Consider the following 129,963-nt stretch of genomic DNA (forward strand, 5'->3'; position numbering starts at 1 on the left):
GACTGAGGTGTTGAAGAGGGAGCTGAACTGTAAAGAAAAGCTCTCTGTTTAGAGGTCGGTGTACCTCCTGACCCCAGCCCCGATGGTCATGAGCTTTGAGTCATAGTGGGAAGAATGAGATGGTGGATACAAGCAGCTGAAATGAGTTTTCTCTGCAGGGTGGCGGGACGGAGTATTCCTGATAGCATGAGGACCTCAACCGTCTGGGAGAGACTCAAACTGCTGTTCCTCAACATGCAGAGGAGTTGAGGTCGATCCAAAACCTGCTGCAGAGGTTATATCTTATGGTTGGTCTGAGAGCATGGGGTGGACTTCTTTCCTGTCTATGCTGCCATCATGGCCCCATGTGGGCTCAGAAGGAAATAAGATGGGTAATTACATTTAAAGTTTATCATTAAAAGTGTAATGTTATAAAACCGATAAAATCGATATCGGAATGTTAATGCCTAAACAATCTATCAGATCAGTTGGTGTGAAGAAGTGATTGACAAATACCAAAAAACAGAGCTGTTTCTAGATGAACACGGATGTCTAGACACAACTTCTTCTATGGCTGGATTGATCTGCACCACTTCCTGTCGGTGAGGCTTAAAATGCCGCCCACACAAAAGGAAAAAAAAATGCTTAAATTCATTGTTGAAAATGATTTTGCAATCAAGTTAAATCAAGGTACTAACTGCACCCAAATTTAGGAAAAGCTGTCAAAATTTAATAAAAAAACACAAACTAACAAATATTCAAAGTTGCACAAAACTGATAAAATGGTAAATCTGCATTATCATTTGTAAAGTTATTTGGGCCAAATTCAGTGATTAATTGCATATTTACTTATCATTCACGCCACAGTTATTTTTTCATTTACGATTGGAATTTCAACCCACAATCAATTCAGTGAATTCACAATGAATAATGCTCACTGAATACAGTGTGTATAAAAGAGACTTAAAGGAAAAGAAAGAAAAAAACAAAACACAATTTTTTTTTATGAAAACAAAGCTACTGTTTGCTTGCTCTGGGAACAAGGTTCACAAGAGCTGGAATTAGTTTTATAATATATTTTATAATTATATAATAATGAGCTAAAAAAATAAGGGTTAAAAAGCACAAGTCAAATATTATCAAAGTTTTGAAAAAAGTAACAAAAGAGTGTTAGTTTCATTAGTTTACGGTAAATTATTTTGGGTTGAAGATAAAGCTTCTGCAAGCACAAACAGAAGTAATTTCATAAGCGCCGAGTCACACGGCTAAAATAATAAGCAATTGAAAGCTCGATAAAGTGCCAAAATGGCATGCTTTATTCTTTGTGAGGTTTCTGCTGTCGGATTACTTCATTCAATCGTTCCACCTTTTGTTAGTTTAAAAATGTTGGGGAATTTGAATGCTTCCGTTTATTGTTTCCCCTCCCTGGGAGAGATGAATGGCATCTGCAACAACTTCCCCGCCTCACCTGCATCCATTGTACATTATAATCATCACGGCTGTGTTGACAACAAGGATCTCTTCTGACAGACCTATTTCCTTTTCGTGGGGATGTTGTAGTCGAGGATTGGAGTGTGAATTGAGAGCACAGCCTGGGCTGCCACAGCTCTCCCGCTCTGTGACACACAGACCCGTGAATGCTAGAAAGTGGGTGCATCATTAGGATTCGGATCAGGATGCTGTCTCGGTCGACACAAACCGAGGTGAATGAACATGTCTGTCTGCGGTGAGACGTTTCTCTTTCAGAACCTGCCGCGACGCGCCTGGAGGGAAATTGCTGAGAATGACCTCTGTAGTTGTCTGTTATCTACACCTCTTTTCAATCTCAAGTATTTACCTTGATTTTTTTCCCCCTCTCTTTTTTAAGGGTCCTCTGTCTTGATCTCCTCGAGGAAGGTGCCACTATATCTCGAGATGAGCTGCGGAGATGCGACGCTGCCCGGCGCTGTTCGGAAGATGCCACGAGTTCATGATAAACTTTCAGTAACATTGATTATTCACACAGATGCAGAAGATTGTCCTTGAAGAATGACTGTCTCTGCAGCGTTGGCAGCCCGTGACACCAACCGCCAAGTCATAATTTTGCCCGCGTGCAAAATTGCATCTGCAAGCATGACAACATTTTCAACACACTGTATATCAATGAGGATTAAGACAATTTATATATGGAGGAAGCAAGCTGAGGGAATGCGCGCTGCAGAATCTCCTCATGAGGAAATATGGGATAAAAAAAAACAAAATCCACAAAAGGACTGCGGTTGATAAAAACCTGTTAGAGGAAATTATTGGAAGTCTAACCCTCTGCAAGACAAGTTCTAAGCTGCAACTCAGCAAGATTGCCATTCCTCCGCTGTAATCTATTTAACCCTCGGGGGAACAGAAGAGGTATGGGATAAATTAGTGTAATCTGAATGAGGGTTTCTTGAATGTGGCGTTTTCAGCCAGTGAGGGAATGTATCCGCCTCCGGCTGCTGTGGCCTGACAGACAATGAGGATATGACCATCTGAATCGATACAGCCAATCCCCCATGATTAGGTCATCCATTAGTTCACTTGATCTTTCGACCCTCTTACATTGCATCTGATGAAAATGTAATCGCTCAATACTTGCTGGATGATTAGTCCAAATCCCTCCTCCTCAAAGAGAAGGGCCAAGACTGTTTTGATGTTTCATATGCAAATGAGTCCAGCTTTTGTATTTTGGTCATGGTGCTGGAGTCAGGGGGACATCAACTCCCTGGCCTTGTCCCTTGAACATCAAGGCCCCTCTGCTGCCTCTGATCCGCGGCTCTCTGCTGCTTTATGAACTCAAAATGCACTGAAACGCATGTTCGCATGCTGTCTGTTTGGTAAAATTCAACTTTCAGGCTCAGAGTCAGTGAGTGAATCCCGACCCCTGATGTGTATGAGCTCAACAAAAAGTAAAAAACAAAACAAAACAGTGTAATCAACAAACAGAATTTAAACAAAATAAAAAATACAATTAAGGGCTACATTTCAGGTTGTGTGCAAATGTCTTGCTGTAAATATGGAGCGGGGAAGGAGTCAGAGATGAATTAAGACGACCACTTAATGGAATTTAGTTTGATGATAAATCAAGACCCCACTGTCAAGATCAGGGTGTGAAAAAGGTCACCTGCTTTGAGTCATTGCTCTGCCAGCACTAAAGAATGCGAAGAATCAAGCAAAGTGGTGAATATTATTCCCATACACTTCAAAACCAAAACCAAGCTAATTTAACCATGACTCGTTCCTTTAATATTTTATTTTCACGAAGCATCTCCAAAATAAAGAAAATTGAAAAGCATTGTGCTTTTCCCTAATTATTCTTCTGCTGCTCTTCAGTCTGCTCATGTTGAACACAATGTCTGGACACCGACGCTCTCAAAAGCAAACAAATGTTATGAAAGCTGTTTAATTGAGAGTAGATCAACATGCTTTCTTTAAATGTCCACTTGGCGAAATCAATACCTTATTTAGAGCTGAAATTGGCCAGTCAATGGTACAATCATCTGTTTCCAATGACAGTAAGTAGCAGTTGCTGGAATCATAATGTCAGCTATCCTTGAGCAGGTCAGATGCTGACCAGCAATTAACGCTACAGATCAATCTATTCAGTTAGTTTGTTGACTGGCAGCTGGTGTGCTTTCTGTTCAAGCAGTGATATCCATCCAAGCAGATTTGTGGCCCTGGTGACACATGTGGCATCGCAATGGGGACTGCACAGGAATCAGAGTTTTGAGTTGCTCCTTAACAGTTAAACGTGTGAGTTTGTGCTCACATGGTAGACTTTACTTGAATGTTGTCGATGCGACCATTTTAAAAGTGTCCGATACCTCCATGGCCTGAGAATCACAGAGCAGGATGGATAAGAGTGCTCTCTTTCGAGAAAATACCTGCTATGGTGGAGGCTTATTGGATTTTTGCATGAGTTAACTATGTGTTAGTTTATCAGCCCATACAGGACTTGGTCAAGATCACACGAGAACTTTCATGATGAAGACAAGCCATGCTGGGCATTTTGTTGCTTGATGAGCTACCACAGATTTGGATCCATTTCATTAAATTCTACCTGTACCAGGGCCAAAGTTCACTAACATACAGAAGCTTTTTATTTGTCACCATTGACGCACCTTAATAACTGCGCTCCACCACTTCTTTGGTAAAGTTACATTACTCTTTCCTGTCCATTCTGTTAATAGCTGACCAGGATGTCATTGGTGTTCCTTGAACTTGTGTCCTCTCACTTGATCCATGCATGACTGCATGTGCAAGAGTCCACGGTCTTCTTGTAATGTGGCTAAAACATTACTTTGTGCAACCTCTATAAGTGGCTCATATGTTATAATTGCATTTTGAATTTGTTGTCGAACTTCCTCATTCCTGAAACATCGTTTACAAGTTATTCACAGATGTCCTTTATAGACGTCTACACTTTGAGGGCTATAATACATTTTGTAAGTCTATTGTTATGTGTCCACGTCTTCATCCAAATTGTGAATTTCTCTTGGAGATCATTAAAGTATTTATCTATCTATCTATCTATCTATCTATCTATCTATCTATCTATCTATCTATCTATCTATCTATCCAGCAATTAAGTAAATATAGTCAGCAAGTTAGATGTTTATTATACCTTGTCCATTCACATCACTGGATCCATTGAAATGCTGCAAAGCATCCATCATTATTTGTTCAATAAATAAACTTAAAAAGGCATGACGATAATATTCAACCTTGTGGTCGACCAACTGTTGTTTTGAACCATTCAAAGGCGTTATTGTTGAGGACTGTTCTTTTCGTACAGTGAATTGATGACACTCACAATCTTTTGTCCAAACCTGTCCTTCCTCATTTCTTTCCACAGTTCTTTTCTCTATACTCTGTCACACACAAATGCTTTTTATATAACAACCACTTATTTCAGCGTTCTCAGTCCTGCAGTGAATTCCATGACCTGCTCATATTCTGTAGTATTCTTGTATTGTATAGATAATATAATTCTTTAAAGTGAGCATTTTTAGATATGTATTACCGAGGTAGCAGATTTTCAAAACAAAACAAAAAATATTTCTTCAGCATCATCCTGGATGACTGGGTTGAGAGTGCCATGTTAAGGCTGAAGAAACACCACCACTATAATGATTGGGATGGCTGCCCGTGCAAAGTCTTTTTCAACACTTCTGTCAGTCTGGTATTGTGGCTTCAGCTCAATCATCTGCATAAAGAAAACCCCACTGTCTTTATCAATCTCATGTAACATCAAAGTCATGTTACATAGCAGTACTTTGTACCATTGCAGACAGGGAATGGTTCTCACACCTTCACATTGTCTGTGACACGGGCCATATGGCATTCTGGAAATGCTCAGGTGACGTTCACCAACTTTAGCAGCAAGTCACTTTTGGAAGGTTTTTTTTTTTCTTTTTTTTTCCCTTAAACTGTTACTGACAAAGTCAAAGCCTTGGTGAAATCAACAAACGGCATTAATGAGTAGTGGTAATGTTCCCATTTTTACTGGCTGTGAACATTTTTCAGATGGACCTCTGCCGGGCCCCAAATCCCACTCGTGCTCTGCTGAAAATTGTACAAATAGATTATTACAGTCGATGATGAAAAAATGTCTTGAAAAAAAACATCACCTAAAAGAAAACAACTAGCATTTGAGAACTATATACCTAAGGGTATTAGCCCAACATGTAGATGTCTTTTCTCAGGAAAATAAATAGAAAAGATGTGTGAATATGCAACGAAAATAATTCAGTGTAATACTTTTCAGACTCACTATTGAGAACGATTTGGGTGCCAAATGTTCGCCTCATTTGACACCCAAATCCAAATAAATGGGTGACATCACTGCCCCGCAGATGCAATAACGTGCCATTCATTTCAATCAGGTGAGTTGGAGTAATGATACAAATAAAACATGCACCTCAAAATCTGGACTCTGCAGATAATGTGTGAACAGCGTAGGAATAATGGTTACAACGGAGTTGTTGACGAGTTCTTAAAGTGGGCTAAATGTAAAGAATAGACGTTTGAACTGCAGTGACAATATTGGAAACAAGTGAGAGCAATGGGAACTTGCTGAATAGACACTTCACGAATGCAGATTTCACCAATGCTATCAAATATGTGAACACATAACAGATATTTACAATACATTACATTACAATACATTACAAATACACTCTTTCTTTAAAAAGGAATAAAATACATACATGTAAAACCTGATTTGTGTTGCTGATGAAAGGGAACTGAGATACTATCATAGAGTTATTTAGGTTAAGATTGCCATAAAGTAGAAGGGGTGTGATCCACAGTTGATTGACATTTTCAAGAATCAATCATGACAAACAGCCAACAAATGAAGCCATACCTAAAGCAGGAGCTCCATTTGGACCAGACGTTCCAGAAGCTTTTCCAACTGATGTGGAATCAGGGAAACTCAAGGGAAGTGCAAGATGAGTCATCTGACATTTGACACAAGAAGAGAAAAACAGACAATTTGATGAGAGAACACTTCAATGACAAGATAAACGCACAATTAAACCACAACACAAAGTATTGTCCATTTCATTTCATGGGCTTTTTAAGTTGCACGATTGAGCTGCAACTTGCTTGTTTGCATCATATCTGAATATGTAGGATGAGCCTCCCATAATATACATCATCTACATGAAGCCCGTTTGTCCTTGGAGGTCATATTTTATTAATGCTCCATAGGCTGCGACAGTATCCCCTCACTGTTTTTCTTGTTAGTGTGCGAACAAAAAGACACATCAAGCTATGTGTCACAGGGGAGCAGATAACTGTAGGCCAGGTGAGCGGAGGTCAAAGCATCCTGAAGGGTGGGGGTGGGGGGTTGAGGAGATGTAATGGAGGCATGGCGGTTAAATGCCGGGGTTGGCCGTGGGATCCGGAGGGAGCGGGACGCGGGCCACATCACCTCAGGCATCTCCTGACCGCGTGTGATTGATGGGGAAGAGCTGACGAGCCAAGCTCCCAATGTCACTCTCCAATTAAATAACTCTCACCACTGAACTGCTGCACCACCCCCTCTCCTCCCGCGATAAACCTCCCCCTTCTCCTCCCTCTCACCTCTCCCTCTAATATCGCACCCTATCTCTCTCTTTCCGTCTACCCTGCCTCCACCTATCCTTTAAGTTGAGCTCTTATTTAGTCAAGCTGTATGTTCCCCTTCCTATTATCTTTTTTTTCCTTCATCCATTTAATTTCCTCTGTTTTCTGTTTTTCTTCCACCAACATTGGTCTCTCCTCTGTCCCCAACACCATCTGTGCAGTTGCTCATTTTTACCCACCGTCCATTAAATTTCAACTTTCCTAACTGCTCTTCCAGGTATGACAGACAGAGGCTGCTCTTTCTATTAGTTTGGGTCAGTGCTCCCATCCTAAGTGACAGAGCATAGCAGACCGAAGAAGCTGCACTATTGTAATGTGTTCTCTCTGCAAAATGCAAATAGCAGGGAGGGGAAAAAAAAAAAAAAGAGTACAAAGACAATAATCCATTCGTGACTAATGCTCAGTATTGTGCTTGAAATAAAATGCAATTTGAAATCAGTTGTGTGTATAGCATAGAGGGGAAAAAGTGCAAACCACCTACTTCAAGATAAATACTAAAGTCCCAACTGTTGACACTACTAAGGCCTGAGGAGCATCTGTTTTGCAAATTCATGTGGCGAGGCTGGTGCACACTGTATTTTTTTTACTGTCACTAATTAGGAATCTAACTAATACCAGTTAAGTCCCCAAAGGTCTGTGAGGCAGAAGTGTGGTAGTTTAGAGAGGCCGGCATCGTGTTGCATTCTTGTGTCATCACAGGAGCTCAGTTTGCAGCTAATTGGGAGGGAAACAAAACTCAGAGAACAGCAATATGAATCAAAAACTACAAATATTAAAACATTTCATTTTGTGAAGAGTGCATTAGGTATAGGGAAACGGTACGAGGGGATGTTGTGTGGGCAGTATAGCGGTTCACACATCTTTCTGTGTTGGGGTCTGCATGCTTATTCCAGGCACTCCGGTTTCCTCTCACAGTCCAAAAAGCAAACAGTGGAGGTTAATTGGTGACTCTAAATTGCCCCTAGCTGTGAATGAGAGTGTGTGTGATTGCCTGTCTCTTTGTGTTTGTCCTGTGACTGACTGGCAACCTGTCCAGAGTGCATCCTGCCTTCACCCGAAGCTGGGACTGACTCCAACCTGCAACCTTGAACTGGTTACAGCAGCTGTATAGAAGAATGAAGACATCTATATGAAGAGGAAATCCATTCAGTCTCTGTTCCACTTTGGTTTCAGTTTATGTGGTGCTGGATCTGATCCAAATTGAATCTGGGTGAAAGCAGGTCGAACAGGTTGCCAGGTCATCACAGGGAAATCAGGCACACACATTCACATATTAAGACATATGGAAAAGTTGGAGACAGCAATTTACCTCAAATGCATGTTTTCAAAATGTGGAAGGAAATACAAGGAAAACATTCAAACTCCACACAGAGAACCCCCCAAGGATTATCTCGCCATGAGGTGTAAATTACTGCCGTTTACCTAATGTACAAATATCCAGTCTGAAAAAAAGGAACGAAAATGTGAAATGCAAGTTTGCGTTAAAAAAAAAAAGGGATGAATAAATGTATCTAATGTGATTCTCCCAGGAAATAAATTAATTTCCAAAGTGAATGAGTCGGGTGCAAAATTCCTAATATTGCTAAAATGTGTCAAGAATTTTGTATTGATTTTCTTTTCACGACCAAGGCAATCATTTAACTGTACACATGCCATCTGCTGCCAAAAACTTGGCAGGTTTGCAATCCGGGCTCCGCGTTCCCACTGCCAGACACGCCGCGTGTGGTTCTGGCTCCCTCCTCGTCAACTTATTTTGGTCAAACTCTGTCGATAGGCTCCCTCCTCTCGGAGTCAGCGAGGATCTGGCTCAGATGAGAGAGATCGAGAGCGTTTCCCGTCTCGGCCGCAACTCCTACTCGCTGCTGCGCGTCCCTCGGTGCCTATGTAAGTGATATAGATACATACCCGAAACCCCGCAGCTGGGGATCCCTGCACGGAGGCAGCACTGCGCAGGAGGGAGAGAGACCGAGAGAGACAGAGAGAGGGGAGGAGAGAGAGAGAGAGAGAAACAGAGAGACTTGCCACATCCCTGCGAAGGTTGAGCATTTACGCGCAATCCAGCAGCCGATCTCCAGGAGACCCGCTCTGCGATCAGGACTAATTTCGCCGAGAAAACTTTTAAACTCCTCATTTTGACAGTCTGTCCTCTTTTTTTTTTTTTTATGTGGAGGGGAAACAGCTCAACTTTGCCCAGCAGACACCATCTGCGCGGCGGCGAAGTTACTCCGTCTTCTTTGGGTGAGTAATACTAATAGATGTCAAAGCGCAGTGGCAGTCATGTCGCCAGTATTTCCTGTTTTTTTTTTCCCACTTCTTCTTCTCCATTCATTCGTTTATTCCAACATCGCATCTGTGGTCATTTATGTTCTACTTAGGTATGCTGTGCATTTTTTTTTTTTGTCCCGTCGCTGTTTCTTCAATTAGTATTCAGCGGACACGGGTTTCCTGCGGCGGTCGCACACTGAGGTGTTTACTGTCGGCGGTTTCCTTCAGCCTGATCTTGTGCTTATTTGTCACCAACGGACCGACCTCCCCCCTTTACTCCTCATGAACCCCCCACACCTCCTCTTCCTCCTCCTGCTTCATCTCCTCCAAACCCTGAAGTTGTGAAGATGCTTTAATCGATCTGCGTTAATGACGCGAGCTGTTATTTTATCGGGAAAACGTCTCTTTTATCGATTCGTGAACAGGTACGAGAACTTTTTTCTTTTCTTCCTTTTTTCTTCCTACCTGCGCCGTGCATGTGTTGGCAGTTAATGGGCAATGATTGATACCTAACAGGGGGGGTCAGAGCTGACAGGTCACACCAGTGCGCAGGGCCGACCTGCTTGATTTTACGCTGCAAAAGAGTCACTCAGAACAAAGCCCAGCTGCAGGAATTTAGACACTTTCCTTATCAAATGAAAGAAATTGCCCGCAGCTAAAAGAAAAGAGATGAGGTTATTTTTCAATCAAATTAGGAATTAGGGCATTTCGAAAATGAAGAAAAAAAAAAAGATCTTCTCAATTTTGGGGCCACATATTTCGAGGAAATTCATGAAACTAATAGCTGCAGTGGGAATAAGTGGAACAATCCCAGAAATTGGCACAATGTTCCACTAAAGAACTCACTTCATATCCACAAAAAAAAGAAGCTTTAAGAGATGGGAGTATTCTGCACGTGCAAGTTTATTTTATTTTCTGCAAAATGCTTCCAATTTATTTGACTGTGCAAAAAACAAAGTACCTGTGCAGCTTCTATTTTTGTCCTGCAAGCTATATAGTCACAGTGAGTGGAATGTGGAGTGTGTTTTTGCACAGCCCAGCAGCAGTACTTTGTGTCTTAAAACATCTTGTTGTATTATCCTGCAGCTGCAAGAAAAGAAAGACATATGTTTATGTCTGAATGCATGGATCTGAGGATCTTTTTAATGGCATAAATGCAGATATACGTGCAGAAACCTTCATTAAACACAGATGCTTTACTTTTCTCTCTCAAGATAGAAGAAATTTTGCAACTTTTGAATTCAACCTATTCTTAATCCACTTGTTGTTTGGGTGGACATTTTCATTCTGTGCAAGGCAAATGTTTATTATCATTTTTAAATTAGATAAATGTGTGCATTCTTTCAATCTATTATGTCAGGGATCACTTTTATCTACTTAAGAATGCATTTTTTTATATGCAGCCGATGATGCGCAGAGAGTGTCAGTCAGCTTCAGATCTGCTTGCGAAGGATGGGGGATGAATTCAAATGAATGCCAACATATTAGAAATCAGTGAAAGGGAAGCCCGCCGTTCAGCCAGTGGTGCTCGGGTTAAAGCTCCTGTATCAGCAAGAGTCTGGACTCCGTGTACTGTAAACGCCCTTGAAGAAAAACCTGAAGACCCGGCAGGTCCATGGTTATTGTCGCTCCGTGGCTGACCCCGCACTCCGATTTCCTCGGAGAGACACAAACAACAGGGGGAGGTCTCCAGAAAAATCAATGAAATGCCATGATATTATTATTTATCTGTAAGCTGCTCTGACTCTGCTTTAAAATGATAATAATAATAATAATAAACTGAGCTTTGGGGGTTACAATGGTTCTTATCTTGATGTTGGATTTCATCAGTAAATTATCTCAAAATTTAGAAGAAGACAACTCATGCCTCAAAGGCAGAATAAGCTGCCTTTATGAAGCGTCCCAAGGCAAAATTGACTCAAGTTCACTGCAGTTTGTGTAGTTTATTTTGACCCGGGATTGAAGCCAGTGCACACTCACAATGATGGAGGAGAATATGGATCAGAGGAAGCGTGTGATTGGTTACTGAGCGCTGTAGCACTGGTAATCCTGTTGTGAGACTGGCAAATGGGATTAGAACACTGTGTGTAAGAGAAACAGAGCCGGGGGATGACTGGAAGGCTTTACATCCTCGGCTTTATCTCACATTTTCACTTAATTTAGCGTCATCACTTTGACACTGGCCAACAATGAGCCTGCGTCTCCGCGGGCAGTCCAATATGGACTCTGACTGTTTCAAAAGGCTGATATTGCTAGAATGAATCAGACAAATGCAATATTTTTGGTTGATATCTACATTTTTAAAGCTGTAGGGGGAAAAAAAAAATCTTATTTTCCTGCCTGCAAGGTTTAAAGGTAGCTGAAGCATTTAGAGGATTTGGCAGTGAATCATTTTCAGGGCTTTCAAGCAGAGTGACCCACCGTGGGTATTCAACAGAAACTGCCTTTCAATGCAAAATAATAGGCAGTTTGATATGTGAAAGTTAAAGCAAAATGTCTTTGTTTTTTCTTTAGAGGGAAATCATGCCAGGCTTTCAGGCTGTCCCAATGTTTACATTCTCCCCAGCTTTTGGCTCCGTCGTCTCTCATTATACTTGGAGGCATTAGTCCTGTTTAGCTGCCTCCAGCATCATTCATTCCTGTACTGTACAAACTGACAGCCAGCGAGATAATCCATCACAGTAAATATGATGCCTTGGCTTAGGTTGTTTTTTTTTTGTTCTTTAAAAAAAAAATGTACCCAAGTTTTTTTGTTTTTTTTCTGCTTTGTTGTCACTTCATTGACTTTTTTTTTCCATACCAATGTGGCGTTACGTTATGCACTGCCTGCTGCCAATCACCTGGCACCTACAGGAAGAAGAAGAGGAAGCCTTCATGAGGAGCTACTCTCATGAAACACTCTTGTCACATCCATCCCTTTGTTTGCCACTGGAGCAGTTAATTTCAAACTAGATTTGACGTTATGCGTTTTAATTTTTAAAGTGATAAACAACTTCACTGTATGGAACGGGGAAAAAAATTGATTTCTCCACTGCACCAACTGCCTAATAATTTAAAACCGACAGTAAATCAGCAGAAACTCATTAAATAAAAAGCCAATATCTGCTTTATTGAACCCACTGTTGCACCCACAACTACATTAGTGTTATCTCCAGCCTGTGTCTGACTCCCATCTCTTGCAGAGCTCGAGGTTTAGTGAAACGAGAAGCATTACCATGGCCACTTGGTTGGCTTGAACTGACCCTGTGCCGATCTCCTCTCCCACAGTACCGCCGCTGCAACCTGCTTTCACAACTCATGCTGCCCTGCAGCCAGATCTGCTCCACTTTCCACCTCTACCATTAAATTGTCATATAGAGGCAGTGACTTTGAATCTTTGTGATAATGTATGTGTGTGTGTGTGCGGATGTGGATGTTTATGCATTTCAGCTTCAGTGTGCATTTTTACAAGTTGGAAGTGAAGGCACAAATAAATCAGGATGTTATTATAACTTTTATAGGGTTTTTGGGGGGAGAAATGTACCCTGTAGTGATCCAGAAATGTACAAAGAAGAAATGTGGATGCCTCCTTAAAGATCTTTAACAACAAGTGGGGCAGTTTTAAAATAAATACTATCTGCTAAAGATGCTTCACCCAAACACTTCTGTGTCTGCAGAGGTGGCAATCATGCCAGTTGTGATTTATTCAAGTATTAATTATTAGCACCGTCTAATGACTTTGCTGTGGCACAGTACCACAAATCACTTCCACAGGATGTGTGATGTACTGTTTTTACTTTGCTAGGGGGTGTGGAGAGGAAGTAAAAATGAGAATGTGTGTGGGAAGAAAGAGGTCACTGTATGCCAAAGCAATTACCTTTCTCATCGTGGGCCCTGCCAATATGCCATGCAGACGTGAGAAAGAGAGGTCAGCAAGAAAATATATATACATGTGGTCAAATGCTCAGTTTCCTAAACGTCTGCTTTTAGTACACCTCCCGCAATTCAGATGGTATTTCAGACTGTATCCTCATCAGATACTGCATAAATTTGCCACTGAGCTCTGGTCTTGTGTGCCTCCTTCAAAATACTTGTCGAAGTCACTGTTAGGTGCCACATTAGACAGATAAGAGCAGCAATATTATGACGATTATGTAATTGCTTAACTGCTCAGGACTGCCAGGATATGTTGTGACATGAGGAACATGATTTGTCAGGAGCTGATGCTTTTCTCCGCTTTGACAAGTCTTCATGTTTGGGCATCTTGGGGGAATCTGTCATGGCTATGACAGGGAGACAGATCCCCCTTGCATGTGTTCAGGCTGGGCAACAGACTGCTCGGAGTAGAGGTCAGGAGCGCCTGGACTGTCTCTGCTGCTGACAGCTCAGATTTATTTTTAATCCTGGTGATGAGCGCTCGCCACACAGATCATGTGGCTTTTTAGCGTCGAGCGGTGAGCCCCTCTGCTATTAGGCCGCGATCTTCTACAAAGAAAATGTGACAAAATAATGACCTTGGTGAGGTAAAGCCCAGATAATTGAGAGCCAGCTGAACGCATTTGATTGTTATTCTGCACAGCCGCTGTTGTTTCATTCAGTGTGAAACCTCTTTGCTTGCATGCGTTGAAAAGCCAGGTTATTTTCTCCTCCACTTTTACCCTTATTAACATTTTGACCTCGCTCAATTTTTCTTTGGCATGCATGTAAGGCAGGGGGGGGGGTCTATGTGAAGGGCGCTATGTTGGGTGTATTTACCATATTTACTGTCTATTCATTTTTGGTCAATTTCTTCATGATTGGTGAAAAAATGTCATTATCATTGCATCAGCAGGCACATTACTTGCTGTCTAGAGTGACTGCGGTCACAGAGGCAATTTTGCTGACAGTTCTTTCTCTCTTTCCCCTCTGTGTCTTTGTCTCTCTCTTTTTTTATCTCTCTCTGTTCTGATAGGTGCCAATTATAAAGGCCCTGTGTTGAAGCCTCCCCAGTCACCAGTGACCCTGTTAGCCAGCTTTAATGTCAACTCTCTGGCTCCAAAGTGGAGGGAATTACCCCACTTTTAGTCTCCAATCAGGAAAAAAAGAAGAGCAACACAGCAAAATGCAGAGCTTGACTTCTCTTCAATGCATTCGCTCTTTTCAGGGTCTGACTGCTCTCGCTTTTTGGTGAAACACAGGGTCAGGACAGTGTGGATAAAACCCTGAGGGTTTTGACATTTCAGCTGTTTTGTCCCTTTTTTGCAAAAAGAAGAAGGAGAAGAAGAAGAAGAAAAATTGCTCCTCTTCTGGCCTCAGTGCATTTTTGGAGGTGGCCCAAATGATGAGGCAGTGTTGCTCCGGCATATGCAGAGCCCTGGCTCTCCTGGCTTTCCTGGTTCCCTTGCGGGAAAGAGGCTGCTGGGGGCTGATTCACAGCTCTGGGGATCTGGAGAAGTCCCTACCCTCTGATCCAGACCCCTGGGAGGTCCTGCACCGGCAGAAACGCAGCTGGGTATGGAACCAGTTCTTTGTATTGGAGGAGTACACCGGGAACGAACCACTCTACGTTGGCAAGGTGAGTGATCTGTGGCTGTTAATGAGTCCGTTTTAGCACAAGTCAATGCATTGTTACTTGTAAAAAGACTCAATATCAACTAAATGTATCGGAATATATCACTGTTTGGGGGGAAAAAAGTCCACACGCATGCTATTTAGGCATATTTAACACACCTGTGCAGTGCTACACATATCAAATAACCCCTTACCATAATGACCAGAAGAATCTGGGACAAAGTGGAGTTTCACAGAATTGCTCATATTTGTCCTATATAAAATGTTTAACGAATGGGAAAATGCACAAATGCACAGTGGGGAAGACATTCGACATTTTATTTCCATTGAATGTATAGTTTTAGTGGAGAGATTAGGTTTACTAGGTAATTTGCATTGGAATCAGTCCCCAGCAAGATTATTACTCAAAAAGTGTCTTTGTAGTGTATATTTTTGCAAAATACAAGCAGATAGATCAAAGTAATGGATGTTTTGGCAGGAAAATAAGTATGAAACGCTCCCAATGACATTTAAAGTAAGGAACAAATGGCGTTAAGTTGACATGAACACACACCGACAAAGTGACTAATCGTGCATTTATAAGACCTGGCAACACTGCTGGTCTATTATGGATCACATTTCCACAGGTAAACAGCACTACAGAAAAGAAGGATGAGATAACTGTAATTAAATCGACTAATCCTCGGAAAAACAAATACTTTATCCCAAATAAATGTTGGAATTTGTTTTACCAATAAGCCACACCAACAAATTGTACAAATCTGTTTGCATGATGTTTGCAACAGGGCAGGGAAAAGAAGTTATTTAATGTAGTTTGTGAGTTTTCCTTAGTTACTGTAGATTTTGAGATCAAACACCTTGAAGCAAACTACTTCTGCTTCAGAGGTTCTTATAAAGGATCAGACATTTATTGCATGTTTGGTTTTATTGAACTCATATCTTCCAACAAGGTGCAGTGAAGTTTGGCATTTACCACAAGCTAACTTAATTAGGAGTATTTGCGGCATCTAACCTGTTTCAGCTCAAACCTGATGTGGGATTGTATTAATAATAATCAACCTGACCAATATATAGATTTTTTTTCTTTTCAAAACATGTGCTCCAAAGAGGGGGAAAATAGATATAGAGCAGTTGGGAGAAGAAAAATTATTTCTATATATAAGCATCAAAAACTTACAAAAGCATGAAAACCACTAATATGTTAAGAATGGTTAAGAATAGTACAATAAAGTGAATTTTGTGATCGGATGTAAGCATCAGTCACGATAATGTCACAGATTCTGAAAAAGCACATTTAAACCGACGGTGTTCACCAGTCTGAACCTAGTCAGAAAACAAGTAAAAGCTCGGAACTTTAAATGCATGTCGGTAATTAGTTGCTGTAATGAATAATATATTTAAATCAGTTTTATTTACATAGTATCAATTAGCTCCAATCTATCTTGTGGCACTTTACATTAGGAAACATAAAGGGAAAAAGCAAACATGAGGAAGTATCAAGCAGATCCAGGCTGAGAGGCTTTCTGCTATATTGTCTAGGTTTAGAGGATAGGACGGAGAAAAGGAGGGGACAGAAAGAAAGAGCAACAGTTAAATGAGTTAATGGAAAGCTTGTCAACACACTGAATACTTGATAGAGATTAGATACATAGATCAGGATATTCCATCTCTTTACTGTCGGATCATGCAGGAATGAGCATAGAAAAAAAAGTAGAAAGCACAGACTAAAGGAGGGAGATGTATAATGTTTTTGCGATGCAGTGGTGGCTTATGAATGTGAGGAGAGTGAAAAAAGGAGAGAGAACAATTTAACTAGAAAGTGGTCCGGGGTGACCTGAGAAAGCTTTATAAAATGTTTGAAAACTGATTTTAAAAGTACTGAGTATGCCACATTCATAAAAAAATTTTTTTTTTGCAGATTTAAGTGTTGAGCAATTGTTTTTCTCCTAAAGGTTTGAGACCATGGCTTTTATAACTGCTGAGTTCGAGCACAATGTTTACATGATAGTACATCAAAAATGCATGTAAAGTTTAACATTGAACTTATAGACCTTTAAACACATTTAAATGTGTTTATGATGACAGCATTTTGTCGTGTATAATGCACCTTTTACCTTTTAAAATGATGTTAAAGTACAGGGTTGCCAAAGTATCTATTAGGGACAAGGCCTCTTGGCAAGCGGGAGGAAGATTATCTATAAAGTAGATTTTATACACAATGACAATATAGCAGAGTTTGCAGGCGTTGCTTTGAAGTAAGTTGTATTTAGAAGCTATAAATATTTTTTTCTGTAATGGTAGAGGGAGTTATAACAGGCAGAATTGAGCACCACCTCATGTCAGTCACAGAGAGCTTTTAAAAAGTGAAAGGAATGCTATTTTAAGTAGCTTTAAATTGTGGTTTACTTCAGATCTAAATAAGACCTGCAGCATTTACAGCATTTATTTAACCCACATACTAATGCTGAAGTTGTCTTTTGTAAAACTATCAGTCTGCTGCGTAACCCACAGCGTGCACCAACATTGCTCCCCAGCTTTCAGCACCACACTATAAATGGACAGCTCCTGCTAGAAAATGACTTTAGCGTGTGTACTGCGAAGCCAGATGGGTCTTGGATTGGTCTCTAGATCCCTGTTATCTTGGAGAATTTTCTGGTCTTATTATTAAATTAGTTTTCATCTTTCCGCTCATCTGCAGGATAATCATTCTCATCTGCATGTATTTGCTGGGTCTGCTCTCACAAGCCCATTTCCTTGCTGTCTCTGAACTGGATTAGCGTCTCCAGCTGGAATTGGGATACATTTGACTGTCCTATTGTTCTCCTCTCTGTTTCTGCCGGAGGGATGCTGGAGGAGAAGCATCTAAATCAGAATGAGCATATTTGTGACACTGCTGGAGTTCAGCTAAAGGTCATTTCTTGTCCAAGTGTCCACCGTAATTAAAAGAAAAATGTCTTGTCTGAGCTGTGAATCTCGAGATATGTGATATCCGACGACTGGGGTGTGGGTGTAATACCTGATGTTGAACATCTGTACTGTTTTTATTTATTTATTTTTTATGTGTGATTAAGATGTTTTGTCCTTGTCCTGTGTTGCCCATTTGAAAGTTAAAAAGAAAAAGGCCAGAGCTGCAGTCGGGAATTTTGAGTGCCGTTTTGGTTTTTTTCTTTTACACATGCTTGTGTGTGATTGCTTTTCTTGTTAGTAAATCCCGAAGGACGTGAACAAACTGATTACTTATTCATAGTTGTGTAGAGACCCGCTTATCCACATAGAATATACACAAACTAATTTGCAAGCCCCTTTCTGCGAGGTTGTCTTTTTTTGTTTTTTCCCTTCCCTCTATTGATTGATCTTTTTATTTTGATGGTGCCGTTTATTTGTAGCCTTGTTGTGGTCGTTCCACCAGTTGAGGGTGAAGACAAATGTGGCTGCAAGCTTGTGAAAATTTAGACTGGCTGCATTTTTACATCTGACCTCACTCCCAAGCGCAATCTAACCCTTTCAGAACTATATAAAGAATGAGACTCATTTACTCCCCGTGGGCAGAGCAGGCTGCCTGGGAGCTTGAGAAGCTGTCACATTATTTGTTCCCTTAGATCATAGTTGTCACATACTGTGTGTTTGTCTGATATCACAAGGGCGAGCTGGGTGCTTTAAAAAGTCCAGGCGGGACACCCTGACCTTGTGACTCTGTGCGAGCGACATGGAAGGTCCAGCCACGTCAAGAAAATGGCCTTACTCGGAAAGATTTTTCTACATAGCGTTTGAAAATAAATAGATGTTAATGAAAACTAACGCATGCAGCTGTGGCCTGTTTTCTGGACTCAGCTCTAAAATCTTTGGCAAAAGGAAGAAAAAAAAACCCCCCACCTGAGTGACACGGCCAGTAATTGTTTTTGTCGTATGTGTCCAGATATCTAATATGACAAACAATGGGAGCCTGTGTCCAAACAATAGCACAGTTACTGCACGATTTGGTCATTTGTTTGGCTGGAAGCGAAGGGAAATACGATACAGTCGGTAGGAAATGGGAAGTCATCACTTTGGCCCGGCTGCTCCCTTTGCATCTGCAGTCTGTTTGGCTTTAATGCATTCTGTCAGATTCTGAATTTCACAACCAAATGTCTCATTATGCTTTGGCACTCAGCCTGGGGTAAGCGTACTAGCCTGGAATCCGCCGCAGTCACATCAAGCCAGTGGGAACATACATTAAAGAACCCCGAACCATGTAGCCGCCGTCGCAAATTGGTGACGCACATATTTAAACGGGTAAAAACGCCAGAGCGAGTCATCCACTTAACAAACATTCACCGGTAAACATAATATAATTAATGTTTTCTGCAGGGTGTTCATGTGAGCTAAATATTTGCAAGTGTTAAATTTTACCAGTCTGCAGCATCTGCTGAGTGAGCAGTATTGGGAGGTGTGTATGTTTTGCAGCGCACAAACGGGACGGTTCCAGTGCTTAGGTCTTTGTTCTGCTAATGCATCACGTCATTTATCCGAGCACGTCTGAATATCTCGGTAACTTGAAGCCACCTGCTGGTGAAGCCACCCCTACAAGCAGTTTCTCTTGGAGTTGAAGTTGATGTTGAAGCGAGCGGAGGAATCTACAGCCTCTGAGGCAGACTTCTGCTCCACGTCATGGGAGGAGCCGATGCACCGACACAGCCCTTATGCTGAATCTGGCTTTTTTTATAGAGACGTCTTCAAAATTGGCAGTCTGACTAACCATCCGAGTAATGGATGGACTTATTTCTTCCTATGATTCAAGCTGCATTCAGGCCACATTAGCCAGGACTCTCCTGCTCCACGCACTAAAGGATTTGCCTCCTATACAAATAAAAGCAACACAATGAAGTGCAAAGAGTCTCTCTTATATATTGCTGCTAAGTCTTCACTGAAATAAGCAAGTGTCATATTCGCTTCCAGAACTAGTCAGTGTTTTTACAAGAATGCATCTTGAGTGATTTGTGACCTGCTGGCAGCGACCTGGTGTTTTGCATGACAGTAATTCGGTTTCATAATCAAACAATATTCATCATGGGCAGCAGGGACAGTCCCACAGATAATTACACTAGAGTGAGCATAACATGTTACTACGCGGGCCATTTCATTAACATGCTGCGCAACGTTCACTGTCAAATGGGTTAGAATCATAGAGCACGGGGCGCAACAGCAAAGGTCAGTCTCAATAGCATCCACTCGCACGTGCTGGTGCCGCAAACACATCAGCGCAGCTGTGGAGTGGTGAGAGCAGCATGTTGAGCCCAAGAGGAGGGTGATTCAAGCTGACAGGAGCTGTGGGAGGGGGTGGAGGGGGGTTGTACACACAGCACCCAGGGACAGGAGCTCACATCGTGGGGAGCTCATGAGGTGTCCTGGGGGCCTGTGGGATGGTGGGAAAGCCTTCATCAGAGCCAGTGAATCAAAGAGGATGAAAACAGAAGTGTAAACCAGACAAGGGGGTGTAGGTGGGTATCAGCTGGGTGGAGGGGAAACCGTGTTGTTTGCACTGGAGCTCCTTCTTTCACATATAGGTTGGGGGTGAATTTCAACATTGGGAGGGTGATTTTTTTTATTTTTGCAAGTGAAGACCTGTGACATTCCAGTCAAAGCCTGGGCAGAGGTCAGGGCGAAGTCGAGGCTGAGCAAAGAGACTGATCCGGGACCATAAGAGGAAATATTCTGCACTTTATATCCCGCTACAACAGTTTTATTGTTTTCACTGAGCAATAAGCTACAACAAACAGGGCAGATGACCCCTAATTGAAAGGTGTTGGCACAGTATTATGGATGTTTTTTTGTTCTTTTTTTTTTTGGTTTAGCGAACACACCGTGAAAACAAATGCTCAACTTTTTTGCTTTCCTATTTGCTTTACAGAGCCGGGGTGTGGTGAGAAGATCGATACCACTCTGTGATACCACTGAATATAAAGCCACAGCCCAACTTTAGCATTGCTCAGCATAAAGAGTGGAAACAAAGTGGAAAAAGCTAGTGTGGTAGAAAGGTAATAAAAGCCACCTACCAGCACATTTAATGCTCACTAATTGACATCTTATATCTTGTTTCTTTAATTTGTGTAAAAGCCATAGTGTATAAACAACACTTAGATAAAGGCTCACTCGCCTGGCTGTTTCTCAGCTTTGAGCAGTTGCTTGGCAACTTGGGAGAGGAACTCCAGAAAGTCACCACGGCTTAGACCTAATCTGGAAAAAAAGGTTATGTTTGCCAAAATAAAAAAAACCAGGTGTGCCTCTGTGCGTGAGATGTTCATTATAGTCCATGCTACTTTCCAGTGGCCTTTGGTATTCTATGTTGATTTATGATCGCCAGTGTGTAGTTGGATTCTCAAAAAAATTAAGATGGTTTAATAAAAAAAAAAAATCCCAAATAACCTTCGTGCGCTACAAGTGAAGACATTTTTCATCTTGCAGTGCTACATTTTGGATTGTTGGACACTCATGTGGGAGGCTGTGTAAGAGAAACTGTGGAAAAGCAGTAGATGGGTCATCTGGTATTTTGAAGGGTGGAGTCATTAAATCTAGTGGTCCTCATTAGCTTTGGACCACACCGCCACACTCCACTCAGACTTTGCAGATTTGTGGCCCGATGCCCACTTTCTGGAGAGCGGGGTAATTCAAGTTCATTGAACATTTGCAAACTTTGATCTAAATAACTTGGCTCGTTTTTTTTTTATCCCAGATTGAACCCAGAACCGCCCTGCTGTAGGGTGAGAGTGTTGACCACTGGACCGTCAATCAGCTGTCGAAACCAGGAACATTTTCACTTAGCTGCTAAATGTTTTACACGGAAATGTTGAGTTTACTAAAGTGAAATTCTGTCCATTTTAAAGTCCCGGCACATCCTCGCCTTCTATAATTACTCCTGCTCATTAGGCCTCCAGTCAGGTTTAAGTCGGGTGAACGTTTCCTGCCATGTGTGCCAAATAAGCGACACAATATTGTTGACACTTAATGAATAAACTTGATACAGTTGCACACGATTGATTGGAAGCGAAGAAGCTGTAAATCCAGTGTGATTTGGTGGGAGTTGTCTCTGGCAGCGGGCAAACGGGGGCAACTAGCGTTTCACAAGGTCTCCGCCGCCGCTGTATTTGAAGCAAAGGTACTGTGTTGTCAGGCCTGACTGATACGAGAGGCGCAGAATGGATTCATGTTACATCACAGACGCACTGCAGTCAATCTGTAGGTAAGCTACACTATGAATAATAATGATAAACACAGTTTGATTTGATTAAACAGGAATAAATTGTAAAACTAACATGAATTTCAGGAAAACACAAAACTTTACAACCCTGGGTGGCATGTTGCAGGTGTTTTTTCCAGCTGCAGGAACTTACTCTTGCTTTGCAGTCACTCAAACTGTAATTATCACCTTTCAACAAAAGAAATATATTGTCTTTGGATCTGCCTTCATGCATATGGAATACCAAGGGTGTGCTCGAGATCATGCAAAATACTGGGATGAGATTATGCAAATAAATAAATGCACAACATGTGATTTATAATTTCTGTGATCACCTACAAAATGCATGCAAACTGAATGCAAAATCTGTTTGCATGAGTTTGCCATTTGGCACCATTTATCCAGGAAATTAGTAAATCAGGCATAACTGGACTTAAACCGAGAAGCATGAACTGTGTGTTTTACAACAGTGAGTTTCGAGTCAATCTTAATAGTTTCACTGTTAACAGCGCTGCTTTACTGAGATGGTAGAAAAGTAGTTTTAATCACTGTCATTGAAGATAAATTTATCCCCTCCCAATGGAAAAAAGAATCAAGCAGAAGGTAGTATACACAGACCAAAGGAAGGCCCATCCGTCTCAACCCTGTCCAGTAAATTCCATCTATCATAAGTATCGCGTTGTGGCATAAAAAGTGACATATGGCCACTTCAGATGTGTATTTTGAATGTGAAGTCTTTGTATCTTGTTTTATGATCTTAACTTCTTCAAGCATTTTGGTCATTAATTCAAGTTTTGTGTGTGATAAGACTCAGATAGTTTCATGCTATTTACTCAAGATCAAGGGTGTAAAACCTATTACAGGCGACACATAAGGCACAATTTCTTGCCCAGTGGCCAAAACCTTAGCAAACTAGCCATATTTTTTTCAAAACGCTTTGTTTTTAGTGCATAGTAAAATGAGATAGATTATGAAAAAGCTACACATTTGAAAGAAACAGTGCAATTTTGCATTTTTTTTTTGCATTTCACTGTCTGGTGCAACATATTTTGATTTGTGGTGTTTTTCAGTTTTGTGTTTTTACAACTTTACCTTCACAATATGGCTTTGACTTCAGTTTGTCAATAAAGTAGCCAGCTTTCACTCATGTGCTTTGCATTACATTTGCTACTTTTACACTACAATCCTCAGTTAAGAAATCAGAGACACAGTTAATATTCATGGTTCTAGTTTGCTCTACGTATAAACCTGAGATATAAATGTAACATCATCCCCTGAGTGTCGATGGACCCTCTGGCAGGCCCACTTTGGCCCCCAGGCCATATGTTTGACACTCCTAAAGTAAATCTTTCTCCAGCTCTGACTGTGAGCGCCGCTGCAAACCATCCATTCTTTGCTTCAGCTTTTTATTTTTTTTATTTATTTTTTTATTTCTCAAGACTGTCATGAGAAATTGCTACTTTGAGAATCTTGCACTCCATGTCCCTTGAATGAAATAAATTTGATAAATCTGTCAACTTGAAATGTAGTTCTCCAGATACAGTGCATAAAATGCTTCGCAGCCCAACATTTCAGATGCTCCATAGATGGTCTGCGGCATGTTGATGAAAAGAGATGGGCTGGAGCGAACACATATAACAGAGCTCTGACATATGGTCTTGTGGGGTGATTTACTTCCTGATTGTTTGCTCTTATTACAAAAGATGTTTGTCTTGGTACCATAAAGTTAAGTTATTATTTAGAGCTCTGATTTATTCAGTCTCCCTTTGACTCGGCCCACAGTGATGCTCGTCAGATTTATGATGCCTCGGTATAAGCTTGCGGGACATCTCTTATCTACCCTCCGTAAGGTGAACACTGTTTAGTTCTATCAGCTAATGATATTGAAGCTAAATTAAATATTAAGGATTATTTTAAGATGAGGATTCTGTGGAAGAGTTTGTTTTTGTGCATTCTGTCTGCGCCTTCTTTTATGTACTTTTGTCTCAACGTGGGGTTGCCCGAAGTTTCCTGAAGTGCTGATGTATTGAATTTTCCACATCCCCAACAGGTCTGATCCTGAATAATTCAAGAGAGGTACTCAGCTGGTGCTGAGAGTATAGATGCACTATGAATACACACAAAAAGTTAAGTTTTTAGATCTTTCTGTTTTTGCTCTACAAAGTGGATAACAGGTGGCCTGGAGACTATTGCATCGGGTATTATACTAGTACCAAACATCCACCTTCGCTTCAGTGAATAAAGTAAGCATGGCTCAGCTGCATATGAGCAGCTCATGTACTGCAAATAAGTTGGACACCAACAATTTCTCATCGAGGGTTTTACGGAGTGTGAAAAATAGATGGGATGACCCGTGATTCACCCTTTGTAAACTTTCTGTGTGTTTTCAGCCAGTTTGCAAGCGTCAAATAAGCCTCACATGAAACGCAGTGCAAATTATGATTAAAGCATTATTGTTTGTTGGGAAAGATTAGAGGAAATCAGATGAAAGAAAGCAACAAGTAGATTGAAATAACAATTTTTATTTCATTACAATCTTCCAACTTCACATATTAGCATCACATTTTTGCTAAATGTGATGCAATTTAAGGTTACAGCTGTCAATTCTATGCAGATGTCATTAATTGTTCCTTTTTAAAAGTGAAATCTAAATTTTAAGAAACCAAACCTGTTTTCACATAGTTTTTCTACCCTCATATTGACATTATTCCCCTGGGATTTATTGCACATGTGCAAAAGACATCAAGATGATGTCAACACGTGACAAAATCCAACATGAACAACTTAAAATAGGGAGTTGACAAGTTCACAAGAATCAAACTAAACAACTGAAACAACAACATACATGCATGTAAACTGCGCATAGGATACACTAACACACCGATGATGAGCTGAGTATTTTATATAGACATACTATACATGCAATGTTCTCACGTACAGTATTAAATATAAGTACTGCATTTACCCTTTGTCACTGTTGAACTTAAACTGACTTTATCTACCATCTAGTATCAGGTTAGCTGTCGATAATTTGATAGTATTTGATTGTATATATGCTCGTATTGTGACTGATCTGAAAACAAAAATAAAGGTTGTTCAACTGATGAAACTACAAGAAATTATCCATGATGTGTTGGAAAGATGTGTGAAAAACATTTAATTTCATGGGAAAAACAAATGTCACATCAGAATTCGATTTAAGTTTGCAAATTTGTATGAGTGTGACTTTAACGTTAAACGCATGAGTTCACGCTCATTGTGTGAGTCCATCCTGGAGCCTGGTTATGTGGTGGGCACCAGAGAGAGATGTTGGTCAGAGGCTTCTGTCCTCCACGGAAATGTAATGAAGCGTTCTGGAAGGCCGCTCGTTTTTCATGGGCTGATTTAATTGCATTTCACAAGAATATCTGTGTGGAATGAAAGCGGCTTCATTTCAGTGTTCCTGGAATTGGCTTTCATACAAGACGAGATGGGACAACACACACACACACGCACACACACACCACACACCACACAACACACACACACACACACACACACACACACACACACACACACACACACACACACACACACACACACACACACACACACACACACACACACACACACACACACACACACACACACACACACACACACACACACACACACACACTAAATGTAAATGTTTCCTTAAAGTCAGATTACGGCCATACTGAGTCTCCTCTCATCTCCAGCTCTCTGTAACTCCAGGTACCTTCCTACAGTTTTCCCATTGCGCTTTACGATGGATTGCATACGATCCACTGTTACTTATAGGACCCTGGCTTTGAAGTCTGCTCGGACTTCAATTCAAGAGACTCTGAAACTTTATGCTAATCTAATTCTTCCCCACTTTCAGGGGCAGGCTAATTTCAGAAAGCTCCATTTAAGCGAGAAAACAGGTTTCAGGTTAAGGGAGGAGGAATCATCTCATTAACGGAGATCATTTCCAAGGAGAAAGCCAATTATGCTGTGATGTACACTGTAACCCTGTTTGGGTTTATGGGAGGTGCGCTGAGTAATTCCACATTTGAAAGTACCTTTTGGAGGAAAGCAAGCAGTAATACCTTCACCTCAGGGAGTATATAAAGATTGAAAATTAGCTTTGTAGCACAAAGTGAAATAAGTGGACCTGAAAACCTTTCTTATCCCGGGGCGGGGTCACCAGAGGCGAGATGCAGGGTACACCATGGACCAGGCATCACAATCAAGCATACACACTTTTATGGACAATTTATGAGTCACCAGTTATTCAAACAATAATGTGGAGGTTATATGAGGGCGCAGGAGTGCCTGGACAAAGCCCACACAGGTACAAAGAGAACCTCCAAACTCCATACAGAAAGTTTGCTGATGTTTAAAAAAAAAAAAAAAAAAAAAAAATTATAATAATATTTTTCTGTGAAATCAATGAAGGCTGTTTCAAACACATACGGCATGTGGAATCTGCCTGGATTCGCACTAAGAAACACCTTTTTTTATCTGGTAAAAATTTGCTGGAAAGCCATTCTGGCTGCTCAGTAATTGGACTAATCAATAAATGTTTTGATGGACACCTATAAATTATTTCTACTGTTATCTGTCACTTCTCAATTCGGACTTTGAACCTTTCCAAAAACAATCCAAATAAGCGCAAAATCTGCAGTCATTCCAGCAAAGTACAACTGAAAAACTCAACAACATTAACAGGCAGCAAATGTAGGTAAAAAAACAGATGTATGTGTTATACTGCTGCAACGTTGACATAGATGAAACAATTTTAACAGATCAATTTTAATTCCATTTGTACTGATTTACAACTCAAAGTAAAGAGTAAACACACTAACATGATTGAGATGCTCCACAAAACATGATGGGGATAATTACATTTTTTTTTAGAGTCGGCCTAACTGAACCTCGGCACTATTTTTCATTGAAGGTCGACTTGCATTTGTTATTGAAAGCCTTAAATTGAAAATCTTGAAAGGAAAAAAACTGGAAAAAAAACATTGGATCTTATTTTTACTTTCATGGCGAGCTCCAGAGTAATTTTTCCCTGCATGCAGAAGTCCTCCTGAGAAAGTGTTTTCAACATCCAGACTGCTTCACAGAAGTGTGTGATTAGGACGGGAACCGAAGGCAGCGGGAGCAGTCGGCTTCATGCATCAGGAATGACCAACGAGAAGATGCAGTGTTTTCAGGTAGTGGCCTATTGCTGATCTGATGCTAAATCCATTTCCAAATATTATGCATCACCTAATAGAACAACATGAAAGCAGCCAGGGAGCCATGGTGGCTTGAAAACAAGCCTGTGTGCAGTTTACTGAAGGTTTTTGTTGCAAATCGCTGGTTGTAGTGATGTTGTAATAGAACAAAATGTTGGCTGAGGATGTGATTCATGTTATTGGATGCTTTGATGTTTTGTTTTGTTTTTTTGGTTTGGAGGAGAAGTGTGTTTGAGGACAACACATAAACGAGTTATCAATCTTTCTCTACTTAACCTGATTATTCTCAGTAATCTGCTTTTATGTGTACGTGTAGGTTTGCAAATGCAGCTCGACTGAAGGAACTTCAAGCCTCCTTCTTTATTCACCCCCTTCACACACACACACACACACACACACACACACACACACACACACACACACACACACACACACACACACACACACACACACACACACACACACACACACACACACACACACACACACACACACACACACACACACTTTATCCAACCCAACCCCCCACTCCCTCCTCCAGACATTTCCCATCCAATGGATGAAGGGACCCTAATATGCTAAAACCGGGGATGCATTGGCCACCTCTCGCTGTAATTAAATTCAGTCATAATGAATCATAGCCCCTAATCCTAAAACAGGCTATATTTCCACAGGGAGAAGAAATGACCTACATGTACTGGAAAAAGCTCTTAGTATAGCCTTTCGACTACAGCTCTCTTTCTTGGCGTCTGCTCTGGAAGCATGGCAAACACACACAAACCTCACTTTGAGCTGTGTTGAAAGTAAGTGACAAGTACATCGCGCTTATTTCCATATCAGTGCTGTTCATTTATATATATCACACAGGAGGTAGTTGACAAAATACTGTAGCAGCTTCAAAAGATCCACAGCCCCTCATGTCAGACTGTCTTTTTTCCTTTCTTGATAATGTGGCCAAACCATACTTTTTAAAAAAGTTTTTGTGTCAAACTTGAATAGCGATACAATGTGTAACCGCTCATTGCTCTGTGAGGAAGAATCCATGCATAGTAACGTGAGGCAATTAGGGTATTGTATGAGCCAGTTGTCGGACTAATGCGGGTGATTCATGACGGTTCCTCTGCACCTTTGCTCTTCGATGTGTATTTTATCATTTGTAGACCATGTTTGGTCGCAGCCCAAGATACTGTCAGTGGTTCATTGTGCTTAAAGAAAAAAATGCAGCTTGGCAGCGGGTGAATGTGAAGATAATACGCTCTTTGTTTTTCTGTTTTAAACGCTCACAGATAGCGAAGAAATTGTGAACTTGGTTGCAACACAGAAAAAGTCCATTAATTTCGATTTCGATCTTTGTTTTGTGTTTGATTCACTGGGTCGAGTTCATTAGTCTTATTTAGTTGCACGTAGCCTCTAATTGCGTCACAGTCAAATTTCAGCCTTTAATCCAAGCTCTTATCCAAGCTATTCTCTCCTAATAACGGGGGCTGCACTATCAATCTTACGCATGTGGAAACTGATGTTTTTTTTGTTTTGTTTTGTTTTCTCTTTTGGTCGCTTGCTGGGTGTTTTTGGGGTAAATTATCTTATCTTTTATGCATTTCTTTTTTTTTTTTTTTTCACTCCCAGGTCCTGTTTATACCTGGTGTGAAAATCCTCCTCAAATCTTGTCCCAATAATGATATTCGACTCACAAATCACTCCTGCCTGGCATGAATAAGCCTTCACGTCATCTGGATTCAGTGTGCGTCGTAACCAGGCCTCACTTCTTTTTCTTTTTAATCAGGCGTAGACTATTTTATTCTTTTTTCTTTGTGAGGAAATATTTGCACCATGTCCTTGCATGTTTTGCCAGGCAGTTCGGTGACCTTTCAACTTGACTGGCTGAAGGATGTGGTCACGCTGTCCTGATTGCATTTACACCTGGCTGAGATACGATCGCAGAGCGAGTCGCGCCACCTCCAGAAGTGCCCCAGCCCGTCCCGCCTCGCACGCCATTCAGTTCCACTTATCTGGATAAGCTATCCCGATGAAGTCTCGCATGCTATTTTCAGGTGTAAATGAAATCTCGCAGTTTAAAGCGTGTGCGAGGCTTTGCATGTGGGGCTTTCAGTGCTAATATAAGCATGCCAACATGCCCGCAGAGACGAAACATTTCTGCAGATATGACATTCCCAATTCTCCCCTTCACTTGACATTTTAGCATGCTGACATTTTGTAATCTTAGCTCAACACAACTGAGACTAACTGAATGTTTTATTTTCATAGATTTGGAATGTGGGCAGAGGGACTTTTTTTATGTGATGATGAATAACGTAAAAATTATCCTTGAGGGGGAACTTGAATATCAGCACAGGGGGTTCACAGATATTCACATTTAGTTTTTTGTTCCTAGAGAGAGAAAAAAAAACAAGTTTCTAGAAGAAAGAAAATCAAAAAGAAAAATAACCAGGGGGCATCCTCAAAATCTCAGGGGTGTATGTATCTAAATAGTTGCCACATTTTGAAGCTATAAGATCATTTAACTGTATAAACAAGGTCTGTCACCTGCTTCAGAATGGCTCGGGGAGCGAAAAGTAAGGTTTCATGATTATTGTCAAAACGATATGATTTTCTATCAATACAAATGATTAAGTATGTGATGTTTTTTTGTTTTTTTTTTCTTCTTTGTTTTTCCTTCACAGATGTGTCCACATTTTCCAACCAGCAATGCTTCAATGCTGTTATTGGTCATATTTTAGACTTTTGCCCTGTCACATTCAAATATAAAGTAAATGGTAGCAAAAAATATTGTTTTTGTCACACTCCTCCTGTACTTTTAAAATTGTGTTTTAATTTGGAGAGCATGAATCAATAGAACATAATTAGCGTGGTCAATCTTTATATTTTCACAAGTTGATATCTTGAAAAATGTGCGCTACAACTCAAATCAACAAACCAAGTTTCATCCTCTATATTATTATCTATATTCATACATTCACGATTCCCAAAGTACCTGTTGGGTTTGAAGAAATAGGATTATTTTACTGCATGAGAAGCCCCTTTGTCCTTCTCCTTGTGCCAAAAGAATAAACCTAGGATTACAAAAGATATTAAGATTCATCATCTGGGAACCATGAATGCACATATGAACTAAAGATATTGCAATATTCCTCTTGGATCTGCTTTTTGTGCTACCTAAAAGGCTGAGAGATTACACAAGTTATTGAAAGCCGTTATCTGGGGACTGTTGTGTGAGGTTCATGCTGGCAGCACAGAGAAAGTCAAGTGGTCATAAATGTGATGTAAATTCATCTTCTGGGAACAATGAATGTCAGACATTTGGAATCTAGCCTGTATATGCTGCGTCAAAAACAGTGGTTTCCTGAATTTGTGACGGGATTACACTTCAAGGGTTCCAGAGGTCTGTTTATTCAGCAGGAAAATCTGTGGGTGTCGGGGATGCCTTAACATGGCTTCATTTTCTAATCAACTAATCTAATCAGAAAAAAACAATTCTGGGTTAAAAGGAAATAAGTGGAGAGTAGAGGACTATATTATATTTAATTAAAGCACTCCATTTTCAACTCTATTTATTATAAGTGTACTAAAGACAACTTGGAATCATAACACAGTCTGGAAGCCACAAGAAGAGTTATAGTTTTTACAATTTTGTTTTGCAGTTTTTATTGCTGGTTATAGCTATGTTCTATTAAAAATTAAAGCATTCAACCAAAAATTATTACTTGGCTCGAGACAAAACGTGTGTTTTTTTTTTTTTTTAGAGGTGCAATGTAGTTTAGTTTCTGTGAAAGGGGCTCCTCCTGTCACGTTTTGTAGGGCACCTATTGAATAAACATTTTAAAGAAGGATAATATTGCGATTAATATAACTGATCAGAATCACACTTCAGAATGTATAACAAAAGATATTAATTGTCATGAATTTCTTTTTTTTGTGGAACAAAATTGTACTGGTTGCATGTTCTTATATGAGATATAAGTCAGAAAACACAACAGTGTTCATTTAATTATGATAAGTTTAAAGCTGAAATGGTCATTCTTGCATGGATTGTAAAAAACCCCATCCACGCTTCACCTGTGTCGGTGTATAAAATGTTGTCTATTTAAATATTTTTTCTATTTAAGAAAATTGATTCTGTTGATCACGTCACTATTGCTTGAATTACACTATTGTGATATTAAGACAGTGAAGCCAACATTTCTCACAGATATTTTACTTCAAGTCTCTTGGTAGTAAATAATGAGATTGAAATATGTGACCTTTGCTGCTCTCCTGCCTCCTCCAAGGTGCTGGCGTGGTAGTAAGAGCATAATTTCTGGATTAATAAGTCGGATGCATCAGTGAAGAAACCTCATCCCTTTCATTACTGACGCCACATGAAGTATTTTGGAAATCGGATGCAGTTAGGATCAGACTTTGCGAGCCCTAAGCCAATTCATAAAACCATAACCACAATAAGTGTATTGAAAAGTGCTGTTGGCTGAATCAATCTTGTTTCATTTTTATTTCTCTTAGCCTAAAGCGTTCCATTTCAGAGGCAGAGAGAAGAGATCTGGGATGGCGCACACAATATTTGTGATCATTTTTCCAGCCCCTCTTACGCCCACACTGAGGAATTGTGTGGGAGGAATGTAAACAGGAGACTTTTAAATGTAAAGTTGTGTTTGGCAAACCTTGTTTTAATGTATTGCTTCGATCAAAATGTAACTTTTCTTAAAAAAAAAAAAAAAAAAAAAAAAAATGCTTGGAATCTAAAATCTACAGACATTTTCCTTAAGGGAATGACCTGTATGTGGTGCAGTCTACAGCTGTTGGGTGATTTATCCTCTTTTCGGACAGAATTTCTGTCCGTTTCAATTCATTTTTTTTTTCTTGTCAGTCGATATAATTTCGACATACATGGCCAAATTTCTGTGAAATTTAGTGGCTCTGGAGAAGTTTGAGGGGCTTCTGTGAAGTTATCCTCGTCTTGGAAGCGGGCCCATTCATTTTCTATGGATGAGATGAGTTCATATTCTGACAGTGTTAAATTATGCCGAGGGGCTGAGGCTATACAAAGACTATGGGATGATTCAGAGATGGATCGGGCTATGATCTAAGGTTGTTATTGAATTTGGCTCCTGATATCCCTCACAATGAAGAATGGAGTCAGGAGAGTGATTTGCTCTTTTTTTTTTTTCCTTGGTGCGAGACTAAATATATTCACTACTGCAGGGATTGTGTACACATCAAAAGTCTTCCATCCCAAAGGCCCTCTCATGTTGGGGTTTAATAAGGTATTTTATTGTTTGAAGTAGTACTGCTTGTTTGAGTTGTTTATAATCCCTTTGGATTGGAGCGGCACAGTTGGTAGTGTGAAAGAGATGGCATTATCCCCGTGTTTTCTTTTCTTTCTCACCAGAAGTAGATTCCGGTTACATTTTATAATCCAGGTAGGCTTCTTTATTCCTTCCCCTCAAGAACTGAAGAAGAGCCTGAGTCACAGAGTGCGCGTTAAGGCCAGTGGTAGGCGATGGACATGTGCGCTGGTTATAGTACAAAGGTCTTGAACAAAGGAAGAAGGGACATGCGGAACATGTTCACGTAATACAGAGCAGCACTGGTCCTTGAACTTCTCTTTGTCTCGTGTTGGTCATCAAACTGTGTTTCGTATGTGGTAAATAAATCCTTGCGTATTTTTAGAGAATTTATAAGCCTTTCTTGCACTAGTGCAGTTCTGGCTTGTGGAAAAAAAAAAAAGATTTGTTATGATTGAACTGTGGTACATTTTACGTTTAAATAACTATAAATTTAAAACGATTTTTGACGTCACTTTTAGGAAATCATTTTTCCCAATTGAATTTTCACTGTCAAGCAGACCTCGGTTCTGTTTTCCTCATTTCAAGCTTAAAGATACAGAAACCAAAACATGAAGGTGTCCATATAGAGTCCATTCAGGAGCATGATTTGCGCTCCAGTCTTGCTCAGATAATCAAAATGCTGAATAGAGACTGATTAAGATTCTTTGCTCCATACTGATGAGGATATTCCTCAATAACTTTAAAATCTGATTGTATCGACCCTCTGTAAAAAGGCTTTTTTGACAACACTTGTGATGTGGGATCATAAAATACCAGACCTTCAACTCCAAAGTTCATCAGAGCAAACTTTGTTGTTTGTTTGGAATCATAACAGAAATGTAAGCGGCTTTTAATTATTGATTACAATTAAAATTATTATTGAATAATTTTCTTGAAAAGTCCCTGCAGAGCTGAAAATGTCAAAGTTCAGGGAAAATAATGAACTTCTCTTCCACAGAAATACCAATTTCCTGCATGATTAGTGTTAAATCACATTGTTGTTCTTACAGGAAACATATGAAGAGTTATGACGTGCACACGGCCGGAGTTGTTCAGAGGAAAATCTGGCATTATTGTAATCAAACACATTCTGGAATGTAGATTTCATGTTGTGAAGATTAGTGTTGGAGACACGTATACCTGAGTTTTTGATGTCATGGTATCAAAGAGTCCTTTATAAAGCGATCGATCACTCGATCGATGGAAGTCAATACATGGAACGATACCTGTGCCATTACAAGTTTACATAAAAGCTGCTGCAAGATCAGTCACTTCGGCTTTAATGGTCTGAAGGGACTAGATTCTTTTTAAAGGGGACAAACAATCATAAAAACTCAGGGTGGCACAGTGGAGTAGTGGTTCGCTCGTTCAAGATTTGTATTTATTCTTCTTGAGCTTTAGAGGTCCATGCATTTCCCAATTTATAGTTTCTTCTATATATCAGCATTGGCAATGAATAATAATAATAATAATAATAATAATAAACAACTTCCATAATCGTGTTTGAATTGAAATGTTTTCTTTCTTTTTATATATGTCATTGTATGTATTTTTTCTTATTTCTACTTTTTCTTTTGTTAAAATAAAAAGATGGAAAGAGGTACAAATGATACGTCTGTAAATACACATTGTACATTACCTTGTCATTTATAAGAGCCTTCGTATTGTTAAGTGTTTATTACTTAAAAAAAAAAAAAAGTCAGTTAAATGTGAATGTGGAAAAAGGACCAAACCGATTCTGCTGCTTTATGTTTGAATCTTAGTGGACAGGCTGCAGTCTGTAATTAGTTTAGTCAGAGTTGATCCCTTGTGGCGATCTGACATGGGAGATTTGCACTGTATGTGCTACAGTATATGAGCACAGTTTGACTTAAGGGTCCAACTGAGAGATGTCGTACATTTAAAATAGACTTGGAGCTCAAACTTAACTCGATTCTCCTCCTGAAAGTAAAAATTGGTTCCCCTCACAGCTGACAGCCGAAAAGTGAAGAGCTGCAGTGATTACTGAAATAATATGCAGCTATTTTGATAATGAATTAATTAGACATTTCTTCATGTAAAAATGCCCCCACCCCAAAAATAGCTGTTCCAGCCTCTCAAATATGTAAATTACTTGTTTTTTATGCATTTTACATCACAGCAGACCGAACTGCTTCGGATTTTAAACTGTTAATCAGGCATAATGAGACATTTGATGTTGTCACTTTGGACTTTAAATAAACTTGATGTGCCATTATTTTCTTATTTTGTACAACAAACGGAAAGATAATTGACAGCTTAACTGATTGCAAATGTTCCAAGCTTAAAGAAAAATGGGGCTAAATCGCAATGCCTCTTTTCCCTTTGGGCTGCAACTACTCTGCAACAACTAGTTGAAGACACTAAAATGAGAGAAAAAAATAAAAATTTTCCCTTGAAATCATGTTGACTTTCATATATTGAATGAATGTAACGAGAGTTTTCAAATTTCCAGTGAAATCAGATAAAGAAGTGGCAGGAGTGTGCACAGTACTGTGCAAAAATGGCTAAATTGCGTATGCATGAACTTCATGCAGCAGTTGCAAGACAACCGAACGATTTCTGACAGCATAAATGGTGGTTTGGGCAGGCCAGCAATCATTTTGTCATCACAGGTTCAAGAACACAGAGACATTCAGAAGCTACTGGATAAAGACCAGGCTGACCTGCTTGAAGGCTCATTCCTCGTTTCTTGCTTCTTCTTCTTTCTTTTTTTTTTTTTTTAAATTGAGTAAACGAAAAAGAGTCATCTCACATGAAGAAATCACCAACCCCTGCAATGGTTTCGATATATTTCAGAAACTTTCCCCGATAATTCCATTCACAATTCATCGCAGTCCAGTAAGACAGAGGCTTCGGTGGCGTCTTAACGTTGAATCTGTGTCTCGTTTGTTGTTTGTGGTTTTCTGTTGCCCCAAACATTGACACTATGCCACACAGAAATGTGTACTTGTGAAACTATAGGTCCTGAAAATGAGAAGAAAAAAAAAAAAAAGTGACATTATCCACATTGACTGTTTGCTGATACTCTGTAAACTGCAGCCTGCAACAGCAAAATCTGCTCGAGTCTTAGAAGCTTTGGAAAAGGTTTATGTGATTCTCTTTTTTTTCCCTCTCTTATGCATCTAACAATGGAGAAAAGAAAGCAGGGTATGATGTAATGCATGTGTCATACAGTTATTTAAGAGGTGCATGTCAGCACCGGCCGATGCTGACTGCGAGCGGCGGGCTTTCATGCTAATTAGCCGTGGACCGCGATGCAGCTGCGCGGATGCACGTTGGGATCATCTGTGGCTGTTTTACTTTCCGTCAATGATCTGATCTGCTTCACGTGACATTCCATCATTTAGAGTACATCAATGTAAAGTACATCACTTACTTGACGTTAAGCGTATGCAGTACGCACGTTTAATAGAGTGGTGCGGCGCAAAATTAAAAACCCTGTCGCCATTGTTATAGGTCTCACCATATGTTCTTTGTCTTCGCCGCCCAAATTAGCACAAAAGGTTAGAAGTTTTGTGGATTTAATCATGGCTGTCTTGAGGTTGAAAGTTTTATCTCTGATCTTCACGGATATTACTCCTGACATTAATGCAAAAATGCCACCTCCAACTGTAGATTTAATTTACTCTGAGAAAAAGAGCAGAATGTGCCCACATGGCATGCTGACTTTGGTCTCCAAAGGGTTGTGCTCCTATTCTTGCCGCCGAGGTTTATTTACAGTACGTTCTGGTGGAGGACGCCACACCTACGCACGGAATCAACTTCTACACACAGCAGCTTCAGGTATTTTTCTTGTGCATTTTGTGCAAATTCAGAAAATTACATTTGTCTGGAAGCGGACCAGAAAGCAAGGTCAGCTGAAATTAACTGAAGAAAAGCTTTTTTACAGTACTTGTGCTGAACATTAATAATGGATGATAAACATAGCGTGACCCTCTGCTTGTTTTTGACCTCGACACTGCAAAAACAAAAAAAACTAACAAAATGATGACATACAGAAGTAAACAAACGTCGTCTGAAACGATGCTGCACACGAGAGCTTTGCCACATCTTTGGGCAGTGAGCTGCACACACACACACACACACACACACACACACACACACACACACACACACACACACACACACACACACACACACACACACACACACACACACACACACACACACACACACACACACACACACACACACACACACACACACACACACACACACACACACACTTTTCAATGGCTTCATTAAAGCAAAACCTGCAAAATCCACTCACTTGGCATTGAGTGCTTAAAAATGTCCCTTTTCTAGTGGTTTGATGGATCACACTTTGAGTGAATATCTTGTTGTACCTATCTCAATGTGATTTAGTCTTTTCTGGCACTTGTGATTATTATAAAAAATTTTTTATGGCTGTAATTATTCTCGGCATTAGTTAACAACGGAAAAATTACTTCTGGCTTTTATCCTGTTTGGCACATAGTGTCTGTGGCTGTTGTATAGTTTCTCAAGTCTTACTGAAGAGTATTATGTAGATACCACTATTTATAGTATTCTTATTAAAAAAAAAGAACAAACGGAAAAAAAATAAACCTTGAGTGGCTAGTTTAAGTGATGCTGATGCTAATCACAGTTTGATTGATGCGTCAATCTAAATTTATGATGGGCGCAATCCTTCACTTATTTTAACTATATTTCATTAAAACCGTGAATACTGTTCAAATCATGTAATATGCTAGAAATTCTTGTAAAAATAACTTGGATCAACCTGATTTCAGACATTTAGTCTGATCATTGAGAAGACTGTGTCCAAGAGATATAACTTAATGATGTAAACTAGAAATGAAAAACACATTTCTATAATTGGACCACTGCACATATAAAGACATCTTATGTAATTAGATAATGCCTTCACAGCACAATGTTAACTTTTAGTGGTGTTTCTTGAGTTGATCATAGAAGTTTTACTTAAGACATTGCAGTGGTGTTGAATGATGATATTGATTAGTGAGATGATGATATTACAGAACTCTCTCAAGGTAATGTGGCCCATAAATCAAGATATAGATAAGTTAAACCTTATCTGACGTCAAACTGAACACTGTCATTTTTAGTGTAGAGCTGCTGTACAAGACATTCCTAGATTCTATACTAATAAGCCCTTAGATTATAATTACATACAGGTGGAGCAAATAAAAACAGTTATATCTTCATCATGGAATCAAGTGTTTTACACATTTTCTCCAAAGTTTATGCAATAGAAGCACATGATTGGGTGAGACCGTCTCTTGTCGTTCCTGTCTGCAGCGGTCAGTATCAATCAAAAGTGGGAAAGGGCTGGAAAATCAGTGAAGCAGCAACATGACCATTGACAGCCCCTTATTTATGCTCTGGACCTCACAACTTAATTATATGGCAGATAGCTGTATGTCTAGTAGAGATGCACAATATATTGCAAATTTGTTCTTACACATCAGAATTTGTGACACGTGTCAAAAAAGCCGACTGAACTTCAATCTGTTGGCAGCCTCATTTATAATACCTGGTTTCCACAGGACAGAGAGCACAGTTACTTGGAAGAATAAATGAGAAGGCACAGAGACATTCTGGGCTTTCACATCATCTACATGCTCATTACAAAGTGTTTAGATGCACCACAAGTCATGTAATTATCGCAATATTCAATAATCTTATTATATAACATATGTTCACCGGCAATGTTGTGTACTTGAATAAATGTCCGTTGATTAATTTGTGATAAATACAAAGGGTCTGTTGATATGAATACAACTACATGTAACTAATAAGTAAACATAGCTCTGCTAGTGCAATTTGACTATAAATTGGCTTCTGCCTTGTTTGCATGAGGCCGTTCAAAAGTGAAATCCGGCTTTGCGGTGGATTCTCGTTCAAATAAAATAATGAGATAAAAAATAAGTAGGTTTTGCCAAGTCATGCAGTTCTGGGCTGATTTGGATTCACAGACCTCAAGGAGTCATGACTTCTGCTCATTGCCCAAACTTGTGCTGACTCGTCATCTCTTGGCCTCCGGGTCTTTTCCGCAGACCGTGGCACACACAGCGGAGATGTCACACTCACTCTTGTGCTGTCCGGGCTACTTAAGGCAGCACAACGGCCACAGGAACAAGTCAGTGGTTTCCCACATGCGGCAGACAGGAATCAAAGTTAACTTGTTCTTGGCAGTAAAAAAGTCTCAAATGTAGTGTGAGCGGTGCAAAGAACACGGTATCCCATAATCCCACTTTCACACATGAAGGTGGCACATCTGAAGGGTCCTCAGTTTCTGCAGGGTTCAGTGTTTCCTCCAAAAACATCCCGTTATCAGGTTCAACTCAGGATCCGTGAAGTGTCGTGAATAAAGTGTTACAATTCCTGCAGGTTCAACCATGCAGTCATAAATTTCAGTTTCCCTATAATATTTTCCTAATGATGTGTGGAACATGAGAATATAAATGTGAACATGTCAAAAAAGTGGAGCTTCATTGTTTTCCAACATACAAAAAAAAACTTGTTAAACTGTTCTTTGGTATCACATGGAAGTTTCCATCTCCAAAAAGCAGCTACACGAACATCCCATAATACAGTTAGTCAGTGTTTAAACTCTTGAATACACTAAACATTGATTTAATTCTTAGTAATTGAGATAAATATTTAAAAATATGTATAATTAAATAATATATCATTCATGATTTTGTCTTCAGGCACTTCTGTATTAATAAGATCTGATATGTAAGTGATTTTCATTCATAATAATGGCTTGGAAGTTGGTGTGCAGGCTATTTAGAAATTGAAACCTCACAATTATGCCAACTGCAACATGACATGAATACCGCAAGAGGCCATTAGCTAAATGGCCATGCATATAAATCTCGCCAGAGTGTTGGTAATTGATACCTTTCTGAAATTGTCTTAATGCCCCCCACATACACACAAACACACACACACACTGTTGATTCTAAATGTTCCACGCTGCTACTTCGTGCCTGTCAAAGTAAATACAGATATAAGTGTTTGGAAGTGGAGTCCTCAGAGGGCACCTGTTTGGTAGCTGATGTGACTGATATATTGCTTCATGAACGCGCCAGCTCTCTTATTGGCCGAGACGATGGAGAAACTTCACAGGCTCATCGGAAAACCTCTTCACGCTTTCTCTATGACTTTTACTAAAGGCCACTTTCAATAAATGTCAGGCTCCAAACATTGGTAAACAGTTTTAGCCCTGATCAAATTCCAGAGGGTGGTATACACGGTGAGGTTGCCATGTCTGTAGGATTATGAGGGTTCCACTTCGGAAATGGCACATTAAACAAATGGAGCATTTCCCACTGGTGGTGGCAGTATTTATTCCCACCACAGAGGATGCCTGCCCTTTCACTTCATGTCCCGCTCGCCCAAACGTTAAACCCCTCCCCCATCCAAGCGCATTACTGATGAAGACTTGTTTCACTTCGGTTACAAAGAGCAGCTCTGTAGGGAAAAGAAGTATTCGCATAACAGAGGATATTTCTTCAATTTGAATTCGGTGGGTCAGGTTTTTTAAATATTTGCCTCTTCAGTTTTGCTCATCCTTCAAGAAGGTGGAATTTGCTGAAGCATTGACCTGCAGAAGCCAGAAAAAAAAAGCCCCCGCCGTGTCGCGTGTTTCTTGTCTTCCTCCTCGTTTTCATGTGTACCTGTGATCTTACGGATGTTTACTCCCTGCAGTTCAACGAAAAGTAGCTCAAACATCAGTCGCATAAAGAAAGCAGAGGATTTTACTTTGTCAGATTCGCACACTATGAGCTTGGCAGATGAATTCAAACAATTCCACTGAAGTATAGCTCTACATATCACCGTTATTATGATACTCATGTTGTACATCCAAGTATGAGCCTACATCAAAACATCGTCATTCCTTTTGATTCAAAACTGTATAACAATAATGTGCTAAGTGAAGCTTTTTAAGTCTGGAGAATTCCCTTGTACAGTTATTGCTCAGCACCTGTCCTGCAAGGAAAAGAGAAATTGTACTCAATCATCAGCACAAATATGTAGGAAAACATCTATCTGTCAAACAAATAATTCTAATAGTGTCAATTCCTGTGAGAGAACATTCTGGAAAACCTCTCAGGTTAACACTTTTTCCTCACTGGTTTTTCACTGGGTGAGCCTCTCACAGTCCAAATAATATATTTTTCAGTTTTTGTCCCCATTTACATAACAATATTTGGAGTAAAAGCACATTGTTTTCTGCATCTTGGTGTCAGAAAAGTTTCGCATTTACACAGCAACATTTTGAAAACAAGGTCAGTTTACAGCGAAATGGCAGGAATACTGAAAACGATTTAAGTTTTCATGAAGGTCTACCAGTGGATGCTGTTGGTGGTTTTTGTAATGAAACCATATATACGTGCACAATGCCATAAATATTAACAATGGTGAGTACACGGACATTTGTATGGACAGACGACCAAGTTGGATTGCTATTCCGGGTGACTCTCAACTATAAAACTTGGTCCCAGGAGAATATATGGACTGAGAGTCATGACACTCTAGAAGCTGACAGTGTTGTTATTGGTCATCTACTCACACATTTGCAGAATAACGATTTATTATGGCCGTGGTGCGCATTTTCACTTAAAGCAGGTGTAGACATGAGCGTGAGATAGCATCTGTCTCTTTACATTAACCTGGCGGTGGACTGTTAACTGTCCAGGTCGCCCCCAAATCCAGATCCTCATGATCCTAAGTGTAGAAAACTCATGGATGGATTCTGAATGATGATTTTTAAAAGTAAGATGTTCCATTCAACATGAAGGTCTTGATTTCATCCACATTTCTTGCTCTGGTATTTATGTTGGGATTCTGATTACACATGGTACGAGGATTAATGATCTTTTGAGATGTGTTACATAAATGTATTTCATCCTCCCGTCCAAAAAAAAAAAAATCACACCTTGAAATTTTAACTTCATTGATCTTTTAGGAAGAGAAGCTTTTTAATGAGTTTGCTACAACAAGCAGGCAGATGCAACTGCAGTTGAGTGGCAGCAGGAAAAAGATGCATGTACTAAATCCACGTGTGTTAGGGGCCAGGGCTGCACAAAGAAACACTTTGTCTATAAGAGTCTTAAAAGATTAAGTAATAGCAGTTCCCTCGCCGTGAAATTTGATGATTTATTGCTACTAATAAGGTGGTTATCATCCTACTGATCCACATCTCCAATATTTGGATTGTTCATTGTCCTTGTCGGTCATCTTCTGCCATGTATTGTAGGTAAGGAGCCCCTGAGAAGAGATTATTGATGTCACTGTCATCGAGAGTCACCTCAGTGCTCAGGGCGATGAGTGCTCTTCACTCAAATGGTTTTTAATCAAAATAATGTGTGTCCAAAACCACTGAAAATCAGCTTGCTCTTGAGAGCACATGTGGAAAATAAGAGTAAATAAACACGAGCACTTGTGTTGCTTCAAGCATTCAAAAATATATGAATACAGTGTCGGGAATACTGAGGAGGAAGAGGGAAGTAAAAAAAAAAAGAAACAAAACCAATGGGGATGCAATCAATTTCTTAGAATTCTGTCCTCATAGATACGTTTTTACTGTGGTATACATGTTTGACGAGGCACACAAACACACAGAAACATGTTTTAAAATATCATCTTTCTCAGTTATGTGTTATGTTCAGTGTACCTGATAGTTGTATTTCATTAGGCATGCAAATACATTGTCAGAGAGGGAAAAGCACACATACAGAAGCCATTGCATAGCAAACAGTGAATAACAAGATCGATGTGGCTTGACTGACATCATTGGTACAATGGGACGTACTGAGTAAACATGGCAATGAAAATTAATGAATGAATAAATATGCAATAGTTGTTTGCTGAATCCATCCTCACATCTTAGACTGACAATGGATAGTTCTAGTCTGCTTTGAGCTATACTGTAAGCTGGAGTGTAATTTGTGTATTTATTCTTTTAATTGTTTAATGGGTAATGTTACACCAACCAGGCAAACACACACAACTGCATATTGTCGGGGCAGAATTGCTAAGCTGAAGAGAAAGTGACAAATAAACAGTGTGTAGCAACTAATAATATAATGATGACCTATAACATAATATTTTTGGCTATTTCGGATGTAGACAGTAATGCAATAACTTTCCAATACTTTTTTTATTATATAGTTTTCAACCATAATGTTAGTGCATAGTATGTATCTTTAATGAATGAAGACTAAGCTATCCACTACACCTCTTTTGAACACAAACCTTTTAATTCTAAGCAGTGCAGTCCTTTTATATATGTAGTAGTTCATTACTGGCTGCAGTTATCACCGATACCCTTCTTTTGTGTTTGTTCATGTTACTTTAATAATGTAATCACATCTTGAATTCTGGGCAAAATTTGAGAATATTGACTCACATATTTTATGATATGATGGCCCACCTGTCTAAAATGAAGGAAAGTGCATAATTTCCTTTGTGTGCTGTCATTTCCTGCTTGACTCTGTGTTGTAGCAATGTAATTGACCCAAATACATCTCCGAGATGAATAGTTTAAGTTTTGTTGAGAAGCCTGGATGATTGATGTGAATGCTCCAACTGGTGATTCTAACGTCACACCAGCAATTAAACAAACCACGTTCTGAACAACTGTTATGATGTATTATATGTAACTAAACGTTCACAGCAATGCTTCGTGCTTGGCTAAAACGCAAGATGATAATTGCTAAATGATTGTGTTGGGTTTTTGAACCTGGTAAGAACTCACTGAAAGCCTATAAAATGTATAAAACGCAAACAGGAATCCCTTGATTCTGCACATTATATCTTATAAACCGCAAGGATACTGCACTGAAGTCCATCACGTCCTGTCTGCTTACAGCTATTTGGTCTGTGCTGTATTCAGACTTCCACTGAACTTTAAACAGGATCTTTCAAAAGCGTACCAGGACCTGCTTTTCAAGAAGACTGAGTCTATTTGGCTGGTGCAAACCAGGATAATGATGTGTATGTGAAGTAAGACTTCCATACAAATGAACGTCATGAGCAGTGCAATTGTGCCCTGAAAACACACACACACACACGGAAAACAGACAGAGCTCAGCCTCTGCCATAATACCATGTCCTCATAACAGTAATAAGTATGTTGATGTAAATGCACATCGCTCCACTTTGAAGATGCACATAAAGACCCATCCACAGGTTTTCAATAAAATCTGAGGAAATAGGCTAACAAACTGGTGAAGGCCACAAGTAATTCTTGTTTGTGGTACTCCATCCATCCTTCCATCCATACATCTATCCACTTGTATGCGTTAGATAAGAGTGTGTGTGAGAACGTTAAGTTATTGTGTTATTTCCTGTTTCCTGCTATGACACACTTGCTTTTTCTTCTTCCGTGAGTGATAAGTGATGCTGTGTACATGCTCCACACATGCTCAAGGCTGTCATGTCAGAGGACGAGATGTGGTCAGAGGCCGCTTAAATATTTATGTTTGTGACGGACAAAGAATAGAGTTTGTCTTTCTGCCGTTTTAATATATTTAATTTATAAGAATATGATTTACCTCCTTTCTCTACCACATAAGCTTTGTGTTACTGAAGTTTGGTATCTATAAGGGTAATTCTAACTAAGGTATTACTTGGTATCGGATCATAAAAGGGGTCCAACCTTAATTTTAATCAACATACACAAGCAGCATTTGCGCCAGATGGCAAAATCACAACCATGATTATCTGATGCTGGTGAGAACCTGTACTACTTTGTACCTTGTGTGAAATAAGCCTCATTAGATTTCATCTTCTATATCAGGATTTTCTGTGCAGGAATGTTTCGTTCATTGATTTAGTGGGCATCAAACAAGTGAGAAGTCTGTGAATCACCAGATCAGCATGAATCCCCGTCCGATGAAACCACGGCTCTGTGCACCAAATTTCATTGCAATCCATCAAGTTCTCATTGAGATATTTCTGACGACCACCACTGCGGATCACTGATCCAAGCTCCTCGTCGGCTGTCTTTAGGAATGTCTCCGGCTGAGGAATCATCCCTGCACAGAGGACAAGCGATTGTGTGATTATCAGCTCGATGGAGTGCTGTCCCAAAATCCCTTCACAGACAGCCTCCACTTCTCGGTTTAATTAATACTACTTGTCTGGCAACTCCGATGAGCGCTACGCATCTTCGTGTGTGATCTCTGTGACCCCCCAACGCACTCAGAATGGATTCTAACGACCGTGAACTCCCTCGTACTATCAGTCACGAGAACCAATGAAGTTTCTACTTCTTGAAAAGTATATATCAAGACCAATAATTGTTCTGATTTTTGCATGTTTACCCGAGTACAAAGACTAAAGCTGTTGTTTCAGCCTCTGAAAATACAGTTTTAATTTGTTTTAACAAAGTGCCAGGGATTTTTTTTTTTTTTTTTTTCAAATGACAGCCATTGGAGAGCGAATGCAAGACAGATGGAAAGCAGCCACTTTGGAAAGTCCCGCCGTCTTTGTTGGCAGAGCGGATTGCTTTTCTAAAGTTTCTGAACATTTTAACTTTTTAGAGGAGAGCACACAAAAGGCAAACTGCTGTTTTTGTAAGTGGAGTAATGACATGAAAGATGTGTTGGATTTGTTACCTTACGTCGCTGATATGATGCATGAGTGTACTGCGGTGCCATGCTTTGCTACTTGCTGAGCACTTTTGTCACTTGCATTCACATTTTGCTTGATTAAAAGCATTTTCTTTCTTCTTTTTTTTTTTACTATGTGACATATTGGCCGAAAACAAATTTGTGACACTGCATGCGAAGGCCATTGGTTTTGTGAATGAATCCTCTCATTTTGACTTACAAGGAGTAAAAATTTATGATTTGTGCTCTTCGTTCCAGATTTTGATCAGAATGTGCAAACTGTCAGTTTATTCATTCAACAAATTAAACTGGGTGTAACAATGAGGTAGCTGCTGCAGTTTTTAAAAGGCCACGTTCATGCTCAACAGGGATAATTCACAGCGGAGGGGAGTGGAGTGAGCTTGACGTGCCGATTCCAGTTAGAATATAATGAAGACTGCTCTAACTGACATGTGCCTAAAGAGAGCATACATAAAGCAAGCTTTGTTATATTTTTGTTTCATGAATTTTTCAGTATTGCCTCGAAAACACTTTCTTTTCACATCTGTAACACAATTTCTGTGTGAGCACGAACATGAGGCTGAACGTCTGAGCGTGGTAGCCCCAAAGTAGCTGAAATGTGAATATTTTTGATAAAGACTTTTTTTTTTTTACATTGTCTGCTGGACTTCATGCACCAACATTCATATTCATATATATATATATATATATATATATATATATATATATATATATATATATATAAACAATGCACCGACATATGGTATTATTTACAATATATTTAAACTTCCTGTCTTTGGATCTTTTAGAAATCTCTCGAGAGCATACCACTCTGCATTACAATGCACATCTTGTATGATCATTGATTCTTGAGGTCTTACCATTGACCACAGTCTGGTTTTCAATTAACCTTGCTTTTTAAAATTTTTTTTTTTTATAGTAACCTAACTGTAATGAAATGGGCACAGCGTGTGCCCTAATCAAATATAACAATACTCTCTCTTTTTTTGTCACAATGTGAAAAAAATAAAATAAAATTCAGGGCAAATATAACAACCAGCTCAGGTATATCGTGTAGGAACACAGGGTTTCTGTGGGTTCAGAGGGTTTTAACGCCGGCTGAACGAGCAGCAGGGTTGGAGCCTGAAAACGTTCAGCCTGAAACTGGAGGTTCAGAACAGTATGTCAAGTGATATTTATAGCCCGCTGTAGGCTCACGTACTGTACTGTATATCCTGCACTTGTCCCTCGCTGTAAAAAATTAGGTCTTTTTGTCACTTTACCTGCTTTGTAAGTGGCTTTGTCATTGTGCAGCCAGGGTGCCTGCAGCAATGTCACCACAACACATTTCTCAAGGTTTACTGGAGACAGCTTTGCAGACGCGGTTCCTAAATGTGTCTGATTTAATTGAGGCAAGCTAAAAAAAAAACATCCCGTCTCATCCGACATCTTATTGCCAATTAAAACAGCTAAAGAGCTTATAATGCAGTCGATTGGGGCTGATTTTAAGCCCACTACTTGTGTGACAATGGCAATGCAATGTGTGGTGACAAAAGGTTGTTTAGGTACTTATTGTTCTTTTTTCAGATCTGTTTACCATTAATCACCTTGAAAAGGGTGATTAAGATGGTTTGATTGTATAACCAATACCAAGGGCCCACTTGCGCAACCACGTTTTTGAGGTGAAAACAGGAAACTTTCATAACGGAGCCACTGAATATGCAATTTATTGAAAACCGCTCCCAATGTGCAACTTTTTAAAAATGCTCCATCTCCATGTAGACAAAACAAAATGGAAATTTACTGAAATGCTGTTGCTGTATGTGCGCACCGCAGCTGAAGTAAATAGTTCTTCTGCGTGTGTGCAAGTCGATGGACATAGACAACAATGTTTGCCTCCAGAGTGTCATGACTCCCAGTCCATATTCTCCTGGGACTTGGTCGCTTTTATAGTCGAGAGTCACCGCAATAAAAATCCAACTACATTGTCTGTCTCTGCAAATGTCATGTCAACATTGTTAATGATTGCAGCATATGGTTGTCCGCGCTCATGTGTTGTTTCATTACGAAAACAAAAAAGTTTGAATTGTATAAAGCCAAAAACTTCACTGAAAGCACCCTCGAGTGGCTCTACTTGAAAACTACAGTGTTCCAGCTTTTCTGCGGTTTTCATGCAAACGGACATTGTTTTCAAACAACCACCTAAAAATGATGCGCATTGACTTTGAAACACTGTGTAAACAGGGCCTCAAATCCACTGTTCCTGACTTCCAGACAATACAGAAATCGTGATTCCGATGACGCTTTGAATGCAAATTTTGTAAGCATAATTGTGAAGGATGTTATATTGACCAACTTTTGTTCAGACCAATAGATGGCACTGTTGCATTAAGATTAAGTTTGATGTATTTAATTTCTTTTTCTTATATGCATTTCTTATTTCTTGCACAACATTGCAAATTTGTTTGTTTGGTAACAAACGTATTTTTTGTTTGAGATTTGTTTAAGAATCCGCTGGTTATGTTGGTTTTTGTTGTAATGTGGGCGTGTCCATTTGTCATTGTATTTATGTTACCGGGTTTATCGATGAATGAAAACAGCATTTGGGACTTGAGAGGAAACATATCCTCATGGAGACTGCTAAAGAAGAAAACAGAAGAAAAAAAATTAATCCCAGCCTTAGGCACAAGCAGGCCAAAGTAGTACATTTGATGTTTTCCTTTGTTTATGCACTTATGTAGTGTTGCTGACTCAGCTGATTCCTCATTGTTTGTCATATCTTTGTGTTTATTTTTAATTAGCTCTGTGGTGTTTTGGTGTTTGGTGTTTGGTTTGCTTGACCGACCATTAAAAATCTGTGAAAAGAACCCACATCTTTGCTGTATGACTGAGGCTGGCATAATGATTTTTCTCTCATGCTACATACTACAACTGGTCACAGTGAAGAAATAATTTTCCAAAAGTGACTCAACACTAGAACTGTGCATTATATTCAATTGCAAGCCATTAAACGAAGCCCGTGGAGACTGAAAGGTTAAATGCAGTTTCTCTCATGGTAACCAATATAACCTATATTGCAAGCTTGTGTTAATAATAATAATTCCTGCTGTCTCATCACAGCAGGTTGTGGCATTTCTGTGAGAAATATTGCATCCTCCACTTCTCATTTTGCTTTGGATTGACCTGCAGACAAGATGAATGTGAAACGAGTCCAGCATGTGCTAATGATTTCTTAGCTCATATGGATATACACTTTTGCTTTGAGTTACTCCATCAATCGACTGACAGTTGTACTAGTCTGTTCTCACTTTCTCATGAAAAATAAGGGAGGAAAAAAGAACTGCCAACGATGGCGTCTTGGAAGCTTTTTTGTGACAAAAGAGCTTTGATTCCCTCTCCTATAATACTTTGAAAAGGATGCCTATTCCTGTCTTCCATTTATGTGGATCTCTGTGATGAGGGCAGCTGAATGCCACACACACACACACACACACACACACACACACACACACACACACACACACACACACACACACACACACACACACACACACACACACACACACACACACACACACACACACACAGAAAAGAATAAAGTGAAAGCTTGCCCTGATTGCTAGCTTGATTACTTTCATTGATGTGGATGACAAGTCGACATGGTGGCAAGACTGGCAAACCCAAAAAGGCAGCAGGGCACCGGAGTGAAAGGCCCGGGAAGCAATCCCACATGTCTTTAATTAATACGCACATGTCAAGGGATCCTCTGAACATGACCTTATTGTGCTCAAAGAAATTAGGAAGATTTAAGTCACATTTGGAGAGGATTTATGAGTTCATGGTGGGCAGCTTTGATGAGACGAGTCCTGCATCTCTTGTTGTAAAATGAGTAGAGTTTCATTTCTGCTCCTCTGTATTTCAGACATGTCAGATTTGTGAAGGAAAGTGATCCTGCGCTGTCTGTAGCTTTCATATTGGCACTGATGCAGCAGCTTAGTCCTTCTGTTAAGTACCCAAAACCAAATTTATTCACTTTTTAATACAGCATCTGATGCTGATAATGCCTGTAGACGACAAGCTGTTTAACCTTCTAAAATATCTATAATTATGCCAAAATGAAGTCATCTGCTGTGTTCTTGTCTATTATACTGGAAGGAATCATCTTACAGAGATCCACAATAGGCCGGTTGTTTTAGCTGCAACCATTTGGTTGGAAACTCTTTTACATTTTTCCTAATAAAATTTTATTAAACAAGTTCCTGGTTGTATTGGGAATCTCACAAAGGAAACGAGGACATCTTAAATTGAAAATATCTAAAATTCACTTGCTTAATATGTGTTGGCAGTTGTTGTGTATTTACTAAAGTGAAGCTATCTAAAAGCCACATGCCAGATTATTGACTCGATATGTCATGATTTCAGTGCTGACTTGAATGTAGATGTAGCTGTCTCAAAACAAAGTTCGGTCTGAACATAAAGGCAGCCCGCTCTGTTGCTCCCTGTAACTCCCACCAACATAATGCAGGCAAGCTGCTTGGTTTTCTGTCAGATCTGATTGTTTCATTCTGTGAAAAGTAAAGCCTCTCGCGCACCACAGGCACTGAGTGCATTATGTTTCAGGGTTATATTAAGCTCATACCAACACATGAATAAATGTAATTGACACCCACTTCTATGTCAATTTTTGACTTAATGCACATTTTCTGGCAGAAATATGCACAACTTGCTTAACAAGTACTTGGCAAAGAAGTAAAAAATAATGTTTTAGCACTAGTGATTGTGTGTGAAGTTGATAGTCTCTTTTTTTTTTTTCTTTGAAAATTTCAATTTTCCCTCACTGAAACAGAGCCATTATCTCTTTTTCAGTGTTATGACTAAGTCAGCAGGTTCAGACATGTGCCGCTGCAGCCTGATGGAAAAACACAATGTATAAATGGCAGCCAGAGTTCAGAAAATCGTGTTTCCTGACTTTGATTGAAAGCCGATTCCCTTACACGAACAGTCGGCGGGTGCAGTGAAACCACCTTATCCATCGCTGAAAACCGCTTCTCAGCATTTTTATACCCATCCTCTAAAAAGAGCCGTCTGCACTTGTTTTGTACCTGCCGTCAAGCCATCACACACATCTGCTTGTACAGATTTAAGTTGATTAAACTGCCTTTTTGGCCTATTTTGAATCTGTTTATTGCAGAGAGGCAACAGATTTTCTTGAGAATTACAAATGGAAAAAAAAAAATTGGGGGGCTCTTTTGATGAAAGTAAAGTGACACTTCAATTCCTTCAGCTCATATTTCAGCTGCCATCACTGCCAATGTACACGCGGCGTCTACCATGCGAACTACCTTCAAGTGACACTGCAACTTCTTTCATCTCGCATACAGCTGTCTTCAACATGAAACTAAAATGTACCAAAACACAAATTTCAGCTGCTATTGTTTCCTAATGTGAGTTCAGACAGAAATATAGCAAACATGTACCACAAGTAGTAACTGTATGAACATTCATTCTTTCGTTCCGAACACATTGTTAAAGTTCTGACATTCACTTTCTTTTGGTGCCTAAAATCCACTTTAGTTAATATTTAATGCCCTATTTCATGCACTTAGCATTATTATGTAAATGTCTACTCACGTTTTTTGCAGTCGCTTTTATGCCTCTTTTTTTAATGTTGTTTTGTGTTCGAATTTCATTGTTTTTGCTCTGTAATCTGCCATTTTTGCATGGTGGATCATCTGGAACACTAACTACTCGCCTACTGTTGTAAAAGACGTCAGGCTGCTTTATAAATTCCCACCTGCCACTAATAAAATCAAGCATCAAAACAAACCACAATCTCTACTTTTGTCAGAACAAAAGTGTTTCACAGCACGCTCAGTCAATTTGCACATGCACAAATCATCAGGATGCACTTAAAAAAAAAAAGCTAAAAAAAACCACACACAATTATTTTAGCTCATTTATTCCATTTATGTGCGGATAGGTACAAGTTTTTTGTGTGCAGGTGCCATGCTTCCACACACCACTGTGTGATGGCTAACTGCCTCTCCATGGTGATCGCTAATTCCCCACCTCCCAACTTGAAATGAAAGAGGGGAGTCTGAGCCGCTGAGCCGCTCTCAAAGCACAGCACCATGGCTACTCACCAGAACATGGCCGAGTAAATAGATGAAAAGCCAAGCATGTCGGGAGCCGATGTCAGCGACAGCTGCACCCAAGCCCCCGTCTACTTTTTTAGGGGGTTTTCTGTGGCAGAATGACCCTTCTTTGCCTTCCTGCCTGTCTCTTATGTTTGACTTTCATGTATGTTTTATTCACAGACTCTGAAGTCCCTGCTGGTCTTGCATACGGTGCATATTAATTCTCAATAGTCGCCTGTATTCACAAGCAAATTCCCAGCCTCTACAGAGCAAAATAAAACAATGGGGTATGCCGTTTACACTGAAGGGAGGGTTATGTGCAGGTTTCATTCCTGCAACATGAAATGTCTCAACAGGAAATATCAAGTGCACCGTTGTCCATCATTCATATTTTCTATTTGTTGTTTGCGATATTGTGCTGCCTTGCTGTAGAGACCCTGTTCAGTCCCGCTGTTCAAGCAGCGCTGTAAAATATCTGGAGGGCGATTGTTGATTAAGGGCTTGTGAGCTGAGGCACAGGCTGTTTCACTGTACTGGATCCAGTATTGCTCACAGGTTGCCCGTAGGTATGGACTTTTGTATCCGTTTTGGGTAGTGTACCGGCCATTGAAAAGAGAAAATTGTACCATCCTCAAGAGAGATGCAAATCCAGAAACTACAAAGCTTGAAACATGCGTCTTGAGGTTTGAGCTTCCTATCCCTTTTGGTGTTTTTGTTTCATCCGAAGACCTTATATTTTGCCCCTTTGTGTTGTTCAGATCTGAGCCAAAAGGACAGAAACAAAAACAAACACAATTACACATCTTGCAACAGGCATTTTACAGATTGCGCTCAATGGCAAGAATGAAAATTGAAATGCCAGAACAATTTCAACATGTTCAGCAGTAGTCCCTGTGAAAAGACAAGTATGAATCAGTGGGCTGATATCCTTTCTTTTATGCTTCATACCCTTCTCCCTTGCTACTAGGTAAACAAGCAAACACAAAGCTAACAGGCTGGTCCCTGGAGAGCAGCCTGCATACAAAGCGATGATAAGTGTCAGCACTGATTTCAGAAGGGTTCACGTTCAGATCCCACCCCTCCTTCACAATCCCAGGGAGTTGCCTTTGAGCTACGGTGCTGCGCTGCATGCTGTGTTACACTCACCTCAAGGGAAGCAAAGAAAAGAGTTACGGAGCGAGCATTTACATTTTTGCAAGTGAAGCAACTCGTGCGCTGCTCCGGTGGTAAAAAGTAATACGAGTTGAAACTTCAAATACCACAAGAAAATGAGCGGCAGCACTTTTAAAACGGGCTCGATTAATGGCAGATGAAAGTACTTGACCGTCATGTACTTCGAGTAAGCCCTGCCAAACTGAGTAGATTGAGGATTCAACACGAGTCAGTCGCTATAGTGTCGTGCCCCCCCCCCCCACCAGCAGGCTGAGAAAAGTTTGAATTGTATAAAGCCAAACAGTTCACTGAAAGGACCACACAGTGTGCTTGATCCTTGACCCCAGCCTGAATGCTTTCCAGCCTGTCGACTCTGTCCTTCTCGTCTGTGGCATTTACTAGAGCCTGCGCGGATGGCCTCCTCCAGATTAAATGTTGACTCTCCAAGACCGACAGTTTACCTCAGGTTTGTTCCTGACAGCAGGAGATGGTGAATAAACACGGTGGGCTCCATAAGAGTGGCAACATATGCACGCTTAGTCTTGAGGACACAGCCAGTGCAATCATCGTGCCCCCAGCCCAACATCCATCAGCAGGCTGATGGATTCCATTAATAAAAAGACCTTTGGTGTTGTATCCTCTGTTCAGCATGTACTCCTTCAGCGCCACCAAAATAATATTGACCTAATCATTCTCCACCCCTGCAGCGCTGGCTCGAATCCTGAAATACCAATGTTATTTATCCCGTAATGAGATGTTGACATTTACAGATAAATTGAAAGACGAGTTCAGCAATAGTCTTCTATGAGTACATTGTAATATAAGAAGAAAAAAAAAAGAACAACCTGCACGAAAAGCTTTTGTCAATGCTTTGACATAATGAGCAACAAGAGAAGCTCAAACCTAATTGAAAAAAAAAGCTGTGCTGTGCATTGTGTTCTAGTGCTGTTTTCTATGTTTATTTCTTTAGAAAACATATTATTGATGATGAGTCGAAACAAAACAAACATCCTGTGAAATTGTCTAAACATAATTATTTTAATTACAAAAAAGTCAATGCACTTTTTCTGCTTCTGAATATAATAAATGTACTATTCTATCAATGACATCCGGGGAAATCATTATATAGCTCTGGAAGTTGGAAGACTGGAGGTCAAACCTTTAATTCAACGTATACATCTGAAGTTGTGACCAAGGAGAATCTGTGATGGTTCAACTAGCCTGCACTTTGGCTCATCTTTGGTTTTTGACTTGGTTTGGTTCAACCAGTGAGGTTTAAGCCAAACTTTGAGATGGTTTGAAGGATTTCAGTTCATAAACTCTTTCTGCCCAGGTTTTTCCTGGTTTGGTTCGAAACCAAAAACACTCCTGAGCCTTGTCTATGTGAAGAAGTGACACAGCTTTGTGTTTCTGGTGTTTTACAGAATTCACATGATGATGAAGATGTTTGTTTTCTGCTTGCTATTAGTAATTTATTGGGGTTATTTTGTGTGATATCGATTTCCGGCTCCTCAGACATTTTTTCAATAAAGTGCTGTTAATCAGATTTCTGGAAGTTAACCATTTTTAGAAAATCCATTTCGAATCTACAATTTATTTTATTTATTTATTTTTTTTAAAGTTGATTTGTTCCTGACACACACACTGGAGTTAAATGATTTATTTTGAGTTTGGCCAACTATGCATGTGGTTAAAATGTTAAAAATGACACTTGATCCAAGGTTAAACAAGCCAGAAGCTGTGTTTTCACTGCCAACATGGAAAAAAAAGAAAACTAAGTATTATCAAAAAGGCAAAATGTGACTTTATTTGGACTTTACCGCTTAAACTGTAAACTCCCATCCCTTTGATTACTCTGAATGATTTACAAAGATTAACCAAGTAAAATAAAGGTCATTCTGGGGAAACTTTTATCGATACAAATAAATTTAGTTTAAAAAAAATGAAATCATTCAGTAGGGGTCCTATAAGCTAGTTATGGTCAGGTTTCAGTGTGTCACATATTTACAGGCAGTTCTGACTGAGGCCTCTTTATGACTACATGTCGCCTCTTTGTCGATGATGTAGTACTGTTGGCTTTATGAGACATCCAGGATGCCTTGAGGTAGTTTCTTGTCCAGTTTAAAACGAAACAGATGAAGGTCAACACAATGAAGTCTGATGATATACTAACGTGCTGGAAGGTCAAACTTATACAAGTATCTTGGAAACATTCTGTTTTTCAGCTTGATTTTGGCCATTTACCCAATATATTTTTAATGGTGTTGGTTGAACACGAGAGATTGTCCTTGTAAAGTGATTGTGGTTGTCTACTTGTTGAACCGAGTGCTTTATACTCTAAACAATGTCATCAAGACAATGGATGTTGCCGAGTTTCAATTGTGTTCTCCAGGTTTTCAGTTTCCTTAGTTACTGACTGGAGTAAGCCTTCAACATTGCAGCATTTACTATGCAATCAGTCGCAATGAGTCTCTGATACCTATTTCTCTTCTACCTATTGCTCCAACAATGGAAATAGAAAGCCTTGCAAGTAAGTGGAAAAAGCAATTAAATTGAAATAACAACCTTAATTTAGACGGATAGAAGAAGAAACCCGGCCGGGTCTATCCTGATATTATCGATCTGTGAGTGAGAACGCTATTGAAATGCAGATATTATTAAGCCTCCTTCTACTTGTGTTTAACACCAAATATCAAGATGTCAGGATATGCTTTTTGTCTGCTTTTTGTCTGCACAATTTGCCATCGAGGTGTTTTGTCAGCTCCGAGGTGACAGGGAAAAGACAGAAATATGCACTCTGCTAAATGCTGACAGCTAAAAGCGGTCCGTCTGCACATCTTTAAATACCAATAGTGGCCTTCCCCCAAGATATATGTCAGCTTCTGTGATAGCACTGATGTTAACCATGTTGAAGGGGTTGATGGCCATCACACTGCTCCCTTCAAAATGGGATTGTTCAAGGTTGAGTACTTGTCACGATAATTTAAATATCTTTTCTTTAGAGTTCTTCAAAGATTATTTTGTTGAAGTCATACTTTGAGAGGGGGTCTTAAAGTCATTGTGACTTGCTCCTCAGAGATTCGAACTTCTGTATGAGAGGAAGGTTTGCACTTGAAAGAGTGACTGATGTGTCTTCTTTGTGAACCTGCACAGTATGTTTATCTGTGGAACATCGTAACAACCCATGTCATTAATTCAGCTTATTCTAGTTCAACGAGAAAAAAAAAAGGCAGCTCAGGAGCTGAGAGAAGCATCTAGTTTTATTTAAAGATGGTCAGTATCGGGTAATATAAAGGGACTGATTTTGACAGCATAGCTTTTGGTGATTAATGTTGGTCGATTAAAGCTTAACTTCTGTACATACTTCACATAACAAATGCAAGCCACTGAGCAGAGATGGTCTTTTGTAGTTCAGGTATGAATATGATACGTGCTGCCTTTGTTTCAAAGAGAAAGTAGAGCTATTGAAAAAGCTCCACTAGAAGGACGCACTGATCCCAGTTTTTACCTTGCAGGACTTTCACTCGCTGGTATTTAAGTGGTATTTTCAGTGCTGGATTTGTGACCTATCTTCAACTGACACGGAGTAGTATGTCGGCAGTAGTGCAGATGTGGGATTCATAAAACAAATCCCAGTGCAGCTTTTAGAAACACATTTAGAAAGCATTTCATGAATCTCTGTCGAAAAAATAGATAAAATGTTTCCAGAGCAGTCATTTATCTGGACCTTAATAATACATCTCTGGGCAGAAAAATGTAAAATATGCAAGTCCATTTGCCACATTATTGTTGTTTTATTGATTAAAACACATTTTTGTGATAACTGTAGAATGCTTTTTTTTTCTTTGGGATGCGCTTCTTGTTGCTGGAGGTTTTTAATGGAAAATTGTTCGTATCATTTATAATGACCAATACATCAGTTAGCAAGTCACACTGCTATTACAGTAAGTGGCAGCATTTCATTTCATCCCATTATTTGTGGCAAAATGCAAATCATAATGGAATTTTTGCGGCATAATTCATGCACAAATGTTTCATGTTTTGAACTCTTGATCTGATTTGAATATTTGTTCAATAAACATGACATATTTGCTTGTGTTGGTTGTACATATTAGCATCAACATGACAGTGACGATTCACATGATGTAGACATTCAGTCTCGTGTTAAATGATTTCCATTTGGAATATAGTGGATATTTATATAAATATATACATTATGAGACCATCTCAGATGTTCAAAAACACAATAAAATTTGAATTGCATCAAGCTCATCAAGTAATGTGACTTGCTGTGGATAAGTATTTAAAGCAAAGTATCGATCTCATTTGTACAATCCTCATTTATTAGTTTCAAGTCTGTTCTTGTTAGACAGAAGCCCTAAGGTCATTGATTATTGAGTCCAACGCGACCACTAAAATATTAAAACTTGAATTTACATTTGTGCCCTGATAGATTACTCTTTTATGTGCACTTCTTTCCTTCTCCAGCTACACTCGGATGTGGACAAAGGAGATGGGAAGGTGAAGTACGTGTTGTCTGGCGAGGGGGCTACCTCCATCTTCACCATTGACGAGAACACCGGAGACATCCACGCCACGAAGCGGCTCGATCGAGAGGCGCAGGCTTACTACACCCTTCAAGCTCAGGCCGTAGACCGGATCACCAACCTGCCGGTTGAGCCCCGGTCTGAGTTTGTGGTGAAAGTCCAGGACATCAACGATAATGAACCAAAATTTATTGATGGACCATATCTGGCAGGTGTTCCTGAGATGTCTCCTTTAGGTAAGCCTCCTTATTCTTTGTCAAACATAATCCCATGATATAAAAAAAAAGCCTTTATTTCCATATTTTTCTTCCACACGATCGTTTCAATGCTCACGCCAACTCTCGCTCTTTGACTTACTCTCGGTCCGGCATCTGCGTTTGATAATTTTCCAACCCACTGAATTTGTTTTCATCTCCCGCAGTCTTTAGGTCCGGGGGTGGGGGGGGGGGTGGTTGGGTGCAATATTAATTTGAGTCCAGCCAGTTCACTATGTAACTCTGAATGTGTGGTAATCATATTGGGCCCAATTTAAACTGCATGAAGGTCTTCTTCTTCATGGGTTCTACATCAATGAAGTCCAGGTTAAATTACTTTGATTTTTGCATGCCTTGGCCGAAGCGTGAATAGAACAGGTTCTTTGTCCTCTACTCTGATGTTTTTATTGAGGAAATGCAGTTTTTTGCTGTTAGATTTTTTTTTTTTTTAACTTTGAATTACTTTTTGGAAGTTGAGGACTGAAATATTACCAAGAGATCCTTGGATCTTAAGTCAAGGCAAAACTTATCTGTGTAGCCCATTCAGAGTGTTACAAATAAACATTTACAAAACATTGTAGAATGTTAACATAAAAGAAAAAAGTTACTTCAAAAAGTAAATAATAAAATAAGATAAGAATTTAATATATCACAGTTGTTTTCAGAATCGTCAACCTGAGTGTTACATGTGAATCTGTAGGAAACTGGATAGGAAGCGATTCATATTGACTGTAATTCACTTGTATTTTGTGGTAATACTGCATGTGAAAGGTGGCTTTACCCTAAAACCAAAGGCCATTAAACATTCAGAACCGTGTCTCTACTTCAACTACACAAAATAATATGAATGACCAGCTGTTACAAAATGCAATACTCACAGTTGTATGATATGTACTTTATGGCGATAAATGTTTTTAGGGTAATTCTCATGAACATTGTCCAAGTAACATCAACAAATAATCAACCTAATTCCACTAATGTTTTTTAATGTGAAAAACAGAGAGACAAACTGACCTTTTCTCCATTTCAAGTCTTCTGCTGGTGATGGGAGTGGCTGGTCAGTTTAAAGGAATAGTGCCGGTTTTACAGGCCAAAATAATCAGATTTCAGTAATGAAGAAACTTAAGCAGACAAAACATTTTTGATAACAATTATAATATTTTATACAAACTTGTAAAATATTGGATTTAGTCTTTATACAGTAAATTGCCAGCAGTGGATGACCTGCTATGTGTCCTTATAGTTAGCTGGATAAAAGAAATGACTTTGACATCATACACTATATAGTATGTGAATCATTCAGAAACTCTGAAGACATTCAGCTTAAAACAATAAATGTGATCTTTGGCTGGCTCGATGAAAGGTTGGGGATTACCACAGTCATCTCTGCCATCTGTCTAATATATGAAGAGTTGTTTTACTGGTGGATGATGCAAAATGAGTCGAAGGATTACTAAAGATAATGTGATTTATTCTTTTGAGGTTACACGCATCTGTTTCATATTACATTACAGCGCAACTGATAAGTTTTCAGGAAAAGGTCATCTGTAGCTGTAGCTAGATAACATGAAACAACAAACGCATTGCAGTGTATTGTGTAGAATGTGTGCATATTATGTCATTTGCAAGCCTGCCAATAATTAAGCAATAGGAAACAGTTCAGCTTCTGGATGAAATTCCTTTTCCTTTGTTGCTGTACAGAAGCTGAAATATTCATATAGCTATCCTGCGGACTCATAAATTCAAATTCTGTCGATCACATTAGCATTTATTACTGTAGATATCCTTTTCATCTATCTGTGTTAAAAACACTCCTGGAGGAAACCATAATATCGTGGCCCGTCTGTAACTGGCTGCATGGTCAAGATTTCCTCCAAGGTTTTGCCCAGGTCCCTCTCTTGCTCAAAATGCGAGTGAATGCAAATGAGTGACAACAACATCCTGAGGCTATTCAGCTCAACAGGTGTATGAGGAACATGGCGAGAAAGTGACCTCCATATCTATAAGCAGAGGTCGATGAAATGTATTAGTTTTTAATTAACATCATTTCAGTGAACGCCAATGCTGATTAAGGTCATTTCTTTGGGTTTGTTCTTTGTTTTGTGATGTACTTTCCAAGGTGGCATAACAGTTACTAAAGTGTAATGTTTTGGTCAAAAGGAAATGGCCAGTATTGAGCTTAACTTGCTGTTTCATGGTGTTTTCAACACCAACCAGACTCTGCAAATTGTTAAGTCTGATGTGCCTTCATTTGCATATTTATCACTTCACATATGCTAGTGCAGGCCTCTAGGCTTTTAAGTGTTGATGAGTGACGCATGTTTGAAAAGTAACCCAAGCAAACTAGAGGTCTGAATCAGGCTTCAAGGCCACAGGCAATTCTACCACAAATTAGGCTTGGGAGTTCATGCTAACTTGTACTATCAGGTATCTGCCTGCTGAAGATGTTCCTGAAAAAAACAAAAAAACCAACAAAAAAATAAAATCCATGTGAATATATTTCTATCCATCCATTATCTGGCCTTATCCCAGTTGCAGCCTGGTAAACACAGCAGTGCAGAAATCCTCAACTGCTCCAGCTCCCAAGGTGCTTCAAGGCATGCTGAGAGCTGTGGTCCAATCACCAGCGTGTAGAAGTGCAGTGTTGCATGACAGAAAGGAACTTGGTGCATTAAAAAAAAGGGGTGACGTAGCCTTTTGAGTTGATTAAAAACACAAACAAAATAATTTTTAAACCTGCAGATTGTGATGCAATATGAAAAAGTCAAAGTGTGCACTCAATTCATGTCAATTGGCATAAGCCCATTCAAACACACAAGATAGGACTCAACAGGCATCATTTAGCGAGTGCTTGAAAATGTCAAGAGTGAGCAGCAGACACCAGTTGGGTCCCATCACTGAAATGCTGTCAGAGCTGTAAGTGGGAGTGTAGTCAAGTGTTAGCTCACAGAGAGGCGAGAGAGAACGCTGTGGAATTTAATTCACGTCTGTGTTTACGTGTCGGGAGCATGTTTGAGCTGGAACAAAGCATTAGCATATTATATAATCACCACTAACTAATATTTTGGACAGTGTTGGAGCAGTGAATATCATCAGGTTTAGGTTGCCGTGATTTTCGCCAAAGGCAAAATTGGCAAATGGGAAGTGTAAGTTCAATCCCTGCAGTATGGGCGCTTGACTGAATATGGATGCGAGACTTGGAAGACAAGTACGTCAATTTCACATGTTCCACATGAGGTGAATTCAGAGTCCATCTGATAAACTTGTAAATGTATTCAGCAGGGCAAAGTTCAAGACAATGCACACCATATTGCAGCCAAAGGATTTATTTGCATGGAGCAAGCTCAAATACCCTACAGAGAACTCACTGCATGGGGAATAAAATATTGTCCTCTTCTCTAACAGAAGGATTTGTGTAGACTTGATGGCTATGGATCTAAACCATGAGGAAACAGACATCATTAGAGACAGCACATATTAATTAGTATAAAACACAGTGGTACTGTCAATCCTGAAATAACCAAAACCAAAACGAAAAGCCAAAAGAGGTTAAACAGAGCTGAAGAGTACTGTGATAAGTCACTTTGGATATAATTTCAGCATTTCTTCCATTTATGCCTAAATGCACAAGTATGGACCTGTATATAGAATATTTAATTTCTCTATTTGCATCAACACAAAAGATGAGGAGAAAGTGATTCTGCGTCTCGGCATTTCCTTCAGAGTCGGAGGCTGCATTGCGCCTCACAGGGAGAAATTCATGAAAACAAAGGTGTTGTGGCATTTTGAGAAGGGTTCAAAGTCAGAATTTCGGCAGACGTACCGTGGCACCCGGAGCTGTTCCAAAGGAGGCGGCGCTTTGCTTGCAACACAGCCACAGAGATCTCTGAAGGATTACACAGCTGACTGTCAACGGGGGGTACAGAGCTCAGGCTTAAGGAACCAGAGGATTAGAGTACAAGGGCTCTGAGTCTCGTGTCCAACTTACGATAAGACAGCAACACGGTACATCAACTACCACGTATGAACCGTTCACACTGCGAGTGCAGAGCTGTGGGGGTCACCCCCACCACTTTATTTACTCCCTTCGGATGTCTTGATCACAAGCTGTGGGAAACAACAGAGGAATAATGCATCGCCTGTCTTTGTAAATATCTGCTCAAAGCAATTATCAATGCAGTAAAGTACAGGGAAGGGCCAAGCACCTCTTGTCCTCAATAATTCCTTTATAGATGTCTTTAAATCATTAATGGTCGCAGCTTTGCACCGCTGATGAATGGCTTCAATTTAGAGGAAATCATGAATTTAATTAATTAAAGTAATTAGAGGCAGTACTCGTCCATACACACTGAGACCTTTTGGCCCGAGGATCTCTGAAGGCTTTTGTCTTAATCACGGCAGGGATGTCAAATAAAAGACAAGAGAGCTGGAGGACAGCTGGAGGTGTGACAATCGCGAGGCCTGGCTCACTCCCACCGCACAGCGAAGGGCCAAAGGAGCAGTCCGAGGGCTCATTACAAGCACAGAGGATGTAATGTCAACCCAAGGCCACAGCTCCTGGATTTACTACTCACCAGTTCTATACCCAGCTGTCATAGTTCCTGTCTAATTCATGAGAGCCCAGATCAAGGATGGGAGAGTCATTTGAGTCTCTACATGAAAAAGGGCATTCAAGTTTAGGGAAAGTTGGTTTGAATTATATTAAACCATGGAGGTTTCGGGTCATCTGTGCTACCTTTCACTGTGAGTTATAAACACATTCACACACACTATCTACTACAGCTCAATAAAACAAACTCTGCTTCGCCATGTATTTTCACATGGTTCTTAATGTTTCATTTTTTATTGACATGCTTAAAGACATTTAAACGCAATTATATGAGAATTACTTAGGAATACATCATTTTAAATTATTTTTACTTAAGGATACATTAGAGGCAGACACAAATATTAGAAATAACCCTGAAATGAACAAAGCCCAGTAAAACATCAATATAACCCGAGTGCTGAAACATGTAATAGAATTTACATATATACATATATAGTGTAAAAAAAAGTGAATACACGTGATAAATATAGACTTTATCACAATGCAGCTGCACAGTTTTTGATTGCACATAATACATTGGGCATTGAACACATCTCTGCAGGTGTCTAGTAAGTTTCTGTGCAAAACTCGGTCTTTCTCTCACAGTTGCAAATGGATGTGGACTGAACTCAATACACAATAATCTTTGCTCATCCCAAACAGCAGGGAGCAGGTGTGAATGTGCATGAATATAATCAACTTAATCAGCAGTGGCAGCTTTGAATACTCATGAAGATGCTGTTTAAAGGCTGATTGTTGTGATGTATGTATGTATGTAGGAGATCCTTAATTATTCTCTATCAGTTAAGCTTTATTGGAGACGCCGCTTGAGTTAAAAACATATGAATTGGTATTGATGAAGAACATTATACTGTTATATCCTGTCACATTTGTTAAATCATAGTGAATGTCCGAGCACAGATGCATATTGCACTTGACGTTTTGCATGCTGCTTTGTATAGGCACCAGCCTGAAGAATACCTGTCTGTGACTCGCATTAAGCACGCCACATTTATTTTCATTACTGGCAGATGACAGTTGCTCACCTACGATGCAGAATTGATGGGGAAACCTGTTTTGTACACAGCTGTGGAGAATAAATAAAAAACGTGCAGATCTGATCCATCACGTCAACAAAGATGGACAAACACTGGAGGGACGGTGACAGGCCAAATTGAGTAGCAGATGACAGCCTGCTGGAGCAGAATGAATCTGTTCACATATCGGGATGTTTCTTTCAGAGGTTTGGCTCTCATCCGGTTGGTTTTGCCTTTCACGCTGACATTATTGTGAGACCAGGATGTTTATTTGACTATCAGGACAGCTTGTAGAAAATCCCCTAAAAGCGATGCCCCGTACAAGACCATATTGAATGTTAATTTACACCCTCGTCCACTGCACCTCCTGCGAAACAATTTTAACTATGAGCCAGCATTAGAGATTCAGACGTCACCTGAGTTCTCTTTCATACAGTCATCTTTTGACCTTGGCGTTTTAAACTACCTGTAATATAACCTGTCATGACTAAGAGGTGATGATATAATCTTGACGTCCTTCTCCAACCAGCCTGGTCATAACTTCTGCAGCTTCAAGCTTTTTTTTTCGCCTTCTATTATACTGTTCACATCCAGGGCCAGAGCCTGTTAATTCTGCTTTATGGCCAGAATGGAGGACTCTAATCTTCAATTTCCATGATCACTTCATTTTGTAAAAGCCTGTTAAAATACATCTCATGTAAGAAAGGGAGATTTTTATGAGGATGTTTGCCGCAAAGTAAAATATCGCCAACTTAGAGACAGCACTTTCTGTCAAATGCGACAATACAGGCCCGCACAGTGCCAGGAATGTATAGCCTAGCTATTAAAGTGAAATATTCAAGCATCTACCAGCTATTCATTTGACAGACTGGAAAAGCTGCGCTCTTGCAGAATGGTGTTTTTATTTCAAGGTTATTTTAACAATGCCTACTGTTGATGATTTCACTGCTACCAATTGTGAGAGACTGCTGTAGGCGTCAGCTTTAAGACCAACACTGACGCACAGTCTAACAGCGGAAAATAGCCGGAGCCATAATGATTGTTTGTTGTAATTAAAAAATTGATTAAAAGGTTTTTCCTCCCTAATATCAGATGGATATCAATAATCTGCCCTAAAATTGCTTTGCCCGAGAAAAAAAATGTGTCCCTGGTAAATGAAGCTCAGTTGGAACAACAAGGTTCGTTTATACTGTAATGAATGACCTATTGAAATTGATTGGCACTGATTGTCGCTGATTATGTTTTCTCTGTGAAATCTTCAAACACTCTCTTGCCGTACCTCTGCCTCGGAGGAAGTGTGAGAGAGGACAAAACAGCGTCGCATGCAGAAACAACAGTTGTCAGCAGAGTTCACAGTTTGAGATTGAAAACAAATTTCCTCCTCGTAGGCATGAAGGACATTAAAAGTATACAAAATCTGGCTTTAAAGTTTGGGTTTTCTGGCACTTTTGTGTTGAGTGCATTGTGCTGTAACTATAGCAACAACTAACAATGATCTACTGAGCCACAGTCTTTACATTTTATAAATGTGTACTGAGATTGATTGTCTTCTTTTTCCTAAACAAACAATATTGACCGGCTTGACCCAATATCTTACAGCCAGCTGATGATGTTGCATTGGCAAATAACTGTTATTATTACAAACAGATGTGCCCATCATATAATACTAATGCATGAAATTGGACTTGTGGTTGTGCAGATTTTCAATTAAGTAAATAATTACTTTGTTTATTTAATGCAGACGGTACAGCTAAACATGCAACATAAGGACAGGCAATATAACAGATGTAATGTACAATATATTGCATGCTGAGCTGGAGCGAATTTGCAGCACATTTCTGTGATTAGACTTCAAATTCTATTGGTGATAAAGCAAATTGATAGAACTCAAAGAATGTGTATTTATTTAATGGTTGTGGTGCATTGTCGGTGTTCCAGCGTTATTCTTACACATTATTTGACCTGTTAGTGGCTTTGTGCATTGGTCCCGACTGACGTTGCTTCTTAGCTTTATTGCTGACGGGTCAACTCGGTGGGAAACTGCCTTCAAGGTGACAATTTAACTGTGGCCTTATTCACACAGGCTAACAATTAGCATTCCAAATAGAGACATTCTTGGCGGTAGTGTCAACTTATTTTAGTTCAAGGTCCAAGTTCAACCCAAACGACCTGCAGAATGATATACATACAAGAGCTGTATAAACAAGCATGGAGAAGTTGACGTTCAGTTAAATATTGTGTCACAAAATATAGAACCTAGGTAACAAGCTTTAAGATGCATAAGGTAAATGTCAACAATATTATTAATGTTGCATCTTCATATAAAACCGTATGAAAAGTTCAAAAATCTCTTCTTCGGAAAGACCCGAATTCCTCTCTGCAAAGCTGTTATTAAAAGCCTGCTGCTTCCCCTGGCACACAATCCCTACAGCTCTTAGCCTGCATGCATTCATAAACTCTCCCTCACAGTATGGCTCTGACGGTGATGCCACTTTATTAGCTATATCGTAGTTAGCGTTCACTCATCTCTTGGCTCTGGTCTCAGTGTTGGATTGTGTCTCACCAAACCGGTGTGATCATTTATTAAAAAAAAACAAAAAAACAAACAAAACCTATGCTACTTTATTGAATCAAAAGCTCTGTATTTCTTTGTTTGCTTGTTTTTTCTCCACTGTCAACGTGCGGGCCAGTTTAGATCTTCAAGCCTTCTGTTGATATCCCTCGTTACATATGATAAGCCTGGATATGAGAATGAAGAACTAAACTCTGATCTTCTCAAATGTGTTTAAGTGAATGTTTTTGCCCAGCAGAGTTTACAAATAGAAGTGAACAGAGAGAAACACACCCTGAGTAGTTAATTTAAGATTTAGGGGCAGAGTAACTCTTAACAGTTCATTAATAATTATTTATCGACAAAGAACAAGATACTCTCTTTAGTGGCTGATCTAGTTATGGGCCTCTCGGTGCCAAGGGAAACCATAATTTGGCCTAAACACACTTTGAATGGATAAACCAAAGGCAATTTTAATGAAAGTGCACTTTTTTTTTTTTTTTTAAAGCATTTTATTTTGTATTTCTTTCTTTTACAGAGTTGCAGAGGAATCTACAAATCTACAATAAGTAGTTTGATGTGGGATTTCTTTTTTCAGGTTCAGGTTCATTTATTGTTTCAGATGCATCTTCATTTATATCAAAAGTTAACTCAAGGCCTAGTTTGTCCTAGCTGAACAGGAAACCTTGCTTTAGTGGCTTTTCTTCTTTTCACTTTACTAGAAGCAGAGTAATGCCTTTATTCAGTGAGAAGACACCACAGCGAGTGTCTTACTGTGCACCAACACTAGAATTTGACAGAGCGTCGTAAACAAACAACACTTTCAATGTTTGTGCTACAAGGCTGCAGTCCCGCCTCTCGCCTTCAGATATCATTTGGTTTTCATAGTTTCAATTTCCCTTCTGCAGAGCAGCGTCTTTTCCACAAGCAGTTTGTGGACCCTAAATCTGTGACTGGATGGGTGACCATCTGTGTGCTGTAACAGCCTTTTTAACAAATTAAAAGTTGTATTTTTTTTTCTTACAGAAAGAAATACGGGGAAAACAAAATGTTTCTGACTTTTTTTTTTTTTTCTGAAACTTTCTTTTTTAAATCGTTCGATCCATAGATATTTATTAGTGGCTCATTAGTAGAACAAAAGCTACAGTGGTGACATTGCTGAAGGACAGATACAAAATCTGTGACTTTTCTAAAACCCAAACAGAGATGCATTGTAATTCAGCTGTACTGTTTTTTTTTTTTTTTTATTCTAGGGTGAAGTGCTCCTTTAACATGCACAGATGGGCTGCAGAACCCATTTGGCTGGTGAATTAGAATCAACAGACTGAAGTTACCAGAAAAGAGGCTGCTAACTGATCTGCGTGATTCAAATGGAAACAATGGAAACAGAATGATTTGTAAAAGCTCGGTGTTCCACTGTAATCCCTCTGTAGTGAACGATGGCAACAAGCAAAAGTGTTGTTTGTTTAGCTGTGTTTTGAGACCAGGAGCCAGAACACGGCACATGTCAAATCTTTTCGCTTTTGTTTAAGGTTTCTGTGAAAAGAAGGAGAAGAAAAAAAAGCTGCTTCAAAGTCACTCAAGACATTTTGTATAAAAATGAAATAAATTCAAGTAAACAGCAGGACTATGACAGGACTCAGACTGATGACTAATGATATTATTTAGTGCCTCAGAAGTTACATTTTTATTGCTTTTTTTCCCCTCATTTCCCATCTCCTTTCAAGAGGCATTGGTCACACGCGCCGCTGATATGATGACTGTTTCCACATTTAGCTCTGTTTGACTTGGCATGTGGATGTTGTCTTGGAAACTAATGAATGGCTGTCTGCCCACAGGAACCATGGTAGTGCAAGTGGCAGCCACAGATGCAGATGACCCAACGTATGGGAACAGTGCCAGGGTGGTCTACAGCATCGTTCATGGACAGCCGTACTTCTCAGTAGAGCCAAAAACAGGTAAGCACAGACAGATTTGTTCATTTCATCCCACCGGTTGTACAAATGTGACACAACATTGTCCACATAACCCTGGTGGAGCAGATTTAGTTTCGAGTTTTTAAAATATAAATAGTTTTGTTTTTTTTCCCATTGTCTAGTAATTAAAGTGTTCTCTACCAATTTGTTGTACCCTTGCACTGTTTTGACATTGTGAGGTTTTTTTTGGAAAACATTATGATGATGAGTTTTTGACATTGCAAAACCAGAAGCATGATAACCACATGCTTACATGGCAGCAACAACAATACCTTTATATTTTTTTTTTTACATAAAATCATCAAACATTGTTAATGCAGTGTGTCTCAGATACATTAAATCAATATCCTAAAAGTTAGTAAATGTGCACTTTCTATCAAAAATGTAGTAATTTTTCGCCATATGTCTGCTCAAGAGAACCTTTAAGTCATATGTTCTTATTTTCTTATGTGTTTGTCATTAAACAGTTCAAACCTTAGGGCTCAAACATCCCTGAGATCTCATGTTTTTCTGTTTTTTTTGGTTTGTCTTGTTTTTTTTTTTTTGCCAATGCATTTCTCATGACAACTTGCAATCAATACTCCACATCAAGGTTTATTTTGATCCCCGCCTGAACAAGAGGCTAATGTCACATTCTTCTTGAGATCTTCAAGAACCTTTCCTTTATATATTATTATATCAAGCATGCAGCATGGGTTTGACCTTAAAAGAATAAACCGTCTGTAGAGATAAACAGCAGAAAAGAGAGGCTGCTGAGGCCGAGTTGTTTTTGGACTTTAGTCAAAGGATGTTGGAGATGAAGCTGGTCAGGGGTGGATGAGGATGACGAGAGAAGATTCATGGATGTATTAGAAGAGGCAAAACACAAAATGCGCTGACCCTTGAAGAGAGCAGCCTGAAAATATAAACAACAGCTTGAGGATCAAGCCATCAGTGCATTTCCTGGTAGCGAAAAACAGTGGAGCAGAGAGAGATCAACACTCCAAATCACATCCTATCTTTATTATGTAAAGATTAGAAGAAAACAGAAATTCTCATTCAGTTCATGTCATGGACTGAACCAAAAACAGAGCATGACACGGTTTCACAAGTCATGCTTGTCATAAATGTGATTTGAAACATAACGTTCAACAATCATTCATAGCTTCACTAATCACCGGGAAGCTAACATTTGTATTTAAAGTATTTCTTTGGTACAGCATATTGAGTTGCACTGAAGTGTATTGGAAGTGTATTAAACTGGCCTTTCATTCTGTTACTGATTCTGGAGCCTCAGTGCCGATGCATTATTGACACTCTCTGGAACAAAGGTGGCAGGATTCAAATTAGAAAAGTGTTAAAAGTCTGAGAAGAAGGCTAAGAGAGCCAGAGAGATAAAATGTGAGGTAGGTTGTTGACTTGGGGGGGCACTTTATCCTGAGAAAGTACAGCGGCAGTCCTCACTACATCTTCATAGCTGGCTCATTAGCCACTGCCCTGCCGAGGCTCGGCAACTTCGAGTAAAGCACTCTTGCAAGAAAACAGAAAAATATAGGCCATCCCATAATATTAGGCTTCATCCTCTGCTTTGAAAGCAACACATACACACTCGCAAGGACTTTATGAATGTACTTCTGATTCATGAACTGGTGAAAGCCCCTGCAATGCAGGGATTTATGCCGCTTATTTTTCACGCCCAGGCGGACACAGAAATAAGAGGGATGCTCGACAAAACAAACTCCACCGTGACCTGCGAAGGTTCATTGTGAACATCCATTGAGCTTAACCAGCAGAAGAAAATGGGACAGGCGAGGGAAGTTAATGTATAGCTCAACAGATTAGATAACCAGATTGTGTTGGCGTTATGGAGATGGTTTCTGTGAAACAAGGCATGTGAAAATCAAATTTCATTAACACATTCATCCGCAAAGCCTGCGATCTACCACTGAATTACTGTGTTGTTTTTCCACTTTCTGCAGACCTTTGACTAATGAAGCCTCCTGCTGTAGCTTTCATTAGTCAGGATTTCCATGTTGCCATGTTTTGGGGTGAATATTTACATGTTTCATACACTCTGAATGGAGAAAAAAAAAGGTTCCTCATTGATACTCCAGCAGGTCCACTGGGATTCTCTGAGTCTGAATCTAATCACGTTGCTCTGAAGCTAAAACTTCTGTGAGCTAATTAATGTGTTAAAATGCTGTGATCACCTTCTCTATGATCAGTTTGTGTTGGAGCTTCTGGCATTTATTCTTCAGTGTTTTTCTCAGGGCCTCCAGTGTAGATTGTGGATCCATAGATGGTGGCGGATCAGATCCTTTATGTCTCTTTAAGCAATAGCTCCTGTCTTGAACAAACTCTTCCAAATGTAGTCGGCTCTGATTTTAATTTAACACTGACTGCTTTCTGTTTGCAGATATAATCCATCATGCAAATGCATTTTTTTCTTTTTTTTTTTGTAATAAAAAAAAATCCCGATCATAATGTTTCATTTAGTTTTTAATAATATCTGTTATGCACCCAGTGTCTTGACCGCTGCATTTCTTAGACTTGAACTTTTGGCATATTTTGGCTCTATGGGCCCAATTTACTACAATCATTCATTAATCATGCAAATTTGCATACTCATGTGTATACAGTGTGCTTTTAGTTAATTTGTGTTTTGTGGGTGATGGACTAAACAGGATGCCGTGGTCGTCATCTCCTGCAAACCGGAGCATTTAAATGAGTGTTTTGCATGTTTTAGGCCTCTGCTAGAAAGTTATCAAACACAATGAAGCATTACTGCAAATGACTCTGAACGTGGGGAAAACAATTAAAAACCCAATAAGGTAGGTGATCCATCATGAAGTCAAAGCTGAGGAAGGATAAAAGTAAAAAAAGAGATTTAAAAACAATTGCAAGACGAAGACAAAGGACTACAGAAAATACAATATATATTAATAAAGTCCTCAAATAAAAGTTGTGAGGAGCCAGATGAGGAAAAGTAGCAATAAGAGCTGCATCTCTGCTCAAGGCTGCACCGAATAGATGTTATTTTGTGTGTTTTTCAACACAATCTTCAATGCGCCCGGATAGCAGATGAGCTTTCAGGTGTGCAGGCATGAATTTCGGTTTACATACATTTATCTTTTCAATAAATCCCACCCATACTCTAGCTGAATTTAACAACAACATATAAACTCCCACAGATCAGCAATTGGTATCTATGGATAGAGTTTCATGTTGGAGCCACGTTATTACTCCTGCACCTCCTTTTCTGATATAAAACAACTTGCGGTGACTACAAAATGTCTGAAATGAAGAGGATCGACTCCCTATAAAAACATACTGGCCTCATTTAAATGAATAAAAACCCAGCTGTTCTAACTTTCAAGTGAATTGATGCAACCGGAATGTAAGAAACACGATCATATTCCATTTCAGCTCAACGGTGGTCTTTTAAAGAATATAATATTAAAAAGTGAAGACATTAGAGGGGCTATTAACTATTCTGCCTCGGGCATTCATTAAACCTGCATTAATTGATTTTTATAGCCGATTAGTGGCCGCACAGTAAGCTGCAAACACATCATATGCATACATATTTCCACCTTTGTTTGCTAAATTCTCCACATTGTACGCCAACCTGTTCTTAGCAAGGTAGTCATCCCGAACTCTTGATGAAAATAGCTTGCTCTTTATGTGATAAATCCTAAGAAATTGTCCCATTTTATTGCTAAAAATATCTCTGTGTTCAATGAGCAAGTACAGTAAGCAACATGCAGTTTTTTTCCAGCTGTGCCATATTAACACATCAATGATTGCAGTGATTTTGTAGGTGTTTGTGCATACATAACACACGTTCAGTGCCCTATGGGGGGGGGGGGGGGGGTGTTGGTCACTTACAAAGCTGCAGTGAGGAATATCTGCCGAGTGAGTTTCAGGTTTTAGCCTGACAAGTCGCTTAGTGCAGCTTTAAAGTTAAAACCTAAAGTACACAGATAAATCCCACATTGGTTCTCTTTTTGTTGAACGATGGCTGGTTTATTAACCTATCACACACACACACACACACACACACACACACACACACACACACACACACACACACACACACACACACACAGACACACACACAAAAATGTCCATCCAGATACAGGCTTTTGGGCCTCTGCCAGCAGCACGGCTCTCTGCTGCCGATCCCCGTCTGACCACGACTGATTACACTTGGCTCTCTTTCCATGCACGTAGAAGGTGATTGGATCTCGTTGTTATGAGATGCAATATCGGTGTCAGAATCGAATAGCATGAGTGGCCGTTGGAGAGGTGCGACTCCATGTGGGACTGGATTCAGGCAAGCGTGAAGATTTGTTCTCTTGTTTTACTGGAATAACCTTAATAACAACCAAACGCAAAAAGATGACATATAGAACAGTTACTTGTGCGCCAGGGGGGAAGTTCTGCACTCTTTTACAGCACCATTGTTAGTGCCTGCAAGTCTCTGTTGGTTTAATTGAAGTTTCTGGACTATTTTCTTAGAATCCCCCCCTATTATTGCTCTCTGAAAAAGTGTTAGACACAACTGTAATTGAGAGAAATATTAAGAAATGTTCTCTTGGTTACCTTCTTCTTCATCTTCATTTAGTTATCTTTCAGGAAGAGGTGCTTTGGGGAAATAAAAATTGATGCTGCAAAAAAAAAAAATGCTCTGCTGGTTCTCTCCAGAAACCACTCATGTCGTGTGACCAAGCCCTGAGCGCTGTAGTACCTTTTGTATTTATTGTGCCCATTAGGATTTTTTCTTTTTTATCAGAATCTCTGCTGCTGCTGTTAAGCCAATATTTGTGGACAATAGCAACGACGAGTCGTACAACAGATGAAACTGGTAATTCAGATAATGTTTGCTACTTCTTTTCTGAAGGAGAAGAAGTGGAAAAAAAAAACGTCTAAGATTCTGACAAAAAAAATAGGCCTCATTCATCACCTCGTGCCCAGTAGAAATTTCTAAAACTGGCACAGGACTAATGAAAATGTGACCACTCGCCTCTGGCTCTTCAACGATCTTTAACAAAGTTTGTGAGAACACTTCCACTCATCGATGACTCTTGAATGAGATTTCATGAGACCAATACCAATTAGTGCGAGAGCCGACATTTACTTAAGTGATGTTCAAACAGCATGTCCACCCCATAAAGTCCCCATTATTCTCATATCATGTTTTTTTTTAGACCCTCTGCTCAATGGCTGCAGCTCACACATCCACAGCCTCAGCTGACAATTTTCATTAAGCTAAGTGGATTCTTTAAATCCCAAGGTTGATATTTCCCAAGCTTTAATGGGTTATGATTACTTAATTTAAGTGGCCTGTGTTCTTCCACAGTCACTTGTCTAGCTGACCAGAATTCCATCCACATCTGAGCAGGTCTGCACAGGCTACAAATCACATGCCTCACATGCTAAAAAGCAACCCCGACAGTGGATGAGACGAGACAGAGAGAAGTCGTCAAATGCCAGTCTCCCTATGTTTTGTCTTTTATATTGAGCTGTCGGTTTCTTAAGGCGTTTGTCATGGCTTTTGCTGATCTTAGGAGTGACAGTCCCCTCACATGAACACATTGACATTTATTTACATCTTTGTTTTGCCTGACTTTATACCTCCCCCCAAAAAATAGATTTTTTTTTGTGTTTTAAACTGTTTTTATGTCAAAGCTATCACTAACACAGTATCAAAGAAGATTCTTACAGCAGTTAGCTTACCTGTTTGAGTATGTCTATGTAACGTATAGCTGAACTCACTTCCAATCAGCTCATCAAAACACAGTCACCTTGTCTTGTTTGTAAAAAAAAATTGCATATGTTATAAGCAATACAGATTTACCTTGTATGTTCTATAATATTTAATAAACTTAATAATTAATAAAATTATCATTTCCATCACGGCCTCGGCTGACGGTAAATTCAACTTCGCTCCGACAGGTGTGAAGTGCTGTGCTCCACTTCTGTACGGGCTGGCTGTGGAAGAGACCACATTGTTTGTGTTAACTGTTAGTTTTTAACATATTGTCAATACCATGCATCTTGCAGAGTGCACTCAAGGGGTGAGACAGTGGCTTTCAGACAGCAGCACAGGATTGAGTGTTGTGGGATGAGCTCTGTGCTTTTGTCTTTGTAAGTTACTAATTAGTCCCATTTGCAGCACACGCCTGGGCCATAGCAGAGGGTGACTTTGACAAAGTGCCTGGGCTGAAATACACTCTGAGCTCCACGCCGCAATACTGCCCTAGCGATTAAGTGGCAGAGGGCTAATGGTCAGGGGGGGGGGGGGGGGTGACCTGGTGTTAGGTGGGTAGCATCCTGACTCTTTCGACTAACAAGTCACTTTACTCTGATTCTTAATCCCAAATTGAATCTACAAGGTGCCCTTGGGAGAAACGCTTAATCCCAAATAGCTCCAATAACGTCCAAGCAGCATATAATGTCGACCAAATACATAAGTTGGCATTCCTAAAGGTGCTTGGTGACGACGGCATTTTGTAATATGTAGTGATTGATGGCTTGTAGTTTAGTTTGAAGGTGAAGCTGAAATGGTAACGCTGTTAAGGAGCGTGTTCTAATTGATGGCAGGCTCAAGGAGCTTGGAACAGCTGCCCGCAGCTCAGTACACCTTGGCTATATGGCAAGTCCTTTAGAGACAATTATCCGTGCACATTAACACAGCTCAGCATGCGTGCATGCTCACTAACTTCAATAGCTGGAATAACAAGAGAGGGAAATGCCAGGTGTGGGAATGGGAGGATTAATTACCTTCTGATGGAGGGGGAGGAGAGTATTTAGGATGTGACATGGCATGCCTTTCAAGATGACATGAGTCTGACTATGACACGCACACAGGTGACTAAGCTTTGTCTCTTCTCGGACTAAGAATCTAATTAAAGTAAAATCGCTCAAATGAAAAGGAAAAGGCCATGTCCAATGCGTGCGCGCTCGGTAGCGCCGTGTCTGACACCGAGGTCAGAGGAAGAGGTACCCACTGTGATCAGTCTGTGATTAAGATATTAACATGGACTTTTCCAGACCGCGTGTGCTTTTCTCTCTCTATTTCTTTGACTTTGTGGCTTTGCACGGGCTTCTTGGTGTTGCAGCGGCTGCACTGAATCAAGAGCATTACAGCTGAAGGCGAGATATAAATCTGGCTGCCTCCTGCTGTTCAAGCAGCTAATATAGAGACAGAGGTGCAATCTTTTTTTCTTTTCTTTTCTTTTTTTTTTTTTAATTCCAATAACAAACAATACACAGATTTGATTGTGTGCACAAACAAGCACATTTCCTTTCAGCTTAGCGGTGCAGATGAATGGACCCTGGACCTTGTAACACAATGCACGTAATGATTTATTTTTGAAACACCCTGATCCTTTACACGATCACATCATGTGGTCGTCTCACACTCGCGGAACCCCCCGCGTCGCGATAGTGACCCGTGATGAGAGCATGATGCTTGAATGTCGCTCGGTAATAAACTACCTGGGCAGCAGGTCTTATTCCCTGTTTGTATGGCCTGCTTTTGTGTTACGGGATCTATTCCTTGTAAGTGGGTAGCCTGAGGCTTCAGCAAATCACATACTGCACCTTTCATGTTTAAGTGTTCATCACCTTCATCAGCGCCGCTCATGGCTGCACGGCGAGCCAGAGGGTTCCTCCAGAAGTCTGCACTTTTATTTCCTCTTCACAAGACAAATGTCAAGTATCTGGGCTTTAGCAGGGAGCATGGCCCACCCGTCTGCCGCCAGTGTTGTGGAGACAGCTAGATAAATGCGCGGCTACAATGCGTCTGGCTTGCACCGGAGGCAAGGAGTCACGGCGCAATGCGAGACCGCGCCGCGATAGCGACAGAAGGATTTTAATCATCGCCTCTCCCCAGGAATGACACAAGCTCCACACGGGGTAGCAGAGATAGAGAGCGAGGGGGCTGGCACCCAGCAGACAAACAACAGCCCCACAACACTGCCATGTGGATTAGTGGTGTCGCTCGGCGAGAAGTATGTGTGCTCCTGGCCAGCCGAGAGGAGAAACATGTCACTGTTTTCTTTCCTCTTTTGTTACTTTTTTTTTTTTTTAGCTAGCCGGAATCAGGATTCATGGCATCATTAACCACAGCCAATATCTCTCAGGCTCTAATGCACCAAGCTGATATTAAATAAGTATATCAATTGTGTGTGAAGCCTATCTATGGTTTTGTGAAGGCATCCATTTGTCTCACTGCTGGCTGCACCAACTTAACATCGTATTATTTCACCTTTTAAAGCCATCCATTGCAGCTGTTATTATAATCCAACCATTTTCCCGCTTCTTCCCCAGCTTTATTTCCCTTGAAATGTTTTAACGGCGCTCCTTTCAAGTCAATACGTGCTTAGCCTTGTTCCCGTGTTGATGGCGTATGGAGAAGAGAACAGAAAAAAAAAAACTTTTCTTCTGTTTTTGTCTTGCTACTATAGAGGGAGTCTTGCTGGATTGAAGGCTTGAAGTAACCTTTCTGATGCAACTGAGTAAACAGGGTTCATAGGTTGTCACTGCAGCGAGCACCAGAGCAGTGGTAGTGCTCTTTAATTGGCTACGAGGTTACACAGCGGAGGAGGCCACAGAGAAGTGATGAATGGATGGATGGAGGAAGGATGTAAGGGATAAACCGAGCAGATGGGTGCATATCCACAGCACAGAGATAGATGCCCAAGTTCTCAGCATAACAGCATTAGGCTTTAAAAGAAAAAAAAAGAGGAACAGATGACATGTTTTGACTTTGTCGGTGAGGCTTAACCAAAGGAGAGAAAAGGCAGCTGTGTTTTTCCTCTCAGCTGCATGACAATGTTCATACAGCACTGTTCATTATTTCATGCCAGACTGAAACAGTTTGTTTTTTAGGGCCTCTGCAAAAGATTATTTCTTTATTGACCAGCATCATCCCACTGTAAGCCCACGGGGCAGAGACTTTAGAGAGAAGAAGTGGACAGCTCACTATAATTTAGCTAACTGAGCCATTTACTTGGAGCAGCCAATAGTAGTTTTCACTTAGATATGCTGTAATGACATTGATAAAGGATGGCAGAGAGAGAGAATTAAACACTTAATGGAATTGTTTGTTTTCAAGCATGGCCCCGATTGACGGTCAAAAAGCTTCTTCAAATTTTTTTTTTCTCCTCAAGCCTTTTGACCCACTTTTCTTGATTCGTTCGTCCTTCCTTCTTTGTCTTTGGAACGAGGCAAATTGGAAATTATGTGGGTGTGCGTGCACTTTTACATCTAGTTCTCCTGAGAATCAGACTTAAAATCCTCGCTCAGGATAAAGCAAGGATGGGGATTAGGTGAGGTACATGGTGATGTGAGATGTAGCTTTAAGTGTGTGTCTGTGTGGCATTTCACATTAACTCCTACATGAACTAAAAAAAAAGAAAGAAAAGAAAACCTCTGTTTGCTGCATTATAGCTCCACTAATTAAACACACTCTGACTGCATCCATAACCGAGGCACGTCCCGAGTGCCCCCCCCCCCCCAGGCCAATAACATCTTAGTTTAATTCATGTGACCTGCTTCATCTTTACTACACCGTACGCTGCTATTGTCAGTAAGCACATCCAGCATAATTGCACCATTGTAAGATGAACCACCAATGAAAGTTGGCTCCTCCCTGATGGCGCTCCGATGATTTTATTAAGCACAAGCTTCTTGTGTTTGCTTGGTAGATTGAAGATGGGGTAATTAAATCATGAAGCTGCTCTGAGAGGGAAGACATCACCTAAAGCGTGATACCTGTTGATCCTTAAACAGACTTTAAACATATTCAGGTTAATCTTATAGGAAGAGCAGTCACATCGACTTTATGAACAAGAGTTTGCTAACCTGGAGTCCATTTTTTCATTGTTTGAAAGAGTGTCAGGGTGTTGAACCTCCAGCCATACACAGGTCAAATTCTCAGGAAATTCAAGAGAAGATATGAATTTTGGATAGCATAATGTTGAACTGTTCCCTTCATCCAAGTCAGTTTTGTGAAAAGATATTTAATTGAATTTGAACAGTTTCGAAACATAACTTTGCTTTAAAACAAAGGAAAATGTGTAGATGTCTTTCATAAGTTTTGTTTTCTCCATTTTACTTGCCCCTCAATGAAAGTGTTTTTGACAGCCCTGATTTAAAATGTAAATGTTATGGGGGAACATTGGCCTTCAGGCACTTTCACCTTAATAAATGTGGCCGACGTTGACTGTTTGGTCACCTCTGACATCGCTTGACTTTTCTTATATAGCACATCACACATCTATACAAACATCCATTCAGAAATAGTGTAAAAGTTGAGTTTCACAAACATAAATATCATCTCAACCTTGCCTCTGTGCTTATTTGAGAATTTATGCATATTAACTGCAGGGAAAACAAAAACATCAACCGGCTATGCTGCACTACTCTCCAGTTGAACTTATTGAACTTTACCACCGTCGACTATGTGCTTATGTCATTCATTTCTGTTTTGCAAAGTAAATGTTTGTCCTTGACCCATAGTACGCCTCTCTTCAGAGTTTCTTGGGCTTTTTACTAATCCTTCCCGCAAACAAACAACATGCCCTCCTCAGTGGAGGCAATAAGATGTTTTACGTTACGCTGTCAATGACCTGATGTCTGTATTGTTTAGTGCAGCATTGAATGAAAATAGATATAAATCCTCTTTTGTGAAATGTACAAACATTATTGGTGTTTCTATGTATGAAAGCAAGACTTATTTAAGGATTCTGGCAGACAGGTGATGAGCACATACGTGCCTTTCTTTCCACTCTGGTGAGATTGAGTCTATATTACTTTTAATATAAAGGATTATGTGAATTTTTGTCAGGTGCCGATGTTGGGAAAAGGGTCGCTCTTTGATCTGCTTCATCAAGCTGTGCATGCGATAAAGCAACTAAAAATGATTAATTTATTCAGGAACTGTGTGCCGTGGCTTTGTGAGGCTCTTAATGAGTAATCTTCTATGTTCTGTAGGAATCTTTAATAAGTGGCGTTTAATGAATGAAACACATTGTGTGGTAAGTCATTAACTTTGAAAGCAACAGTGATTGCTTTTGAAGGATTAGGACCCTTTTCTTTGCATTTAAATGTGTGGCGCTAATTTTTTTCTTCCTCTGGTATTGTCATCTTCAAGAGATTGAGATTAGGGAAAGGCCAATAATGGAAAGATTTCTCTGTGAGCTTTTCAGAATTTGCGCATGTGTACCAAAACCATTGTAGCAGCAGTGTGCTGTGGCTCCGGTGCAAACAGACAAATGCCTGTCATTTGATGCCAGCATTGTCACATCTCCCATCTTTTTCTGATCAATCGTGACAGGAGGACAGACAGATAATACCTCCCCTGGCGGCTAAACTGTCCCCTCGCATGTGCTCACTTCACTGACAGCGTCTTAACGTTAACCTCATCATATGCCAGACTACTAAACCGTTTGGAGTGACAGCGTATTTGAGGACACACAAGAGTCACAAATCACTGCCGGTTTCTAAACAAGGTACCAGACATTACGGTCATCTGCCTCAATTCACAGCGTTTTCCTAATTTTCACCCAAAGATGGATGCGACAGCTTTTTTCAGTCAGATTTTTAGATAATCTATTTAGACGTGAATAAAGATTTTGACACTTAAGCGTTCAACTTGCCAGCCAGTTTCATCGTGTTTGAGTTCAAATTGTAATTTCTTTGGTGTGTGTGGTTGGACCTTTTCATGCTTTTGGACTAAAAGCATTCACAGTGAACTGGAGGCATATGAAGCTCCACAGCAGAGTAAAAGCTTTGATAACAATCAATCATTTTGAAGGAAAATCAGCAATACACAAGAAACATTTATGAAACAAACGTTTGACCTGTCACAGAGAAACCCCAGGAACCGTTTATCTCTAAAGTTGCTTTGGGCTACATGGAGTTGTAGAGTAGTCTTGTGTAAATGAGTGTTTGATTTTTCCAAATCATTTGCCAAGTTTTATCACTTATTTATAACACTACATGTTGCATAAAGTCTGCAAGTGAAGAAAAACTACACAACCGAATGAGGTCATTTAAACAGTTATTAGTGTTTGACACTGTTCACTAATGGATGTTATTATGGAAAAATAGTGAGATGGTTAAATGTGTAGCTAATACATGAGTAATAATTTATTTAACAGCTTATGCACCAATAATTTAATTGATTTGGCAAGTTTGAACATAATGAACACAATAATGTAATAATTTCCCAATAGTGTAAAACAAAAATACGTAAATAGCGAAACTCTTTTTATAACCATATTTGAGCGAAAGTGCTGCATCATATGTTTCCTCAACAAATTACTTTCACTGGGCTTTCCACCATTTCTATTTTTGATATACAAATGCCACTAAACCTCTTAAAAAAAAGCTATGATTGATTATTACTAAATGTACCGCAAGTACATGGTCAAAATGTCAATGCTTAAAATAATATATAAGTGGATGGTGGATTAAAGTTTCAGACAAATTTAGCATATCGTGGTGATGTTGTTTTACAGTATTAAATCATTCTTCTCTCTGACTTTCATCAGGTGTCATCAGAACGGCTCTGCCCAACATGGATCGGGAAACGAGGGACCAGTATGTGCTCGTCATTCAGGCCAAAGACATGGTGGGCCAAATGGGCGGCCTCTCCGGCACCACTTCCGTCACTGTTACGCTTACCGATGTTAACGACAACCCACCTCGCTTCACTCACAGTAAGAGTTTCTTTCCTGATTGTTCCCTAAGGGTTGATTAAGCTTGTGAATGCCATGTTCAATCGCTACTCAGCAATCAAGATAAAAACCACTTATTGCTTTTTTTTTTTTTTTTTGTACAGTTTCACCTGAATGGGGATTTAAAGATCTATTGTCACTAGAAAAACCACTTGAACTCGGAGAACCGAATGAGGGCTTACTTTACACTGTATACAATGAATGAAAAGCAGTCCTGAGAAAATATCATGTTAGCTCTATTCTTGAACAACAAGCTGTAGCAAGAATCATTTCTTCTGGAATGTCTGATAAAAAGAAGTTGAACGGATAGTACTCAGACATCTTACAGGCTAAATACACTCATTAAATCTTTACCGTTATACTTCATCTCGCCGGTTTTCTCAGATTATGTTAGCTGTGTTCCCGCTGCGATTCCCTCTTTATCTTACCTACTTCCCTGGATGTGTATATTCAGCAAACATTTGGTCTTTTACAACCAAATTAGAAACCAGCCTTCCTGCAAGGTGTGCACCTCCCTGCTTTCCCCTTCATCAGAGCTAGTGTGTGCTTCGGCGTTGGAAACCAGGATCAATCAGGCTCCGTTTTTTTGTTGTCAGCCTATTTCACGGGCTGCTAATGGGTTCCAGGCCGGGCTTTAGGATTCAAAGGCATGCAGTGCTTCTCATGATAATCCGAAGCGCCGGCAATCGGTTTACCGCTGATAGCCCAACCACTGTCTGGCTGGTGCGCTCGTCACTGGACTGCCATGAAGCTGAGTCAATTTGCTGGTCCCTTGGGGGAATGAAAGGTTCAAGTTTGCACAACAAGTCATCAGTGTCGTTTTTTTTTAACCCAGTGGTGTCACGCTGAGAAGAAAGACTCTTTGGAGGAGTTCTGGGCTCTGCTCCCGCTGTCGCGTTTATGGGGTCATGGGTCAGAATCGATACGCTATTATGGGGCATCAGAGACGATAGAGTCCAGAAGCAATAGCTAGTCCAAGGGGGAAGAAGCCAAGGTTAGCAGTGCGTGTGTGAGGACAGGCCTCGGGGGTGTGGAGGTAGAGTGGAGGGCGAGTATGTAGGTGCAGGGGGCGAGACGAAGAGAGGAAAGCAATTTTTTTTGGTCTTTTAAAGAGCCACTATTCCACGGCAAATTAAAAAGCCATTATAAAGATTACATGGCGGCAAACAATGTCAGGCAGATTAGCATTTAGACGGTGGCTGAGGGAGACACAGTGAGGAACACAGAAAGGTCTGGTAATGAGCTCTGCCATGGTGATTGGGGAGATTATGATTATGAATATGATTCCCCTCTTTATTCTTACAAGAGTGCTTTAAATCCGAAGGGTCAAACAAAAGCTCAGGGAACACAATGGAAAGTTTGAGAGTAATAGATTTTTGGAGTGGACATTTCATCCTGTGAAATGTACTAAATAGATCTAAGGGTGACTTGTATTATTTTTTTTCCCCATACTTTCTCCTTTTCTGGTTGAATGGATCCTCGGTTACATCCACATTGCATTTAGGAAGGCCTCTGTTCTCCTCAATATAATATTTCAAAGGTAAAACTTACAGAAATATGAAAACTGCAATTTGCTTTTTCTTCCCCAATTGCATATTTTACTTTTCCGGCGCCTTTCTTGCACCTTCTGTGCAGCAGTATAAAGTGGAAGCAAGGTGCTTTATTCCATGTGTGTTAGTGCTGCTGTCTGTCTGTGTTATGCAACATGAATTCATTGAAAAGCCACACAGTGAAATCAAAGCTGAAAAGGGGTAGAGCAGAATCTGAGCTGCTGGGGAGGCGAGTTGGTAGCGAAATAAGCACATCCATTACCAACATCCGCTCCTGTCCTTCCTCTTCCAGAGAGCTATCAGTACACAGTGCTGGAGTCGCTGCCGGTGCAATCTGTGGTGGCCCGAATCAAAGCAGCCGATGCTGATATAGGCTCCAACGCAGAAATGGACTACAGGATCATGGACGGCGACGGGCCAGGCCTGTTCAACATAACCACAGATGAGAACACACAAGAGGGAATGATCATTCTACTGAAGGTACACTCAAAACTCAGGGATTAGGATCAGGCTGTCTATGCAACCACTTCATGAAAATTGGGTTTCTGAACTTACAAAGACTGAACTCTGCCTCTTCAAAGTCAGAGTGAGAAGGTAACTTGATCAACCTGCAAGTGCTTTAATCTTTTGTACTGTATTGTGTACTGGATGCCACTTCTTGACTGTACAAACCAATATTTCTGTGATAGGATATCACTGTGCAATGAGAGATAACGTATAGCTGAGGTAGAGGCCACAAGGGAAACTTGATGGTGACTCTTTTAATTAATGTTGCAAATGGTATAAAAGAACAAAACTACAACAGAAAGCAACACATATTGTCTCTAATATTAATCAGTGTCACAAAGCAGTTGTCCCAACTAAGGTCTTCAGGAGAGGCATCAGAGATCACTACCAAGTAAAACCATAGCTCATCTCACTGACACAGTTCAAACCGTTTATGTATGAGGATAACCTGACCTTTCTGTGGCAAGAGAAAACAGGTAAATGTATTTTCTTTCATATTATAGCTATCAAAGTAACAACAAAGCAAACACTTTTGCATCAACCAATCATTTCAAATAATGGCCAATTTTGACCATTTTAAATGTATTAAAGCCAATAATGTGCAGCAGTATTGTGTTGTGCTGCACAACACAATACAGCTGCAAAGTATATATACTTATGAATGGATATGATGGCTGCTTCAACCCTGACTCTCAGTGGTCAGCCATCACCTGAAGACATCTCAGCCTCTGACATTAAGATCTGTGTGGAGCTTTTATAATCTGTATTAGTGTCACGAGTTAAATTTTAAAGAAGTAGTAGTTGCCTTTCTTCTGCAGTCTGGACGAAGTCCAGATAAAAACAATAACCACTAACATGAATGTTTTTCAATCATTACACATAAACTACTAAAAGCACATTAAGGAGCTGAGTGATTGCACTGGATGACATTACTTACAGAGATAAACATGAACGCTGTGGTTTATTGTGTGGGGACCATTTTCACAGACCAGAGCTGTTCGATTTCCTAAATGTGCATTAAAATCAAGCTTGAAGTAGTTCCATTGTAATGTAATATTTACGCTTGTTTGACTCACATTTCCTAAAAACAACAGTGCCCAGCTGTTTCATTGACTTACTGAGGATTTGTTGAAGTTGAAACTATAAAGTGACTCATTTTTAAATGTAATGTCTTTATTAGGAATGAAAGGGACTCAGTGTAGAGACAAGCTGTTGCTGTCAGCAGGCATTAGGAGACACTTCGTGAGATGTGTTATATCCATACAACAAAACATCCTAATAACCTATTTTATCTTGCATAATGGCTTAAATCTTAAATGTGCTGCAGCTGAATATAGTAGGATGTGTTCAAACTTTGTGTTTCAAGAGTGAAATGTTCAGAGCGCCAGTGTCGCAGGTAATTTGCACTGTATTCACACACAATATATATGATTAAGAGATTAAGAGATTATTTTCTGTGAGATTTTGCTAAAGCCTCTGTGATCTGTCTGTGCCTACCAGAATGATTACTGGAGGATATTCAGATTAGAAATGTGTCTTTGTCTTTGCATATTTACCCTTTAACATCTGGCATAGGAAACCACTGCATCGATTAAAATCCCTTTATTTTAAAATAAAATTAAAAAAAGATAAATATTCACAAAATGCAAAACTTCGATATAAAATGTATCCAATAAAAGACAATTTTATATTTAGGTATATATTCTATCATTTTCATGGCAATAAGGAATTTTCTTAAAACGCTAAATCTTTCTCCTTTATAGTTTTTATCATTTATCAAGAATGTTTGTTTGTATACGAGACCTGCCTTCTGTTGCTTTAAATGTTAAAAAAATAAATAAAAAAACAGTCACTTGTTCAATTACAGGGGGAGTTTGTTGCACATTCTTACCTCATTTTTGCGTGCTCCAGAGCTCGTGGCTGATGCTTCACATTTCAGGGTTTCGCAAGACTTGAAATGGTCTCCGCAGGCCACATGGATGTGACAGTTCATCGCTGACACTCTTTAGTAGAAGAGGTAGACCCCTTGTTGGCCACAAGCACTTTGAGTCAGATGGACCGATTTGATTCTTTGTTTGTTTTGCACCATTGTCGCATAATTACAACATGGGAGAGAGCCACCAGTGTCAAATCAATGTTGTCTTGCAGTATATTCCGTGTTGCAAAGGAGGGTTCAATAAGCCAGTCAACATGTGCTAAAAAGCAGTCATCTCACAATGCTTTCCACCATGTTGTGTGCTTTTCTTGAAATCAATATTATTGCTTTCACAGTACAAAGTAACTATAATCCATCACCCAATTACTTTAAGTCTGACCGCATGTAGAATTCTAATTGGCGTTTAGAGACCACATCTCTAATTGTGATCAATACCTGGGTATTGTATGAATGATTTACACATTTACATACATATGAACTGTTTCTTTCCTCTAACTGGTTGCTGTGTAGAATTGCCCCACTGGTATAGTCTTAACATGTATTGAATCTCTTTAAAATCTCTTTCATTTTAACTAAACAAAATATATTTTTCTAATGTCTTTCTTTTGGTTCTCCTCTACAGCCCTTAGACTTTGAGACAAAGAGCAGCTTTTCTCTGAGAATCGAAGCCACAAATAGGAATATTGACTCCAACTTCTTGAGCTTGGGCTCGTTTAGTGACACAACATCAGTCAAGGTGACAGTGGAAGATGTGAACGAGCCACCCGTCTTTTCCAAAGCACTCAGCGAGTTGGTTGTCTCGGAGGATGCTAAAATGGGCACCTCAATCGGGAGAGTTTCTGCCCATGACCCCGACACCTCCAACAACGCAATCAGGTATGAATGAGTTTGTTTGTTTGTTTTTAACATCTGATTTCACATATGTCTTAATAAAAGGTAGAAAAAGTAGTCGCAATCTTCACTTGACCTGAATATTATGCCCTTTTTAGTCACATAAGCATACATACTATGATGACCTTGCAAAGTTGCAAAGAAACTTTTCTTTGAATATATAAATTATAACAAAATTAAATTGAAAGAGACATGGCATTCTGGCTTTTCATTGTATTTTGCACCAGAATTTTTTGAAGATGTTGAAATAAATTGTCATGCAACTCTACTTTTCTGCTCTGAATCAATGGACAAATATTTGGAGTTATATTTTTTTATGGATTAAACCAAGCTATGCTATATATATGAATATTTATTTTTAATCAAACTTACTTTTTGGAAGTATTTAATTCAAATATAATACATTTTGTAAAAATACTTAGCTTTAAAAAATAGCTTTAATGCTTCGCAATGGTTCCTATGACAACCTGTTTTTGGTTGCATTGAACGTCCCCAGTTTAAATCAACATCTTTCATTGTGAAACAGGAACTCCATCCATGTTGCTGCTGATGTTTTAATCTTTATCAAAAACGTTCCACCCAATACTGTCTTGCACTTGTCTTTTCATCAGCAGAGAATAAAACAAGATACGAACCAGTTGTTTTTTATACTTTGAAAGTAAAACCCATCCGAAAGAGGCTTTTAAATACTAAAGTGAAGTAAAGATTTGGGAAAATGACTCAAGTAAAGTGATTAATGTATTTAGCATTCTTTACCACGCTGCTTAAAAAGATATAACAAGTTGTTGTGGAGAAAGCGGGCTTCGCATATATCTAAACAAAGAAAGTAGTCCATTCAGCTACTCCACATCATCTACAAACGGATTCTGTAAACCTCTCGAGTGGCTGTCACGGCGCCGGTGCCAGATGGTGAGAGGGCCGAGGAGCGCAGCATTTGCAAAAATGAAAATGCCATCTTGAACAAGAGAAGGGCATTCCTTCAGGAGGGTCAAGGCTCAACACTTGTGCCGTGGCATTTGCGACTCAAAACAAGGGCTCCCGTCGTCAATCTGTGCAGTGTCACTCTCGAGATCCCCACCTACTTTGCATTAATTGAATGAATATTGTATGGCGTTCATGCTCGGTCTGTTAGGATTGTTAGTAATCTTAATCAGAAAATCAAATTACTGCACTATTGTTGCTCTAAATTGCCTCTTTTTGCTCCTGTGAGTGTTATCAGTGTCTGCAATATATTTCCCTACATCTGTTGAAATTAAAATTATTGTGGAACTAATGCAGCCACAAGAGTCGAATTACATTGCAATAATACCCTTTGGATGTAAGCTAATTGAAGTTGTAATTTTCCCAAGAAATAGGAGTTGCTGTGTATTGAAAGGGTTTGATCAGTATTGTATGCTGAGGGACAAGCAGGCAGTTTTCGTTGTTATAAAAATTTAATAGGGTTTTGTTTCACTTCTGCTGTAAAGTTAAGAATTGGTGCCTCAGTTCTGAATTTAAAGCAGTCTGAAGGCTTGAGTTTATCATTAGTACTGCTAAGAGGCGTATTGGAAAAAGAACAAGTGTGTAAAGGCAGTTATTTGTGATTTAATATATCTTGTACTGTACAAAAAGTAAAGAAAAATCGGTGTTCCTGGAGAAAATATAATCATAATCTTTTTTTACATGTATGAGAAACACTAAAATGTCAAATCAATACCGCCATCCAAAAAAAGATTTCTAAAAGTATGTCTATTGTATTTGTGTGTGTGTGTGTGTGTGTGTGTGTGTGTGTGTGTGTGTGTGTGTGTGTGTGTGTGTCCAGGTACTCAATTGACAGGAACACAGACTTGGAGCGCTTCTTCAATGTGGACGCTCTCACTGGGGTCATCAGCACCGCCAAGCCTCTGGACCGAGAAGCCAACTCAGTCCACAACCTCACCATCTTCGCCATCGAGAGCCGTGAGTTTATTTTCAACTAAATGCTCCAAAACCACACTTCAACATTGTTCTCAACTGTCCAATGGCAGCACAGCAACCCGTAACGTGACGCAGCAGGTTCGTCCGGGGTTTTTACTGCACGTGTTGAAGTGTAACCAAGTTTTGAAATAAAGATTGGAAAGGGATGTCCTATGAAATATCTTTAAATTCCTGCAATGGTTCATGCAATGGTAATGGTGCTGTTTTTCACCCCCGTGTAGCACATTGTCAACATCTTGCTCTCACATCTGTCGGCTTTTAACAACCACCGATTGACTCAGTTAAATATGATAAACGGCATAAACTGGAAGCTAAGCATTGCACAAAAGGTCAGCGGTTTTCTATTTTTTTTGTTTATTATTATATGTTGTAAGAAAAGTCAGGATTTCGTCACAGACATAACTCACTTTGTTGCTCATCCAACAAATGTATGTCCCTCAGCTTTATTTGAAAGTGAAATAAAAGAGAACTAACAAACACAATTATCCTGACATTTTGCAAAATATAGTTATCACATATGCTTCGGTTCAACCTAACATTTCTCCCGTCTGGGCGAAGTATAAAGTTTCACAGTCAAAAGAGGTCATATTGGAACAAAGCACTTTTACTCGTATAAAGTAACACACACACACACACACACACACACACACACACACACACACACTACTTTTGTCTACCTCCATTTGAAGTTAAAGAAATGTAAAAAATATACCCCTCAGGCTTAGCAAACCGTCAGTTAACGTGTTATGAAATCTTAGATCCTCTCTGTCCTCCTGTTATCCACTTTATAATGTCCCATAGCTCTTTGTGCTGCCGACAATACAGTGCGGAGTTGTTGGGGTTGTTGCAGGGCTGTCGGGGAATGTTAATTCACACGCAGGACGGTCGTTTTGACCTCCATGTCTCCCTGAGCCACGGGGACGAGATGCTGACTAAGGGCGTGCGATCTCACCCACGGGTGAACAATGTTAATGCGATGTGAAGAAGCGCCGCGTGCCTTTTTGTTCATCTGTCAATGGCTCCAAGGACATGAACACCTTTCTCTCTCTCTCTCTCTCTCTCTCTCTCGGATTCCTATCGTTCCTCCGCCATCATGCAAACACATCGGACAACAATCATCAGTGCACTATCTGCTGAGCATTGTAGACAGCTGCGTCACATCACTATAAGTTAAAAAAGACAACCAGCCTGTCAGCCTGGCACTTCCTCTCCTTTAACATCTTCAGACTGAGCGCTGTATGGAGAAACATTTTTTTTTCTTTCTCTCTCGAAACCTTTTTTTTTTTTATTTGTCCTTGCTTCAAAGATGTGTTTTTATTTACATCTAACGGCACACAGATGCACTACTTGGTTGATTCCCGAGTGTGAGCGCTTGCCTGATATAGCAACAAAGAGAAGGCAGCATATAATAATAGCCATATGAAATGTCACAACGGTCCCTCATGCATGAGGTGCTGGCTCCTGACACATAGTGACACTCGGCCGCTGTTTTTAGCCGAAAACATCTTCGACTTCATGTACTGGCTACAAAATCCACTGCCCCTGTGCTGTGTTATGACAGTATTTATAGTAAATGGGTTCTTTGTAACTGAACAGGGTGCCGGGACTCTCTGGTTGAAGGGATGCTGTGCGTTTGAGCTGCAGTCACTCACATTTCATCCGCTCTGCCCGCACCACACCGATGACAACAAGTCTGTGGCCCCAAGCTCCGCGCGTCCTTTTTATCACCATCAAATCAGCCGGCCCTGAATGTCAGAGCGTCATCGCTGTCCGCATCATGGCGACGCCAGGCTAAATCATCATCCTGCACTCAGACGCAGCCATTTAGCCATCAGTGTGTGTCAGGCCGACAGAGGCGCGAAGCTGTCTGTGCAAGATGGCTTGCCGCCGCCTTCCCAGACAACAAGCCCGCACCGTGTCTAATCAGTCTGGCTGATCCACAGCAGAGAGTGTGAGGACGGCAGCTGTTGGACGCACACTACATATTTCATTACCGCAGCACTTTTTTCCTTCTCTGTTGTGATTAATTAACACACATGAGAAAGATCAATATTCTATAATTTGGCCAAGTGCTCGAACGCAACGTCAAAGCAGAATTAAAGTGTTTAAAGAGAGAGCTTGCAGAAGTCATCAGACTCTCTTCTCTATCTTTCTCTTTCAGAGGATCCGGCCCAAATTGGGAGAGGCGTCACTCTAATCACGGTGCTGGACATAAATGATAATGCCCCGGTCTTCGCCATTGACTACGAAACTCTCCTCTGTGAGAACGCGATGCCAGGCCAGGTAAGACAAAGAAACATTTCTGCTGTTAGTCCACGCTTTCCTTTTCTTTTTCCCTCCTCTCCAACATTCGCTTGAAGTTTGACTCACAAAGGCATCCCGCTGACTCTCAAAGCCATTAAAACTCTTGCTTGTTCCTCAAAACAAGTCTGCTGTGCACATATAGTATCCACTTCACAGCTCGAGGTCAGTCCAGGGATAGAGCATCATTAGCATGAGGCACATCCTTAAGATTTTATGGTAGGTATTGTTATCTCAGTCCATACTGCCAAAGTACAGCAAAAGTAATGGCAGTGCTTGACTCTGCCTGTGGTCTTAATCCGCTATAATATCACAGCCTAATGTCATAGTCCAAGCTGGGTTAGAATGGAGTTCTGTGACGGCTGGACTCCATTTTGAATCCTACTGTAATTAGATAATCGCCACGAAGCACAGCGGAGCAGAAAATGCATTCCAACTTGATGCAAAGGTAACCAGGAGGGATTTCAGACTTCAGTCCAGGAAAAGGAGGGAGGGCAAAAAGGCCATACCCAAGCATTGCATTTTCTCCTCGTTTAGCAGGTGGCCTCATTGCTGCTAAATGACTTGTGTGTCTGTGGAGACAATTCATCTGCTCTTGGCATTTGGAAAATACAATCAGAGACGAAGGGTAAAAGAGGCATGCAGACCTGAATAAGTACAATTGATCAGAATGATGCATTGTATTGGAAATGCCTATTAGGCCCCTTTTAAATATGTTATTTGCATTCATATATCGGAGTTGTTTTTCAGTGCGCCCACTGGAGGGTGAACAAAAATAGCAAATGATTTCATTTGCAAAACTGAGAGACTATATTTCATGTCTGTAAGTGTTTGGGGTTTTTTTTGTTTGTTTGTTTTTTTCTTTGTGTGCACAATGCTTGACCACAGAGTTGGTCTCATTTTCAGTGAGGTTACATGGATTTAATGCATTATTTTGTTCACCCTTTTTCCATGCCTACAAGACTTACATACAACTAAGTGAGGTGTATATATCTTCAGATACATTGCCAGGGCATAACATTTGCTGAAGTGATCACTGCCTCGACACTAGTTGCCATCATTATTGAACAATGCTTTCTACCATAGTTGGATGTCTATTTTTGGTTAATGATCCTGCCACTTATCGTCACACGACTCTTGTCGCTTATTGATATCAAATTTAGAGCAACACAAGCAACTATCTATCACCCGTCAATATTTCAACTTTCTAATTCAGAAGATAATTTGTACACTTCTCACCCACGAGCGCCTGATAAATTATGGCACAGAGACTGAAACAAAGTCATTCCCCGACAATCATACCAGCCCCCAGGACATAGCAACAGCTATTGCCCGTGACAGCATCATCAGCAGGAAAAGGTACAGCAGATCTGTAATTACTCAGCTGAAGCAGACAGATTGCTTACTCAATGCCAGTGATGGCTGAGCTGCGAGCTTCCCCCCAAGGTGTAGCTGGGAGCGGCTCTGCTGTAAAGCGAGGAAGCTGCTGGTGACGGAGGCCCCCCTGTCCTCGTCCATCCAGCCAGCTCACGCCATGCATTCAAATTCCGTCTCTACAAGTCCTTAAGCGGCGCAGTCAAAATGAGCTGCTGTAGCTTGGAGGCGGTTTTAAACATTTGAATAGCCAAGACGCTCCTGACATATAAAGCAGGGCGGATGTGGGGTTGTGTGAGGAAATGCCCCCACTTTTGTTTTCAACCTGACTGCAGCGTAATGTGTTCTCCAAAGTGCTGCAAGTACACATGCTTCCTCTTTTCTCCCAAACAGTTTGTTAGAAAGTTTGGAACTCATCAGTCATGAAGAACAAAAACAAGACAATTAGACCCAGAATAATAGCAAATATTTCAAAAGATAAAAAAAAAAGTATAGAAACTTTCCAGAATGAAATATTGAGAGGCTCTGGGTGTAAAATACAAAAAAGGTTAAAGGCATAAGGCATATTCAGTTTTATGATCATGTGATTTGTTTTTTTTATTTTTTTATCATTGACAAAAAATATTTCCAAGAATACATGCGTAGAAAGAGATTTTAACAAATTGGCAATCTGATTCTGTTCTGTTGTCATTCATGACGTAACTTGTTCAAGTAAACCTGCAAAGATGACATACTGTCATGAAATTAAACCAATGTAATCGATAAGGAACAACTGTTTTACAGTGGAGAGAAAGGCTTGTTAGAAAATATTTTAAATTACTTGTATATTGTTCCAGTAACTTTATAATTTTGTGCAATATATGAAAATCAAGCACAATATGGAATTACATTTTAAAGGGAGAAGATTGCAGGTCCATGCAAACATTATGCAGTGAAAGTCTGTTCAAATGGCACACATGTCATTATAATACAGCAATTTTGCTTTCTTCTCATTAGGTCAACAAGATACACACCACGGATCCACCCTCCCTCTGGTCGATGCTTCAGAATTATTTTTATTGCTGGGAAGAATAAAATCTATCTTCCTCTCACAATGATTAAAAGTACTTCACTGCCAGACCAGACAAAACCCATCAAATAATTGTATCCAAGTTGAGCAAGGCTGCCAACTCTCGTGCATGAACATGAAAGTTAAAATACCAAATTTGTCTCTGGACTTTTTTTTCCCCCCACATTGGAAATGTTCAGAAAGTTTGTATGCCTTCATTACACATGTTTTCATTCATCCGTTAAATACATGAATATCCTGTCTTACTTCAATATAATGTAGTGTTATGACAAGTTCACTTCCTATTCCATCTCCCGCATCAATCATGTGTGAGGTTAATAGCGCGATAATGATATATGGTGTTACAAGTCATATTTTAACACAGGATTGCTTACTTTCGTTCCCCAAAGTACAAAATCAACAGAATATTTACGTCCGCGGTTCACCTCAAGTGTTTGGTTGAATTTTGATGATGTTGTTTTGTTGTTTTGTCCTCCCCTTCACCTTATTGTTAGAGTAAATCACTACTACAGACAAGAGGAGCTTGTTTTCATTTTTATTTATTTATTTATTTTCACTAATTCCAATTTCTATTCAATCCCATTCAAATACAGCCCTTATGTAAGGCAACACTGAAGTGCACCATAGGGATTGCACCTTCAGGCTGAATAATGAAGGCAGGCAAAATGGAAATTTCATGATGAAATTTACACCCAAAAACACATACAGAGCAAAGGGAAGGAGAGAGGTTGACATTTGAATACGAAAACCCAGTGTGAATTACAACTAGGTGTAGGCTGTCTGTTACCACACAGGCCGGGTGGACTTCTAACCTGTCAGATGTGTGCTCCAGCACCTCCGTGATTCCTAATTAATTAAAATGCTCCTGTTGTGCACGCGTGTCCGGTGTTAGCAGGGAACAGTTGGCTGCACTAACGGTGCCCGCTTTCCTCTAAAGCTTTGTTCAGAAAAAATCTTAGGCCGCCCACTGCCTGGCTGTCACGCCCATTGGCTTATTCACAGCTGCGACAACGATGAAATAATAACATTTGCCAGTTGGGGCCAGGGTTGAATCGGTGGCTCTGTAGCACAGATTAACAGGGAGTGCAAGGATGGAATAACCTGCCATTTTTCAGGCCTAATTAAGGCCGTCTCATGGCACCAGCTCTCTCTAGAGATGCCACTTGTTACGGATCATCGGTGCGTCTGTCTTCTGCCATAATATTAATTGATATTATGATGGGGTGGAAGGGGCAGTGGCAGTGGGGATAGCGAGGAGTTGTTGGGGGAGGAGGTGGAGGAGGGGGGGGGGGGGGGTCACGTTGTATCAGTTCAGTGTAACCATTACATACATGAGTGGACTTGGCATTCTGCTGCCCCCAATCTGCTCTCTGCCCCTCCCTGCACTTCTGCAGCGTCCCCCAGAGACTGGTACATGTTGGGCACTGCTGATTGGAGGTTTTCAGCCCATGTTGCCAGAAAGTGATATATAACGTTGACAAAGATCAGAACATGCCGTAGTCAGATTTGGTAACAGATAATGATTGTCATTCAGCTTGTACAACTGCAGCACTTCCATTATACACATACATTTGAACTCAGTGTGAAAGTCACTTTCTTTCTTCTTAATCTCTTCATGCCATTGGAGATTCTCATCGGACAACTTTTCAGAAACATTTATGCATTAAAGGCAACTTTATTTTATTTATATCCTTGTGGTACAATATCCACTTTGGGGGCCTTAACAAGTGGAGCTATTACTTTTTGCATTAGGCTAGGTTGGTTTGGTGTGTTTTTCCCAGCTGAACCAACTTCCTCCCACTGTCCAAACACAGGTGAAACAGGGGGCCTCTAAATTCCTGTAGATTTGAATGTGTGTGACTGTCTCTCAGAGGTCACAAGTGAAATCGTGTATACATGGTCCAAGACAAGAAATAAGTTGTGAAAATAAAATGTGGAAAACATTAAAGAACCAGGTATTAATCCATCTTTTTTACTGACTTAATCCAATTATATACAGGGACACGGAGATTTAAGCATATCCAAGTTAAAGGCAAGTGAAAGGTAGATTATACAAGGAATAGGTCACTAATACATCCCATTACTACACACACAATACACTCACTGACATACATGCACACTTGTGTTTGAACAATGGGAGGACATCAGATTAATATGAGAAAGTTCACCCAAAAGAAAAATGCACTGGCCCCGAATTGATATTGACCTTTTTGTGAGGTGACAGTGAAGCTGTTTTATGAGTTATGTCTGTCTATCTATCCAACAGGGTCGTAAAGGCTCTAGATGATCCAGCTGACATTGTTTAAAAGGCACATGCACACACACCTACTGTAGAACTGCAGAACAACAAAAGTTACATGCATACGCAGAGAGAACATGCAAATGGGTTAGAACTGAATATGTTCTTACTTCCAGGTGACATTTAATTTCACTGCATCACTTTGCAGTGAAAATCACTGTGCAATACTCCACTTTTTTAATCATTTTTGAAGGTCACCCAAGTCTATTAGAGTTCTCCAGGTACTGTTCATGCCACAGGATTACAAAGGTTTTTCACAGTAAAACCACTCTGGAAAACTGTTCATCTCAGAGCCATTTTGCCCATTTCTGGTTACTTCTGTTTGTACGCGGCGACACACCTGCTCTTCTATAGAGTCCAGGGCCATCGCCTTTGCAAAATTAAAATTTTTCCATCCACTTGTAATATTTTAGTAAGGTTAAGTGCTTATTTGAGTGTTGGAGGACTTGGGTGGTTAAACCATTTCACCCGGACAAACGAATGAAAGGACATGTAAGAAAGTGTTGCAGCACGAGGCTTTTATCTCAGTGATGAAACAAATTATTCTCATTTTTTTTTCCTTTTTGAAATGGAGCTGAGATCACCTCAACATATTTTGTATTCTGATAATTGTCTGTTCATTCACAACTATTTCCTGTGTTGAAAATGTGTCAGCATAAAGTGAAAAAGTCAAGTATTTTTAATTGGTAATTCATTTTAATGCGGCAGGGTTCCGGGCGCCAGTCCAAATGCTGCCAACGCCCTCATGCCAACTTGGAAAGATCTTGGTCCACCTTTAATTTTTTTTCAAGCTGTCTTATGTATAACTTCCTAATAGGTGTACATTCTCAGCTGTGGCATCAATCAACAAACAGCAAAAGATGTATTCACACCACCTGTCACCATCCAAATTATCAGTTTATTATAGGTGTTGCAACTCGGTTGGAGATGAAGCCAGATATGTGAACGCGCCGGGGACATGGAAAACATTAATGCGCGGAAGCAATGCTGTCGGTTCTATAAAAAGACACAACGTGGAGCACTTTTAATCTCAGATCTCACCAGGAGATGACTTTAGCCTCGGCAGTTTCGACTTGTCAGCACCGTGCCGACAAACAAGCTGGTGACGAGACACGTCTCTGCAAATGATTCAGACAGCTGATGGAGGGGGGAATGAGCAAGTGTGGCTCGTGTGGAGTAAGATGGAAAGATGACATTTGTTGAATGGTGCGTATTGATTGCAAAAGAAATGTATTTATGTGTTTGGTGTGTGCGTGGCAGCGGTTGTCAGAAGTGTGAGTGGGGGCTGATGAGTCGGTGGCAGGCACAGTTATGGGTGTCACATGTGGGTGATGTTTTGGGCGCCGATGTCGTAGGAAGTCGCAGCACAGCGGCACGCAGACTGGTGGGGTGTGTGAAAAAACGGCAGGCCCACCACTTTCTTCATCAACACAACCCCTGGTGACAGCTGTCATGTTGCCTTGGCAACCAGTGCCACCTTTTTTGATGCCATGCTTATTTATACTCTTAGTTCAACTTTGAAGTGGCTGGCTTGATCCTATTGTATGACTCATCTGCCAGCGGGGCTTTATGAGGCTTAAATGAAAGACTCCTGGCTGTAAATCCACTCCTATTGCCCTCAGAATCTGATAATTACACTTTTGAGACTGTATAACACTTAAAAGTAGACTCATGAGGAGAACAAAAAAATTGTTATTTCAAAAAAGCTGTGCATTGTTTGTTTTGCCGGTGTCAGAAAGGAAGCCTACGATGCAAGCTCGTTACTACTCGGATTTCTCCCCCCAACCCCCCCCCCCCCCCCCCCTCTCTCAGTCTGTCCATGCTGCATTGGCTGACATTACTTTGCTCATTACAGGGGCTACATTTAAGACGGTTTCCTCAGTCGGAGTCTGAGTCAGCGTGGAAATGCCACCGAACAAAGCAGCGCAGATGCGCCCTGTCACCGTTGCAGTGAATTATGGCCGCTGTAGTTCACTAACGTACTTCTGCTGTTGAGGAAGATGAAATCTTGATTGTTTGAACCACGCGCCGGTGAGAACAGACACGTTTTTAGTTGGCAGGGTGTTATTTGTGGAATTACTGCAAGTGCTGAGCGAACAGTCAGGGTTCGGTCTGTGAAGGTTCAGCTCAATCATCCAGGTGGTACGATGTCTGGGGAAAGCCGAATCCAAATAACTAGACTCCAAAGAGGGGAGGCTTCAATCAAAAAAAGTCCAGACGCAGAATTTGGCTTTGGACTTGAGAGAGAAGCTTTTTTTCCTTTTTTTTAATATTAGCTGAAGCTCATATCAAGGGATGGGCATCATTTGGAGGGTTTTCATATCAGTGCAAAGCCTTCTTTTCTGCATCACTTCTCCAGAGTAAAAAAAAAAAAACCACATTCCCAGATTTCTTTAACTAAAAAATCACAATTGTTTATTTTTTTGTTCTGGGTTTTTGCTTGGTTGTCTTTCTGTGTTGAGTTTGCATGTTTCCTCTTTATATGTATTAGTTTTTTCCATCCAATTTGATTTTCTCCCACACGTGCATTTGAGGTTCAAATCACCCAGAGGTGCGAATGGGAGTGTGTGTGGCTGTCTACCCGCGCTTGGCCTGTGATGCAATGGAGACCTGTTCAGGATTCACCTTGTCACCTTGCTCCAGCACCTTACAACCCTGAGCTCGAAAAATCTGAAAATGGAGGGATGGATAACAAATAATGTGACATACAGCATTACAACTTAGAAGAGATGCGTACGATGAGGGAATTTTATGAGTAGTTTGATAGCTGGTGTATTTGTAAGATTAGACATGGTTCAGCAGATTTAAAATACATAGACAAAAACATGAGAACATCGATCTTGGTGCCCAAAAAAAGAAATGCAATTGTCAAAAATGAGCACAGCCAACACACCAAATAATGTTGATACAAATGGTATTGCCACTTACAACCCAGTACTAATAAGACTGTAGTTGACTTAATATGGCAATTAAACTCATATGTTTTACTATTCTATACACAATTTTGATAGCTTCCATCTTTAATACTCAAGTACGTGAATTTGTCATTTCTGTGGTAAATAAAGTCCAAAACAGTGAACTGAGTCAGCTGCAACCTTTCCAATTTTTCAGTTTATTTCAGCTGTATGTGATCAAATTACAGGTTACTTGACAGACTATCATGCTCACTTCCTACACAGATAAGAAGTTTACTCCGTGATACCTACCTTTATTCAATTAAATGTTGTCTACTTCACAGTTCATTAATACATGTATCCGCATGATGCATTGTTGTGAAGCATTAGTAAACCATGCATTTTCCTTTCCTCACAAGACCTGTTATTTTTACTCAGGTGTCATCTGTTCTACTGATAATTCTCTGCATCCTCTAGCTTATGTTACCATTTCAGAGGATCCTCACAAGCTGCTTCACTTTGGTGCTGTGAGTTTATGAAACTCTGTCGATCTCGTCATTGCTGGTGGTATTGTTTTCTAAATAAGTATGTACCAAGCTTGCGGTTAGCAGTTGTTCAAGGCTGCAAGAAACTAAATCCACATGGAAAACCATATTTCTTTGTGTTTCTTCTTAAAAAGTTACTGTGGCCTTCTGTGGCTTCCCTCCACAAAGTTGAGAAGCTCGCTTGAGATTTATTAAAAGAAGAGCAGAGGAATTGAAACAGCAGTGGCTGGAATATCCTGACTTTTGGTCTCTTTTGTTAGTCAAGCTCCAAAAAACTTTGAAATCCTGGATTTCCCATGATGCTGGCAGAGAGTGTTCTTCAATGCATGATGTTTCCCCAGATTCAACACCCAAACATCCTCACCAAATCATGTGATTTCTGTGCTTGTGTGCCCAAATTGCTTCTACACACCTAAAACTCCTCAGCTTGAACTATGATGAAAAACAAAAGTCATAAATTGGCTTCTGTTCATGTCTTTCTTTGCATGTTTTCAGTTTCACTCACGACAATCCCCAGAACAACAAAGAAAAAAGCTGAAACCCTGCCAATCAACAGCTTCCACTTGGCTGAGCTGAAGAAAACGATGCATTGATAGCAACAAAATGTGACAAAGTGCAGCAGATATAGTGAATTAATTATGATGCACAAACAACAACAGCCTCAAATATCCACTCAAGCTTCAAATGTGGAGGTCTAAATTAGCAGCAGACTTAACCTTCCTCACATGAATGCCATATATCCATTACATTTTCTATCTTTTGAGGTTTGACTGGTGTGCCTGGGGAGTGACTGGAAATTCACATTGACTTGCATATTTTTCCAGATATTTTTTTTTTTTTTATATATAAATTTGAGCTACATTGGAGTAGAGGCGACATCTCACCAAAGCACGCCTCTGATTTTTGTTTACACAATGCACTCCTCCTCCACCAAAGCAACAAACAGAGACACCTTTGTCCTTTAATATCCTTTTTGATCAGACACGCAGCCCTGTGCAAATTCTAAAACCTTTAATTCCTGATTCATAGGCCTCCTCAGCCGTGCCTTGCGACAGGCACCAGTCGGCTGCTGCCGTTAATGTCTTTCAGCCAGAATTTATGTCTACATCCATGCCTCTCTCCTCATGTCTCCTACTCAACCCATTAGAGGATTCCCCCAGCAAAGGTTCTCTGGAACGCCTAGCATCAGAGCCACACTAATGAAAGGCATTATACATTACAAAGTGTTTGATTTAAGGATGATTTACAGTCCTTTCGCTCAGCAGTGAGGAATGGAAACCTTTCGCGAGATAAGCTCCAAATCCATCTGCGATATTCAGGGTACATCAAAGGGTTCAAATTGTGTATAGGATTCATTGTCGGTGTAGGAGCCACAATGAAAGGTTTCTATCAGATGTGAAATTTCCATAACAGAGTGAGAGGCATGTGAGTTATTATGATCCCCCGATCAATGGCAGCTTTGGTGATATGCTACCGAGCATGCAAACGCTGCATGTTTCGGTGCGTCTACCTGTCACTGATCCGCCTGCTGACACAAACATCACTTCAGCCTGCACACACAGATATCCCAAATGTTCTTCAAATAGAAGAGATAACCTTTTTTAGCGTCTCTCCTCCGCATATGAATTCCCTTTGCTCTGCAGTACTAAAAAAAGTAAACAGGAAAAAGCAACATTTTGTGGTTACTCGTGCTGATGAAAGCAACTATTTTAATTTTGTTAAGAAAAAGTAAAATATTCATGGATTTTCACCCCGCCTGCCAGTTTTAATAATTGGCAGAACGTCGTTTGCCACCTACACAAACCCCTAATACCTGACAGCTTGTAACCAGCAGCATTTAATCACAGCTGACAACTGATAATCCATGTCTCGGCACTGATGGATCATTGGGTTTTTCTCTTTTTTACCTCTACTTCTTCGCCCTTTCATTTATTTTTTTTTATTTTTTTTTATTTTGTTTTTGTCTTGGTGTTGGACTCAGAGCTGTTTGGGGCTGTGAGATGTGATAATTTAGTGTGAATTGCTTCTAAGAGTCTCTTGGAACCTGTCCACGGGTGTGAGTTGTCACAGGGTTGAGTTTCTTGATAGTCTACAAAGGATTCGGGAGGCTTGATCTAAATTCATAAGGACACTGCCGCAGTAACACCCACTTTGATGGCCGTCATGGTGGCTATCATTTGCTGCCCATATGGCATCTTGGTGTGTGATGTGCTTCTCATGTACAGCATGTACTGAGTGAGATTTTCCTCTTTTTTTTTTGTTTCCTTCCCGAAGCTTGTCACTGAAATTAAAGCTCTGTTTTCATTTGCTTTTTTTTTTTTTTTTTTTTGCAAAGAAAAGATATCTTGATTTCGAGATACTATGTTTGTATGAAAAGGAAAAATCATTACAGCATATGCTGGTGGGTGTAAATAAATTGGTTTATTTGGAAATTTGATTTCCGGCATTATTTATAGTCGTCAACACGGCTACATAATAATGGTAGTGAGATTCTGTTTATTTGTGAGTTCAGAGGCAAAATAAAGTGGGCAGAAACAAATAGTATTCACTTGTTAAACTCACAGATATGAATGCCTGTCTGGCATCGCCTGAAGCAAGAGCAGCTCTTATCATGACTCATTTCATACTTGTAATAATGAAGTAGGAATGTCTGACTGTGTGATGCATGCATTTATTTTGAACCGTGTCACGGAGGGAAACTAGGATTGCATTTTTGTTTGTGGTATTCAACATCTGGAAGTCTGATTGTGCTTTGGATGAAGGAATTAAGCTTATTTATGTACCGCCTTGTAACAACCAATTAATGGAATGACTATATCTTACAGCATTCACACGATAATGTCCAATAACATATTACCAGCCAATAATGTAAAATTATTGGCCCATTTCAATGTAATAAAGCCCATAATGTAATAACTTGCCCGCAGTGTAATAAGATATTTGATCCTCTCATTGTGATACAATTTTTCCATGATCTAATAAGTTATTTGGTTGAAGCAGCATTAAAAAAGTCCTTTGTAATAACTGCAGCCAGTAATGTGTTAATGGCATAAATATGATTTGATTTCTTAAACATGCAAGCTTTTTTTCCAGGTTTTGTGCAGTTCCTTGTTTTTATTGTTTTTTGTCATTCAGTCACTCTCCAACACTCTCCCAATAATGGTTGTGAAAATGCTTTTACTGTTTTAATACATTATTAACATGTCATTAAGTTTTTGGCTTCAATACATTCAGAATGGTCAATATTACTATGGTATTGGTTGTCACATTTCAAGAGGGGAAGTGTCACAAAGTATATTTCAGTAGTCAAATAAAAAAGGAACAACAAACAGATATTGGTGATTGGATTAAAGTCAGATTTAAAAGGTCGGTCTCAAGTCGCACTTTAAAATCGTCTTGCAAGTCTGTAGTAAATGACCTTAAAGCACGGCCTTCTTTTGTTTTCAGTTTGAACAAGTAAACACCTTCCTGGAGAATTGAAGCTTCAGCAGATCTTTGATGTAAACAAGACTTTGACCTTGTAAAGCTCTGAAAACATGATTCTGAGCTGGACCCCTTAAAAGAACTGGATGCCAGCGCAATGACTTTAAAATAGGAATTATATGACAGTGCCTGGGAGTCTGTATATAACGAATTCTGATTACCCTATCCAGATGAAGCAAAAACGATCGGGGAAGTATAATAATATGTGTAACAGGATCAGACTAAGTATTTTCCTTTTAGTTTACTACAATATGCATGTTATAAATATTATAAATCATCTGAAATATCCAGAACTTAGACTTTCTCTGTGATCACAAATTTTACCTTTTCATATACCTAACAGTGGGTTTTACATAAACGCATTAACACTGCAACACCATGCAGCCCTGGTAGAAATCATTACCAAAACTCGACATCTCACAAAGGCTCGAAATTTACCACTGAACCATAAAATCTCAAAACATGGTTTTCTGCTTTTCTTGGTTCAACTATAGGATACTTAATATTGAACACTCTAAAAATGTTGTGGTCTGGGCACAAGGATTGAAAAATAATCTCAGGACAATAATTTGCTTTTGGAGATATCGCATCCCAAAAGAAAACACTTATCTCTAAGAGGTTGCCAAGCTCTTGCCAAATAAGCACTTACTGTACTTCAGCAGATAAATGACATGAAACCACAGCCAAACATTATAAAACAAATTGTTTCCATCAATCAGAATCAAGTTGCTTTTCTCCACTTCGCTCGCACTGGAGCTCGTTGCTTTAAGAAAGATTTATTCCTCCATGTATATAAATCTGGGATGGAGTGAAAAGTGATGCATATACAAAGGCTTTGATGACAATGCTTTCCTCAAATTAATACCATCAGGGACAATAAGCGCTCATTGTAACATCATGCACACATTAGTCTCTTTGCAAATTCACTCCAATGGGATTGATTAAAGATCCACAAGCTGACTGATCGTCATTGTCTTTCTGTCTTCTCCAGGTGATTCAGACCATCAGTGCGGTGGATAAGGACGAACCTCTCCGTGGCCACCGCTTTTATTTCGCCCTGGCTGCACCTGTTGCTGGAAACCTCAACTTCACTCTACGGGACAACAAAGGTGCAACAGGGTTTTGTGTTCTTCTGTGGCGTTACCTTCAAGATACCCAGCTTTACTATCTGTTGTGATTATTTATGGGAAACAGCAACGGGGACATTTGCTCAAAACTATGTAAAACTGGAGTGCCTGCAGATATAGCAAGGTCTGGATTTCCTTACAAAGACCTCAGAAAGTCCATCCATCCATCTTCTTTTCTGCTTAGTCCGTTTGGGGTCGCAGTAGCAATATAGAGAGCAGAGAAACCCAGACATTTTTGTCCCTCGCAACTTCCTCCAGCTCTTCTGGGGGAATTCCGAGCCGCTCCCAGGGCAAGCCAGAAATATAATTATTTCGGCAATGACCCAAAGTTCATGACCACAGGTGAGGGTGAGGATGTAGACCGACTGGTAAACAGAGAGCTTTGCTGCGCTTCTGCAGCCGCCTGTCTGAACCTGAGGCCGATCTCACGATCCCTCCTCCCATCACTCGTGAATTAGCCCCCCAAGATACTTAAACTCCTCCACCTTAGGAAGATCCACCCCCACTACCTTTATTCCACTGAGGCCTTATCGTGGCGTAAAAGGCTTGATGGTCTAGTGACCTTCAGAGCTTTGCCGTCCGGAGCACATGCTCCTGGTAGGGTCACCCAAGGCAGACGGCTCTGGAGTGAAGGCTCAGACAAATACGTCCACAACTCACCCATGCAAATGGAACACAAAATAACGTGTTCCCTGCCTGGCTGAGGGTCACCGGGACACACCACTGGAGCCAGGCCCGGGGGTGGTGTTTGCCAGCAATTGCCTACTGACTGGGACAGCCTGCATGTCCCGGTTGTGCACAGCCCGAACAAGTGAAGTGGGAAGGCCACGTGAGGCCCATCATCTGCAAAGTCCGTGGGGGAGTGGTGCATTGCTCACGTAGTGGAAGAGAGCTAAGTGCGACGTGGCGTCGTAGGCCCCTGCAATTGAAACCTTGAAAGTGGTTTATTTCATTCAAATAGCTAAGAAAAAAACCCGATGCATTAAATGCAATTTAAAGTATGCACTCACTCTGACATGCTGCCTTAGAAAGCAATTCTCTTGCATTTTATAATTTTTTTGCTGTACTCACATTACGAGGTCTATTTCCAAAATGTTGCTGAAAGTCTTTTTTTCCACAGTTTTCTGAGTTTGCAGACTTATTGAATTGTATTCAGCAATATTCAACTAAATGTGACTACATGATTGATTTTACATCATGCACTTTAACCTCTGCAAACCAGACTGTCAGCTTATAACTGGAAAGTACTGTTTTAGCCAAAAATACAATCAGTTCTATTGCTTAATCATCTTCATTCATTTTTTGATGCTTATTCAGGTCCATTTAACATTAATAAAACTAATGATGGTATTGATAATTATTCTTACCGAGTGACATGAAGTACTGAAAATTGGATGTACTAGGAAATTCCAGCCAGAACGAATACCATTATTTTCAATTAAAAAGCTACACTAGTTCGCACTTTAAATTTGTCCTAAATGTCTGTTTCTTCGTTGAAACTAAAACTAAATTTAAAAAAAATCCCCCTGAGAAAATTACTGGTGGCCTTCTGAGTCTGTAAAAGCTGTTGGTCGAGTGAGGGTACGGTCTATTTGCTGCTCACTTCCTTCGAATTGAACCTGGCAGCAGTGCAATCGACACTTCAGCCATTGCTCACTCCAGCTCTCTATATGTGCCCCCCATCTGACCACAATCCACTCTGCAATCTGACTCAGGAAACAACGGGAAGAGCAACCGTTGCCCTCCAGCAAGCCCAACACTGCCAAATGAAACCATAACTCTGCAATGGCAATGGCGCCTTTACCTCTGTTTACACTTCCAATCTCTCATCAAACTTTGAATGCAAAACAACCTGCCTTCCATAACTGGAGCAGATCGGAGATACGCCAGTCTGCATCAGAATGGAGTAACCTATGTTTTGCTCTGTGAGAGGTCTTTATGGAATGTCATGGAATAACTTTAACCTCATCTTATAAGATGAAAATTGCCTTTGTGCCATAATGGCTTGCTAACCACCTACACGAAAATCAGTGGGCGGATAAAGAAGAGGAAATTAGCGTCTCCTATAGGAAAACGTAAGTGTTAATTTGCATATAGCTTTAAAGACGCATGAGAATTGTGCCTGACTCCATCAGCACTCACTTACACAAACCTCTCGCTTCTCCGAAAGGCCGTGTGCAGAGCTGATTCACTCTATAAGGTGAGGTGTATTAGGAGTGTTTTATGTGAGAGCTCAGGTAGGCTGCCATGTTCCCTTTCACTGGGAGCAGCGGCATCCACGTCGTACCACAGTAATCTATCTGAGTGCAGACACGCGTTACATGATGAACTGCGTGTTTCAAAGCAACTTCTCAGATCATCTTGGTGAGAAGACACGATTCAGTAGTTTTGTCGGAAAAGCTTCTCTGCAAATGTACTGTTTACATTCACAACTTGAAGTACTGCGCAGAAGAATGTATGCCCATGAAAATGTTAAAAGTCCGTGCTGTGTTTGGTGTTGAACACTCAGAGTTTGTTTGTTTGTGATGAAGAGGTTTTGGGCTTGACCCAGGGTCTTAAGTCCATTTTATGTGTACCTTGCTACACATAGATGTCCCTTAAGCAGAAATAGCCTCATAAAACTGCACCAGAGCAGGTTTCTTCAACTTTAGTTTTTTTATAACCCTTCATGGTTTCATGGTTTTTACCAACAAGATGTGTTTTTCCTAAACAAGAGTGAGGTTTTTTTTTTCTGATTTTACTAATGTGACTTTTACAAGAGAACCCCTCTGTACATCCATTTTGTTACCTTGTTCTTCGACTTCTGAAAGCAATCTGAATATCACTTTGACAAACAAAGGACGTGTCCTTCAAGGCAAAATCTGCATTTCAATCGTGACTGCTCAGTTTCAGTCTATTGAAATGGTTGTCATGAAATTGCTTTTTTTAGCTGCTGTAATGGAGCATTGTTCTCCTCTGACTGCCTCTATCTCTCTCATATGCGGAGATTTCATATAAGATCTTCATCATCAAGCCGAAGCCGTTATTAGCCAACAGGTGGTCAAGATCAGGGAGAGACGCCACAGTGTGTCATATAATGAATCGTGTTAATGACACCATCTGTTGGCATTCCTGCTTTAATACTGTAAAATCATTTCAAGCTGCACTCCCAGTGAACAGTAATCATTATGGGAACCAAGTTAAGCCTCATGCTAGTCATATTTTTGCAGTTCAATATTTTTTTTTTTGCAGCCAACAAACTTAAAATGCAAATTAAATACAGCTTTCACTGCTCCTTTCCTCCCCAAAGTTTGATAGTGATATCATTCCGCTCTTCTTTTTTTTTTTTCTTCCCGCAGACAACACGGCATCCATACTGACAAAGCGGGGTGGCTTCAGGAGACGGGAGCAGGCTGTATATCGGCTGCCTGTGCTGATTGTGGACAGTGGAAGTCCTGCCCTCAGCAGCACGAACACGCTCTCCGTGCGCGTGTGTGACTGCGATTCAGACGGCGTGGCTTTATCTTGTGGAGCTGTGGCTTACACAGCGACCGGCCTGAGCACCGGTGCCCTCCTGGCTATTTTGGGCTGCATCATCACACTTCTTGGTAAGACCCGCACAACCTCAGTGGCAGAGATGAAAGTTCATGTAACAATATAACTCTTGCTTTGCAGCTGGGGGGATGGGCTTTGAAGCTCAGAGAGGTTTTATTGTTCAGGTGACAGATGGGCTCTTACAAGACACATTTTCTTGGTTTCTCTTAGTTTGGACTGGCTTCTGTCAAAACATTCATTCTCCAAGTTAATTCACCAGCATAACTTTGCAATTTCATTGATTATAATGTTGCTGGGAATACAGATAAAACCGCAAGAACTACAGGATATACTGATGTATTAATGACTGTTGGCCTACATAGGAGGTTTTGGGTTTTCTTTTTGTGCTGGTTGGATGACTCTAATTTGTGATTTGCAGAAAGTCTTATACTCTCACAGTCACACCTGTTACACTGATCGTTTTGCACTGAAGCCTATTTCATAATGGCACTTTTCAGTTCTGAAAATGTGCATCTGCATGAAAAAAAAACACTTATTTCCCTTTTGATTTGATGCTGGGAAAAGGCATTCTTAGATCCCCTGATTGGAGTGGTATTAGAAGGTGGGAACCAAACAAATAATTATATAAACTAAAGGCCAGACGCATAATCATCTTTTAACCACTCCTCTAATCCTGAACACTGTTTGTCTACCTGTGCTTGACTCCACCTTTCCTCCCTTCTTCCATCACCCATCTAACCTAAACCCTCCACCCTAGCCATCCCTTTGTTCTCCTCTGCTACTCCAGCAATCATATGGTGGCGGCGGTAGTTAGGTGGAGGATGGGTGAGGGGTGAGGGTCATAGTAGGTTGGGTGAGTCATCTTCCAGAAATAAGAAAAAACCCTTGCTGTGTCTCCTCCTACCCAGCTGTCAGATAACCTTCGCCCTCATTCAGCCACCTCATTGCGTATTCTTCTCATTAAACTCATTAACTCTCACAGTTGGGTTGTGGGCCATGCTAGTGAATACAATCAGTTGGGAATAAACACTCTTAAGTTCACAGCCAGTTCTAGACGCTAATCCATTTGGACAATTTACCCATTATCCAAGTTCATCAGTTCTTGTTGCTTCCTGAATATCCACAGACAAATTCCTAACCTGGGTTACCACAGTTGCTTTAAAAAACGAATCCCGATTACTAGTTACTTCTTTCAAAACTAACTGCGTTACCTCACCGATTACTTGTTTTTAAAAGTAACTAAGTTAGATTACAAGTTACTCTTTTAGTTACTTTCAGCAGCTGCCGACACCACCCCCCATTGTCTGAACATAAAAATTGCAACTGGTTTTGCCACAAACTCTGCTGATCCCTACCTCCCGCGCCTGCTGATACATATTTAACCTTTGACCATCATTCTTTGTTGTATTTATATCTGACTCACGGTTTTATTATCAGATTTTTACTATTACTGGCGTTTATTTACCCAGTGATGTAGTTGTAGTCTGTTGTTGCACTATGCATTCATTTATTTATTTGCACTGCCTGCTCTAGTGATTTTATTCCCCGAGCTTTGTTCAACATTAATGACGAAATGTCTCGCGTGTACCACAAGCTTCAGCTGAGAATGTTATAGAAGTTCATTGAGTAATGCGAATGACTGTATAAATGTCCCACCTTTCACAACACACAAGATTAGTGATGTTACAACACCTAAATTAAAAATGGTTTTATCACACTTCATAACAATCTGCATAAAGGTTGAAAGAAAATAAATCTGGTCTGTAACTACGTGATTGGACAGTTTTAAAGCTTTCCGATGTCCTGCTTTGTCAGCATTGTATTTTAGACCCCAGGGCTGTACAACTTAATAAAGGCCAATGTACAAAATCATTCAAAACTATTGGTTTTACTCCAGACATCTGGAACTTTGATGTTTGTTCAATCTCACTCCTGAAACCTCACTGCCCATTGGATTGATTAGGACTCTTTTCATTTAAATCCAGCAGTAATGCATGCTTATTTCTATCTGAACCCTGAAGATGAGGAACAATGTGGGAATATGAACAATTTCATACCATAAATCCTACATAAAAAGACCAAGAAAGTATATATATACTTATATATATATATATATTATATATATATATATATATATATATATATATATATATATATATATATATATATATATATATATATATATATATATATATATATATATATATATATATATATATAAAGTAGAGCGCACTTGAGCTGTGACCCACTCATTATTTCCCTTAAAAGCTATGTGCATGAATATCATGAAATCACTGCACCAGTGATGGAAAACTTGTTTTTAAATGGTCAACAGTGCAATCTATTTCTGCTGCTTTAAGACAGCAACATGCCACTGAAGCACCTGCCCATAAGTAATTCCAAGACAAGCACAGTTTCGAAGTACAGTTGCTTATTAAGAAGTGAGAAGGTCCATGTACAGGGCCTCTCTCTGTACATTTGCAGGTTCTTCCTTTGCGTGTGTGGGGTTTTTTTTTCCTCTGCACTTTGGCTTCCTCCCACAATCCAAACCCATGCGAACAGTTAGGTTAATTGTAACTTTAAAATGACCTCTTTTCAACATGTTGCACTGCCTGTTATCTATAGTAGCCCACGACGGAGAGAGAAAACATTGACCACCATACTTGGAAGGAGTATGTGAGTCGAGGGTTATAATGTACAACATTGCCAATAAATTCTAATCAATGAAAATTCACAGCTTTGAAAAAAAAATATATAATTATGTACTTAAGTTGCTTTTTTTTGACCACCATGCCGTTAAGTAAACTTTAGGTGCTTCATTTAACATTAGAAAATCAGATATCATTTTGAGATAGAAAAAAAACCCAACAACCTATGATTGATGATTTGGAGCATGAAGTTATTTAAATTCCTATTATTAAAGGGAAGCACAAGCACAATACTTGTTTGGAGTAAATCTTCATTGCTCTATTGCTTAACGATCAGTTTAAGTAAATGCTTGGACATGCATGTCCGCAGATTCTAGCAGTGAACAAAAAAACAAGCAATTGACTGAAGATCATTAAAAGAACTCAATTCCAAATTATGTCAATACAATTACTTCTGATAGGTGGGCAGAAGCCTCGAATAAGCAGTAAGTCATGCCAAGAAAGAAGCTGAAACATGGTCCAGAAGCAGATCTGTAGAAAAGCAATAAAACAAGCAGCAGCATCAGCAGCTAATGGCTCCTGATGTAGCACAAACGAACTGAACAAAGCCAAGATATTGGCTGTCGTTGTAGATATTAGTACGGGCGGCAAATATTTGGCCTGGCAGAGTAAAAAGCAGTGGTACCCTGAATCTCAACACAGAACCTTGCTGCAGTCACTGAGCCTTGAACTTCAATTTGATATCTGCTTTTTCTATCCAAGTAGAGAGACATCATGCATGCGTTTGCTGCAGAAAAATGACATTGAGAATAATCTCAAAGTATTGCACACAAAATGTGAGAATGCAACAAAGACAAATCTTTAAAAATGGATTAAATTGAATATGTTGGGACCAGATTAGTAGCTTGAAGGAGAAGAAGGACAGAGCTCATTTAAGAACTTCAAGATGATGAAATATATATGAAGTAAATGTGCTGATTCTGAAGAATAATCTGAATGAGGCCACATATCTAACTATCAAACCACTTCAGAACTATAGAAATATACATTTTCAATGGTGTGAAAAGATACCTTTTTTGATGATTTCATGAAAATAATTTTACATAGAAAGAAAAAAGACTAAAATGAAGTATTCATTTATTTTTTTTAAATACAAGGAATTTACAGCTTATATAGACTCTACTGGTTTCCTGGCTCAGCCTGTAGCTCAACAGCTTCGGGTAACGACCTTCGCACCTCAGAATAAGCTTCGGATTTAAGTGGAAGAAACCGATTTCCAGTCCTGCACTCTGAACCGCTGCGCACCTCCGTGTTTACAACGCATTCACACTTATCTCCACTGTTATGCACTGTTTGGGCTGTCGAGTGTTTCGGAGAAGCCTCGCGAAAATAGAGCAGCATCTTGAGGTCTCGCACAGGTCAAACCTGGGGGGAGATCTCATCCCCTCACATTTCCTCTCTGGTAAATACATATGACCTCGGTCAGCTGGCTCTGAATAGCACGATGATTGTTTGCAAGAATAATACCACTGAATTCCTGCCAGCAGGATCAATTAGCCAGAGTTTGGGTTTGTATGTGTCTTTTGGAGTATTTTCATTTCTGCCTGAATGCTTCGCAAAATCCATCAGATGTTGAAATCTGCTGGTAAAACTCACTGTGTATGTTTGACTTCATGTTTAGCAATTAGCTTCTCAGGCCTTTATGGGATATTATTGTTTGTCCAGCCAGCAGCACTTTAAACCAGAGGTCCTTTAGGTGTGACAGCATGAGCTTCTGGCCTTATTTAACTTGAACCATACTGCAACCATTCTCCAAAATTCCCGCCAAGGCATTTTTGGTTGAATGTCTTGACTTCATTCTGTTGGGATCCATAGGCATTAAACAGCAAAAACTGTTTTTGTGATAGCTCGATGATTTTATGCTCAAATGAATGGAAAATCCTTATAATTAGTTTAGCACTGGTGTGATGTGATTCAAAATTAAAGCTTATTTTATCACTTTAGTGCATCTTCACTACAGTTACACCTTCTGGTATGAAAATATGTATTTTGATAATGTGTATTTTTGTTACTCATGAATTCAAAGTGAAAGAAATTATATTATGAGGCAACACACACACACACACACACACACACGCACACACATACACACACACACACACACACTGCCGTAAAGTACTCACCATATTTTTGACTACAATTGCTTCACGAATAATAATACAAAAACCTTTCTCCGCCATTTTACGATGATGATCTCAATCATATATCATTTTTACAGCAACTGGACCCTCCTGTGTTTGAGCAGTAGAAAAAATAAAAGTGTATTAATGTGCATTCTCATAGCGAGAAAGACGAGCCCTGAGGGCAGGCTGACTCAGTGATGAGATTTCACGTTCAAGATCACTTTCGAAGTAAACTCTCACAATTGCTTTTCAGGTCACTGTGCTTTATTCACTTTACTGTATAGGAAAATAAAATCCAATGACGCTCTGCTTCTATTTTGTCAAATACTGTATATTAGTAAAGACACTTGTAAATGAGAATTCATTAACATATTTGCAGAGATGATGCAGCCCTAAGCCATCACCTCCATACTGCAATACTGCTCATAAACCCCACTGACAAAACGTCACCCTATCAGCGCGGAGTCACAGTTTAATGCTTAGCTGATCTTCATTGAAAGCCGAGAAGGATTTAAACAGCCTATACAATGAGTAGAATGAGATATTTGATGGGGTCAAATCTTGCTTTTATTCCAGTCCCCTTGAAGTCTGCCTTCGTTTCATTGCCTCAGAGAATACTTTTTTTTATCATAAATGAAAACTTCAAAAGAGCAACAGGAAGAAATTTGTTCCAAAACATCCCTGAACCCAGCGTCAATGATGAAAGCCGGTTCTTCTCCGCACGGCAAGGCCTCAGGCCACAGGCTAACAACTAACGGCTTAGTTTATTATACCTCCAAGTCGCCTTGTTGCCAGGTTGGTCTGATTGTGACCGTGTGTCCTCAGCTGTCCTCCATCAGTCTGTTTTGCTCAATCGGATCAGCCTCCTTCGTCCTGTCCGGCATATGCATCGTCCTCACCGGAGCCATCCTCCAGACTCCAGGTTCAACTGCTCGGCACAATCCTTCATTCGGATAGTCTTCCATCAAGTTCTTTTTCAATCTGTAGGTAGCAATTGAGGCTGTGATTGTGTGTGATTGTGTTGTTGCGAATGAGCCAGAACCACAAGCCAGAATGAGACCCGAGCCACTGTCATCTTCAGGTGCTGTCACTCTGAAACCTGCCCTTCCTCCTCCCGCTCACTCTTTCCCCGTCCTCCGCCGAGCTCCCACTTTCTCATCAGCGTGACGGGAACACGCTCACCTACCAGCAACACTAATTCTAGTTATCTGTCACCCTGACTGAGTTTAATAACTGTAATGAATACTGCGTGCAGAGAGCTCTTCAGAACGCCACACCTCTGCTTGTTGTGGCGTTCGGCGGTTTTTGTCCAAAGACCTTCAATCATAACAGTTGATCGAGAATGTGTATTTTTCACCTGCCTGCCCTCGAACCACACAGAGCCATGCACATTGGCATTAACCGTCCATACTCATAAGCTAAGTGGTCATTAATCTTCAGTTAGTATTTTTAGATTTAAATACTGAGCTCGTCCTTTGCTTCTCACGGTGATTTTCTTGAAAATGTCCCGGGCACTACTGTGTTTTCATTTTTTGAAAATGTCATTTAAAACGTCTTTTTAATGATGCAGTCACTTTTGGATGATACACCCAAACTATTGAGACGATCATTATCTCGTTAAGATCCAGATTTTCCCTCAGTGCAGGGCAGGTATTGCTCAGTCCTCCAGAGGGCCAATTAGGACATTACGTAGCACTCCGAATCTCCAGACGGTTGTTTCTATCCGAGCATGGCTTATCACACTCATTCTATAAATCACCATGTCCATTCGTTTGTCTCTTACTTTATTGTCTGTCCCCTGTGCAAGTCCTCCGTATCTCTATTTATGTTCTGTCCACACAGGCAGACAATTTATGTTTTAGATCCGATCCGCAAAACCAACTGTGCACATTGCAACCTGCAAAATAGTGCAAATGCAACTAAAACCTGTGTTCAGATTTGTTTTTGCACTGCATAATTGCTTGATATCGTTACAGAACTGGCTTGGATGCAATAAGTCCAGATTAAGAAAAGGAAATAAAACCAAAAAATTAATTGTGCAAGAGGGGAAATAAATGGCTTTTATAAAGGGTACATGGCACTAGATAAAAACATTAATGTAGGTAAAACTTAAAAGATCCCAGGCACACTATGTGGATGGATCAGTGTGACTGATCTTATCACTGCCAGCACAGACACCATAAAAGCTGCTTGACTCATGCAGCAAACATACAGCCACACTGATAAAGAGGCAAATGGAGCCAGTTTTCTCCTTGCTGATTGTGATAGGTTTTGGTTTTTTTGTGCTCTTTGGCAGGCGGCAGTGCAGAAGGCGTTAGCTCCAGCAGACAATGTCATCCCTGGAGGAGAGTGATATCTGTCATGTTGCTGAGGAGGCGTGACACTCCTTTCTTTGTCCAGACACTGTTATTTTCTTGCCTCCATGCGTGTTGTTCTTTGTTCCCGTAATTGCATTTAATAGGATGGTTAGTATTATAATGGAACTTTCTGAGAATTAATTAGCACCTATTATGAGTTTGAATTGATTAATGGTGTGATTCCATTCTAAAACAAAAAAAAAGAAGGGGAAATTAAAAATGTGTTTTGCTGGTTGTAGTTTATCAAAGGTAAACATTTTAAATTAAGGCTTTTTTGTAGATTGAGAATGATTCAGAGTTGTTTTGGTAAAGTGTTGCCTTAGGGTTAATGACTGATGTGTGTAATTTGGTCGTACATGGATTTAAATTGACAACATCAAATGTGTTGGAATCACTCAAAATCACCCAAAAAAATATTTTTTAAAGTTGAAATTTAGGCAAACCTGAAACTATTAGCCTCATTAATCTTGCAGCCACAAAGTAATCTTGGGCTTATTTTATGTTATTTTATTAATTCTAGAATTCACCCATGCTTGAACCTTAACAAGCATTCTGGGAAACTGAAAAAAAGAAATACACTGTGTTGGTGTTTGTGTGTGGCTGTAACACCTTTTAATGTAATAATCATGAGGTAGTCAACCAAGCATTAGTGTTTGGTGTGAGTTATACACATGGGATGTAACAGCATAAGGTTAGAGTTACTTTCATGAAGCCTGTGCTCTGGAGTTTGCAGCCCAGGGATAGTTAGGTTAGAAAATACAATACGGGTTATTTAACAAAGGGGAGGTCCATTCAGAAAACAGACATAGCCTGCTACTTCACCTGGTAATACGTAGCCTTGATCTGACTTCAAAACAAGTCTCCTCCGAAAATTTTTTTTATATAGTTTCCAATAGACAAAATATTTCTGTCCCCACAATGATAATTCTCGGGATTTAGCGAGTGTATAAACAGATTTTGATCTCCGTAATAGTTCTGAGTGCACATTCATACACACCCACGCAGGAAACACTTTCTTTGTGGAGTCTTCCCTTTGAAGTGAAACATTTCCTGGCACCTTAACCCAACCTTACACTTCAACTCCATGAGAACTCATCCTGCCATAATCCAAACTGTAACACAACTGTAACTTTAACAGCAAAAACCACGCGTTCACGCAAAGCACTGTATTTTGAAAATCATGTGTGGCATGCTTCCCACAAGAGAGAAGTTCAAGAACAGACTCTCAGACACACAGGTGAGAATGACCTCAGATTTCTTCAGATCTCATTATTCAGGCTGTGATCTCAGGAAAATCGACACTTCATATCTGCCTTTTTTTCATTTATTTTCTCAACTTTTACCAACAGACTTTCATGCCAAATTGAGCCTAATAATTTCATAGATTGCACAGAATAAGGAGTCATTCAGCTGGACCATAGTGATAATGGTTTAAATACCTGAGCTACAGAATTCCTATGAATCAAGTGCAGGATATCAATATGTGTTTCTGATTTCCAAGTGAGTCTTTAGTTAACGTGCCTATCAATCTCGCTTTTGATGCGGTAGCAATAATCAAACCGTTATGACCAAACTTAATGAACACTTCTGCAAGACGTCGCTGTTATTTAAATTATCTAAAAAGGGGACACATTCTTCTGCTAACATGATAGAGGTTATCCTTTAGAGGGTGGTGAAGATGTTTTCACTTTGTTTTTGAGTTCCCATCAGTGCATTTTTTCTAACACTGGGTGTATTGTCTACATCCTACGCTATTATATGTAAGCACTTTATGACCTAAATATGAGTGAGTCTCAAGTTTTTCTATTGTTTTGCTTATTCGGGATTGTGGTTGGGAATAAATCAGATATAAATGACAGTTAAGTTAGTCAACATTATTGTTGCATCACAATTCAGTGTGTTTACTCACTCCTGGCAGGTATAAGCCTGCCACCTCAACTTAGAGGGAAAAAGAAAAGCAGAAACCTCCCAAAACACAATGAAGATTGCCAGAGAATTGTGTTCATGTTAGACCTCATTACCCACAGTGTGATAATACAATAGGTCTCTAGGGCCTTTAATAATTTGGGTTGGATGCTTCATTTTTTATGTGAATGACATTACAACAAACATGCTCTACCTTCTATTAATTAGTATTTAAACATAAGACTTCCTTTCATATCAGACAGCGTCATAGCTGCTTATTAATTTCACCGCAGCACAGAGACACAGAGAGTGTGTGGGTGACAGGATGAGTAAATAATCATTCCCAGGTTCACCAGAAGCACACAGCGCATGGAAAAATACTCTAATGAGAAAGTGATGCCTGCTGGTAAGAAAAGGGCAGCAGAGAAAACTCACCTTGTTCACTATTGATTGTGCGGGCTGGATCATTTAAACAATTCAATTACAACAAAAGCCTCTGTAGCAGTAAAGCGATCTCCTTTTTCCTCTGTTTCCCATTTAGTAACCATCATCCGTACATGTGCTGCGAGGAGCGGGGCTGCTATTGTATCATGGCTGTGTTTGTTAAACTGCCGAGGCTGGAAATCATTTCTTACAGGACCCTTGGTACTTGACACGAGCTGAGTATTTGTATGCTTGGCCATCCAGCTGCTCATCCTCGTAGGTCGTGATTCGATGTTGGCCCGTTTCCAGTCTGTGATGCATCGCGGGTGCCTTCTAGGCATTAAACCCTAAAGAGCTTTGCTGGAAAGCACTGAGAATATTCTATTTCCATGTGCCACTTTGTAATTCACTTTGCAGGAGCCTTGGTGAATCGAATAGAATTTAGAATGACTGGAGTTTCTAAAATCAGAGGATACAATCTTCCACTGGAGCGCTTGGCATTCTGTCTCGACGCGCTAAAAAGTGCCATGGATATTGGTGGTGCTATTAGACTGGAGGGACCATTCCAGGTATTTCACACAAAAAAAGAAGAAGAGGAAGAAGAAGGGAATGGTGATTCTACTGTTGTAGGGTACAAGCCATCACCAAATAGCCAACAAAGAGCTACCATTCATCTCCTGCAGTCTTTCCATGTGACACGTTTTCACCCTTCCATCTCTTCCATTTGCTCCTTATTAGAGGGTGTGAAGTGCTGTTTGAATTTGGTTCCTGGCCCTCTTCACTCTCCTGCCTGCAGTAGCTCGATGCCGAGAAGCAAAAGAAATATGGGCCCACAGAACGATATTTCACTGGCACCAGCTTGACATTGATGGATAGAGGATCATTAGACATTTGCCAGTTTGCTTGGGCGTAGAGTTATTTTCAGCAATAATGTATGGGAGAGGGAACAGGGGCTGGAGGAAGGTTTCTGGTAAGATCTCCCAGGGCCATGATTTCAGTTTGGTGAAGTTTTGTAGAAGTCTTGAAGCACAATGTAGGCGGCGTAAAACACAAAGGAGAACAAAACAGTATATTACTTTACAGGTTTAGGTACATGTGCTCTGATCATTGGATTGATGGGGCATCACTTTCGGAGCTGAGGAGAGTGCAGAGTTACAGAGAATCATACTTAAGGGCAGGCACGAGTAGGGCATTATGATTAATTCTGTTAATTCATCATTTTATTTCAATTTTTCAGGAGTATTTTTATAGTTAATCACTTTAAGGCTCCAAGGTTCACTGCAAGTTTCTTTGTGTGAACATGTTTTAGCATTGGAGGCACGAAAACATTAATATTACCCTTCTATTCAGCACGAGTTCACATTTTAGGAGATGCATTTTCACTTTGCAGTCATCCTTGACATTGAGAAGAGCAAAACGCTCTTCTTCAAGCTGAAGATGTGAAGGCCTTCCAACATGCCAGCACTCGCCTTGAGAAGAGAGGCATATTTATTCACTTAAAACTAAATTAAATCCGTTTAGAAACATATGTCTCCCTGTCTGTCCAGTGTATGATAGGAGTGGTGACCTCACCTTTTTTTCCCCTCAAAATTGGTATTGTCATTTATTAGTTTACTCATTGTCTCAAATATTATTAGTAAGGCATATTTATTTTTTTATAACTTTTGGGGGATTTTGTTGGGCTTCCATTTAGCTCATTTTCAGTATTTGTTGAGTTTTTAAATCTAAATTCTAAATTTAAATCTAGTTCATTTACCATATTTATATATGTATGTGGTCTTTTATTTAATATAAGAACACTAATGTGGCTCATAGGAGCAGGAATATAATATTTCACAGCTCAAAATGCATGTTTTAGTATGCAGCAGCTCTTTTTCTGTTTATTAATTACTGTTAAACTTTTTTTTTATAGCATTTGTCTTTTTTTTCAGTACTGTAATTATTCCTCTCCACTCACTTTGCTAAAAACCTTTTATACACTCAATTGCAGCACATAGTGTTTAATTTATATTTTTTCCAATTAGTTGAGCCACGCTGTCAGCTTTCCACTTACCCTCTGGCAACCGCAGAAGTACCCTCCTGGGTACAAGTACCCCTGTCGGAGAGGCATTGCCGGTGTTCTCGACTTGTCTTTTAAGCCGACTGGTATGGAAGTCACGCACACTTTGGGCTAATATTGACTCGAGCCGTCTGTCTTTTCCTGCAGTGATGGTCCTGCTCATCGTGACGATGCGGCGGCGGCGGAAGGAGCCTCTGATTCTCGAGGAGGAGCGAGACATCAGGGAGAACATCGTCCGCTACGACGACGAGGGAGGCGGAGAGGAGGACACGGAGGCCTTCGACATGGTGACCCTGCGCAACCTCAACGTCATCAGAGACCCCAGCGTGCGGCGAGACGTCACGCCAGACACCCCGACCTTCTTTCACTACCCCTCTAATTCCCGCCCGTCCTATAAATCCCTCCCAGACAACGTGGTGTTTCGAGAGTTTATTTGGGACCGACTGAAGGATGCAGACGTGGACCCGTCGGCTCCCCCGTACGACTCTCTGCAGACGTATGCTTTTGAAGGCAGCGGCTCTGTGGCCGAGTCACTAAGCTCGCTGGAGTCACTAAGTACAGACTCAGATCAAAACTATGACTATCTCAGCAACTGGGGACCGCGCTTCAAAAAGCTGGCCGACCTGTACGGCAACAGCGATGGAACCGGCGTCTTCTCGTAGCCCTTAACCGTCTCACTTAACATTTCTCGGACTTCGGAAAAAAAAAATAAAAAAAATAAATAAGAGTAAATTATTGTCAGAGAAAATGATTGTGTCTGCCTTAGCGCATCGGAGGAAAAGATTCAAAGACAACACAAGAGATTGAAAGAAAAACGTTTTAAACTTCAAAGGTTCATGGTTTGTTTACCTCCCGGTATGGATTTTCAACAGTGTGCCATGGTGAGCTTTGACACAGACTTCAAAAGTGGCTTGACTGAGGAGGAAACCTTCTGTGCAAAAGACATTAAAGGTTTCAGATTTTAGGCTCGTTTCCAACCATTGACTGCAGAATGCATACATGTTGGAGCCTTTTTTAAGGGGAGGCACCTGTCCTTTCATTCCAGCGATGGGCACAAGCCCAGCACTCTTGCTTTGATGCATTCCTGTGCTATCTTTGTGCTGAAAAGAAGAAGAAAAAACAACAACAACATAAAAGTTTGTCATGAAATGCTGTGTCCCTTGCGGCTAATCAGCACTCACTTGACTGTTCATAAGAAGTTTGACAGCAATTTCTATCTTTTTTTCTTTCTTTCCTTTTCTTCCTTTTCAGGGGTGGGAGTGCAGGCAGGATGTGGGGCTGTTTTCACACTCAGAGCGACGTTAATCACGGACTTCGTCAGCACTATATGTAGTGCAATGGCACACATATAGAACAGAATAAACGCGTAATTGATGTGCGAGGGAAATGAGGTGAAGGCGGAAGTCGTGCAAATCATAAAAAGAATGACACTCTTGTCAGTTTGATGTCTCCACTGGGTGAGAATGGAAAACAAATAATTTCTCTTATCCTCCCAACAATACATTTTGCAGATGTTGCAATGTAGTGTTCGTCTCGGTCTGTTTTTTCCTTTCGATTTTCTATTGCCAAGTCCAATGTATAATTTCTGAGTTGTAAACTGTCAGGGTTTAGTTGTTCTTGCTTTTGTATGAGGCAGGTGGGCCTGGGAATGTCGGGAAGCTCCAGTCTGCACTGTGTTTGTGAGATATACGCCACCCACGCTGTAGAGAAAAAAGGGTGTGTTTCTGAGGTGACACCCGGGCCTTATTCGGGTGCAGTTTGTAAGTAAATGAATTTGCTTCTGTAGTTTGCAGAGTCCAGCATATATTGTCATTCAGAATTAAATAATGTCCATGGTTTGAATATTGATGGTGAAAGGACACACTGTATGATAATCATATTTGTGCCAATTTTTTTTAAGCTTAAGCAAATTATGTTACAATTGGATGTCCACATGTACAACCGATATGTATTATTATTTATTTTAAACAGGCAAAACTGTGCAAATGATGTTTTTATCCTTTTTGCTGAAAATAAAATTGACATTCAGTTCCTTAAAAGACTAATTTCTTTCAGTTCTCAATAAACCGGAGGAACTTCGACGAGAATCCACAAAATCAAACAAAACGGTCTCAACATTTTCACTACAGCTTGTTTCAACCAAAGTACAGAAACGATACACTCAAAAAGTGGATGTGGCTGTTTAACCCTCTAACTCCTATCGTGTTAACGGGACCTGGCATTCAAACCTCCCACAACTTCAATTCCCACATCTGTGAGATGTCCTTCTTTCCCAGGCAGTTCAAAACTCGTGGTTATGAAAAGGATAAGTTGGTAACAGTTATTTGAAAACAATGACAAGGAAGTAACCCTGACAAAGCTGGGTGTTTTTGCGACAGAGGTGAAATTAATAAAACAATGAGAAAGCTCGTCCTTATAGTTTTTAAATGTATTTCAATTTGAGGCAAAACAAAAGTGCTACTCTATAGTCTCGTCAAACTTAAATACACAGCAGCAGCATCCCAGCGAGTTAATTCACATGTAACATCTGAGTGTATGTGTGTGCAGTGAGTGTAAGTGAATATACAACCATACAATGGAAATCTTAACTGTGACACAGTCTATAGGTCTAAACCAGTCACTTACGATTTTAATAGGTTTTAATACTACCACCAATAACCCCCCCACCACCAAAAAGAATAGACAAGAAACCACACAAGCAATGTCTAACAGTGATAATGATTTTTAAAATGGCGCTCCCTACTCGGAACACTTTGGGATCTCAAGGAACCAGAAAAAGAGAGAATAGAGAAAGGCTGGGAAGCAGGGAGAGAGGGGAATGTCTTTTTTCTTATCGTTTTTTGATGAAGCGTTTGTAGTTGAAAGGTCTGATAGAGACAAAGCATTTATGCTCTGCAGAGGCTTGTGTGAAGACTGCGAGACTCACCGTCTTTCACCGTCGCTCCCCGGCATTTCAGGAGTTTTCTTTTGTACGATAGCCAGACCCGCATGGGTCAAAAAAGAAACTGTTCAAATACGGCAACTGTGTGTGTGTGTGTGTGTGTGTGTGTGTGTGTGTGTGTGTGTGTGTGTGTGTGTGTGTGTGTGTGTGTGTGTGTGTGTGTGTGTGTGTGTGTGTGTGTGTGTGTGTGTGTGTGTGTGTGTGTGTGTGTGTGTGTGTAGTGAAGATCACAGAAATGCTAAGGTCATGACTTTTTAGTATAACACCGTCCTTATAGAAAAAGATCTCACGGCACACCATTGTACTTGTTTTCTATCTATATTTACCATTTAAATTGTTTTGTCTCTGCGGGATGCTAAATGCTCTTTCAAAGGCTTTTATTTTGGAATGAAAACATTCAAATTTAAAAATACTGTCTCTAAAAAAGAAAAAGAAAATCTCCATAAGTACAAACAATGTAGCTTGGTTATTTCATGTAAATTTCTCTCCACTTCATTAAACTTGCCGTAAATTCCCTGAAACAGCGAGCGCCCAGGGCATTGCTGAATTTGGTGTAGCTACAGCGCTCTCGACAGCACTTGTCTGCCAAGTATTGTGGTCAAATTATGGAAGACAACAAGAAGCTGGGGTGTGTGCGGTGTGTGTGTGTGTGTGGGGGGGGGGGGGGGGGGGGGGGGCATCCAGATGTGATCTACGAGCATCTGCTTTAAATTGCATCTCTGTTTTGTGTCTGGTTAAAATCCCTGCACTCCAGTAACAGCGTCTGAGCCATAGAGCGCTAGAAAAAAACAGTAATACTGAAGGTTTCGTGATCAAAATAGGGAGATTCCACAAGTGGAGGGTCGCTGTTTTAACTCAGACTTTCTTGCTGCCGCTTCATGGTTTCTCTCAGGAAAGAGCTTCAATCTCAGTCTGCCCATGGAGATTCAGTCCGTTTTAAACCGTTCACTTATTGACGACTGCATGATAATTTCAATATGAGAAATAAATTATGCGTTCTTTAATTCTCTTTCCGAGAAACTTGTAACCACCAATAATGCGATCACTGTAGCCATTATCAATATAATAAAGTCAATTATATATATACATATTCCATTTCTTGGAACTAAAAGTTATTTTTGCAGGTTTTGTGTAGTTGATAGTCGTCATATTTATTCAGTATGAACACTCTCAGTCATGGTTGTAAAAACGTTATTATGTTATTAACCATTGTTACCTTTCTGGTCAGTACACACCTCAGACCCTGAGAAATATCCTACTGCCTACTAAAATCTCTAATAAAATAAACAGTTTCATACATTTCACTTAATTTACCTAATCTTCCTGCATCAATAACATTTGCACAACGACCAGCCAGACAACAAAAAACTCAGCCGATAGAATTTACTTTACAAAATCATAGGAATGTAATGAAATGATAATTAGACAAACTCCAAAAACTTGTCCAATGATTTTTTTCTGGCATAATGCATTTTATCTCAGCACACATCACATGATTTATTATGTTCGTCCGATTCGCTGACACTGAAAAATCAATGGAAATATCCATTCACTGGTCCTCAGACATAGTTGGGAGCAACCTGGGATTGAATGTTTTTTCCCAAATGCACGTTCTAAAGAAAGCAACCGTACTTTATCAATTCCTTTGGAGAAGTTCTTTCTCTGCATTTTTTTGCACATTCAAGCTCACTATAAAGCGCATAAGAAGAGGACATCATAATACACTAAAATAACTTTTTAATTTAAACATTCTCCTCAAATGAAACAACCCTAAACAGTTTACAACATGGGAGGAGAAGAAAGGGACGACTGAAACAAGAGCAGGAAGTTTATTTCAACAGCCAAAGACAGAAGAGAGATTAGGAAGGATAAAAACTGCTGCCACTCATTGAGAACTTTTTGAGACTGGCTATTAGAGAGTATTTTATATTTTTAGAAAGACACACTGGATGGAGCTTCAGCTGACTTCAAATTGACAAACGTCACAGTTGATTGACATGGTAATTATGAGGCAAAACAAGAAGAAATGTTAAATCAAGACAAGAATGGGGGGTGGAGTGTGTTCATAGTTGTATAAAATTATGTAGAGGGGGAGCCTTTGTATTTGGGTGAAGAAAACGGATGGGAAATACCTTATAAGAGTACAAACAGAAGGTCAAAGTAACAAAAATCAACAAGATAGAGACATTAAAAAAAAACAAAAAAACAATTTAATCTGGATATTTATGAGAAAGCATTTGATACAATGTTCTGGAGAAAGTCACTGATTGTGCAAACCAATGGACCCTGTTGGCAAACCGCCCAGCCAGACCTTGTGTAAGGTTACTCAACACAAAATTCCAGCACAGCCACATGTGATCAGTCCCAGAGTCACTCCGCTCCAGCACAAAGACAAACAGAGCTGCCTCCAAAAGTAAGACTGTGTTCACACTTATCAGATTCACTGATTAAAACAAACCCTGGTGCGATTGGCTTGTTAGTGTGGCTCCTTTGTTGGAAGCATGAACCTCGATCCACACCTAATAAGCGGGCCGGGAGACTGGGTGAGAAATGGGCCTCTGTCCGCTTTCAGATAAACTCTGATGTAATACGACTGAAGTACAAACGCGGCACAGATGAAGACATCTAAATAGACCAAACACTGGCTGTGATATGACACGCCTCAGAGACACAGCCTCCGTGCATCAAATTCTTGCTCCTACTTATCATAATTATACATTTTAAAAGCTCTCGGTGAGCTCTCACCAGGTAAAAATACCGATGCAAGAATCCCACAAGTGCTTGTGCAGAATTTGTTTAAGCTCTGTCTAATCACATCACAGTTATATTTATCGGTAAACACATATCTTGCCGTTTATTTTTCCGTCAGCTCCACATTCTCAGGATGATCAGCTCATCTTCTGTTTTTGTGCTTTTTCGCACAATTAGTTTTATCTGAGCATTTTTCCAGAGATGTTTAAGTTTTCAATGTCTGCTGAAACGATCATTGTACCCGTAGCACGGAAACCTCTGGCATCTCCACCATTAGTTAATCCAGCACTCTGCTCCACCAGCACCAGCAGTATCGCCACATCACAGGGTCTTTACTTCTCTGACCTAAATGCAGCCGTTCGTCCTGAAAATTCCCATGTGGCTTTTATATCCTGGAAGAATGTAGATATTTCATACAGGAAAAACAGAATCAAATGCCTATTATTTTGTGTTTTAAAAGTGACTCATACTGTAGTGAAATTTGTATCCCACTTTTGTTTCCATTTGAGAGCTAGTGATGGTGATGACTGCAGGGCAATATATTGATGCTTGTGTTTTGCAGAAAATATAGTCAGGCTCCTCTCAAGGTTAAGGGGATTTATTGAGTACTTGAGAAACATAAAGTCTTCACAGTAAACAATCATTGTTAACATATTTGTAGTGTAACCTGGGCAAAAACATTGCAGGAAGAAGTGTTTCCGACAACTTTGAGCAGTTTTTGAGAAGAATACTATTTATACTGACTTTGAATTGAGCGTAGATTTAGCAGAGAAATGGTGGTTGTTGTTAAGTACAGATTTTCACTGCAATTTCCCACTTTTGCATGTGTATGTGTGGGAAGCATATTTTTATTTCTCACTCTGAACAAGCTACAACATAGAAGTTGGAAAAACACACCTGAAAAAAGAAGAATGTATCAACATTTTAGAAGCAAACCTGATGCCATTTAACTCGATTGATGCTTCTGTTGCAAAAACAGTGTTTCCCATCAGGATTTTAAAATAATTGTGATTAAAATTAAAGTGATAATAGCCAGAAATCATGTACCTTGAACCAAAACCAAAAACCAAAAATGAATAGTATTTTAATATCTCAGCATTTCAATCAGTATAGAAATATATCAAATTGAAATTGTGAGATGACGCGCTGTTTATCAATTATTTGAAGATTTCTGTAGAGCTGAATTTGTTTTTGTGAATGTGCCAAATGAGTTATCGAGTCTATAAATGCACTATATCAGGTGCGGCAGACCCGGTGTAGTAAAGGGAACAAAAGAACGTTCTTGAGATTTCCTGTAATTATGATTGCAGACATAAAACTTGCATTTGCTCATTTTTTCTATTGAAAAGGTGAAACCTGAATATTCCCAATCTGTCTGGGAATACATGAAAGGACAGATAACAACGACAGCAAACCAAATTAAAACCTCCCAAAAACACTGACAATAATCTTTTTGCTTTTATTAACATCATGCATGAGCAGCTTTAAGGCTCATTTCTGCTTTTCAAAAGCTTTAAGATTTAATTAAGCTTTTAATTTTCCATTGTTTTATATGAAGTGACTTGATGGGTGCAATCTTTCGCAGATTGATTCACATCACATAGCCCTACACTAGTTAACTTGAAAGTGGAGTGACACGCTAAACAAATGATTGCGGGAGTTTGATTTCCGATCCATCAGCTCCAAAGTGTGTTTGTCAACTGTCTCTGTGACCTCGGCGCCACGTGACTTCCAGTTTGAAACCATCACGTCTCCGGCTGCTTCCAGGCTCTCAAAGGTTCATGAATACAATTGACAGTATAACTCAGAGTGATGCAAGACACTGCAATGAACTTGTTATGCATCTTTGCTTGGTAAATATGTCGTCTCCTTACAGGTATTGACATAGCTTCTGAAGCTTTGAACCTGGCAAAAACAAAACATCTGAGATTTTTAAGTGAGGAATAACTGAGGTCACTGTGTGTGTCTATTAGGATTCGGCTCACGCCAGATTTCAGGAGAAGACATGGCGAGCGCTCTTTTCTACATATTCAAGTGGTATTATAAATGTTAAAACATTACATGTTTTGCACTGTGGTTCAGTGGTTAGTACTCTGGCCTCATAGAGTTAAAGTTCCCTAGTTAGAGTCCAGTTTTTGCTCACAGGCTCTTTGTGGTTTAAGCATACAATCTAAAAAAACTGGCTGTTTGGTGATTCAAAATGTCCCACAGCTGTAACTGTGAGTGTCTCTCTTTATGTTTGCTTGCCATGGATTTGTACACTAATTAAATCATTATTAAATAATTGTATTCAATATAGAATTAGTTAAATAATGAATACCATCAGCTGGGATTGGCTTCTGTTGGCTAAGTTAGAGGCAGTGGTGTCAAAAATGCATGGATTTTTGACAAATGCATTAGACCAAGAAGTTTCTGTATCAAGTTTTATGAGTTGGTAACGTCACGTGATCACAAAAGTAGAGTTATGGTGCTTTTAATTGTGAATAGAACTTGTGTTTCTTTAGAGTATTTTACTGTATTCTGTGACAACAAAATCCAACATATGCTTTTTTAGAGAAGTTATTTGCAAATGCATCACTTCCAGCCATCTTCTACACCAATAAACCTGCACACTTATACGTCACGATACATATGTTTCAAAATATAATACAGAAAGTCATGTACCAAAAAAACCCTGATATAATATTAAAATGTGACTTATTATTGTGTTTTCCCAAAGAAATGTATAACATTTGAACTTGGGAAATATCAATCTATAACCTTTTTGTAATAAAGTAAGAAAAGATTGATGTATTATTTCACAACATAAGGTAATACATAATCACATTTCAACTTTTGTCATGGTTGGAGTAGATAAGTTGTTATCAAAAGTATATGTTATCGTATACAAAGTTGTTTCTATATAGCAGCAATATCCATGTTATTTTTACTTTTTTTAAACCCCTGCTGTTATTTTCTTGATTAAACTACCGCTGTGGTGCAGGCGCCTCTGTGTGCCACACTGAAAAGATATTCAGTTTTCCAGTCTATTAAACGTACTGAAAGCTTCCCAATCTATCTGCCATTGTTTAAAAAAGTTCAGTTCAGTTCTGTGAGTTTGTGAATGAAAAAGCTCTTCAATTAGAACTGTAATACTGAGAAGCATAATCATGTATTAAATTCTGGAAATAAATGAAATGAATACAATTGGGGAGAAAGAAACATCACTCTTACGCCACAAATACAAAATATTGCATTGTACTTTTTAAAACAAGGGTTTTCTCCCACTGTTGTCCGGTGTGCTCAGTAATCTTGCAGTCTGCTCGTTTCTTTTACTTTTCCAGCTCAGCTTAGCCAAGTTACATGATCTCAATCTGAGATCCCCGTAAAAATAATGCACTCAATCTCAAATGCAGCTCTTCTCAATTTCCTCCAAAGCCGTTGCTTTGTGTTTTGAAGCTATCTTAATACGGATTTGTGATATTATAGCGAGATTCTGCGGTTGGATCACATGAACTGCAGAGTTCATTCGATTGCTTTCATCGAGGCAGATGGATACGGACATCTGATGTAAACTCCACCACTGATAACGGCCCCAGACAGATTCCTATTTTGATTGACCCCCCCCCCCCCCGTCAATCAAAAATCAGCACAAAGTGTCTTAAATGCCCGCTGGCTGCTGTGCTTACGAGCAATCAGGGACCCTCTCCTTATCGGCAGCTCAATCTGGCCCTTGGCTGATTACTTGTGTTGGCCTTGGCGCCTTGGCTCGGGAGACCCAGGGCAGCGACAGACACTTCACTCAATTCTTATCATAACCATGCATCATCAACAAATTGCCCCGACAAAAAAGGTGCCCATTTTCAGAGACTCCTAGCGAGATGAGGAACGAGCTTTGCCTCAGATTGTCTGCGGGAACCTCGCTAATACAGTTTGACCTCTTGGCTGCCTGTTAAGAAAATCATTCTGCCTTTTGGCTCTGCGTGCAACACAGGTGTCCGGGAGCATTTATCACACGGTCACACTTTTCGATTTCTCGTGTGAGTGCCAGCAATGTTCGTGTGATTAAAAGTCTAATTTCTTTGTCGTAATTCTGTGGTGTCGAACTTAAAATGTGAATTTAATGACCATGTGAGGGAATGTTTTAGGTATATATTTCAGCCAGCTTTTAGGGCGAGTAAGAGATGCTCTACTCTTTAGAGCCAAGGCGGAGAAATCAGTTGAAATATAAGCTTATAACTCCAAGCCAACTGGGGACTAAGTCCTTGCATATTTATGCATGCGGGTGCATATTTATTTCTGCGATTAACCAGCATGAAACATAACTCCAAAGAAGGGCAGTCTTCATTTTTGTCGCTCTCACGCAGAACCAAATAATAATAATAATAACAATGTGCTGCCCGTCCATCCCGGCTGTGTCTGCTGGTGGCGGAGAGACAGGGGACGTCGCTCTGACATCAGCTGGGCGGCTCCTCGCTGGTCCTTTGAAAAAGAGAAAAGGAGGGAAAGGCAGATCAAAGGCCGTTGCAACGCCATGTTTTATTCCCTGTCTCTTTCAGCAGCGCTCACAGTTCGCCCGCCTTCAGCAAAAGAAATGTCAGACCTGAGGTTTGTGTACTCTATAGTTCCACCCAAATTAGACGGGTCCCCAGACCTGGGCAATATAAATAATTCTCTTGAGAGGTATCTGCGTGAGTGGGAGTGCAACAGCTTGCTTCTCGAGTGCCTGGGGATCGAGGAAGGAATGGGAAAGTAGGTCATAGTGGCAAGATTGGGGCAATAGAGTGCAAAAGAGGAGAAATGTGTGATAATCACAGGAAAAATGTCCTAAAATTGATCCATCATTGATGCACCAATGTCATCTGTGTATGAAAAGCGATATGAGATGCGATCAACATAGGGCAGCGATGTCAGTCTTCCTGTCCTGTTCCGTCTATGAAAGGTCAAAGACAACAAGACGGTTGTAGCGACAATGGATCCATCATCACATAGATTCACATGTTCACACAAGGTCATACAGGCAGACCCACATCATGAGGCAAGATCTACTTTACATATGAAGTTGACTACGTTGTGTTTCTGGGGCCGCCGATCAATCTTAATTAGTTAATAGTTATTAGTTAATAATTCCTAAGTATTTAGGATATAATATATATGAGTGAGAAGGATTTTTTTTTAATAATTTATGTTGACTTTTAGGCAAGATAGCAAAACTCAAATATGATGCTGGGATTTTAAAATGTGTGTTTATGCACATTGAGGATAAAAAATGACGGGACCTTCAGTATGCGCTATAAAGCAAATTGCACGTGAATAAATAAAACCATCCAAAATTAAAAAGTATTTCTAAACTAAACTGGTAGAGTTGGGGATGTCCAATGAAAAAATCTTGTTTTGTGCATTTTTCATTATTTGCTATTTATTTTGTTTGCTTTTGTCCATGCAGTTCTGAAGGTCCTCTGTATTATTAATGATTTGGTATTAATTTTTCAAGTAAAAGTTGATGTATATCGAGGTGTGTTTTTGAAAGCCTCCCCACCCCACACCCCCACACCCCCCAAAAAATGATGCTTTTGGTTTGAGCTTTATAAAAATGGGTCACAATTTAATGACCACAGATATAGTGACTTCTCAGTCAATTGGCTGTTTTTGAGTTTCCATTTATTGAAATCAACACCTTAAATATAATAAAAAATTTCTTTTTGAACTTCTTCTCATTCTTTCACTGACTTTTTTACGCTTCAAGAATTAAAATATCACCCTCCACCAAAATTTGATCTTGTTACATCACCAGATTTCTTTGCCTTGGATAGTTAAAAGAACTCTTTTGATGCAATCGCTCATATAAAATACAATAACAGCTACCAGACAGTCCATCCTCAAATAAAAACCCATAGCTTTAATCAATTTTTGATTTTTCTTTAACCAAGAAACTCAGTTGGACCTGTAACTGTAGCTGGTGGAAACATGTTCGGTGCATCGGTGCAATGATGAATTAAAGTAATTATAAAATAACACAGTGAAACCTTCTCCAGTGGTGATTGGCAAAAACATGTCAGGGCAACATCAGCATTAATGAGCCATAATCGACATAGGCCTAATTAGCAGCGCTTTGTACTTTTACGTAGGTTTATCATCATTAGCCAAGCTTGGCTTGATACAGCAGTGAATATGTGGGTGGCATAAGTGTTTGTTTATCGTGTAGACACGGAAAATAGTTACATGCTACACCAGCCTCGGTGGAGAGAAGCGTTTCGGTAGGCCTACATCTCCCATCAGGACTGGCTTCGGGGCTAATTAAATCTCAAAAGGCTCTTGAAAACTGTAGAAGGAAACATGCATATTTATACAAACAGCGAGATTTACAGTGGGTGTTTGCAAAGGGGGAGTTTTCACTTATCTTCGGCTCAATTATACATTCAAATCAGGACTAATAAATCATCTATCAATGGGACTATTACAACCCATCAACAAAGGTTTAACGCCACTTCTGTGTGTTTTAGCAGCATCAGCAGGCCGACGCCGGGTGTGCTTCAGCTGGTATTTGAACGAAGTCCAAGACTTGAACCCGCTGAAGAGGACATTGTTGTGTTTTCGTTCTGATACTTCAGTCTCTGCTGATCCCAGAGTCGGACATAATTAATGAAAATGTTCATCGATCATGTCTTCTCCCATCAACGTATTTGCATATTTTAGCATGAAATTACTGAGTCAACTCCCTGCTTAATAATTCACTCTCTGTTTTTTCTTTCTATTGTCATTTCAAGGTGTGAACACGCTGGGTATATTTCCCTAATAAAACTGAATGGCACAATGAGAGGGTGGAATTATCCTGGTTGTATTTAATTGAGTTTGACCAGGTCCCTGCTCAGTGTCGGTGTAATCTCCCCGCAGCACTGTAGTCTCTCTCCCAGGGAGACAGGGGAGGCCGA

The 129,963-nt window shown here is 39.9% G+C and overlaps 1 protein-coding gene across 1 annotated transcript; it reads left to right on the top strand.

Annotated features, from left to right (window-relative positions):
- Positions 1 to 14,683: 14,683 nt before the first annotated feature.
- Positions 14,684 to 118,022, top strand: LOC308144232 (cadherin-7-like; the record flags this gene model as incomplete). The annotated part of the gene is made up of 11 exons (XM_080515290.1): positions 14,684 to 14,920; positions 57,124 to 57,418; positions 67,451 to 67,570; positions 80,134 to 80,301; positions 82,162 to 82,349; positions 84,935 to 85,188; positions 87,005 to 87,141; positions 89,321 to 89,442; positions 102,116 to 102,233; positions 105,590 to 105,838; positions 117,508 to 118,022. The coding sequence occupies 11 exons, from the start codon at positions 14,684 to 14,686 to the stop codon at positions 118,020 to 118,022; spliced, it is 2,403 nt and encodes an 800-aa protein (XP_080371416.1).
- Between the last annotated feature and the right edge of the window lie 11,941 nt (positions 118,023 to 129,963).

This window comes from Blennius ocellaris, assembly GCF_963422515.1.
Source record: "Blennius ocellaris genome assembly, chromosome: 19".
Lineage (NCBI taxonomy): Eukaryota > Metazoa > Chordata > Actinopteri > Blenniiformes > Blenniidae > Blennius > Blennius ocellaris.